This window comes from Equus asinus, chromosome 20 (assembly GCF_041296235.1).
Source record: "Equus asinus isolate D_3611 breed Donkey chromosome 20, EquAss-T2T_v2, whole genome shotgun sequence".
Lineage (NCBI taxonomy): Eukaryota > Metazoa > Chordata > Mammalia > Perissodactyla > Equidae > Equus > Equus asinus.
Genome location: NC_091809.1, coordinates 50,111,413 through 50,255,591, shown reverse-complemented (window position 1 = coordinate 50,255,591; position 144,179 = coordinate 50,111,413). Strand labels below are relative to the sequence as shown.

Below are 144,179 nucleotides of genomic sequence, written 5' to 3'. Positions count from 1 at the left end.
ATGAAAATAATGAAAAGAGCACCCACTCTAGCATCAAACAAACCCGGGTTGGGACGCTGACTTTGTATTGCCCACTGTGTGTCCTTGGGCAAGATGCTTAACCTCTCTGTGCCTTGATTCCTCATCTGTAAAATAGGGACAATACTATCTTCCTCAAAGGAATGTTCTTAGGATTAAACATGAAAACGTAGTCTTTGGGTTATACAGATCCAGATCACACACGGTCCCCTCAGCAACGAGGCAGAGTCACCAATGGAAATTCTGAACCACCTACTAAACACTGATGATAATGAGCACAAGTCACTTTTGTAAAATAACCACTAAGTGCACGTTAGCCTGATATTACGCCCCCTCTACAGGATCCTGGGAACATCATGATGACAGCTTCCTGTCTCAGTCCTTTCTGCCCCATGGAGTTTATCGCAGACTCGCTCTCTGTCTCTCTGACTGCAGACTCCAGCTTTATGCTGGGAAGTCGCTCTCCTTCATTTCTCAGGCCAGACTTGGGCCAGGAGAGGAGAGTGCATTCAGCAGCTCTCAGGGCCTGCCTCTCACCAGCTCCCTCCCATGCTCACTCCTGGAGACAGACATACAGACCAGAGAAAAAACTGCACCTTTTATTTGCCGCTTTTGTTACCTGTTTAAAAAAAAAAAAATGCTTGTTACTTAAACCCTCCCACCTCCACCCAAAAATAATAACCATCATATAAAACCAAATGGAAAACCGCTTCCAGTATCAATAATAATAATAAGCTTATGTAATAAAGGCCTATTTGTCCAGAATTGTTGGGAAGTTGGCTGTTTTGGTTAGCTGCCTGTTCCGTTTAAAAGTTATCCTATCAAAGCTGAAGGTTTTCGAAGAATTAGAATGTAAATCAAGTACGCTCAACTCCAAGTGCACCGGGAGGTCTGAAGCGCACCGTTCAGGAGCCTCGCGGAAGTTGGCAGCATTTCCGGGACACTGTGAGGGGTTCAGTCAGCGCTGAAGAGTCCTCATAACAAGAACTGAAGGTAATTTGTGCCTTTAGGTGGTATAAATCCTACACAAACGGGCTTTTATATATTTACATAAACACAAACATCCACACACAGCCAAGGGAAGAAGCTCTTCTGAGACCCAAAATCGAATCCTTCCCATGTCAGAGGTCTCGTGGGTTACTTACAAGGACATTCGGGCTCACACCACAAAGGTGCCCCCTTTTCTCTTTATTTGAGCTGCGTTGCCACACAGTGCGTGAGGCTGCCCTCAAATCCATCCGTGCGGATTTATTAAGCTTGCTCTGCCCAGCTCCACACCAAGAAAAGCTTCAGACGCCACCCCTGCCCTCCAAGAGTTGCAATTTAGTTGGAGAACTACCGACATAAGGCCACTCTAAACTGTGCGCCTCGAGCCCGGAGTGCTGAGCGCTGGAGTTAACGCGTCCACGACCACCACTCTGTCAGGCCCTGTGCCGTGTGCTTTACGTAGGTGACCTCATTTTATCTTCCCAGCAATTCCGTGAGGTCAGCCATATTATTATCCCCATTTTACAAATGAAGATTCTGAGCCTGACAGAACAAACGACTGGTCTAAGGTCACAGAGTTAAGTACTAAAGTGTGAATCCAGGTCAGTATAACTCCACAGCCAACGCCGGCACTTCACCCCTCCATTTGTCCTTCCTCCACCTCTCCTCTGACCCAGGTCCGGGCAGACCAGCCCGTCATGGCAAGGATCATCCGAAGGATCAGAGCTACATCCCTCCTGCTCCTTCATCGTTTCATCCCCATCTACTCACCCACAGTTCCTAGTAAGGTTTCCCAAGACAAGACAAAACAAAAGAACAGAGAACTGAGGCAATGGGCTTCTCAGGAGCCCCTTTCTTCTATTTGGAAGCAAACTCCAGGGGAAATATACTTCAGTGCCAGTCAAAAAAGGTGTTTACCGTCTTTGCTTCACGGAACAGTAATATTACTTTCTTAATGAGACTGTGACTTTGCCTTTATAAAAAAAAAAAAGAGTTATCATATAGGTCTGCTTCTCCTCTAACTGAATTATTCTTTCCCTCTGACTGCTTTGCTGGCAGAAATTAGTAAAAGACAAACAAAAACCAGTAAGTTAAGATTCTATTGAGTTCTCAGAGACCCCAAGTTAAATTCTCATACGTTGATAAAGTCGACGTTAAACATTCAACCAGGCACTTGGGGTAAAAAGAAACAGAAAAAGAATGAGAAACAATACTGCCACACGCAGGTACCACAGCACCACCCGGCCAGATAGAGGAGGTGGCTGGTATCTTTCTAGACTGAACAGGAAATTGACACAGGCATGTAGGGGATTTCAGCTCGCCATGAGAGGTCCCACTCTGCTAAACACCAGAATGTCCAATGTGCTTTTTAATTGCCTTGCTAATAAGTGCTTTTCAGAAAGCCAAGGAAGAAAAGAGGGGAACTTTTTTTTCAAAACAACAGTTTGAGAACAATTGCAAATTTCACAATAGGCCAGAAAAAAAAAGGTTTGGCCTAGGCACAGGCCTTGGCTTTAGGAAAGCGTATTTTTTAAAGAGTACTGAAAATGTCAGAAATGATCTATGGTCATAGACTGTAAAAGAAAGACATCATCCTATGAATGAAAGTGAGGGGCTGTGTTCAAAACTGAAAATCTGGGGCCAGCCCAGACAGCCTAGTGGTTAAAGTTTGACTCATTCTGCTTTGGCAACCTGGGTTCAGGTCGCTGGCACAGAACCATACCACTCATCTGTTATTGGCCATGCTGTGGCAGCAGCTCACGTTTAAAAAAAAAAAAAAAGAGAAAGATTGGCAACAGATGCTAGCTTAGTACAAATCTTCCTCAGCAAAAAAAAAAAAAAAAAAAAACTGAAAATCTGACCATATAATAAAATGATAATACAGTAAAAAACAAGAGCGTGACTGCAAATGGAAACCAGCAATGAGTTCTACAAAACAACCAAAACAAGAAATAGGTCCTCCATACGCAACACTATAAAAACAGCCTGAACATGGAAAAATAGCGTCAGGAAGATCAGAGCCCAGAATATGCTGAAGTTTATGAAACACACTATTTCAAGGGATTTTGGGGGGGTGGCGGGAGGGGGTATGGTCCCTGAAAGAAAAGGAACAAGAAAGAGTTAGGCTATGCTTGGAGTTGGTGATGGATGTTAAGAAAATGACAGAAAGCTGAACAACTCAAATACCCTTTTGCTTCCATATTCCCTATCAAGGAGACTCCCTCTTCAACCTGGAAAGGATAGAACAAACGTATTTGAGAGGGAAACGAAGCCGAAGATAAGTGAAAAGATAGGAAAAGAAAACCTGGGTTTGAAATGAGTTCACAATTCTAGACTCTAGATATAATTCTAGAATTCCATCCCAAGAGACTTAACAATAAGAGAAACTGCAGATGTAATCACAAAACCGTGTCACATAGTCCTGGAGATGAGTAAGTGTCCCGATTTTCAAAAGGGGCAACAGGTCTACTGTTACTTCAGACCAATGCCATTGAAGTTAATTTTACAAAAGATCCTAGAACAGATTACTACATAGATAGTTGGGGAGCAAGAAGTCCTCATTTTTTAGTTCTAAGTAATAATAATGTAGATAGTGATATGGCAAAGTACTTAAGACTATGCACATAGGAAAAGAGCTCAGTATTGGAATTAAATGAAATTTATAATGAAGTTAATCTGACATATTTAATGTTATACATAATTTTTATCGTACTGCATGGTAATCAGCATAAATGGAGCCCTTCATGCAAATGAAAACAATTATTATTCTTTTAAAGCAGCGATTCTAAAGTCAGAGAACGGGAACGGGAGACAGAAGCCACCAGCGGCTGCTCCACTCCACCCAGACAGACCTCCGGGAAGGGGGTTCCTCTCACTTAAACCAAGCCAGTCCCAGACTCCAACCAACACCGTTCCCAGAATCCAGCAGCTGGAGCTGGGTCACCTCATCTACTGGGATTCTCCATGAAAGGAGCCCAAAAGAATCGAGTCGTAAAGAGGTGGGGTGTATCTTCTGATGAAACAAACAAACAGCGTGTGTTTGCAGGAGCAAGAAGGAGTGGGTAGGGGAGGCGGGGTACAGATGAAACAAGATTGGCTGTATGACCATAATTGTTGAAGAGGAGTGATGCTAGGGGTTCACCATACTATTTTCTCTACTGTTATACGTTTCCTTTTTTTTTGAAGCTACCAAAGGTTTCCCATTTGACTCAGAGTTTAAAACAAACCCCAAATCCTTGTAACGGCCTATACAATCTATCCCCCTCCTCTCCAGTTACTTCTCTAACCCCCTTAGCCCTGCTCTCTCCGTCACTCTCTGCTGTGCCTTGAGTTCACCAGGCACACTCCTCCCACCTCAGGGCTTTGCATGGGCTGGTCTCTCTGCTGAGCTGTCTGCACCCAGATGGCCACGTGGCTCACGCACCTGCTCCAGGAGGTGCGCTCTGACCGCCCTCTTCAGAACGGCAGCTTGCTCCACTTTCCCTTATCCTGGAACTCCAGGGGAGTTCAGTTATCACCCTACATTTATTTTTTCCATAGCACTTCAAGTCTGCAAACATACTAATTTACTTACTTTATGTTTATTATCTGTCTTTGTCATCAGAATTTAAATCTCGAGAAGGACAGGGGACTTTTGTTTTAGGGGAGTTTTTTTCAGCGACTAGAGCAATGCCTGGCACCCTATAAATGTAAGTGGAATGAATGTAGGAAGGTTTCAGAACTACTTTAAAAGGCTGAGACAAGGGAGGGAGTAGGTGTCTCTGGCCTTGGTTCTCGTGTCTTCTTCAATAGCTGGAGCAGTTAAGACCCATCTACTCCCACCCCGCTCTCTTGACTGCACAAGAAATCTGGGGCACCTGACTTCTGAGGAGGAGTGAAGACTTATACATAGCTCATCAGAATTATCGCCCTCCTCCCCGACTCTTAGCAGAGATTTCATAACTTGGGTTTGAGACATCTAAGGCTATCTCCAGTCATGTCATGTGACATCACATAGTTCTTACCCAGACTCCTCATGACAAAGTGAGGAATTTCTGTCTAAACCATACGATAATTGAAAAGCTTCCCAAAATTGGGGCTTTATAACTTTTGGGAAATTTTAGGCTCTAGCGAAATGTGTATTTTTAGGAGGGAGGAAGTTATTATCGTAAAACAAATGTTCAAAGTCAGTTCTATGATTAGGAAGAATGTGGGCATCAAAACCCAATTTAAAAGGACCACTTTGTGCCTAGACTGTGTGAGGCAGCTTCCAATCGCCTCAGCCCTTCCTGCCTTTGCAGTGACCCCGCTCTACTAAGAAGGTCCTCCCGGATACCTTCAGCTGGCCACGGCACAAACCAGCCGTGGGGCTTGGACAAACTACTCCTTTGGGCCAGCTTTCTTATCACAAAAAGACCCTAGGGTGTGCGTGTGCGTGAGTCTGTGTGTGTGTGTGTATCTATGTATACCACTCAGAACTTTCAGAAGATAGACAAAATGTTGGGAAATCAGATAAACAAGAGAATGAAACCCCACAAAAGGCTGGGAATCATTGCCTTAAGTGATAGTATGTACTTGCAAGCATAGGAAGGAAATTTCCCACATCTCCTTTAACAGTGTTATTAATAGAAGGAAATACGGTCTGATCTATCTACAAGTGATAGTTGGGCGACATGTTGCAGCTTATACTATAGATGCTGTTCAGCGTCCGGATAACCTTCCTGGGCTGACAAGGGCCAGAATATAAGCCCAGGGTAAAATGGACAGGCTCCCTGGCTTTCATTTCCACAGACCAGGCCTAGATGCCTTGTGACGCTCCCAGGCCTGAGGAAAGAGTGCCATCTGGAGGATCTCCATTTTAGAGAGAAATCCTCACGCAAAACTGACCATGGAATGTGTCACCACAACGCAGGATCCACACAGTAACAGGAGCCACTATCAAGTCACTCTATGGATTTAAGTTGTTTGAAGTCTTGGCTTTTAACAAAAACTTTCCTTTTTACTAAAATCTTGGGGAACCTTTCTTGAATTTCATTTCTCGAAGTCATTTGTGTAGTTCTGGGTGTTAATTGGGAAGATGTGTCTTCTAGTAGGCGCACGGATCCACTAAATGAGTCAAGCCTCTTAAAGTTCCCTTCCTCCCATAATCTACACACTCTTTCTAAAGGAAACAGGTCCTACTCCCATTCCAACTCAGGTTCCCAATCAAAATAGGTGCCCTCGGGCTGGCCCAGTGGCATAGTGGTTAAGTTCGCACACTCTGCTTCAGCAGCCTAGGCTTTGCAGGTTCACATCCCAGACAGAGACCTACACACCACTCATCAAGTCATGCTGTGGTGCCATCACACATGCAAAATAGAGGTAAACTGGCACAAATGTTAGATCAGGGACAATCTTCCTCAAGCAAATAGAGGAGGACTAGCAACAGATGTTGGCTCAGGACCAATCTTCCTCACCAAAAAAAAAAAAAAAAAGGTACCCTCAAGGTCCCTATAAGAGCTGCCAGACCCAACTCCCACATGCTCAATCAGATGGCTCATCCCTACCAGAGTGAACACCCACTTGATCATTAGCCATCAATTGCCTTGGCTAGGGAAGAGGATGGAGTCTGCCTGCTGTGTGTGCCATGGTATTCAAACTATTCATTAGGGGAAACAGTCCCAAGGAATGGAGTCTACACAGCCTCAGAAAAACTGTACTGCAGTTTTCTGTGCTTCTGAAGGGAGGGAAGAAGTGAGGAGCATGCTTTTCAGTCACAAGAGATCCCACCCCCAAATTGCTGTACCTGTCAAGCAACAGGAATAGCTTCCATGAACAAAAGATCTGATGCTCTGTGTAACACTCCTGTGGTGCCCTTATTTCAGTTCTGTCCTTAGTTCTCCATTCTCTCAACTGCGGAGAAAAGAATGCTACCCGAAATTGTGTGAATTTTCAAAAACAGGTATCTTCTTCACCTGTGAATGCCTCCTTCCTCTTCTCTCAAGAAAGACAGCTCCTTTGTTCCTAAAAAACTAGTTGGTTCAGGCAATTATTTTTTCTGTGAGTTCTCATAGGAAGACATGCTGAGTACAGACAAACAGCTTGTCATGAACCACAGCTGAGCTTTAAAGAAAACCAATCTTCTTCTTTCTTATTTATTCTTCTATGACCCCTAAACAGGTAAAAGAAAAATTAAGCATCTGGATGACGAGGGGCTGAGCCAGAACTAAGAGTGAGGCGGTGAAGGCAGAACACTTGAAGGCAGAAGGAAAAACACTTTGTTCTGTGTGTGCCAGGGATGGAGCGGCCGAGGCCGAAGGAAGCGTGCCCTCTGTCCTGAAAACCGCCCCCAGACAGCACCTGGCTCAAAGCACATGACGAGCACACCCTTTACCCCCTTTTCATAAGAAACCATACGTCAGTATGAAGAAACACAAGCCCGAGTCCTACCGAGGTCCAGGATAACCTTAACATAATATCTACCTCCAGTAGCTGCAAAGAGTTAAAACACAAAAAGTTGAGCTGAAGGATTACCTGTGTCCACCAAATAAAGGATGAGGCTACAGAGCCCACAGTTAGCATCTCATGGCACAACATTCGCCCAAAAAACAGTGGCAATTTAAACCTTTGTTATTTGATAGGCTCAGAAGCAGTGGAGCTTGAGAAGGCAAAAAAAAAAACCTCCGACCAAGAAAACAGAATTTAGTTGAAATGGCAAAAAGCGCTAAAAATTTATACTGAAAGTCCTAGGAATTCTGGGAAATTGTCAGTGTTATGAAGAAAGAAGAGGACAAGTCAGCGAGTCCTCTGTGAGGATCATAAATGTCAATAAAAAGAATGGCACAGAAGGTATGAAAACTTGGTCTCTTTCGTCAAAGTTCCTGTGTTATTAAAGACACTCACCCTTAAACTCTGAAAAGCATTATTTATTGGAAAGAAATATTAAAGGAAGTCTCCTTAATTCCCGGAAAGCTAGATATGATTGCCCTATTTTGGGGAATATATCTCCCATTTGCTCACAAATTCTTCACTGTCTCTTAGAATCTCCTGGATTCCTCGATCCAAGGCTACGGCCTACACTCACAATGAATACAGTTCCCAGAAGGCCCTGGACACAACAGGAAATAACGCTGCCCTATAGTTTCTTATCAAGGGAGAGTGGCTAGAAAGTTAACAAATTGAGGTGCTTCTCTTGACATCTTATCTTATCATCCAGTTCTTCAACAAAGCCTCACATAGGCCAGGAGGGAAGGCATTCTTAGGTGAAATCAAACTTCTGTGATATATTGGTTCATCAAAACCAACTGGTGATTCCAAAGTCTTTAAAGGAGTAATTATGCCAAGAGAGGAATCCACATAGTCAAGACAGCTTTCTTAGGAAGACAGAGCTATTTAATCTTAGCAAGGGCAGCTGCTCTTCTTTCTGTGTTCTGGAACAAGGCACGAATTAAAGCTTTTACTTCACTGGAAGAGAATGCAGCTGCCAAGGGCCCTTTTCCATCTGCCCACCTGCAAAATAAAAGATAAAATTCTATTTCCTATTACATCACTGCAGCATAATCAAGATTTTAAAATTGCTTATTTGATCCCAAATGCTTATTTATGTTAAATGAAAATAAAACAAACGTTGGCATCCTTCCCCTTCTTTACTACCACTCAATCTCTTTGACCTCTTCTGCTCTCTGGCTGCATTTTGGTATTAGTACAGACAGATGAGGAGACCAAGTTAGGAAGATAAGACAGTTCACCATTATGCTATATTCACTAAGCCCTGTTCAAAGTTAACAATTATAACATTCTCATATAGTCATATAGAGCCTTGGGATCTGAAACTACTTTAAAAAGTGAAACACAGGCAACAAATATTAACTGACAAAGAATTGGTATAAAAAATACACAGAGGAGGGGCCAGCCCGGTGGTGCAGTGATTAAGCGTTCAGGTTCCGCTCCAGCGGCCCAGGGTTCACCTATTGGATCTCGCGTGCAGACATGGCACCGCTTGGCACGCCATACTGTGGTAGGTGTCCTACATAGAAAGTAGAGGAAGATGGGCACAGATGTTACCTCAGGGCCAGTCTTCCTCAGAAAAAAGAGGAGGATTGGTAGCAGTTGGCTCAGGGCTAATCTTCCTCAAAAAAAAAAAAAAAATCACAAACATAGAGGAGCCGCCCAGTGGCACAGCGGTTAAGTTCACACACTCCACTTCAGCAGCCCAGGGTTCTTGGGTTCAGATCCCAGGTGCAGACCTATACATCACTCATCAAGCCATGCTGTGGCAGATGTCCCACATACAAAATAGAGGGAGATTTGACACAGATATTAGTTCAGGGACAATCTCCCTCAAGCAAAAAAAGGAAGGCTGGCAACAGATGTTAGCTCAGGGCCAATCTTCCTCGCATACACACAAAAAGTACACAGAGAATTCCCATGAATCAATAATGAAATCATAAATAACAGTAAAATAAAGGGCAAAAAATATGAACAGGCATTTTACAATAAAAGAAAAATGGATGATTAATAAAAAGATGCTCAACATCATTAGAATTTAGGGAAATGCAAATTTCACACCAACTGGGTTATCAAAAATTTTTAAATCTGATAATACAAAATACTGGTAAAAGTGTGAAACAACAAGATAAACTCTAAGTATTTGTATAATGGAATACAGCAGTGAGAATGAACTGCAGAAGCACACACCACCACGAATGAATTTCAAAATCATAATATCGAATAAAAGAAGCAAGCGAGAAGATGCTACCGACAGAAAGTTCAAAAACAGGCAAGTCTAGACTTTACATTGTTTAGGGATATGTGGTAAAACTAAAGAAAGGCAAGGAAGTAAGTAACGCAATATTCAAGATAGCGGTTACCTGTGTGGGGAGCATTTGGAGAGGGTCACACAGGCTTCTTTAAAGGTACTGGTAATATTTTTCTTAAGTTGGGTAATAGGTACAGGAACACTGATTTTATTCTTTTTCTTTAAACTGTGAATAAATGTTATATATACTGTGCTCCTTCATATATATATTTTATAATTTTAAAATGTTTAAACTACACGATTGGAGATAGTTTCCTTTGGTAAAAAAAAATTTTCTCAATTAGTTATTATATTTATTGAAATCTCTGGGGGAAAAAACCTTCCTATGAAGAAAAAGGAAGCAAAGAAATACAAGTATTGTAATTTTTCTCATAATAGAAAATTAATGATCATTCTTAGGCTGCAAGAGGGCCCTTTTAACAGTAGAAAGAAAAATTCTTAGCTGCTGCCCTCTGGAGTCTTACCTAAAGATATCTTATTACTCACTAAGGACTTGTAAATAAATAAATAAATAAAATTTTGCACTAATGTAGTTAGAGGTATTTTGATGTGAATTTTTTTTCAAGTAGACATCGCATTTACATCATTTTAGAATGGACAATATTTGCTGAGAAACTCAGACACATCTAGGATGGCTGGAGATGGACCTTAAGGCCTATTCAGGGAGTTCCCAATGCAAAGTGTGCAAACTTGTTAATCTACCACGACAATAATAAAAGCATCCAGAGATATATAACCAACCCACATCCATTCTGTTTGGGGCAGCATCAATGACCTCTGCACACTCAGTATAATGTGATACAGCATACAATTACTAGGCACAGCAGTGTTAACCGATGGTGCTGAGAGACATCATCATCCACTACACTTAAGAAAAGATGAATCCTTTCTGTGTATATTGTGCTTAATCCCTAAAACTACTGTGCTCCCTGTAGAAAAACTGCTGGTTGATCAAACAATGGTTTGATGCTGAATATTCCATACAGATAAAAGTCACTTCTCTGTTAACATATCAAAACCAATCTTCAAATGCATCCACTGTTGGTTAAAATGAGCAACAATTTCCATCCAGGTGTCACAAGGTTGCAAGATCATTTGTACAGCTTCCCAGAACAATATGTTTAAGACCAAAATAATATGAAACAAGGAAGCTTTATGTTATCAAATATGAGAAAGTGGTAATGAGATCCACACAATGACAGACCACACAAAGGTCCCAACTAGTACTTCTGAATATGAAACTCTCTCCTGAGTCACATTAAGAAACAGAAAAAAGGGGCTGGCCCCGTCACATTAAGAAACAGAAAAAAGGGGCTGGCCCCGTGGCCGAGTGATTAAGTTCACACGCTCCACTTCGGCGGCCAGGTGTTGTCGGTTCAGATCCTGGGCGAAGACATGGCACCACTCATCAGGCAATGCTGAGGTGGCGTCCCACAAGCCATAACTAGAAGGACCCACAACTAAAAAATATACAACTATGTACTGGGGGGATTTGGGGGAGAAAAAGCAGGAAAAAAAAGATTGGCAACAGTTGTTAGCTCAGATGCCACTCTTAAAAAAAAAAAAAGAAAGAAAGAAACAGAAAAAAGCACTGCTATCAATGACACTAATACTCTTTGTAGCTATGGAGAGATATATGCCTCTATAGAAGGTTATACCCACCGATCTCCAATTTCTTGCAGGCTGGCTTGTAACATCATCATCAATTCTTTGAATGACATCCATTTTGGCACATAGACTGGAACCTCTTCTTGATATTTCTTGTTCTTGCTTTCTTCAGATAGAGGTGCAAATACCTGGGGTCCTTCATCCATCACTGTTTTGCATAAGGAATACAATCTATCACCATCTTCAGTAGAGATGTCCTGATTTTGCAAAGGGAACACAACAGAATGGAATTGGGCCAGCTTAGTAGTAAGGAAAGGCAGATCTTTGGTGCATGCTGTCCAGGGGCTCAGCTACAGCAAGATGTTTTCCAACCAATTTAGCATACCTTACTAGACATTAAATTTCATCAGCTCTCTGACAATACCCCTAAAGCTAGGAAGACACAAAATATGTTTCAACAGATTGTCAGTAATTTAGTTTGCCTGCATGAAAGAGCCCATTTCTCCAGTAGAATGTGGCACAGCTTGCTGCAAAGCAGGGGATGTTATTACAAATAAGAGTTCAGCCAATCTATGCTTTAGAGGCATCAGCAGGCAGAGTCTAGGCAACTCTCTTGTAGGATGACACACATAATCCCAACTGCAATAGTGTGTTAGAAAAGTAGTACTTGCACAAGGCTGCATTTCACTTTACTATATTAAATTATTTAGTTCACTTGCAAATTAAATACATATATGACTTCATACTTTATAATACATCTTGGGACTATTCAGTTTACAACCTCCTCAATCATAATTTGTACAGATGCTAGACGGAGAAGCAATATAATCCTACTTTCTTATACAAGTATAAAAGATACAGAGATTAGCAAGTCTCCAGCAAAACATAATTAAGACAAAACTGAATGACAGTATAATGAGTTAGACATAAAACAAGAGCAATTTCTTATACCATCTGTGTTGACTGAAAATGAGACTCCAACATCATTTTCTTAGTAAAGTGAGAATCTGGGACAAGAACTGCACCTCAAGTCTGGTGAGGCACGTAATGGCCCTTACCTCCAGGGCGGTGATTCTGCCAATGATCTCAGAAATTGCAGTACTGAGTAAAGTCCCCATAGCCTTGCAATATATATTCACTGGCAGGACATCCTGCCACACAATTCCAAGTCTCTTTAGTTGGTGCAGTACCTGTCAGGAGAACACAGCTATTTACATGCAAGAGAGATTGTTGCAACTCCTATTTTCCACATTTACATTTATTACTTGTGTGCATATGCAAGAAGAGGCGTTATGTAAAGGTGAGGTGAAGTAATCGAGAGTATGTGCTTCTTGAATATTTAACCTTAGTGCTATCCCTGCTAGATGAAAAGCAGACTTGTCCTGAGGATGGGAAAACTGCTGTAAAAAGATAAAGCACATAGGAGACAGGGGCATTAAGATGAAAGCTACTATTTCCAATTTCCCAAAACCAAGTTCACGGGTCAAATACTTGCTACCACAGACTTATTAGATAACTAATCACACTATGGGGCTGATGGAAAGATAACTTCCTGCTGGCTTGGTGGGGCAGGGGAAGGGAAAGTTCATAAACATGAATGCACAAGGTATCCAGATTTTCCAATGGCGGGGTGGGGAATCAACTGAGCTACCTATTACAGATTCTTCACTGCTTAAAAAACAAGAAGGGAGCCAGCCCTGATGGCCCAGCAGTTAAAGTCTGGCACACTCCACTCTGGCGGCCTGGGTTCAGTTCCCGGGCATGGTCACTTGTCTATCAGTAGCCATGCTGTGGCGGCAGCTCACATAGAAGAACCAGAAGAACTTACAACTATACGCAACTATGTACTGGGGCTTTGGGCGGAGGGAAAGGAGGAAGATTGGCAATAGATGTAGGCTTAGGGCAAATCTTCCCCTATAAAAAATTTTAAAAAGAAGGGGGCATTATGTAAAGATCAAGTACAAATTCCAGAGCTAACAACAGCTTCCCACCTGTCGGATTGCTTTACTTGCTGCAGAATAATGCTCTTCATCATCCATGTTTGAAAAGTTCCTAGCACTTGATAATCGTTCCAGAAGTTCTCCTTTCTGTGCGCGCATTTGGGCCAAAAAGCACTCTGTCCCTATGATGGTAAAATAGAATAAAGAATTCTAAAAGTTGTTCAGTTACATACTGCACAACCAGAGTGAAAGAGGAGAGACAAGCAGGAATGACGGATCTGTCCTGCCTATTTGAAAACAACTGCTTGCTAGATGACGTCATAAAGCTGCGCTAAGCTTACTAGAAACAATCACCTCTAATACATTAGCCAGTCCCTCCAAACCCATCCTCAGGATAAGTCTTTCCCAGTAGTTTGTCCAGAGTCAGATAAGAAAAGCTACTTGTATAGAAGAAACAGCCACTTCTTTTGCTGATATATCTACACCACCTAAGGGAAAAGTTAGGAATTGAAAAGCAGGTGAATCATAAAGATTCTCTGATTTTCTTCGGCTATCATTACAGTAAACATATTGATTTGCCCCACATTTCATTTTTTTTTATTTTAATAATCCCAAATAAAGCTAAAGAAGGGAGAAGATGGGGGAGGTTTTGCAAAAGAACAAGCACTGACATTAGTGAAGTCTTACCAACACTGCTAACAGAATTGTCACAATACAAATCTTATTATGTGTCATTCTACTAACATAACTCTGATTTGGTGAATTCACTGCACACCAGCAATGCAGCTGGGAACTCTTACGTTATCATGAAATCATATCATGAAAAAGTAATGCTTCCACAAAGACTGCATTCACTTTATAAAATTACCTGGATCACTTGCAAATTAAATGCCCTCCCACTTTCCAATATAGCTCAGGACCAACACCTAATTTCTAACTGCCTCATTCATAAATTACAAAGATATAGGCTCAGAAACTGCACAATCAATATGCTTTCCAAAACTGAAGCTATCAGTTACCAAGTCTCCTGAAGCCAGGCACAAGGTCCACAAAAGTAGTAGTGCCATCACAGAGAATGGGGGTGAGACGCAATCCGAACTGGTGCCCGAGGGTCAGCAAGTGGTGAGCAATGTACATACAGTTGTTGTGGTGAATGGCAGCCAACTGGGGCAGTTTTTGAAGGTTCTCCCTAGGCCAGCAGGAGGAGGGGTAGAAAAAGAAATAAATCACCTGTTACTGAAGTCGGGGCTGAGGAAAAGTTACTACTCTTTCAACGTACTTCTAGGCTGTAATCACTGTCTACTGTACAAATGCCATGCATAACAAGATGTGATCTCACCACTCCCACTCCCACTCAATCAGAGGGAGGCTGTTTTGCCTGAAGGTGACCGCATCCTAGAAACGCATCCCAGTGATTAACAAAAAAGAAAGAATAAAGGAATCAAGATATTTACCTGTGTCAGCTCTTTGTACCGGAAACCTAGCATAGCTATACATAATAATGCCCTTGAAATTTAACACTGATAAGTCTGTAGAAATACAGATTTACTTCTCCTTTCTCCAAATTCCTATTTCATTGATATAATGAAGCACTTAACTATTATCTAATTCACAAGTTTCCAAAGGGGGCTACAGATTAGAGTCACTTGGGAAATTTAAAATATATAGACGTTTAGACGTCACCGCAAACAGATTAAATCACAGCCTCTGAGGGAAGCCAGCGCATTTGTTTCAAATCATCCCAGGTGATTTTAATTTTCATACAAGTGCGAAAATCACTGCTCTAATTCTTTCACACACATTAGTCTACCTACCCAGACTGAGAAGAGATCTTGTCTTATACTTCTGCTACATACCCACTAGCAGCCATTCAATTAATACTTCCTAGTTTGCTGATTCAAGGTCAGGCTAGAATATACAAAGTCAGAAACTAAAAATCTAAGACAGCTGTCTTCATTTGGGGCTACACATCAGAATCACTTGTAGGGCTTTGAAAAAACACAGATACATGGGTCTTACATCAGACCTATAAATCAAAATCTCTAGGAGTAAGGCCTAGGTAAATACATACATTCTCTAAGCTCCATAAGAGATTCTAAAATACAGCCAAAGCTGAGAACTCTAACCTAGGACAGTGGATCTCAAAGTGTGGTCCCTGACAAGTAATATCAGCATTACCTGGAAATTTGTTAAAAATCCCAGGTTTTACCCTAGTCCTTCTGAATTAGAAACCTTGGGCACAGGATCCAGAAATCTGCATTTTAACAAGGCTTCCTGGTGATTCTGATATACACTGACTTTGTGTACCCTTGGTCCAGCACAAAGTTCCAAGATCATACAAAGGGGGAAGAGAGGCAAACCTCACTCCACACCAGTGTGAAAATATTTCTCTAAGCACAGAAACTCCTAAGTCAACCGTCCCTGACTCTCCAAGGACATGGCTATTAGCTGACCCAAAGATGCTTTTTCTTTTCCTTTACTTGACTAAGGAGAAAGCAAAACAAAAATTTTAAACCACAGCAAAGAGAACACAAATAAAAATAATAAGGTTCAGAATAAATAAGCTCTCTTGCATAACAAAAACAATAGGTGGACCTACTTAAAAACATCTCAATTGTTCAAAAATCCGAAATAAAAAATGCTACAAATAACAAACTGATTTTTTTCTTTGAAGCCAGAGTTCTTGACTAAGGAAAAGCTTTGTCGATACATTATTTAAAGCATTTATAAAAGTCATCCAAAACACTTAATTTGGATGAGACAGAACTCCTAGAGGCTCAAAGTTATGACTAAATTTTAGATTAATATTACAGGAAACTTTTACAATCCAAGATGTTAGGTAAATAGCTAGGAAGAATGGCTGATCATACTCAACAGTTAAACAGCAATCTTTTGTGCTATTAAGTCCACAAAGCTGTGAATGCCAAGGGAGAATGTGGTATGTTTACTGGACAGCAATTTGGAGTGATGGCCTTTTTGTTTTGTAACCAAGTACAGTGTGGCAGTTCTAAAAATATCTATTATCAAAAACAGGGAAAAGTTCTTGTGAGTGCTTAAATTTGCATCATCCACTATATTGCAAGATTATAGTACCCTTATTAACTTATTAATAAATGACCAATGTCCTTTAAATATGTATTTTAAATGGTTTCCTGCACTTTATTACGAATTTTAGTAACCAAAATATCTTCGGTGGGAATATAAAATTACTGGTTTTAACCTGACATTATAAACATTTTACACATACAAGATTATACAGAAATCAGATACAGTGGCACTTACTTGTGATATGTTGGTACAACATCATGGAACAAATGGAAGATATTCCTCACTGAGTAGAAAAGTTGAACAGCACTAAGAGGAAAACACAGTTTCAACAGAAATGCATAAGGATATATTGGAAATGAGAAAAAAAATTCAAACTAGGTGCACCTTAAGTGAGAATCATCAGCTACAACTACAGTTGGAGAAAATACGTGACTTGGTGACCGCTGGAAACAACGATTAATCCAGATGGACATACATTTTCAACCAGTATTTACTAATTAGACTGCACCTCTAAAAACCTGGACTCATTAATAATTTTAAGAATAGCAGCATTCAATCCAAAGCCTCTTTTCCATTTATCAATTTGTGTTCTGCCAGCACCCAGAGTATCCCTTCTGCAAAAAATGGAGCTAAGCCTCAAGCAAATGTCACCCACTCACTGACGCAGTCTGCAAAGGGCAAGGTATCAATAAAGGCATTCACTTGGTTCTTTAGAATCAGGCTGACTTTCAGCTTTCACCTTTTCTCCTTCTTACCCCAGTGCAAGGAGATGAATCAACATTTCTAGGATAGAATCTAACCTCAAGGTTTTTTGCCCTTTAAATCTGGCCTTAGAACACCTAAAGATTATTATTAAAATGCATTTAGAAAGAGCAAATGTAAGGTTTGTACAGATTACTTCTACATAAGAATATCTTTAAACTATATACCTTGAATAAGTCATAGGAATTCCACAAATATTTAGAAAAATAATTCCTGGTTACTATACCCCAAATACTGTTACTACTTGATTACTATGATACTTGATTAAATAATTTCATTTTATTTTTGTTGCATACATTGCCTTTTGAGGTTTGATAATAGGGAAGTGGGTTATTGTAAAGAGGAGAGCGTTTTTGTTCATCTTGTTAAAAACTATTTCTTTCAGTGGAAGGAATGTCCATAGACATTCAGTATATAAAAATATTATTTGATGCTCTGTGTTCTCAAAAGATTTAGGAACTATTGCCTTGCATTCTTAATTTGTGATCTGGTATATTTCAGGAAAATGCCATATGAAAAAACAGTCACACCTATATTTATTTTGCCAAAGAAGTATATACTCCCTTACATGCATTTTTCTTTCTTCTTCTATTTAAAACTGGGTGGACTTGTGAATATAATGATTCATTAAAGTCAAAGAAGTACCTTGGTAAACATGTTCTTCCTAGAGCAGAATAAAATAAAGGGGTTTGTTTACACATGGAGAAAAAAACTGAAACTCGGGAAGCCCATCTGAAGATGTAATTTGATTAAGGCAAGCTATAACTTAAATTGTTTTCTACTATAAGGACGAGAAGTAAAAAACTGCTACACAGAGATTCAAACTAAAGAGGCTTTTGTAAATCTGTTCTACAATCACTTTGGGCTACAGCCTGCCATTTTCTCCTCAGTTTAGTCTAGGAGTAGGAAAGGAGCTTATTAAAGAAAGAGATTCAGTACAAGATGTGGAATGGAGCTTGAGGTACCCTGAATACAATGTAGATTACAAGAAATCGTCTTGAAAGGGAGAAATCAGATCTTTGGTATATTCCATTCTTTTCCTTCTACCTTTGGCTGCCCAATAAACTATTACTGCTTTAAAAATAAAGATTTAAAATGTAAATTAATTAAAACCTGGATTTCAAAAGGCAAAATGAATGTTAAAGTAAATGGCCAAAGCAGCTGGAGCAGATGGTAAACTATCACTATGACCCCTACCACCAACAACAATAAACATTTGAGTACTAATCTCTTAATCCTTTTCCAGGTAGTATTCTAAGTTCTTTACACATGCTTTCTCATGTAATATGATTCAATTCAAATAAAGAGTAAAGATTAAACAAAAATTAAAGAGGTTTTTCTTAAAAAGTGATTAACAATTTTCAACAGCAAAGAAACCCGTTTGTCCCTCCATACACACGCTTTTATTTCTTATGCTTTGCTGTAAGACGTATATGTTATTGTAAACAAAACTTAATTATCAATGTGTATCTGTGTCCTACGCTGTTTTTCTATGAAAAAAAATTAATGGGATAAGAAAACCCAAAGAATTCTAGCTAATTTTCTCAACAAATGTCCAATTTCGATGTGCATTTAACCACGCTGTTGCCATTTTCAGACGCCTCACAACTCTTACCATTGGTCACTGCTGGTTGTGGCCTCCAGTAAAGTCTGATAGGCAAGTTCCATGAGCTTCTCCACAGACTCACTGATGCGGCATGTGGGCAAAGAAAAGGAATGTTGGTCCAATGTATTTTCAGGCTCTAAATTCACCACTTCGTTGTACTGAGTTGTGGACATTTTCTGTACTTCTAGCTTGTTATCCTCATCAGGACTGGGTAAGTGTGGCACACTTATCTTAGAATCAGGAGTAATCTAAGATTCAAACACAGAAACATAGAAAATGCACTGTCCTCTGAATAATTCAAATGCAAGCATACAGTGAGGAATAAGATACTGGCTGCTTCCTTGATAATAAAGCTGTGGCTCTAGCGAGTAACTAAAAGATTGGAGGAAATATGGCAGTATTTTAATGACTGTTTGATCTTGGGTTGAGAGCGTGTCATAAGAAATAGGCAATCCCCTTTACTGTGCAATTCTTCCAATTCTTCTATGCACTCAATCTTGGTGGAAACAGAAAGCTGTGAAACTGGCCCAGGATTTCAGGTAAACAAAAGGACCTTCAAAAATCATCTGTCTCAGACTAGACTATTAGATTTTTGCAGACCAGTATGATTTTGTGTTCTATTGTCATTAAACAAATTATTTCCCACCTGGAACATGTGTTGGCTTAGCCAAAGAAATAACGCATTCAGGATACCATATCTTCCCCTTAAAAAAAATTCCAAACCAGGGGCTGGCCCCGTGGCCGAGTGGTTAAGTTCGCACGCTCCGCTGCAGGCGGCCCAGTGTTTCGTTGGTTCGTATCCTGGGCGCGGACATGGCACTGCTCGTCAAGCCACGCTGAGGTGGCATCCCACATGCCACAACTAGAAGGACCCACAACGAAGAATATACAACTATGTACTGGGGGGCTTTGGGGAGAAAAAGGAAAAAATAAAATCTTTAAAAAAAAAAAAAATTCCAAACCAAAACCAAAAAAGCCTCCCTAACATTTATACAGAATGAAAATTCCCAGACATGGTCAAGACTAAAGGAAGAACACTAGGCTGCTAGTCTGGAAACGTCAGTGACATTTTTTACCCTAATCTTTAACAAAGTCATTTAGCCTCTCTGGACCTCAATTTTCTCATTGTAAAATGAAGAAACTGTACTACAATAATGATTCTCAAACCCTGCTTCTCAAAGATTCCTGAAAGGCCAAAAAAAAGGGGATTAAGCAGATAAAAGCAGCAGGTTCCACTGCAAGAAGAGCAGCTCTGTTCTGCACACACTGGACCTCGCCAGAAAATTTCTGATAGAGAAAGTTCCAAGTCTAACAAAAAGCTGTCACACTTGCCTTCCTAATCTATAAAATGGTAAAACAATATCTACTTTGTAGGGCTCTTATGAAATTTAAATGAGAATACAAGTGTCAGGGACCTGGCAGTGAAAACTACAGCTACGATTAGAATGCAGAAGGAAAAAATTATAATTACAGAGATGATTAGAAAAATGCTAATGTTTGTCTGAAAAAACAGTGAATCCAGAATACACGACTCAAAAAAGTCACTTCATAAGAACGGTTGAGGGAACCTCAAGATAGAAGAATATAAGATCTAATATGCTATCTGTCAGTTTAAAATGTAAAAACAAAACAACAAAACACAACTTTAGATCTTTCGGGAAAATAGTACACATAGGGAACTGTTTCAGAGAGAATTTAGATGAAGTCCACGAAAGGCAATTAAGTTGAAAACGGTTCTCAGAAAAAGAAAGGGGAGCTTTTCAAAGTTGGGCAGTCTAGAAGATCTAATTCCAGGGCTGAAATGCCAAGAAAAAGAACTAGGTTCGAATTCAGAGGAGTGGTTCTCAACTAGGGACAACTGAGCCTTTCAGGGGACACTTAGCAATGTCTGGAGACATTTTTGGTTGTCACAACTGGGAGAGGTGCTATTGGCATCTAGTAGGTAGAGGTTAGGGATGCTGCCAAATCTCCAGCAGGAGAGCCTCCCACAGCAAAGAATAATCTGACCCCAAATGTCAACAGTGCCTCTGGTGAGAAACCCTGATCTGGAGGAAGCACATTATTAGGATTTGGGTACTTGGGAAAAACGTGGTTTTATAGAATGTCAGAACTAGCTGTGTAGAGTGCTCAGAGACTACCCAGTTCAATTCTGCCACAAGATTTAGCCCAGAGTCACAAAGTAATCCAGTAACAATCCTATTTACATCAAGGAGTTATGACAGAGCTAAGTGATTAAATAATTTACCAAATATTTACTGAGGACTGAGTACATACTGGTATGTATCAGGTATTTTCTTTGTGCTGGCGATACAACAGTAAATAGTAAAAAAAAAAAAAAGAAAAACCCAAACCCTGCCCTTAAGGAGCTTATTTTCTAGAGAGGGAGAAACAATAAATAATTCATACAGAATGTTTGTTGATGTTAAGTGATATGAAGGAAAGAGAAGCAAGGAAAGGGTATATGAAATAGGGGGAGGTCACAGTTTTAAACAGAGTGGTCAGGAAACGGAGAAAGCCATGTAGTATCTGTGGTAAGAATGTTCCCAAAAGTTCTGCCAACAAGTGGGCCTAGCAAATTCAGAGAGTAGCAATGAGTCCAGGTGTCTGGAGCAGAGCACCTAAAGAAGAATGCAAGAGAAAATGGAGTCAGAGAGGAAATGGGGAAACAGAGCATATAAGGCCTTGAAGACCACTGGAAGGCAAGAGACTCTTCTCTAAATGAGAGGGGAAGCCACTGGATTTTGTGTAGAAGAGCGACGTGATCAAGTGGTATTCATGTGAAAACCAAACCACAGCATAGTTCCTAGTACTGAGTGGATTTCCACAACCTTAACAATCCAAAATTACCTCAAAACGTGTTAATATCTGTGCACCTCGAATGGCGAATTAAATATTTGGCTGAAGTGGACACAGTAGCAGGGTACCCCCAAGGGAAATGGAGGATGGCAGAAGAAGGAACAGAGCGAAGAAGAGCCTACTCTCTGCAGCGACAGCAGAAAGATGGCTGACGAATTTTCTGTTAAGGGATTATCTTATTCTATGTGTTACTTCAATCTAAGGAATACCTGTGCTTACCAAATATTATTTTATATATGTAAGATATGGAAAAAAAACAGAAAAGAAAACACACAGAATTATCTAAGGTCAAAGGAGTAAATTACGCCCAATGTAAATTAATTAGTCTACTGTCTTTGCAGATAATTGTTTAAACCCTACATAGATATCTTTTTATTTGTTTTATTATTTTAATTTCAAAACTAGTGACTCAAAACTATTAGCCTAAGAGATGAAGTCAACATTTTCACAATAGGATATAATCTCTAGACATAATAAAGCCCGGTTACACCGGTCACAAAATTGTGTACTATACTAAAAACTCAAGTAACAAAGCTGAAAAAAATCTATAGGTTGATATACTGCCTAATTTCAACAATAGTAATCCCTTATGTTTATGCAGACTTTTCAATTTATACAATGCTTTCACGTGCATTATCTCATCTGGACCTCACAATACTCTAGGAAAGAAGCAGATATTAGGACCACTTTAAAGGCGGGAAAATTGATGTTTAAGAAGCTTAATAACTTGTCTCAGTGAACTGAGTGGTGGTCATGCTCTCTTCCACTCTACCATATTCATCTCAAAAGTCAGCTGCTTCCTAAATATAACTGAACACACTATAACCCCAGTACCTTCACAGTGTTGTGAATTTCAGAGGTCATTAAGTTTCTAGCCGTCACAATCACATCCTGACACTTCTTGTTAGCAAAATGAGAATTGATGTTACGGGCATATTTCAGCAAAGCAGTAGCATCCCCTTTTAAAAACTGCATCTCCTTTAAGGCATTTTCAAATTCTTCAGTAGCCTGTATGATCTGAGGAAGAAAAACAAGAAAGAAAAAAGAGAAGAATTATATACATATATTCCATTTCAATATTAAAATTTCAAATCCAATGTATAGAAAAGAACAAAGACCAGCTAGTTACTTAAGTCTCAGAACAGACCATCAATTACTAGGTATAAAAATATTGTATCTTTTCCCAGCCTTAAATTCATTAGGAAGAGAATTTTCAATAAAAATTTCTGACTCTACTTAGTAAAGGTGCAAAGATCTTTCATTTTCAAGGAAACACACTAAAAAGAAGCAAAAAAAGTAAAGTGTCACATAGTAGCTGCTATAGCTGATACAAGTATAAAAGAATTGTTTTCAAAAGTATCTTACTAAAGAAAACATGCTTAAGAAGAAAACACACAACCCCAAATAAAAGTTAGGAAGCTTGGAGAGAAATGAAGTGATAGGGAATTTGCTTCCACTCCTTATTAATAATTTTCTTCAAGATGTCACTAAAGAACAAAAGACCTTCAAGGATAAACAAAAGACACTGATAGGAACCTAGTCTCCTAAACCCTTCTGTGCTCTCTCTGCTCTTACCTCTTCATACTGCTGTAACTTGCTGCTGTTTGTTGGAATAGAATAAACCAAACAGTTTTTAATGAGGCATTCAGACAAGTCCTCCCAGATCATGTCACCAAGCATCTCAGCCAATACGATCTTAGATGTTTTCTCATTTTCCAGGTCAGTATCAAGAGGCAAATCTGAATTCAAAAGAAAAAGTTTTAAACGAGAAACCATTCACAGTCCAGATATATTCTCAAGTTCCCTTGTTTTCTAGAATTCTTTCACTTTCAGATGATGGGGAAGAAAACAGCACAGGTAACGCTACAGCTATCTCAACAGACTGCGTGGGACAAAGCATGACACACAAGTATTATTTTATTTTCACTGCTCAAATGAATCGTCTGAACTGTATTACTGCCTGTCCTCTATAACAATAAGGTATTACGCCATCTACATTGTAATCATCTACTGCTAAACAACTGATCTGATTATATGACAAGCACTCAAAAGTTCTGCATACCAAGTTGAAACTAGTTTAGGATAAAACCCCAGTTCTTTAATAATGAATAAACATACTTTTTTCATCTCTGCATAGGATCTGAGTGTTAGGATCTGATCCTAAGTAAAAGATCAATAAACACCTTACATTATAGCATAATATCTAGTTTGCCAAACAGAATACTTCAGTACCTCTTCCATAGTATATCTTATGGTGGGTTTTTTCCAATACATTTTGAGGGACCTATATTTAGAATATAATATTAATTAAAAAATAGTTAAGAATTAGTGACCAATGTAGAGGGAAGAAGAACATAAAAGGGACCACCTATTCTGAAACTAGTTCTGATTCACCAAGGAAGACTTTAGGGGATAAGAATCTTAAAAGAAAGTGACCCTATTATCTCAGATCCTTGAGATAGCTGACAATGTTGAAAGTCGAGGCTTGCACTATCCAACATGATAGCCGCCAGCCACATTTTGCTACTTGAAGTATGGCCAGTGTGACTGAAGAACTAATTTCTTTTCTTAAGGTATGCTTCTTCTTGGTGAGGAAGATTGGTCCTGAGCTAACATCTGTTGGAAATCTTCCTCTTTTTTCTCTCCAAAGCCCCAGTACATAGTTGTATAACCTAGTTGTAGGTCATTCTAGTTCTTCTATGTGGGACGCTGCCACAGCATGGCTTGAGCAGTGTGTAGGTCTGCACCCAGAATCCAAACCAGCGAACCCCGGGCTGCCAAAGAAGAGCACACAAACTTAACCACTCGGCCACGGGGACAGCCCTAATTTTTCTTTTAATTAATTTCAACTAAGTTTAAAAATGAAAGCAAGGATGAGTGGTTATAAAGGGGTAGCACAAAGGACCTTTGTGGCAATTGAACAGTTCTGTATCTTGACTGTGTTCATGGTTACATGAAGCTACACGTCATAAAATTGCAGAAAACTAAATACACACAGACAAATGAATGCAGGCAAAACTGGAGAAATTTGAATAAGCTCTGTGAATTGTACTAAAGTCAACTGCCTTGTTTTGCTATTTTACTATACTTACACAAGATGTTAACATTGGGGAAAACTGAGTGAAGGGTACATGAGACCTCTGTACATTTCTTGAATAAAAACTTTAACTAAAAAAAAAAGGAAGTAGTGTAAAATACGTTGTGGTTAAACAGGACTTTGTTGTTTTGATAAGACTACATTTCACTTTAGCCACAGCACCACGTAAGCTATTATGCTGTACTGTAGTGCTCATGTCACGCACGCACATCATTTCTAGTATTTCATATTTCACGTACACACATCTCCAATCTAGTCAGCCCAAATGTTGATTCCATTTGAATATTTTTTCTATGCACCAATGTAACACTGTAATGTGTTTACTTGAATGTTTTATGCATAGAGTACTAGTTACAGTGATACCTAGATAAATTGTAGAAGGTAGCTAAATTGAAATACTTATTTTAATTATGATACAATTATCTTTCTAGTTTAAAAAAATAACTAGGGACAGACCTTTAAATTTAACATCATGATATACTATTGATGCAGAATGAAGTGAAGATGTAGAAGCTGGCAGAACTGTGGAACAGTAAAGGAAAAAAAAGAGACTGGAAGAAAATATGTCACAAATTTCACAATGAATGGCAGCTGCAATTTGCTAAAACAGAGCAAAACAAAAAGCCTGCTTTCTTGCTGTGCAAAATTTTATTAAAGACAACAAAGTAGACAATATTAAAAGACATTTTCAGCAAATATATTGGCAATTTAAGTTTCTTCTCAAAAAAGAAACAACAAAATTAGTCACCTGAAATCACAATTAAATATCCAATCAAAAAAGTGATTTTGGAGGGACCGGCCCAGTGGCGCAGAGGTTAAGTTCACACGTTCCCCTTTGGTGGCCCAGGGTTCACTGGTTCGGATCCCAGGTGCAGACCTACGCACCATTTGTCACACCATGCTGTGGCAGGCATCCCACATATAAAATAGAGGAAGATGGGCATGGATGTTAGCTCAGGGCCAGTCTTCCTCAGCAAAAAGAGGAGGATTGGCGACAGATGTTAGCTCAGGGCTAATCTTCCTCAAAAAAAAAAGAAGAAGAAAAAAAATGATTTTAGGGCTGGCCCTGTGACCAAGTGGTTAAGTTCACGCACTCCACTTCAGTGGCCAGGCTTTTGTCGGTTTGGATCCTGGGCGTAGACATGGCACTGCTCATCAGGCCATGCTGAAGTGGCACCCTGCACAGCACAACCAGAAGGACCCACAACTGGAGTATACGGCTGTGTACTGGGGGGCCTTGGGGAGAAGAAAAAGAAAAAAAGAGAGAGAAAGAAGACTGGCAACAGATTGGGACTCAGGTGCCAAAAAAAATTTTAAAAAGTGATTTTAATAGGATCTGAGCTTGTAACTTTGACCAACTATAAAATGACTTGGATTCTTACCTACACACTCAAAACATTTTTAAATAGAGAGATGGTAAAAGAAATTATTTCACTTATGGAAACTGCTGAAAAATTATGAGAAAAAAACCTTTTTTAAAATGTGAAAGATCTTCAGTTAAGCCACTAATCTACAATATATGGCTCATATTATCCACAGAATATTAGATCTTTCTAACAATATCAAAGATCAATTGATTTAACTTCTGAAAAATTGCGAACACTTTTCTTTAGCTTTAGATGACACTTTGGGTACACTATGTCTTAAAGGACTTCCAAATTTACAAAGAAATATTCTCAATTCGGTCTAAACATCAAACTTGCAGCGTAATATTTTTTCATCTTTTAAAAGTTATATGATTATATGACAGAGATGAATTTCAGCTGGGTAAAGAAAATCCATTTCTATCACAACAGACAATGTTCCAATGTTATGTTAGGTAAAAAACATGCAGACTTATTGGAATTTTAAAACAAGAGACTGATGATTCCCTATTGATTCACTCCACTTCATGATATATATATATGTTTAGTTTTTTCCTGAAGTAGACTCTAGGAAAAGTGTCACGAATACAGTTGTTAAAATCATTCATATACATGCAAAGTAGTTTTTTTGCCAATATGCTCATTAGTTGAGTCTGGAAGAGCTTTACAAAGATTTACTAAACTGTTATCTTCAAATCAAGGCTTTCTTGAAACAATAGTAATGCTTACCAAATAGTCAATAATCAGAGATAAAAAATGGCAATGTACTTTGTTTTCTTACTGACGTCACACTGCATATGAACAAGCTAACTGTGAAGCTCCAAGGAAAGGAAAAGCTTATTTGTGACCTAGCTAGACAGATGCAAGAATTTATATTGAAATTAGACCTCCTCATAATACAAATTACTAACTTCACCATTTTTCTAATAAAACTCAGTTTGAAGATTTCAAATGTAATCAGCAATGTAAACTGGCTGCCAAAAATACCAAAAGAATCTGAAGAATGCTGTGTTGATTCAAGAGTTTTTTTTAATTCATGCAATACCACTTCGAATTCCATGTTAATAACATTAAGTTGATACATGAGTTAATGAATTTACTTAAACTTAGTCATAGTTTTGAAACTGATATGCTTTTCTTTCAAAGTCAAATTAATTCTTTTAAAAGGGATGAACCACATTTGTTGATGCAGATGAGACTATTAAAGGGAAATGATTTCTTGGTACTCAATACAGTTACTGGAAAACTTTTCAGTATGTTTGGAACAACTTGGGTCTGGAGCCTACTTTTTCAGCTGTAAATTTTGACATCTAAATACAGATCAAGCATTTCTAGGAAAAATTTGCATCCAAACTGAGATGTGCTATAAGTGTAAAATACCAAATTGAAAGAGTTTGTATGAAAAAAGAATGTAAAATATCTCATTAATAATTTTTATACTGATTATATATTGAAATAATATTTTGAATATATTGGGTTAAATAAAATATGTTATTAAATATACGTTCACATTTCATTTGACTTTTATTGTAGCTACAAAACCTTAAATTACACTATGTGACTCAAATTTTATTTCTATTAGACAGCGCTGATCTAGACCATAGCATCTAATTACAGGTACCATCTTAGTCAAGTGGTATAAGCATCTGGTACGGTGCTTTGCTCTATAAGATTTATTGAAAAGATATATGCATACATCCCAAAAAAGGAAAAGTCAGGTGTGATACATAGGTGTGACCACATTGTATAAACTATTTTGTACCCTTTTTTTCACTTAAAATCCCATCATCAACATTTCACTATACTATTAAAAATTACTCTATTCCTATTTTACCTAATCTTTTATTAGGAAAGGGTACTGAATTTTGTCACAATATTTTCCATACCTAATGATATAACTCCTTTTAGTATGCTGACATCATAAACTGGTTGACAGCTTCCTTATGTTGAACCATCTTTACAGTCCCAGAATAAACCCTTGGTCACAATGTGATCTTTATAAAGGTACTATTAGATTTAGTTTACTTCTTTTTTTGTTTGCAATTACAAGCCAAAGGTAAAACCATTCTATGTGTTTCTCTGTGTGTATGCCATCACTATTACGTTCGGTATTAAGTTTACTCTAGTTTTTAAACAATTAATTGGGGCACTTTTCACCTTTCCCATTGACCAAAAGAGCTTTATTAACAAAGGGACTATCTGCAATTTGAAGAATTCATAGCCATAAACCTTCTGTGCCTGATGGTGGCTTTTTTTGTGGCAAGTCCTTAACAACCTTTCAAATTTCAAATTTCTACAGTTATCTGTATGTTCAGAGTTTCTGCTTTTTGGTAAATTTTGGTAATTAATACTTTCCAGAAAACCATTCATGGCAAAAGCAAAATGTGCCTGTTGTGACAAGCCCAACAACACTAAAGTTTATAAAGAAAAAGCCAAATTTTCCCTCTCCCCATCCACAAGCTTCTCTCCCTCTCCTTGCCCAAGTGACCAATGTTAAGAGTTTGGCTTATATTTTTCCTCCCTTATACTCATTCAAAAAATATATATGCATTTTCCAAACACACACACACACTTGATATGGACTGAATGGTATCCCTCCACTAATTCACATGTTGAAGCCCTAATGTGACTGCATTTAGAGCCAGAGCCTGGCCTTGAAAGACGTAATTAAGGTTAAATGAGATTATAAGGGTGGGGCCCTAATCCAATATGACTAGTGTCCTTCTAAGAGGAAGAGACAACAGGGATGTGCATGCAGAAAGCAAAGGCCATGTGAGGACACAGTGAGAAGGCTGTCTGCAAGGCAGGAGAAACCAAAGCTGCCAACACCTTGGTCTTAGACTTCCAGCCTCCAGAACTGCGAGACAATAAATTTCCGCTGTTTAAGCCACCCAGCTTGTGGTATTTGTTATGGCAGCCCTAGTAAACTAATATGATACTCATATAAGGGGCTGCTTTCTTTTTTATAAAAATGGCTTCATAACACAGGATTTACACTTAACCTTTTTATCATTTAAAAATAGATCATGGCCCTCTTCTAGGTCAACATATCTAGCTCTACTTCATTTCTTTCTTAATAGCTACATAATATCCCATAGTATGGCTCAACCATAAGTTATACAAGCATTTCTCAAATGATGTACATTTGGGTGTGCAAGTATATACTCACACATACAAACATATATAGTGTTGATATCACTTCTATAAGGAATTAAAAAGTGGGATACCTGGGTCAAAGGGGTGTATATTTTAGATTTTACTATATAGCTTTAGATTACTTTCTAAAAAGCATTCACAAAAAGCAATGAAAGAGACTACCTTTCCATTTCCTTACCAGAAGTGTCTTACACAGATCTTTTTTTTTGTTTTTTGAGGAAGATTAGCCCTGAGCTAATATCCACTGCCAATCCTCTTTTGCTGAGGAAGACTGGCCCTGAGCTAACATCTGTGCCCATCTCCTCTATTTCATAGGTGGGCACCAGCCACAGCATGGCTTGATTAAGTGGTGCATTGGTCCGCACCTGGGATCTGAACTGGCGAACTCCAGGCCACCAAAGCAGAGCGTACAAACTTAATCCCTAGGCCGCCAAGCCAGCCCCTACATAGATCTTTTAATTTTGTCAACCTTAAGCATGGAAAGTGCTACCTTGATGGTGTGACTTCCATTCTCCAACTATGGAGGTTAAGCAACACATCTTTTTACGTTTATTAACAAATTACAACTTTTCTTCCATAAATTGTCTACTCATATTTTTTGCCCATTTTTCAATTATTGTTGTCTTTTTCTTTGAAAAAAATCCTTATGTTAACTCCTTGTCTGCCAAATGCATTGCGAATATTGTCTCCCAGTACAACTATTATCTTTGGACTTTATGGTATCGTTTACCACACAGAATTTACCATTAACACATAGTCAAATTTGTCAATCCTTTCCTTTATGTCTTCTGAGCTTCCTGAGACTATTCAAGTCTTCTCCTAAATTTTCTTCTGGCATTTTTATTGTTTTAGTTTTTGCATAAAGGGCTTTAATTCATCTGAAATTCATTTCTGTATGAAGTATGAAGCAAGAATCTAATTTTGTTTTTTTCCATATATATAGTCTATTTTGGAAGCACCATTATTAAGTAAACTATCTATCGCACTAAATGAAATGTGACTTTCATCAAACAGTAAGTTCTTGTTTATTGTTTGCTCTACTTCTAGACTCTTTTTCATTCCACAGATCTTCTTGTACCAAGAACATAGCTGTAATTATAAAATTCTTCCACTAGTGTGTTTCAAATCTTTATTAGCAATTCTCAAAAAAATATATATATATTTTTTTTGAGGGGGAGATTAGCCCTGAGCTAACATCTACCACCAATCCTCCACTTTTTGCAGAGGAAGATTGGCCCTGAGCTAACATCTGTGCCCATCTTCCTCTATTTTATATGTAGGACGCCTGCCACAGTGTGGCTTGATAAGTCGCGCATAGGTCCACACCTGGGATCTGAAAAGGCAAACCCCAGGCCACCCAAGCTGAGCACCTGAATTTAACGACTGTGCCACCAGGCTGGCCCTAACAAATATATTTTTGATGTAAGCTTTAGAGTAAGTTGTACAGTTTGAAAAATATATAATGGGAATCTGATTGGAAATGTATTAAATTTATACAGTGTTTTGGAATAAACTGACAATTTTATGAGATTGTCCTCTAATCCAAGATAGCCTCCCTTTTATTCAGGTCTTACTTTATGTCCTCAATAAATTTTATGGTTTTCTTCACATATGTCCTCTCTTTTCTTATTAAATTCATCTTTAAGAATTTTATAGATTTTATTGCCATTATAAATAAAATATCTTGGGCTGGCCCCATGGTCGAGTGGTTAAAGTTCTGCACACTCTGCTTCAGCGGCCCAGGTTCATGGCTTTGGATCCCAGGCACAGACCTACTCCACTGCATGCTGTGGAGGCGTCTCAAGTACAAAGTGGAGGAGGATCAGCACAGGTGTCAGCTCAGGGCTAATCTTCCTCAAGCCCAGAAAAAAAAAAGAGGAAGACTGGCACCAGATGTTAGCTCAGGGTCAATCTTCCTCACCAAAAAATAAATAAATATCTTTATATTTTAATTTATAACTGATTACTACTAGCTTAGAGAGAAGTTATCAATTTTCATATATTTATATTGTATCTAGACATTAAATATGTATTATTATTAATTTTAAGAGTTTTAGTAGAGTCTTGGTTTTCTAGGTTCACAATCATATCATTTACAAGTAAAGATAATTTCTTCTCTTTAATATTCATACTTATTTTCTCTTCTTTGCATCAGCCATAAGTCCTAAAATAACGTCAAGGTTATTAACGACATTGTGCATTCCTGACTTACAACTGCTTTTAATGGAAATAAAGTTTTTAATCCTTTAATATAATGCCTTTTGCTGGCTTTTTAGAAGCATTTAGTTTTAAAATCCTTAAAAAATTCAATAAAGTATAACATAATTATGCAAAGTAGTTCATTACACAGCTACATAACTTCATCGTTTCCCTATTGTTCAAGATTTCATTTCTTTCCAGTATTTCAGTATTATAAGTAACATAATGAACATCTGAATACATAAATGGTTTTATAGATTTAAGATTATTTCTTTACCGCAGACTCCTAGAAGTTGAAATCCTGGTTTAAAGGATATAAACATTTTAAGGCTTTCTATACATTTTGCCAAATTCTTTCCAAAAGGTTTTTTTTCTCCTCTTTTAAAAGTTCCTTTGTTGGTGGTATAATGATGCTTAATAATAAAGAAAACTTGGGAGCAAAAAATACATATTTAAAAGGTGAAAAGAACATATAACCAAAGATAAACCTAAGAGGAAGAAGGGCAAAAGCCTTTATGAAGTTTCAGAATAATTAAAATCCAAAGAAAGTAGAGGATTCTGAAAAGAACTAAGGACTCAAAATATGATTTTCAGGTTATATTCACACCAAGATGATGAAGGCGGCAATGTTGACTGATGAATATCAAAGAGAACGCAGAATTCCTGAAGTCCTGTTTTGTCATCCTCTTCTTGGCCAAAGACAGATCTTTGAACCAAAAGGGGAAAAATAAATGGTAAAAGAGAAACTGAAACCTAAAATGCATAAAGAGATTGGAAGAGCACGTAACAACATCAAATGAGTTGTCTTCTGCTCTGAATATCCTAGGTACGAGAAAACTTACAAATAAAACAACAGGTTTTGTGCTGATTAATTTAACGAACTAACGTAAAATTGGAAAGAGGTTTCTACTGGAATTCCCAGAGCACTCTCTGACGCTGGCCCTATCCCAGGCAACAGCATCATCACTGACTTAAACTATGAGAAAACATGGTTATCAATTATGCAAGTGACATGAAGTAGAAAGGATTGTAAACACACTGCAAAACTTTATCAAGTAATGTTTAACAAAGACTAATGTTAATTCCAAAAAATCAAGTACAAATACAAAATGGGAGAGCAGCAATTTGCACTGAGTATGACATAGGATTTTCATCTACAGTAAGCTCAATGAGATATCTGTGTAATAAAAGCCTTTGGCTATACTAACAGAAGCATGGAACTGAGAATGAGGACATACATGTTCCCATATTATTCTAAATTGGTTCAGACTATACCTAGAATACTTTATTCTGTTTTGAACACCATACTTTAATAAGAGGACTACAGAAGAAATGAAACACACAGTCATGTGTCACTAAATGTTCTGAGAAACGTGTTGTTTGCTATTCTGTCCTTGTGTGAACATCACAGAGTATACCTACACAAACCTAGATGGTATAGTCTACTGTACACTTAGGCTATATGGTATCAATCTTATGGGACCACCATGATATACAGGGTCCGTTGTGACCAAAACATCATTATGCAGCACATAGCTGTATTCACAGAACAGCAATGAAGATAAGGAGAACCTAAAACTATGTCATTCAAAAAAACCTACGGATGTTTATATTGGTGATTAAGTTGTAGGGGAAATAATAACAGCTACTGTAAAGAATCTGAAATTCCACCATATGTAATAGTAATTAGACTTGTTCTATACCACTCCACACAGCAGAAATAGCATCAATAAAATAAACATTACAGGGCAAGATATTTTGAACAAAATTTTTAAACAACTACCCTAAAGATTTAATTTGCAAAATGGGCAACCGGTAATAGTATTTAATATAGTTAGGAGATATGATTTCTAAAAAACAAACAAACAAACAAATCTTCATAGTACTCAGAGTGGCCCAGAGGTAGAACGGAATGCCTCAAGAGGAAGTGAGTTCCTCTCACAAAAGGTGCTCAGGTTGGCTATGTAACGATTGATGGGAAAGTTATAGAGGAAATTCCAGCATCAGAGATATTTAGATTGAATCACCTCTCTCGTTCCTTCCAATCTTTGGATACTTTGATTATATCTAACAAAAATAAAAGTGTATTATTTCTCTAAGTGAAGGAACAAGAAAACTACCTTGGATTTCTGCAGTTTATGCAAGTCTTGAGATTTTCTCTTCTCTGCTACTGTCAAAACTAGAAAGAACTCCTTAGTTCACATCTAAATTATTTTACATAACTAAACTATACGACTGCCAGGAAGGCATATAAACAAGAACAGCATTTCTGTTTTATTTTCTCCACTTAAGAATGCTTGATTTGACTATTCAATAAGGTGACTGGGAAAAGCAAAAAGAAGGTTAAGTCAAATAAACTAACAAACAATAGTATTAAAATAAAATACCAGAAGAAACTTATTTTTAATAGTATGACAACCAAAACAAAATGATTCAAGTAATATAGAAACTAGCTATTTCAATTGTTAAACCTAGTTTGTTTACATCAAGTAGTGGGGATTTCCCACTGAAAAAATGTAAAATAGCACTTGGTTCATTTCTGCTTCTCCTATAATTAAAGCCTGAGTCCCAAAATGGGATTGTTACCGAAACGAGGGGGAGGGGCTACTTGCTTTAATTAGTATCAGTTCGTTGTCTGTCGGTAAAAGCAATTAGATAATCCATTACTAAAGCCCGCCCTACATGGGGCCGGCCTGGTGGTGAAGTGGTTAAGTTAGCACTCTGCTTCAGTGGCCTGGGGTTCGCCAGTTCAGATCCCAGGCAAGGACCTACACACCACTTATCAAGCCACACTGTGGTAGGCGTCCCACATATAAAATAGAGGAAGATGGGCATGGATGTTAGCTCAGCAACAACCTTCCTCAGCAAAAAGAGGAGGATTGGCAGCAGATGTTAACTCAGGGCTAATCTTCCTCAAAAAAAAAAAAGCCTGCCCTATAGTCTATAGATAATGTCTCTGACGCTTGGGTCACCATAGTAATGGGAGCTTAAGTTTTTCAGGAACTGAAAGTCAACTCCTTGTCCAGTTCAGGCTGGTTAAGACCATCGACTCACTAACTGGGCCTGTGCAGACCAAGGATAGGTGACTCCTTGACGTCAGGGGGCCAAAAACTCCACCCTCAGATCATTTTAATGACACCATTTTGTGACCATGTGTCCTATGAAGAGCTATGAAGCTTGACTATGCATGCACAGATCATCACTTACCTCACCCCTCCTTAGCTCCAATCATCTTTTCCCACATTTCAGACCACTCTGTCCCTTTATCCCGTAAATATCCCTAATCCCCATTTTAGGGGAGGCAGATTTAGGATTTGTTCTCCTGTCTCTTTGCTTGGCTGCCTTGTGAATAAAAGCCGTTTTCTGCTGCAGACTCATCATCTCAGTGATTGGCATTTCACGCAACAGACAAAACAAACTTGGTTCAGTAACATTACCAGAAGTCTAGTGAGAGAAATGCGTTCTAGAATTCAACTAAATGTTACAAATACAGAATCTGGGGCAGCACTGATGACCCTACCTGTCAAAACAGAGCAGAGAAGGCATGTAAAATAGAGCAACAAATAAGAAGGTAATGACTATGCTCCTATGGCATAATTTACTCACCTCTGATCCTCCATTCATTCATACTGTCGGTATTTTTATCTACTTTAAAATAATATTTACTTTTAAAAACAATATTGACTTTGCCAAAATACAAAAGCACTACCTTGGGGATACATTCCTAGAAGTTGTTTCTGGAGCACTTCCAGTACCAGTCTGATCTTTACAAAAACTTCAGATGGTGAGGGATGTTCCAAGTCAGTCATCACAGATTCAAAACGAATGATAATGATGTTAGGCTGGCTTTCTATCACAGCATGAAGGGATGGGCAAGATGCCAGAGGCCTAAGGATGTACTTTAGCAGCATCTGACCTGAAAAATTATGTGAACACTCAACAGAAATCACTAGAAGAAACTTTTAAAAAGTGAGCATGTCAAAAAAAAATAAAGATCTTTGAACCTAACAACAAAAATACATTTACCATGACATTACACACCACTCATTATGCACTGCAGGTTTTCCCACTGAAGTTTCCCAAACTGTCTACAGATTTTTATTTAAATTATTCAAAAAAATCAAGTAAAATAAATAGTAGCTAGTTTAAAAAGGGAAAAAAGAAAGAGGTCAGCAACATGGCAGAGTGAGCAGTTTTCTTTGACTCTCCATCTTCGAACTACAACTAATTGGACATTCATTGGTCAACAAAGGATATCCACACAGCACCTCAGGATGCCTGAGAGACCCATGCTGCTATACATCGGGAGGTGGACAGCCATCTCCCCTGGAGGAGATGGAGATAGGTGAAAACTCTCCAACCCCGAGACAGCCTAGTACCTGCAAGCAACTTTCTACCGGCTGACATGCTCATAGCATCGCCACGGCACCAAGGGCGGGCATGCACATGCATCAGCAGCACAACTGTGGAAACAGGTGACTACAGCCCTAAATCCCCCGTGATTGCTCCTTAGCCCAGTGGGAAAATCCAGAGTCCCACAGCAGCCACAGGGAAAGCCTCTACTCGGCCTTAGCAGAGAGGCCCCGCCCAGCAATCAGACCACTGGGAGGCCCTGGGGCAAAAGGGGTTCCGCCAGCTAAGCAACCCACCCAGCCGCACTTAACACACAAAGCCCTGCTGCGGCCCCAAGGGGGCAAGGGAGACCCAGTGGGATGGCGCAAGTGGGCAGTGACAAGTTGGAGCCCCAGTGAGACTTCTCCTCGGTCCAGCGGCAAAATCCACAGTCCCACAGCAGCTGCAAGGAAAGCCTCTACTTGCCTTGGTGGAGAGGCCCTGCCCAGCAACCAGAAGGCTGGGAGACCCTGGGGCAAAAGGGGCTTGGCTGGTTGAGCAACCCGGCCAGCCCCATCTAACACACAAAGCCCTGTTGCAGCTGCAAGGAGGCAAGGGAGACCCAGTGGAACTGTGTGAGGGAGCAGTGACAATTTGGAGCCCCAACGTGACAGCTCCCTGGTCCAGGGGGAAATCCACAGGCCCACAGCAGCCACAGGGAAAGCTTCTGCTCAGTATTAGTGAAGAGCTCCTGCCTGGCACTCACAAGGCTGGAAGGCCCTGGGGCAGAAGTGGCACAGCTGGGTAAGCTAACCACAGACTGCAGTAGATACCCATAGCTCTGCTGCAGCCCATAGTGGACAAGTGAGATCTTGTGGGACCTGATGGTGGCAGAGCTGCAAGTCTAGGTGAATCTGCTCCCTGGACCTGTGAAAGCCCATAACACCACTACAGACCCTAAGGAGGGAGTGTGTCTAGGTGGTCTGTGAGAGCAGACACCAGCAACTTGAGGCCCCCTTGCAATTGTCCCCACAGCTGACGAGAGACCCCACAGGGCCACTGCGATCACGAGGAGGGGTCCAGGCTCAGTCAGGAACAGCTGACAGGGATCCTGGTCAGTGCAGATTACACAGCTACTGCCCCCGCCACCAGCAGAAGCAAGTGGAAGCAGTAACGAAACTCTACCTCTATGTGGAGGCACAAATCCACGCCACCAAGCAGTATGAAAAAATATATTAAATCTCCAGAACAGAAGGAAAATGACAAGTACCCAGAAAACAATCCCAAAGACACTGAAATCTATAACCTAAATGACAATGAATTCAAAATTGCCATCATTAAAAAATTTAATGAGTTAAAAGAGAATACAGACAGACAACTCAATGAATTCAGGAGCTACGTCACAAAAGAGCTTGATACTATAAAGAAGAACCAATCAGAAATGTTGGAGATGAAGAACACAATGGAGGAGATTAAGAAAACTCTGGACTCTCTGAAAAGTGGGGTCAATAATATAGAAGACAGAATTAGAAATTTGGAGGATAGGAATATAGAAATGCTGCAGATAGAGGAAGAGAGAGAACTAAGACTAAAAAGAAATAAAGAAACTCTCCGAGAATATCCGACTCAATTAGGAAATGCAACATAAGGATTATAGGTATCCCAGAGGGAGATGGGGAGAAGGAGGCAGAGAGAAGGGGGCAGAAAGCTTGTTCAAAGAAATAATGGCTGAGAACTTCCCAAATCTGGGGAGAGAGATGGAAATCCATGTGACAGAAGCTAATAGATCTCCAAAATTTATCAATGTAAAAAGACCAACCCCAAGGCATATAGTAGTGAAGCCTGCAAAAGTCAACAACAAAGAGAAGATACTAGGGGCAGCAAGGCAGAAGAAAATAACCTATAAAGGAACCCCCATAAGGCTGTCAGCAGATTTCTCAGCAGATACCTTACAGGCTAGAAGAGAGTGGAATGGCATATTCAAAACTCTGAAGGACAAAAACTTACAGCCAAGAATACTCTATCCAGCAAAAATATCCTTCAAATATGATGGAGAAATAGAAACTTTCCCAGATAAACAAAAGTTAAGGGAGTTCATCGCCACAAGACCCCCCCCGCCAAGAAATGTTCAGGAAGACCCTCATACTAGAAAAAACAAAAAAAGGAAAGGGGTTACAAAACCCAGAGCAAAGGAGATAAGTAGAAAGACAAAATTAGAAAGGTGCAGCTCTCCATCAGAACAGATTAGCAAAGGATAAGTATAACATTAACGATAAAAGGAAGGGAAACACCGAGAATAAATATAATCTTGTCATTTTAACCACAAACTCACAACACAAGAAGGAAGAAAAAAAACATCTAACAATAACAACCTAGAAGGAGAAGAGGTAAGGGATGGAATGGCTTAATCTAAGGAAATAAGAGGCTATCAGAAAATGGACTATCTCATCTATGAGATGTTTTATACAAACCACATGGTAACCACTAAACAAGTAACGAGAATAAAGACACAAATTACAAATAAGAAGAAAGCCGTACAGAAAACTATCTACCTGAATTGGTAGTCCAAAAATCACAGGACGAGAAACAAAGGAAATGCAAGAGAACTGGAAAACAAGCGATAAAATGGCAGCATTAGGCCCCCACATTTCAATAATCACTCTAAACGTAAATGGATTGAACTCTCCAATCAAAAGACACAGAGTGGTAGGATGGATTAAAGAACAAGACCCAACAATATGCTGACTCCAGGAAACACACCTCAGCCCCAAAGACAAACACAGACTCAGAGTGAAGTGATGGAAGATGATACTCCATGCTAATAATGAACATAAGAAACCAGGTGTTGACATACTTATATCAAAGTAGACTTCAAAGCAAAACAGATAAAGAGAGACAAAGAGGGCAGTTTATAATGATAAAAGGGACACTCCACCAAGAAGACATAACACTTATAAATATATATGCACCCAACACAGGAGCATCAAAGTATCTAAAGCAACTATTAACAAAACTAAAAGGAGACATCAACAACAATACAATAATAGTAGGGGACCTCAACACCCCACTAACACCAATGGATAAATCATCCAGACAGAAAGTCAACAAGGAAACTGTAGAATTAAACTAGACCAGATGGACTAAATAGACATATATATATAGAATACTTCATCCAAAAACAGCAGGTTACACATTCTTCTCAAGTGTGCATGGAACATTCTGAAGGACAGAACATATCTTGGGGAACAAAGCAAGCCTCAACAAATTCAAGAGGGTTGAAATAATATCAAGCATCTTTTCCAACCAGAATGCTATGAAACTAGAAATCAACTACAAGAATAAAGCTGGGAAAGGGGCAAAAATGTGGAGATTAAACAACAGCTACTGAAAAACCAATGGATCATTGAAGAAATTAAAGAAGAAATCAAATATTATCTGGAGACAAATGAAAATGAAAACACGCCATGCCAATTCATTTGGGATGCAGCAAAAGCGGTCCTAAGAGGGAAATTCATTGCAATACAGGCTCACCTCAATAAACAAGAAAAATCTCAGATAAGCAATCTCAAACCACACCTAACAAATTAGAAAAAGAACAAGAAACAAAGCACAAAGTCAGTAAAAGGAGGGAAATAATAAAAATTAGAGCAGAAATAAATGAAGTTGAAACAAGAAAGACAGTAGAAAGGATCAATGAAACAAAGACTTGATTCTTTGAGAAAATAAACAAAATTGACAAACCCTTAGCCAGGCTCACTAAGAAAAAAAGAGAGAAGACTCAAATGAAAAAAATTAGAAATGAAAGAAGAGAAATCACAATGGATACCACAGAAATACAAAAGATTATAAGAGAATACTATGAAAAACTATATGCCAACAAATTGGACAACTTAGAAGAAATGGATAAATTCTTAGACTCTTACAATCTCCCAAAACTGAAGCGGGAAGAAATAGAGAATCTGAATAGACCAATCACAAGTAAAGAAATTGAAACAGTAATCAAAAACCTCCCACAAAATAAAAGTCCAGGACCAGACTCCCTCTATGAAGAATTCTATCAAACATTCAAAGAAGATTTAATACCTATCCTTCTCAAACTATTCCAGAAAATTGAGGAAGATGGAGCACTTCCTAACACATTCTATGAAGCCAACATCACCTTGATCCCAAAACCAGGCAAGGACAACACAAAGAAGGAAAACCACAGGGCAATATCACTGATGAACATAGATGCAAAAATCCTCAATAAAATTCTGGCAAACTGAATATAGTAATACATTAAAAAGATCATACACCATGATCAAGTGGGATTTATACTAGGGTCACAGGGATGGTTCAACATCCGCAAGTCAATCAGCATGACACACTACATTAACAAAATGAGAAACAAAAACCACATGATCATCCCAATAGATGCAGAGAAAGCTTTTGACAAGATCCAACATCCATTTATGATAAAAAACTCTCAATAAAATGGGTACAGAAGGAAAGTACCTCAACTATATATGACCAACCCACAGCCAACATCATACTCAATGGGCAAAAACTGAAAGCCATCCCTCTGAGAACAGGAACAAGACAAGGGTGTCTACTCTCACCACTCTTATTCAACATAGTACTGGAGGTTTTGGACAGAGCAGTTAGGCAGGAAAAAGAAATAAAATGAACCCAAATAGGCAATGAAGTGAAACTCTTGCTGTTTGCAGACGACGTGATCTTATATAGAGAAAACTCCAAAGAATCCATTGGAAAACTATTAGAAATAATCAACAGCTACAGCAAAGTTGAGGGTATAAAATCAACATAATTAGTAGCATTTCTATACTCTAACAACAAACTAACAGAAAAAGAACATAATCCGATTCACAATCGCAACAAAAAGAATAAAATACCTTGGGGTAAATTTAACCAAGGAAGTGAAAGACCTATACAACGAAAACTGCAAGACTTTCCTGAAAGAAATTGATGACGAGATAAAGAGATGGAAAGACATTCCATGCACATGGATTGGAAAAATAAACATAGTTAAAATGTCCAGACTACCTAAAGCAATCTACACATTCAACGCTATCCCAATCAGAATCCCAATAACATTATTTACAGAAATAGAACAAAGAATCCTAAAACTCATATGGGGCAACAAAAGACCCCAAATTGCTAAAGCAATCCCGAGAAAAAAGAACAAAGCTGGAGGCATCACAATCCCTGACTTCAAAACATACTACAAAGCTATAGTAATCAAAACAGCATGGTACTGGTACAAAAACAGCTGCACAGATCAATGGAACAGAATTGAAAGCCCAGAAATAAAACCACACATCTATGGACAGTTAATCTTCGACAAAGGAGCTGAGGGCATACAATGGAGAAAAGAAAGTCTTTTCAACAAATGGTTCTGGGAAAACTGGAAAGCCACTTGTAAAAGAATGAAAATTGACCATTCTTTTTCACCACTCACAAAAATAAACTCAAAATGGATCAAAGACCTAAAGATAAGACCTGAAACCGTAAGGTTTCTAGAAGAAAATATAGGCAGTACACTCTTTGACATCAGTCTTAAAAAGATCTTTTCAGATATCAGGTCGTCTCAGACAAGGGAAACAATAGAAAGAATAAACAAATGGGACTTCATCAGACTAAAGAGCGTCTTCAAGGCAAGGGAAAACAGGATTGAAACAAAAAAACAACCCACCAATTGGGAAAACATATTTGCAAGTCATATATCCAACACACGGTTAATTTCTATACTATATAAAGAACTCACACAACTCAACAACAACAAATCAAACAACCCAATCAAAAAATCAGCAGGGGACATGAACAGACATTTCTCCAAAGAAGATATACGGATGGCCAATAGACACATGAAAAGATGTTCATCATCACTGATCATCAGGGAAATGCAAATCAAAACTACACTAAGATATCACCTTACCCCTGCTAGAATGGCAAAAATAACCAAAACAAAAAGTCACAAATGTTGGAGAGGTTGTGGAGAAAAAGGAACCCTCATACACTGCTGGTGGGAATGCAAACTGGTGCAGCCACTATGGAAAACATAGCCACCATGGAAAACCGTATGGAGATTTATCAAAAAATTAAAAATAGAAATACCATATGACCCAGCCACCCCACTACTGGGTATCTACCCAAAGGACTTGAAATCAGCAATTCCAAAAGTCCCATGCAGCCCTATGTTCATTGCAGCATTATTTACAATAGCCAAGACATGGAAGCAACCTACGTGCCCATCAACAGATGACTGGATAAAGAAGATATGGTATATATATACAATGGAATACTACTCAGTCATAAAAAAGGATAAAATCATCCCATTCACAACAACATGGATGGACCTTGAGGGTATTACATTAAGTGAAATAAGCCAGATAGAGAAAGACAATCTCTATATGATTCTACTCATATGTGGAAGTTAGACATGTAGACAAAGAGAACAGATTAGTGGTCACCAGGGGAAATGGAGGGGTGGGGGATGGGCACAAAAGGTGAAGGGGTGCACCTACAACATGATTGACAAACAATAATGTACAACTGAAATTTCACAAGGTTGTAAACTATCATATCTTAATAAAAAGTAAAAAAAGGAAAGAAAGGATCCAAGACCTTAATAAAAACAGTAATACTTATGACAATTCCATTTGACGAATCATGAGGCCAAACCCTATGATCCAACATCAATATTATCCATAGAATAGTTTTATAATCTTTTCTATCACTCCTTTAACACTGGACCTTCTAAGACTTCATGTAAAGGAAACACAGTAGCATGCCTTACCAAATGATTTAAGCTTGGTATGCAGCTCCCCAAGAATAGAAAATGCCAAGAGGACAGAACTGATTGGTGGCACAGGGGTCTTCTCTTCTTTCTGAGATTGTTCAGTGCATAAATGAAGTTCTGTTTGTAGGTAAGATTCCAAGTTGCTGGTATCTAAGAAAAAGGGAAAAAATATCAGCTGTCTCAGCAATACAAGATGTTTGCAATGCTATTCCTCAGAGCCCATTCTCTACTGAGATTCCTAAATATGTGGTTTTACTATAATACACTTCTAATGCAACCAAATATTACTTATGACATACATGTCCTTGGCATCACTTTAAAATAGGAAATGACTTTTTTTGATATGTTTAAAGAATCAACTAAGTGCAAAAGCAAGGTGATGTGTCTAAAATAAATGCTTATTAAATATGTATTGAATGAATGCAAGAAATGAAAAGCGAGGTTCTAATTTCACTTGAGACCTCCTCTTCTATGTTCTTTCTTATCAAGTAAAGAGGATAGCCTGCCAAATACGTTTAACAGGAAGGGTGTGTTATAACAAATAATTAGAAAACCTATCTTTTCTTAATTTTATAGTCTGCTTAGAAATAGAACCTAAAATTTCTCGATTACTTTCTTCAAAATACCTGAAATACATACACGTGTGTGTGTATCTCTATGTACACACATACATATATAATGTATCTGGAGGCCAAAGTGGATACAGGAAAGGGGGTGGAGGGAGACTGTGAGGTTTCCCCTGAAATAAACTAAATTTCAAGTTTCAATATTAGAAAATACACCAGGTGTAATGGCATGTCCTTTACCTATTCCCTTAGAGGTTTTACTTTGTATTAACAAGATACCAGAGAGGGCTCACACCCAGAGATGGGCAGAGGAGCTGAGAGCCAAGTAGCATAAATCAAAGCCAGGGCCAGAGTTATTCTACTTCTTCATCTTGCTAAGCACCCCCTATCTCATGATTCTGTCACCATTTTTTCCCCAAGGACTGAGAATATTTGAGCCAAACTCTTGTCCCATTGACTTCCTGTCTTCTTTCCTCAGCAAGATAGAGAATGGTTGAACAGCTTCTTTTCAGATTTCTAGCCAAGATAAATTGTTGGGATTCCAGCTGTCCAGAATGGCTACATCCTACAATGTCGTGGGAACTTTGTATGGTCTTAAATTACTACCACCTCCTCGACTACACCCTCATCATGTGGATCCCAGCCACTCAACCATCTTCCCTCTTCTCTGCTCCTTCCTAGTGAAGGCACAGAAAGAGAGGTAAGAGAAGTAAAGTGAGAACACTTTAGGGACCCAAAGGAGTTGATCCTAACAAGCATTTTGCTTAATATGAAAATTCAATGTACACTTGGGAGATTAATAAATGAAACCTTCTCATCTACCAATATAAAATATTTAGAATATATTCAGAGGTCAAACTGGTTCAGGCAGATTAAGCAAAGCAGTCCACCTGAGGTCAGCAGCACCTTTTGATGGTGAGAACTTCCATACAATCAGCTTCTGCCACTCTTCTCCAAGGTGATAAAGTATGTTCTGTTTCTGTATTGTGAACTCCATGCTGAGAGATTTTAACATTTTTAAATCAAAGCATTTTCTGGATTTTAATAATTTCAAGCATTTCTCTGCCTGGTAGTGAAACAGAATCATTGTTAAACATTCCATCTGGATTCAGGGCAAACAGAATATATCTGTATAACGATAAGGAATACATGGAACACAACATTTACTAAAAACAAAAATAGTACTAATTGCTCAGGCTTTGGAGAAAGCGTTTAATACCTCTTCCAGACGCTGAGCAGCAACGACATACTTCTTCTCTGTTAATGCACAATGATATTCTTCAATAGCAGTAGAAAACTAAAAAGATAAGATAGTTATTAGTCATTTTACTTTATATATCTTATTATTTCAAGTCTGTCAGCTTATTCTTTTTTAAAATATGAAAAAATACCATACAGCCCAATACTCAGTTAATAATGAGACCAAGTGAAAAAAAAATAACTTTCTTACCACCAAAACACTGAAGTTTGAGCTGAGTTTACTGACCTCATGCAGCTGTTTAAGCAAACTTAGGACTACTGAATCTCTTTCCAACTGTTGCTTCAAGTCTGTAAATTCAGCAGTTGATACATGAAGATCTCGGCGGACCTAATGCACACATCAAAAACAAGTACTTTCAAGCTACTCTGTACCTAAGAAATAAAACATTTATAGCTAATCATTAAGCTTTATTAGGTGAATATAATTCATGTTGAAATTTAAGTGCTGGTTAAGACTGGAACAAAAATCACAGAATAGCAGGAAGAGATCTTAGGCGGTCCTCTCAGTCCAAACCATGACCCTATGCAGGAATACCCATTCCCATCAACCAAGAATCCTCGCGTCACCACCTATTCTTAGCTTAAGCAGTTGCTATCTTTCATCAGAGAGCTCATCCACCTGGATTACTAGAAGGGTATCCCAACTGCCAAGTGATAACTCACTCTCCATTGCATAGGTCTAACTATTAGAAAGATTTTACATTGAATCAGAACCCGAACTCTCATTCTGCCCCCCCTTTTCAGGGACGTTGCACTATCAATTATTTCTTCTCTTTCTATATCTTTTACCTCTCCCTAATTCATTCATCATTCATGAAATATATATTGATTGAAGACCTACTACAGCATGGCTCTTCTCATCAGATTTAAATATGCTAAAATGTCTCCCAACTTTGAGAAAAAATTTCCTCCTCCTCAGCAACGACCTCATTCTCTACTCATTTTCCTGCTAGTTCTCTGGCCATTCCTTTCATTTTTGGGGGGAAGCTTCATTTTGCCTCTGATCACTTCAAACATATTGATATTCCTTTCTCTCTGGCCCTCTTCTTACTCTGAACTGCTGGTTCTCAAAAAATAAACTTCTTTTTGCCCCATTCCCATGCAGGGACATTTGGCAATGTCTGGAGACATTTGGGGTTGTCACAACTGAAGGAGTTCTACTGGCATCTAGTGAGAAGCTAGGGACACTGCTAAACATCCTACAATGTACAGAACAGTCTCCCACAATAAAGAATTATCCAGCCCCAAATATCAGTGCCGAGGTTGAGAAACCTTGCTCTATACACTCTTTCTGGACAATCTCATCCATTCCCATGTCTTCAATTTCCAAGTGCTGCTATCCGAAGTCCACATCATTTTCCTAACCTCCAAACATGTATATGGATGGGTGATGTGCAAAATGCTCACTAAAATCCATACTTCCATTCTCCCACAGTAACAATAACACATGGCTACTCAACTAGTCTATTATGTTTTAGCCCCTTTCACAGTTGGGGTGACCATGTATCTCAGTCTCACCAATGGAATATAAGCAGAAGTGATGTGCACAATTTCCAGGTCTGAGTCTTAAGAAAATAGATGTGCCTCCCCCATGCCCTTAACCTCCAGCTACAACTTGGACATGGGGAGAGACCAACTTCAACCACTCAACAACAAAATCCTAGAGCAGTGCTTCTCAAACTGTAATATACATACACATTACTTAGTGAATCTCATTAAAGTGCAGATCCTGATTCAATAGGTCTGCAATGGGGCCTGAGAGCCTCTAGGTCTAACAAGCCACCAGGTGTTGCCAATTCTGCTGCTCTACAGACTGTTGAAACATAATTTTTTAGGGGTCTCTTACATTTCTGCACTGTTTTGCGAGTGAAGTAATGACCATCTTTTGTTCTGGACTATCTTTTCAAGGAAGTCTGTGTAGTAAACAGCTTGGAAAACAGAGATGGTGTTTTCCTCCAAAGCAAAAAGCAAGCATGCTTACTCCCCATTATAAGAGATTCACATTCCCTGAGCTCAGTTCTCTTCTATAATCCACTGCACATTGCCCTGTAGAAACTGGGGCTCAGGGCCCTGTGCAAAAATGCTCAGGCTGGCTACTGCTGTGAGTAATAAACTATCTTTCATCTCTCATCCAAGGAGTCTCATGTCTTCTACCAGCATCCATGAAACTGTGGCAGGCTAACTTGCAAGCAGGTTAAAATCTCAGACCCCCTTCACAGTGCTTGGTAGAGACTATACTAGAGCAGGTAGGCCGTAGAATCAGCATGCTAGCCTGGACTACTACAGTTAAAAAATATGTATCTGGGGCTGGCTCTGTGGCCGAGTGGTTAAGTTCACGCGCTCCGCCGCGGCAGCCCAGGGTTCAGATCCTGGGCGCGGACAAGGCACTGCTCCTCAGGCCACGCTGAGGCGGCATCCCACATCCCACAACTAGAAGGACATGCAACTAAGATATACAACTGTGTACAGGGGGGGTTTGGGGAGATAAAGCAGAAAAAAAACAGATTGGCATCAGTTGTTAGCCCAGGTGCCAATCCTTAAAAAAAAAAAAAATTGGCAACAGTTGTTAGCCCAGGTGCCAATCTTTAAAAAAAAAATACATATCTTGTTTGAGCCAGTGGATTTCAATGTCTGTCTCTGTCTCCCTTTCTTCCTTTCTTTTGAACATCTAGCCTTCATCTTAATACACTCCAACTATACAACTCTATTTGGATATCACATAGGCACTCCATATTTAAACTAATTTCTCCCACAAAAACCTACCCCTTCTCTAGATTCTCTGTTTCAATGAATGGCACATCAATGACCTGGTTCCCTACTTATCGTTGACTTCTCCGTCTTTTACTACCCACATCAACAAGTCCCAAAGATCTTATCCCTTAAACGTCACTAGGATTCATCCGCTTTTCTCCATCCTCATTGCCACTGACTTTAGAGCAAGTCGCCACCCTGTCTTGCCTGATTACTTTAACTGCCTCCTAATGCTTTAACTGCCTTCTCATTTCCCAGTCTCTTTTTCCCTCAAGTCCTTTCTTGAAACTTCAACCAGATGGGATTCCTAAAATTCAATTCTGATGTCACTCCCCTGCTTAAAATCCTCCATGGCTTCCACAGTGCCATCAAGATAATGTCCATACTACTTAACCTGATATACAAGGTCCTTGCTTACCTTTCTGATCTCATCTCATATCCTTTCCCACCACACTCGCTAAACATGAGTCATACGGAACACTTGCAGCTCTCCAAAAGTGACATCTCTCCATTACATCCTTGCTTCTGCAATGCTGTCCCCTACGTCTACCTAAAACACTCTTCCTTCCTCTCTGCCTAATTACCTGTCACTTCAGGCTTTGGTTTGGACACTATTTCCTGCCGGAAGCCATCCTTAACTACACCTCTTCTAACTGGATTACTCCTATTTGGTGTGTACCACACTATTTTACTCATCTATATCAGGCATGAGAGTCACATTTTGAAATTAAAAACTGTCTTATTCAGCAACTACCACCGTATCAGGCACTTTGTAGATGCTCAATGAGTATATCAAATGACTGAATAAATTTCTTTATAACATCCACCTATCGATCTAATTCCCCTTCTTTGGCTATAAATTTGAATCTTGGTATGATAGGGCTTAAACCTTTTTTTTTTTTTGCCCCCCAGTACATAGTTGTATATTTTCAGTTGTGGGTCCTTCTAGTTGTGGCATGTGGGATGCTGCCTCAGCATGGCTTGACGAGAACAGTGCTCTGTCCGCACCCAGGACTCGAACCAGCGAAATCCTGGGCCGCCGAACCCGAGCGCACGAACCCGAGCGCACGAACCCAACCACTTGGCCACAGGGCCAGCCCCTAGGGCTTCAAATCTTGAAAGTGTTTCTTACTAAAACTAAACACCCTCAGTTTCTTTCATTGTTCTTCAGATGGTTCAGTATTCAGCCCTGGACCCTCTCATTTAGACCAGCCATTTTTCAAAAGACAACAACCAGAATTGAATAAATTTCACCAGCCATAATCTGACCAGCAAAAGGCACAGAGAACTCATCACTCTCTTGTTCCAGATACTTCATGTCATTTCAATAGTACAGACTAAGATAGCACTATTGACTCATTGATCAAACAATCAACTAACGACAAATACACTTCCAAAATATTACTTGAGCTGTGCTAGAGTTGTAAGTAACGGATTTATTTTTATTAAAACCTCTAATAAGAATGATTGGCGAACTGACTGTTAAATAAATTTTCTAGCTAACTAGTGGTTTCCCTATTTGTCATTCAAATTTTATAGAAAACTTTTGAAAAACACATCTGTTCACTTTCCTTCTTTAGAAACTATCACGTAGAGAAGAGACTTGGTGTCTTTCCTTCAGGACCTTGAGAATACCTCAACATCTTGATTTTTGGATATCAACGAGCCCTGAGCAAAAATTTAGAAATAGATGTTGAAGACACCTAAGATTAGAGTTTGTTTAAATCTCCAGTATCAGCTTGCTTTCTTTCAATTGCCTATTTTTCCTAAAAGGAAACTGTAGGGGAAAAATCCCGGTGAGATAATACATGTGGAAAATGTCTTTAAAATTATAAAGCTGATATTTTTGTTTCCAGACTGTTTACTTCTTTTTGTGATGAAAGCACTCCAGAAAACACGATAAACATTCTTAAAACCCACCAGACTTTCCACACAAGTACAGAAAGCACTAGCCCCACAAACTGACACAGGACAAGATGGGCAAGGACTCTCTGGATGTCCAGAGGAAGTGGCTTGATGACAAGAAGTAGAGTGGTCATGATTGGCACACCAAGCCAATTTTCCAGAAGAAAATTGTCAAAAGACAAAACCTTGTGCTGAAGCTTGAATGTGTTGAGGCCAGCTATAGACCTGTAAGACAATGCTGGCCATTAATAGATGCAAGTATTTTAACTAGGAAGAGACAAGAGAAGAGGCCAAATGATCCAGTTCTAAGCTTTACCTGTTTTTATTATGAAGACAATAAAATCCTCAGATTTTGTTGTTCTTGTTGTTGAGGAAGATTGGCCCTGAGCTACCATCTGTTGCCAATCTTCCTCTTTGCTTGAGGAAGATTCTCACTGAGCTAACATCTGTGCCAATCTTCCTCTATTCTGTATATGGGATGCTGCCACAGCATGGCTTGATGGGCAGTGTGTAGGTCCATGCCTGGGATCCAAACCCACAAACCCCAGGCCACTGAAGCAGAGCACGTGAACTTAACCACTACGCCACCAGGCCAGCTCTCCTCAGATTATTTTTTAAAAATTTATAAAGGGCTATTCAAATGCAAGACATTATTATTATAGCTAAAAAAAAAAGTTACTATAAAAAAGAAATCATTTAAATTATAATTTTGGAAAATATTTCTATTTTTAAGCTGGAAATTACCCTAAAATCATCTAATTCGACTTTCATTTACCAATAAGGATAGTGAAGTCTTGAAAAGTTGTACATAACTGAATTGTCTTAGGAATCAGGAAGCTGAACTACCTCCCTGCAAACGTACCCAATACAACAACCTCTTCTTACCTCACTCTCTATCCTGGACTTCAGCAGGTCAATGTCATCAGATAGCTTATCCACTTGGGAAACCAGGTCCTGTGCACTTTGCATGCTGGGCAGGAATTCACTGTACTTCTTGCTGATCATACTGCATACCTCACCCTATAATATAAGACAGAAGAATTACACTGAGATGAGTAGGTGACTCTGTTAAAAATATATGCTTGTCTTCCATAAGGAATCCTCCATGTTGGAGCCTTCCACACCCATTCACTTTCCCTCCAAGCCAACAGGTTTCTTTGAAAAACATATTTCTCCCACCCTTAATGGTCCTATGACATTATTAGAGTGAAAGAAGACAATGATCACCAAATCCCACTAGTGCCCAAGAGTTGTACAAACACTGGAAAAGAGAAGGTGGAGCCAGAAGTTCTCATATTGAACTGCATCAGCTCAGACTACAGCCAATTTTAATTATACATATATCTAATAAAAAAGAAAGCAAATGGATAAGTTAAATCCATAATCTGTATATTTCAATCAATTTACAAATTTCTATCTTCTGGCTTATAAAATTTTAAGGTCTAATCTTAAAACTGTAAATTGATTTACATTTTATTAATAAACAAATTACTGAAGACTTTGCACTGAATTATTCAATGCTTTGGAAGCTACAGGTATAAATTACACCTGCCCACAAATAAATTCCTTTTAGGCAGGAAAACACTACATACACTTGAGTAGCAAGAATGCCGAACACAGAAATGTAACACAACAACAGAGTTAATGTTCTCCAGGAGCACAAAAGAGAAAGAGAACACCTCTGCCTGAGGGAAAATGGGGATATTTTTCATGCAGGAAACTACATTTGAGATGAAACCTGGAAAATGGGTAGAAAGACTACAGGTAAAGATGGAGAAACGGCAACATAAGCAAAATCTGGGAACTAGAAACGATACTGGGCCTTCTTGGAGCATAGGAAGTAATTCTCAATTGGCTGAAGATTCAAGTTGGTAAAGGAAACTAGTGAAAGGAAAGGTAAGTTAGGTTCAGAACACACAGGAACCCCAAGTGCCATGCTAAGGTAGCTTAATAGTCTGTGTATCATATAAAACGTGGTTTAAAACCCAAAAGCCATGTTAAAGAGATGTCAGTATCGTGAAATATTTACAAACTAGGAAACCATTTTTGTAAAATCAAGAATTGTTAGGAAGAGCTACTTCTTGTGCCTTTATGGTAGGTGCCAAACTCGCTCCCTTAAATCCAGACTTAAGCAGGTGCACATAATTTTAAGTGAACGCAGCAAAGATGCGGGCAAATATTGGCAAGGTGAGGACAGCAGTACACAGGGAACCTGTGTACGGCTCTGTGCTTTTTGGTTCTCTATCAGTCTCAAGACAGCAGGGTCCAGAGAAGTGCCATTCACGTGTTTTACAACACTCAGCACGGCCTCCAGGGCTTAGGGATGGAGAAGAGAGCAAATAAACACACTGCTAGGTTTCAATAACAAAAACTTCAGAGAGGAGGATGGTACAATCTTCCCAAAGCTATCATGTGCATCAACAAATCGGACAAAAAGGAGTGGGTGCAGGAGACAAACACGTCCTGTCCTCATATCCATCCCTCTCCTGTGCTCCCTCTCTGGACACGTGGAGGCTTTCAGTCCCACTCCCCTGCCCTGCTGGTCCCCTCAGTCTCCCTCCGCGTCCCCTGCCCCCGGCCTCCCCAACCTAACCCCACTCCCCAACATTCCCCCAGCCACCGCCTCCTCCTCCGCACAGTCCCAGGCCTCCTCGCCTCCTCCGTCCCCAACTCGGCCGCGCTCCAAGCTTCCTCCTCAATCCACATACTTCCCAGCCCTGCCACTCCTCATTCTTCCCACTCAGGCCCCACACCTGACTCTGCTCCTACCCACTGTGTCCGCCCTCAGCCACTGCTCATCTCTCCTCGAACACCACCCGGCGTCGCTCTCTAATCCGCCGACTGCTGCCGCGCCCTCACCTTGGTCTCCTCCACCCTGCGGGTCAGGCGGCTGATCCTGGTGCCCAGATCCTCCTTCTCCAGCCTTCCCGAGTGTGCCAGAACTTCCGTCACGAACGAGGCCATGGCCACGACAGGAACCAACGCTGACAGAGCCACTCTCGTAGTCAGCGCGGCAGCTCCAGTCCCGCCGGCGGCCTTGGCGCGCGGCCTGCTGGGAAACGGAGTCTTGCGGGGCCCAGGCCGCTGCACGGAAGGCGAGGGCCACACTACAACTCCCAGTAGGCATCGCGACTATCCTAGCGTGGAATTTCCACGGTGTCCCGTAGTTGGCAAACTGTGCGGAGAAGCGTTTTCTTCCTAGCTGTTTTCGAATAGCTTGTCTCTTCCCGCCCGTTTTTAAGTAGAAGAAATGAAATGTTTTTATTTAATAATCAGTCCTAACTGAACCCTTCTCAACTTCAGACTTCTTAGCTGTGAAGTTTATCTAGCTGGAAGACCCGACGAACCCATCTTGATTTTTTTTTCGTTAAATATTCGCTCCCATGGGCCGCAGTGGCCATCGGAGCCCATCTGAATGGTGCCCTCTGGAGTTGTGGAACGAAGTGGCATCACCTCAGTATAAATAGAAGTCTGCCTATAATTGCACTCCTTTTGTATTGCATAGTTTACGTTACATCTACGTACATATATTACATATATAAATACTGCATCTATGTACATATAAATATACATATATTACATCTACGTAATACATGACATGTTTACATTATTTATATTACCTAGTCATAAACAACATTAGTACTGTGTGGACTAGAACAAGATACTTAGCACTTTCAGAGATTACAAATCAATTTTATCAAAAGCTTTTAAAAATTGTTTCATTATTTAAATGTTACGTACTAAAAGATGTTCACAATATACTATGCACGGTATAATTTCTTTGTTAAAAATATGGAGAGAGAGGTAAAAGATATATACCAAATTATCTCTCTGAGTTGTGGACTTATGGTGTTTATTCCCTTTCCCTATCTATTGTTTTTTCCTGCAATAAACATGTACTGCTTTAATTAAAATATCTTTAATTTTTTGAAAAGATATCTTGTGAGGGTTGACCCCAAGTAGATGCTGACCCTAAGGTCCTTGTCAATTTTAAGTGGCTGTGGGACAATCTGCTTATCCTAGTGAGGCAAGGGCAGCTTCCTGTGACATGAGCAAAGGAAATGAAATTGGGGTTAAGACAGGAAGCACAAAGGACAGCCATAGCATCCTGGGAAGCACCTCTCCCTAGAAAACCAAATCAGTTTCTGTTTAGTAGACCTGTCAGCCTCACTTTGAATTCTAAATGCTACTAATAATAAATGCCCAGTGAGAAAGAAGGACTTGCAGATGAAATTCCTGAAAACTTGTATTACCTATTTATTAACTACTACATGAGAGACAGGATGCCAGGTCTCAGAAGCCAAAATGTGTGAATAAATAATCACAGGAGGATATGATAATTATTTTGGAGGTAGATGAGGGAGCAATCCAGATTTTTGTGGTGCCTAATCTTATACAGTTGTGGGGAAGGAGAGGACTCTTTAAGGAAAAGAATATAAAATACAAAATCAGGTGCAGGCCTGGGAAGGGGCCTGTGCAAGTAACAGGCGTGAAACTTCATCCACCTCTGAGGAAGGTACAAAGAGCAGAGGAAATACTGGAGGAGGAGCACCCAGTCTCTGAGTGAATCAGGGAGGTTTCACAGCAGGGAGGCATCTGGACTGACAATCGAAAGTGGTGCCACTTTGAGGCTGAGGTTCTGGGATCTTCCTCCAGGAAACCAATTCATGCATGCCCATAAACACACCTGCAGAAGCTCCACCTCTCCCTGGGCACAGAAGCCACTGGATAAGCTGAAGATTGTTCCTCAGGGTTCCAGGAAAAGATGGAAGAGCCAGGGTAAGACTGAGGAAGGAGAAGGAAGAGCATAGGGGATGGAGTGCCATTGCTACGCATAGACAGTCAATGCATGCAGGAATTGATGAATACTTGAATTAATAAAAAGAAATTAATAAACAAATGGGTTCCGTTTTCTCTTACTAATATGACTTCCTTCATAATTCTTACTTATGATGGTTTGTATGTCTCCCAATTCACAGATTTTCACGAATCATCAAGAAAGGCCCTGAAGAAAATGCAAGGATAAAGGAGCAACGTCTGAAAGGATTCCTCCTGACTTATCATAGCTCACGGGCATGTGGCATACCTGTGTCCAGGAAGCAGAGTATCAAACACAAATCTGGATGGATATAGTGCAAGCAGACAGTGTTTCCAGGGAGACAAAATATTTTGCCATCGTGTTGATTAGAACATGTGGCTGTTAAAAACGCAGCAGAAAGAGCCTACAATTTGAAACGCATATGAAGGGAGAGATGTGGAGTGGTGGATGCGGGTATGGATGAAACGAGATGGGTAGAAGTGGATAATTTTTGAAACTGGGTGGTGGGACATGAGATTTCTGTATACCATTTGCTCTACTTTTGTGTAAGTTTGAATTCCTATAATAAAACATAAAAGAAAAAAGAGCATTCCAGATGATTCTGATTGCCTCCTTCCACCCCTAGACCATTGATAATTTAATTAGGTTGCTTAGGTGTTGAAACGTCATTCAGATAAAGTCAAGATGCTTTCTCGGATGTTTCCTCCTTGCTGACTGTCCTACACCTCTGCTTTCACTGCCTGGTGTACCACAGGGTATGCACTTGCTTAAAATATGAATAGGGGAATACACTGGTCAAAAATTTATGTCTTCAATATAATAAATCCCCATTTTCTTCTGTGTTTTGTCATAAAGATTAATCCTCCCCACATGCTGGAGCAGTGCAGGGGGAATCACTGTCACAATCTGGGGAGAAGAACGGGAAATGTCACAGTCTGAGCCTCCTAGCTCAGGAGTTGGATCTGTTGCTTACCAGCCAGGGTATGTTGGCAAGTTACCTAATGTGTATCTCCACAGTGGTAGCGTGAAAATTAACTAAGGATAAGGTATCTAGCCAAAAGTCTGGCGTTCAGCCGCACTCAGTAGGTGAAAATTATTTCCTTTCCAGTCAGAACCTGCTTCTTGGCAGCAGCAATAAATACCTAGGAATGGAAGCTGGTATGACTAGCATCTATTTATAACGGCTGTCCTAGCAGCAGCAGGAGACTGGGGAGGGAGTGCTCCCCTCCTGGTATATTCTGGGTCTCGATAGGTTCTTTGGGTTGGGAAATTTTCTAATTTTTTCTGCTTACAAAAATACTAAATAATAAATTCATAAAATTTACAAAAACATAGATAAGCACAAAATAAGGAAATAAAAACTACCCATAGTCCTACCACTAAAATAACCATGGTCAACATTTTGTGGTATATGATATGCATATATATATGGATATAGATGTCAACATAGATATATGCACTTTTTTATGAAAGTGAAATTGTATTCTATATACTCTATATACTATTTAGTCACCTGCTTTTCTCACTTAACAACATAACAAAAACATTTTTCACGGGCCAGCCCCAGTGGTCTAGTGGTTAAGTTTGGCACACTCTGCTTCAGTGGCCCAGCTTCACTTCCCAGGCACAGACCTACACTACTCATCTGTCAGTGGCCATGCTGTGGCAGCAGCTCACATACAAAAAGAGAAAGATTGGCAGCAAATGTTAGCTCAGGGAAAATCTTCCTCAGGAAAAAAAACAAAAACATTTTTCATGTTATTAAAATGTCTTCTATATCACTTTAAAATGGCTGCCTAGTATTAACCAAAATGTACAATTATTAACAATATTTCAAGAACATTTTCATAAATCTTTGTATATCTTCACAATAGGCTAAGGTAAGTTCCTGGAGGCAGGGCGCTAGGTCAAAATACACATATATTTAAAAGTATGAACCATGAAGTCATGATGCTCTCCAGAAAGATTATATCAATGAATATTCCCAGAACATCATTCTTGTCATCTCAGAACTGGGGAGTGATTTTAACTTTAAGTTTGTGAGTTTACTCACCAAATATGTATTGATAGCTTACTGTCTGGCTTTCTTACCTTTCACGGGACCCTCTCCCAAAATCCACACCCACATCCGATCTTGGGCACACGCCCTAAACCCAAACATTGCCAACTTCCTGGCACCTGCCTCAGCTGCCGCCTAGAAAACTGAAACAGGAACCCTCTCCAAATATGAAAAATCTTCCGCCCAATCTTCCCAAAAGGTCTCCCCACTAACCAGTCTCCAAGCCTCCTTTTAACTTTCTGCCTCTGTGGTGGGAGCAGCCATGGCCTGGAGTTTCCGTGGAAAAGTCCAGCTGGCGGGACTGCTCCTCTCTCTCCTTGGCTGGGTCTGCTCATGTGTGACCACTGCCCTGCCCCAATGGAAGACTCTCAATTTGGAACTGAACGAAATGGAGACCTGGATCATGGGGCTTTGGGAAGTCTGCATGAATCAGGAGGAAGTTGCCACTGTGTGCAAGGCCTTTGAGTCCTTCTTGTCCCTGCCCCAGGAGCTCCAGGTATCCCGTGTCCTCATGGTAGCCTCCCATGGGCTGGGACTATTGGGGCTTCTGCTTTCTGTCTTTGGGTCTGAATGCTTCCAGTTTCACAGGATCAGCCACATATTTAAGAGGAGGCTTTGCCTTCTGGGAGGGACTTTGGAGGCATCAGCTTCAGCCACTACCCTCTTTCCAGTCTCCTGGGTGGCCTATGCCACAATCCAAGACTTCTGGGATGACAGCGTCCCTGAGATTGTGCCTCGGTGGGAGTTTGGAGATGCCCTCTTCCTGGGCTGGGCTGCTGGTATTTTCCTGGCCCTTGGTGGGTTACTGCTCATCTTCTCATCTTGCCTGGGAAAAGAAGATGTGCCCTCTCCCCGGATGACTGGTCCTACAGCCCCACCATCCTATGCTCCAGCAGAGGAGTTCGATGGCTCCTTCTATCTAACACCAAGACCTAAGAACCTGTTCATCTAGGACTAGCTTCTGCCTAGGAATCTCTGGAATAAAGGAATGTCAGTAGAATCCTTTCTCTTCCTTACCCTTCATCACTCTGTATTTGTTTGCCTCATTTGGGGGGTGGTGGTCACAGTTCCATTTGTTAAGGATTGACTATCTTGGTGATATGGTGATTCTAATTTCAGAATGAAAAATCAAAGCATAGTTTCTAACAAACATGTTTTTCTGATTTGAGATTTTATTTATATAAACTATTTTAAAACTTGTAATATTAATTATAAACTTCATGTTATTTATTACTAAGGAAAGTATATTACAAAATTGTATCCATCATAGAAAATCTAGTGCGAATAGTCACCAGATGGATGGATGGATAGATAGATTAGATAGATAGATAGATAGATAGATAGATAGATAGGTAGGTAGGTAGGTAGACAGACAGACAAAGCTGAAGATGACTTGGCAAATGAAAATGAATTATTGGCCCAGAATAGCCCCTTAGGATAGGAACCCTCCTTGCATCCATTTTTAGCCTCAGTTGCACAATTTGAAAGAGTTTCACAATATATCTTGGCTGTTCGTAGATCCTTAATATCCCAAAGGGAAGACATACTCTGGTTTCCGCTATGTTGAGTCTATGAGTGGTCTGCCCTGTTCCCAGCATGAAGGTAAGAAATAGTCACTGTGAGTGAGTGGTAGGGTGACCAACAATCCTGGTTTGTCCGGAACTGGGTACTTTCAGTGCTAAAACTAGGAAAGTCCTGGTCAAACAGGGACAAATTGGTTAGCCCAGAGTAGCTGTGCCCAAGAACTTCCCAATGTGGGCACATATGTGGAGAGAAGTACCAGCTCCTCAGAAATATCTTTTACTATAGGCAAAATCACATTATAAATCCCTTAAACTTTAACCCAAATGTCAGCAGACCTACCCAGGCTGTGAGTACAAATAAAGTCCCTTTCATAGCAATGATCCAAGTTCCTTCGCTTGTCCTACCTGCACAGGCAGACCTTCTGCCAGAGGACCCCACCCCAGGTCTTCCTCAGGCATTTCTGCAAGTCCTCAAGGAGGGGCCTCATGCTTAAGCTGCCTGGCAGCTGCAATCACTGCAGCATCCACGCTGCTCCTTCACTCCCACCTGTCCCCCTCCCTTAATCAGTTGAAAAAGAGTCACCATTAACCCTGCCAACAATTCCCACAGGAGAACAGCTAAGGGGGATGGCTCCCAATGTCCCCTAAATAGGCTCTCCGGCTCAGAGGCTTGTGCTCAGAGCCCCATGACACCTCTCACTTCTTGATAAAATAGCCCTGCCATCTTGAGATAGCCGCTGCTCAAGCAGGAATACGCACACACCAATGCGAGAACAAACAACTTTGCAAGCATAGCCCAAGCCAATTCCCTCCTCAGAAAAATTACATTTTTTTTTTGGAGGAAACAAATCTGCCCAGGTGCAACTTCATCTTCAGCAACTTTTACCTCCTCATCCAGAGGAGGGCTCTCTAGAAGTCACAGTTTTTCCAGAAAGCTCCATCTCCTTTTATGCATGTCCTTTTGTGTATGGTTACTTGACATACACAAATCCAATGACTCGTTATGTAAATTTCTAAGTATAAAAGGGTAGTTCGCATAAAAGTTGTATTCTGGCCCTCTCTGGTTCCAATGCTCATCTTTTCAACCACCCCTTCTCAAAGTTTCAAAACTCTTTGGGCCAAGTGTCAACCACGGGTGAGGCTCAAATATGCAAGAGTTACCCTTGGGTCCCACAGGATCTACAAGAAGGACTCAGGTCATCATTCATGCATCTGATCATTTATTCACTCATTTAACCAATATTTATTGAGCATCTACCATATATGCCAGGCATTGTGCTAGGAGCCAGGAACAAAATGGTAAGACAGAATTTATCCCTGCCCCTTGTACAGGCAAACAGGGGAGACAAATATTAATGTAAAATTGCTCAAATAAGTGTAAATTGTAACCATGACAAACTTTACAAATTTGGAAAAATATATGCTTCTATAAGATCATGCAATAGAGGAATTTAACCTAGTCAGGGAGCCATGGATGGGTACCCTATGGGAGCGGTAACTGGTTAAAAGCTAAAGGATGGATAGTGGTTCTAGATGGAGCGAGGAAAATGTACAAGGTGAGGCTGGTGAAGTAGGAAGGAGCCAGATCCTGCAGGGCACGTAGGTCAGGTTGAGGAATGTTGTCTCTATTCTCAGGAAGCCAAGCGTGCGGCCAGGAATAGGAGCTCAGCCCCAGGTGACTGTGGCAGTAGTCTGCTCCTTTTCTCCCTTTTCTAATACTGTGTCCCTGTGCAGTTTCCCTATCACATAGTTGTACAGGGTTTAAGAGTTTACAAAGTACTTCCACATTTCTTGGTAGTTTTATTTGACGTATCTTGAGTTTTTTTGAGATCGGGAGAACAGATATTATTTGTTTTGCTAATGAGAAAACTGAGATCAGAGGATTTAGGCAACATGCCCAAGGTGAGCAACCAGCTGCTCTGGACTTGAATCCAGGTTTTGATGCCATGGTGGTCTTTTGTCATGCCATCCTGTTGCTTCACGGAGACGGGCTGCCGAGACAACCCACCAGACCAAAGGAAGAGCTAAGCACCAAAGCAGAAGGAAAAACCAAAGACCTACAAAGAAAAATCTTATCCTTTGTGCTTTTGTTGAGGTCTGAACAGAGTCTTTGTTGCCAGGTGGCTCACCTGCTCCTGCTGGTGACTCGCAGCCCTCACCCTAATCTCATGTTTGCAGGTGTTGATATTTTTCATCAGCATGTGATGATGGCTTCCTCTGCAAATAAACAGACACAAACTAAAGATTTGTTAAGAAAATAGTCTGTCTTCCTAACTCTCCTCACAGGGAACACAAAGGCATTTTTTTAAAATGGGGGTGGGGCAGGGACAGTTGACTGGTTCTCAAGCAGCCAACAGCATGTCCTCCCCAGAAGGGAATGTGATCTGCATTCTGGCCAGAATCCGCTTGTGGAGAATGAGTCCGAGGGTGAAGATGCTTTTCATCTAAAACTGCCCATGTTTCTATCTACCTGTTTTGTAGGGAGAATAATGAGAAATAAAAATAGAACTAATTATATCTTGGCTTCAACTCGGCCTTTTCTCATATATTTGTGGCAAATTATTCTCACATTAAAAACATTTCTTTATTGTGGTTACACATGGAAAGATGTGTTGTCATGCGTATTAGAAACAGTATTTCAAGTCAAAAGCTTTTATTATGTGCAAAGCATTGTAAGAAAATAACTCACGGACTCACCAAATTTGATGCATTTAGAATTTGATGTGTTCAGTGCTATCTTCTCCACCAGCCTGCCTTTGGGTCTGAAAATTTCACCATTAGCAGATAAGGCATTCCAGAAAGTCCCTATTAAAATACTCATCTGTTACTCTTATGAGCCTCTGAGATCAGCTCTAGGGAAAAAGTCCTAAGGGATTCCAACGTGGGTTAGCAGCATTTGGGGATGGGAGGGAAGTCAGAAACAGTTTCATGGGCTTCTGGATAGGAGATGTGTCTTAGCAGCAGTGTTAGGACAATAAAAAAGTCAGAGTTGGGAAAATGTTTGCAGTCACTGGCCTCTAACATGGAACCGAAAGAAGTTGAGTTCACTTTCCACTCTACTAAGTGATGGATTTTTTTTTTTAAGCCTGTCACTTGTCTTACTACCTCTCCACATTTACAGGATGTGGCATGGACTATCCTGTTGCCCAGAATTTTGAATAGAGCCTCAAAGCCAAGTCCCATGGGTGATGTATGCCCCATAAAGAGAAGCGCTCAACATACTGCTGCTGAGAAGTGGCCAAACTGGTTGGCCTTTACACCCAATAGCCTACATAGAGAAGCACACAGATTCATTAGGGAAGGTTCCTGGAAGGGAATTCATAACAGTTGAGAGTATTGTGATGTTCTCTACCCCTCCCTGTGAGGAATGGGGTGGAGATGGACCTAACAGAACCACTCATAGACAGGAGCTTCTCCCAGAAGGTAAGACCAGTGTCTGAAACAGACCAATCCCACCCCTGCTGAGCTCATCCATTCCTACTCCACCAGGATGGCACCCAAGAAAGTTCTTGAGAAAGACCTGGATTTTTTTGCCATAACAAAGGACATTTGAGAACCAAGAGAGTATTACAAACAAGACTAGCAGCCTCTTAAAAAACTAAACAATGTCCTCTGCCTTCTCATATAAACTCTCCTCCCCCAGGCTCTAGGGTGGCCACCTGGCCAAAGTTGGGGGTGTGGGGGGAATGGAGCAGGGAGAGTGAAAGAACATTCTACAGCTCCTTCCTTACTGCTAGTCCCTGAATTTCAGGCTGAGGCCTGAACTAAGGTGAGGGGAGAAGCACTGAAGCAAATGAATGAGAGTGAACTCCTGATCTAGACTGGCTTGGACTCTATAAAACATGAAGATTATTCTCATGTATTGTCAAGTTTGAGATAAACTTGACAAAGTTATGCGATCTTCCTGAGATGCTGTCAAGGAGCAGGGAAAGGAGATCCAAAACATCATATTGGAAGGTAGCAGTGGAAACAAAAAGAAAGCTATTGACTCACTGTACCTTATCAAGTTCAGGCCATTCAATAAAATGATTAAAGAAAAAAATATATCTAAAACAGGAAAAGAATCAGATAGGGGATAATGTTATTTTTCTATCTAGCATAAGCCCTGATCCCCCTTTTTTCCGCTAAGGAAGATTAGCCCTAAGCTAACATCTCTGCCCACCTTTCTCTATTTCGTATGTGGGTTGCTGCCCCAGCACGGCTGCTGACAAGCGGTGTAGGGCCGCTCCTGGGAACTGAACCCAGGCTGCCATAGTGCAGTGTGCCAAACTTAACTACTAGGCCACAGGGCCATCTCCAAGCTCTGATCCCTTTAACATCTCTCTCTTCTAATCAGATTGGCTAATATGAACACATCCACTTGCCAGAAGCCCATAACACACTGGATATCTACATTATGCCCCAATTATTTGGCCCCTACACAGGTCAGAAGGAGCCTTAAAATTCTTGCCCCATGACACATTTCCCCATGAAAACCACATCTGGAGCTCAACTTTACAGAGAGTCACTGCTGCATCTACTGTCTCCTTTAGCCCTTAAAACATAACTGCAAAGTTGTGTTTTCCTGTTTTATAGATCAGGAAAACAGGTTCAGCTGGGATTTGAGCTCAGATGTGTCAGATTCCGATGTCAATATTCTTTCCATGAACCACATCTTCATAAGAGACATACTGATTCATCAGTGATTTACAAATCAGGAAAGCTGTAGAACTGTTTAACTCATGAATGAGATCTGGCTATTCCTTAAGTAGGGACAGTCAAGATGACTTAGAGAATGACCATGCTACTTTCATGACATCACTGGGGATTCTGTCCTTACTCTTAAAATCCAAATGCTAATTTGGGAAGACCTTCTTTGGCAGGCAGTGATACCTCTAACCCATCATCAGGACTCTAGATAGAAAAGTGGCCATCCCTCTATGAATATGATTAACACCAGGACTAGCACACATTTAATTTTCAAAGCTCACTACTGGTGGTTCCTGGGTATCACTTTTGTGCCAGCTTATCAATTCCAAGTCACCTAAATAATTTAGAAGGTTTCTATCCCCTACTTCTACTCAAAGTCAATATTCCTGTTCATTGCTTATCATCACAATTTCTTCTCTTCCTGGTGTAGCAGGGACAATCCAGGCTTATCTTATTTTGAGAAGGGAAAAGACAAGGTCTCTGCTCTGTAGGACCCATTCACCTGTCTATAAATGGTCAATCAACTACTCAACAATGAGGTTGAGGATTCATCCTAACTAGCCAACAACTTAATGGATGACCAGGAGCAATCAAGAGTGCTGAAAGAAGAATGGAAATGCCCTTAAAATCTCTCTTAAACTAGCCCCACTTTGACTTCTAATGGAGTAATATGTCAGTTTATTGTTCAATAACTTAAAAGAATGTGGAGAATTTTTTTAAAGGCTCAGGGAAAAGTAATGTAATGACTAAACAGCTGGGAAGTTAAGCCTGTGAGTAAACTTTAAGGAACTGACGTGTTTATGGAAATTAAAGGAAAGGTTAATTATGTAGAAAAAAATATTTCTCTATATCTCCATCAAAGTTCAGGTTAGCCTGAGGAATGTGCCAAGATAAAATATATTAACTCAGAAACCATGAAAACCTGTAAACTATCATTGAAGGAGGTTCTACAGACTTTTTATGGAAGCACAGAATTCAGTGTGTTGATCACAACGTTTAAGAGCCACTTTCTTAGTAGGCATAGCAGTTCTACAAAGGAGTAGTTCTCAGCTGTCACTGTGTTATCAGAATTATCTGTGATGATTTCTAAGCATAAAGGCATCAGGGGCCCAGCCCAAATCTAACAAGCGAGTGTCTGTACCGTTAAGGCCTTAGCAGGCCTTTTTAAAGTGACACAGCTGATTCTGGATTGGTGGCCAGGATTAAGGATCACTGCTGAAGAGCTCTGAATTAAAAAAGGCAGGGAAAAAAAATTTACAAAAGAGGAAAATAAGCAACACCAAAATACAGTTCTTTGAATGGACCAATAAACACCTGGAAATACTAACCAAAAAGAAAAGAGGAGAAACATCACCCAGGATCAGTAAGGAAAAGGGGGCATCACTAAGATCCCAGAGTCATTAAAACAAAAACACACACGAGGTATTAATATGAGCTTTCAGACACTAAATTTTAAATTTTAATGAAATGAACAAACTTCTAATCATTTTCCAAAACTAACACAAGAGGAAGTAACCCCCCAAAATCTCAAAACTCTACATGTGTGGAAAGAAACTCAATGCATAAGTAAAAGCATTCCTAAAAAACACACACAAACAACAATTCTAGGTTCAGATGGCTTCAATAATGAAGTCTTCCAGGCTTTAAGGAAGAAATAATCCTATCTTATCCAAATTTTTCCAAAGCATAGAAAATGAGAGAACATTTCCCAACTCATTCAGTAAGGCCAGAATAATCTTGATTCCAAAACCTTGACAAGGACACTATAAGAAAAGAAAATTAAAGGCCAATGTCTCTCATGAACATACATGCAAAAATCCTAAACAAAATATAAAAAAGAAATTTCATATATATATAAAAATTGTATCATAATCTTCAGTTTACTCCGGCAACATATGGTTGGCTTAATATTTAAAATCAATAAATGTAATTCACATGTGAACAGAATAAAATATCCACGTAATCATTTCAACAGACACAGAAAAAGCATTTGACAAATTTCAACATCCATTTGTAAGTTTTATAAAACTGTTTGCAAACTAAGAATACAAGGAATCTTTCTTTACCTAATAAATAGAATTTACAAAAAGCCTACAGCATATTTAGTGGTGAAATATTGAAAACCTCTTCCCCTGATATTAGAGGACAAGGATGCCCACTATCACCACTTCTATTCAGCATTGTACCAGAGGTCCTAGTAAGTGTGACAAGAAAATAAATGTCGTAGAGACTTGAAATAAAGAATTAAAAGTCATTATTCACAGATAACATCGTGTATTTTAAAAATCTAAAAAAACTAGTGATAAACTATTAGAATTAATAAATGAATTTAGCAATGTTGTCGAATACAAAGTTGATATGAAAACATCAATTTGTTTCTAGATACCAGCAACAATTAACAATGGAATTTTTAAAATGACAACATTTCCAGTAGTTTGCAAACCCTCAAAGATCTAGGAGTAAATCTTATGGAAGATTAAAGAAAACCTAAATAGATGTAGTATACCATGTTCACGGATTAGATGTCAATTCTCTCCAAATTCTCTCTAGTCACTGTAAACCTAATGAAAATCCCTGGAGATGTGTGTGCATGTGTGAAATTGACAAACTGATTCTAAAACTTTTATGGAAATATAAATGATCAAGGATAGCCAGGATGATCTTGAAGACATTCAAAACTGGACAACTTATTTTACTGGAAATCAAGACTTATAAGCTACACTAATTAAGACAGTGTGATAGTGGTACAAGTAGACAAGTAGGCCAGTGGAACAGACAAAAGAGCCCAGAAACAGACCCCCATTTAGACACTTGATTTATGACAAAGGCATAGCACTGGGAAACTGACAATGTTTTCAATAAATGATGCGGGCCTATCAGCTAAATGTGAAAGGTAAAACAGCAAAACTGCTGAGAGATAACACAGACTATCTTGATGACCTTGGGTAATAATTTCCTCAACAGGGTCTCATAAGCACTAACCATGAAGGAAAAGACTGATAAAATTGGAGTATATTAATATCAAACATTTGTTTTCATCAAAAGATAAAAGAGTGAAAAGTCAGAGTGGGAGAAGATACATGAAATGTACATAATCAAAAAAGTTTCCATAACTGGAATATTTTTAAACACTCCTATAAATCAATAAGTGAAAGACAAGAAATCCAACAAAAAAGTGGGCATGACTTAAACAGGTATTTCACAGAAGAGAATAACCAAAGGCCAGTAAGCATATAAAGAAATGCTCAACATCATTGTTATGCAGGTAAGTGCAAATTAAAATGATATCATCACACATCTGCCAGCATGGCCATAATTAAAAATACTAACAAAACCAAATCTTGACAAGAATATAGGGCAATTGGAACTCTTATAAAACTGCTGGTGGGAGGTTAAATTGGCATAACCGCTTTGGTAAACTGTTTGGCAGAATCTAATAAAGATATTTATCTATTCCTATGACCCAAATATCCCATGACCCAGTAATTCCACTCATGGTTACATAACAACAGAAATGCATCTGCACGCGCATCAAAAGGCACGTACATAAATGTTCCTGGCAGCATTATGTGTAGCAGGCAAAAACTGGAAACAACTTAAACAACAATTAGCAGAATAAATTTTAAGATATACTCATACAATGAAATACAATAAACTGAGCAATAAAAATGAATAGATCACAGCTACAATTAATTCCCCCTTCTATCCTACCCTTGATATATCCCAGCCCTTCATTCAATCCTCGCCTCTAGTTCTTTAAATTGTTCTGTTGTATGTATCCACTTCACACCTCTTTCTTCAAGTGGGTAGGGTAAAAATGAGTTTATATGCCTCATAGGTCTTAAAAGAGCTAACAAATACAAACAGAAAAGGATTGCAATTTCAGGTAACCATGGAAAGGCTAACCCCAGTCTCAACGGAATTTATGCTGATGTCAAGTACCCTGCCCAAATTCTTGAATCATTTTAGGTAAAGGTCATATAGGTTTCTTCTTCCTTCTCCCCACCTCCCTACTCCTCATCCTTTTTTCACACCCTTTAAATATGTAAAAACCATTCCTGGTCTCAGGCAGTTTGTGGACCCTGTAAGAAACCAAGCTGTACCTACAGTGAAGAAAAAGAAACGACTTTTCAGGACTCCCCCTGGTGGTTTGAGTGCATCCAAATGATACAAACTTTTCAACACCACACACTATACACTACAGATGTCCATCTGCTCCTTTCGTGGCCAACTGTAAATCCCAATAGCTCATTAGAAAATAACTAATTTGGAAAGATACAAAGCAAAAGATTTTACAAGATTACCAAGGACAGTTGAGCAGTCGTTAAAAGCAAAGGCCATGAAGTGAGACCACCTGGCTGCACTACTTTCTTCTCTGACTTAGGACAAACCATAGTCCCCATCATCATCGCAAGGTTGTTATATTAAGTGAAATAATATAACTGTGCATAGTACTCAATAATGACAGGGATTTAAAAGTGAAAGGTAAATGGTGGTACTTAGAATTTTAAATAGTAAAATGTAATCAATGGCAGGGGGCACAGTGGTTAAGTTTCTGCACTCCACGTCAGTGGCCTGGGGTTCACGGGTTCGGATCCAAGGTGCGGACTTACACACCGCTCATCAAGCCATGCTGTGGTGGCATCCCACATACAAAATAGAGGAAGATTGGCACAGATGTTAGCTCAGGGCCAATCTTCCTCACCAAAAAGAAAAGGTAACCAACGGGTAAGAAAACTGATCAATTCCCATGAAACAAATGTTTGCAATTAGCTTTAAAACACAAAAGCACCTCTGAGTATCTGTAAAAGATGGCCTAAACATTAATTTAATCACAATATAAGAAATTCAGCTTTAAGAAAATAATTTTTTTTGCTTTCTAAATTTGACAAATTACAAAGTGGATACCCGTACATGCAATACGACTGGCGCATGAGACGAAAAGGTATCAGTCACCACTAGGTGCTGCTCAAGAACTGTTGCCTGCTCTCATTTCATCCCATTAAGTTTCTCAACCCTTTAATCTGCTTTTTTCTTTTAAAGAAGAAAAACCAAAACATGACAAATGCTTACTGAGTTCATCCATTTCCAAAGTATAAAATTAATATTTAAATAAAGGCCATACTGCACACCAGAGGTAAAACAAATACTTTTATTGCACATTTATAAAATCTGCATAGTTGTATTAAGTGTTCTTCCCTCCCATGATTCCCTCATTAATCTTAAAATTTGCTTAAACCCAGTATCCAATCTGGAGCCTTTTAAAAATGGTCAACAGGGGATAGTTCTCTCTCTACATATACATATATATAAGTTTTGTTTTCTTTTTACAAACCCACATCCTTTACTTTTCCAAAGCAAAAAAGGGTAAGGGCATCAAAATGTTCTTTTGGGCCAGAAGCAGCCTTAGACATCTGTTTTTGACAATTTTCAGATGCTAGAAAATTTTACCTAAATGGTTAACAACTATCAAAATGCTATCTCTAGTCAAGTTTCACAATTCTATTCCACCTAAAGTCCCTAATGCCTTCCTTTCTTTCACTCAGGACTGAGTATGAGGTTTTCTGGTTTAATTAAAAATATAAAATAAAAGAGACAGAAGAAAGGAGAGGCAGCTTTGACTTTTCAGCATCTTACTGCCACATGACCTTATATTCAACCCACATGTAAAAGGGCAGTGGTTCATCACTAATCCATTTTGTCATCTCTTGTCAAAACCCAGGAAAGGTCTGTATTTCTCAACCCTTACAGTGAAGAATTCTTAAATGTCATCCATATTTGATAAAATAACCAGTAGCTTTTCTTCTGGTTCAGGTTCTGATGAATCACCCTTCTATTCTGCTGTCAAAAATATGTAAGCCTGAAAGATAATTTAAAAATTGGCAAGAGGCTTAGAAAAGCCCAAGCACTCTCGTAGGTACCAGAGGCATTTCAGGTCTTCTGGCATAATTCAATACTTTAATACACTGGTGCCTGCCTTTTTAAGTGAAATTGCTTTTATGATTCTGTACCTAAAAAGTGCAATTTTATTTTCAATCCTTCTTTACACACACAGCACGGTTGGGGTCTGGATCTGAATCTGACTTTCCCACCCAGTCCTTTTCCCAAGGTAAGCACTGTGATGACAGACTTTTGGACAACAGGCAAGCAACCAAAGACCAGGATAGGCCTTGAGTATGTGGGGGCTTAGTTCACTGTCACAGCTGAAACCCCTTGAATTGACTCCATGACCGCTGCAAATCGGCTACAAAGGTCATAGGGAGAATTAGGTCGAATAGTCGGAGGCTCCTTCAAGACAATGATTTCTGTAGAAGGATCTAGAAGCCTGGGTAGAAACTCCCCTAAGCACAGCTGCAGATTCTCTGTGGAGGGAAAACGGACAGTTACATACACAGCTAAACAGAACTCTAAATAAAAACTACTAAGTCTGCAACTATACGAGAAGGTCAGTACCCAACCTCACAGGTCAAAGCATTATGCCGGCCAGCTAACAACAAATGAGGATTCTTTCAGGCCAAACCAGGAACAAAGACCTACTTGCCAAATATACCAAAGCTTTAAGTCACAGCTTTAAGCCATTTGACATTTGGCAAAATAACACTGTATATTCACTTCATTATGGACCGATCTTCTAAACAATCATCCTCTAAAAATTTGAGAGAGTGGGTGGATATAATACTCTGTACCATAAATATAATGATGCTGTCTTCTTTCAAATGATTAAAATATACAAGCATGTATACATGGCATAAAGTAAAGCTATGTATCTACCACACATGGTCCAAACAAAAATTGAAGACACTGAAAGGAAATTCACAGCTACTAATTATTATAGAATTTTTCAATAAATATTATAAACAAACACTTTAACAAGCCAAGAGAATATCTTTACATCAGTGAAAAACTAACAAAGAGAATTCATTCTAGAATATACACCATCTTTCTAAGTCTACCAAACTCACCTAAAAATAACTAGTTTTAGGCTCCCTCTCGAAAATGCTTTGGACAAGCAAGGATATTCCATTCACTAATTTATTAATGTTGAAGGCATTATTATTAATAACATGTTTATGTCTTGCAACTTCAAGTCACAGGGAAATTTAGTTATGGTACCCCTCAGGTAATCAAGTTGTACATATAGATTTTGATTTTTAAACTATAAAATTAGAATTCAGATTTTGGCAGATGAAAAAGTAATAGAAGTCTGATATTCCTGGAGAGCAGTGATTTTTGCAAACAGAGCTTGCTGGCTGTCTGTGGAACTGCTTCAGTAGCCAGAGGAGGTAATAACAGAGGCTAAAAGGGGCAGAGGCCCAGGCTCCCATTGCTCGTTTTGATAGCACAGAACGCTTTTAACTCACTTATATGCTAGGGGGTTCCAATAACCTCTTAATAAGGTCTGTCAACCACTGCTATACAGTGAGACCAGCGTAATTTCTAGAATTCTCAAGAGCCTTAGAAATTATTGGAAGTGCTAACAACATACCTGCAATATCTTGCCCAAGGTAAGAGCACCAATGGTTTCTCATGATCTCAATGGCATCTAGGTCATCCTTGGAGATATCATTATTAATGATAAGGTGAATGCAGGGAATGATCAACTCATTCATCACATTAATGCCCTCTGTTACCGAGTTGTCATCATTTGTTTCAAAGAGAGAAGCTGCTTTGGCATTCAGCTCCTAAAGATAAAAGGCAGAGCGAAAAAAGTCTGAAAAAGATAACTATCTATTTTAGAAGAACCTAAATAAGTGGTTCCCAAACTTTACTGCACATTAAAATTGCCTGGGAATCTTTAAAAACTACTGATGCCCCACCTCAGACATGCTAATTTAATTGGTATGCTGGTGACCTGGGCACTGGCATTTTCCAAAAGCTCCCTAGGTGCTTCTAATGCAGCAAAGTCTCTGACCCACCAGCCTATGCTTCCAAGTCAAGGTCATGCTTAACCCCTGCTTCTACCAAAAGGCCTATTCAACGCTTCTCAACCTCCAGGGAGCATCAGAATCACCTGCAGAGGACATGCTGATGCTCAGGCCCCTCCCCAGAGAGCCTGGTTTAAGTGTCTGGGGAGGAGCCTGAGCGTCACCACTGTGTGAAAGCTCCCTAGGTGACTCTGAGGCACACTGAGGGTTGAGAGCCAGTGACGGAAAGAACCTGAATCACTGTTGCCATCTACGAGTGGAAGCTGAGCAAGATATTCAAAATGTAACCTGTATTTGGGGATTTACAAAATAGAAGCATGGCTCTAGGGGGCCGGCCCTGTGGCCGAGTGTTTAAAGTTCCGCATGCTCCACTTCAGTGGCCCAGGTTCGCAGGTTCGGATCCCAGGTGTGGACCGACTCCACTCATCAGCCATGCTGTGGAGGTGTCCCACATATAAAGTAGAGGAAGATTGGCACAGATATTAGCTCAAGGCTAATGTTCCTCAAGAAAGAAACAAAAAAGAGAAGGACTGGCAACGGATGTTAGCTCAGGGTGAATCTTCCTCACAAAATAAATAAATAATGGCTCTAAAAAAATTCAGATGCATCAAATCTACAAGGCCCCTTTTTCAGCTTCAAAATGTCCTGCCATACTTATAACTGATACAGAAATCAAAGTATAAATCAGAAAATGAACCTCTTGAGGTGAACATATGTCATGACTTAATCCCCTCCATTTGGTGTTAACAAGGCAGTGGTAGAAACGCTGGCCTGACTCTTCTCATGAAGGGCAATTCCGCTGGGTGTCAGGGAAGACAAACACAAACACACAATCTGAGGGCAAGCCACCTCTTTGTAGTTCTCTGAAGGACAAGCACCTGTATAAAACCCTGGGCAGGCAGAGGCCATACGGGTCTGCCTTTCCAGGTGGCTGCCAAATGCAAAGTAGGGCAGGAGGGATCTTCAGTGGTGCATGCCAATGAAGTTAACAGAACAGCAGAACCAATGCTTATGGTTCATACTTTTTTTTAAAAACTGGAGTCTCTTTAGAAGTCATGAAAACTCTTACCTACCAGCTTAGCATGGAACACAGAAAAACACTGAATGCCTTCAACACACATTTATTAGATGCCTCCTATGTGCCAGGCACAGAGGAAACAGCTGAATAAGAAAAGGATCTGTGCTCAAGGAACTCACAATCTAGTAGGAAAGCAATGACATAAAAGCTATAATGCAGGAACACATCAAGGGCCCAGAAAAAGGGACAATTGATTCTCACCCTAACTTCTATCAGGGGTTGAAGAAGAATGATACTTAAGTAACTTAAAATAATCTATTTCAACGTAAAACTATTCTTGAGAGTTTGGAAAAGTCTAAAACCTACTAGAGATTATTTGTTTTTGAAGTTATATTTCTTCATGGCTTCAAGGAGCAGAGGTTACAATACGATAAAATAAAAACTGTAAGGCTTTACAAACAGTACACACCAGAAGGCATTTTCTCCGGTACAAAGCGATCACGGACTCCTTCACCCCGCGGCGAGGCCCCTTCATCAGCAGCGTGGCATTGCTCTGATATGCATACACTAGGTAGGAAAGCGCCTCTTGGTACCTTAGAAAACGGCAGATAAACAACGGCTCAGTGCTCCTTCTCCAAAATCCAGGCCTTAGACCTCACTGTTCTCTAATACAAAAATTTACTGGGGTGCAATTACAGAAAAGTCTTAAAGATAGACAAGCCTGAGGGCCAAAGACTGCAGCCAGTTTCAGCTCTTCTACAAACCGGCCAAGAAACCCAAGGCAAATCAAGAAACTTCCCTAGGCTCCAGTTTTTCCCAACTCTAAAACAAAGAGTGGACTTGATGCTCACTAAGGCCCATGCCAACTCTAAAATTCATTCTCTGAGTTCATTTGTCACAAAGCAAGTGTAGCTGTTATATCTCTTTACTAATAAACCTATTATTACAGGAAGGATGAAAAACAATGTATGATGTTCAGTGCAAAACTGAAGTGAAACACTGGAACAAATAGAGGCACACGGGTGCAGGTGACAAGGGGGGTGATGCGGGCTGTGACTCTCTGTATTCCTCGGTGGGCATAAATAAATAACAGCGTCCTGACCAATAATCTGAGTGACAAAAAAAACCAACATACTTTCCTTTTTGATACAGTTCCAGGCCTGTTAGGAGATACACAGACACCTTTCGAAACAAACTATAATCTTCATGCCACTTCTGAAAAGGAATGACTGCCATTAACAATTATGACCAAAACAAACGATTTCTATGCTCTCTACCACAGTAAGTTTTAAACTCAATACAAATATTTATTGAGCACATGTGACCAAGCACAAAAACAACAAACACAAAAGCTTTCAGAGAACAACATATTCAACATTTAGAATAAAAATCTACCGCAGACCTTAATTTTCAATGTTCTGTTCCTTCCACTGAGGAACAGAAATATTTATTTCATATGAGCTTTAGAATTTATCTTACTGCCCAACACCCATGTCAAAGTCATTCAGCTCTGGTTTAAATGAGTGAGCTCTCAAGTTCTGATGACACCTCAAGAGGTAGGGAAGATGGAAGGACAAGACCACTCCAGTCAAAAGAGCAACACGCAAGCTCAGTAGGGTGTGGGGGACATACCTTCGGTGGTACATAACATTGTTTTATGTAGAACCCAATGCTTGCTTAAAAAATTGTAATTATATATGCATTTTAATGCAAGAAATTGAATTTCTAATATAGAAACATTAGAAAACTATATTATTTAAAACCAAAACCATGAATTCAAAAATTTTATTGCCTAGGACAAGCCTAAAGTACTTATTTAAGGAAAATGAAGTGTTGATTCATTCTAACAGAAGAATGGAACAAAGAAATCCGCTATTCTGAAGCAAGAAAAGATCACTTATCCATTCTTAGCCAGTTTTTTGGGGGCCAGGGGGGACAAGTCAGTCTGTGACAACCTAAAATTGTTAGTTTTGCCTCAGGAAATAATGTTTTTTGTCTTGTAGATTTATAGGAAAGACTTCACCTTGTACTCTTCCATATTCATGTCATCTGGACCAATCTCCTTCAGTTTAGCTTGAGCCACTTTCATAATACTGATTGACCTGTGTGGGACAAAGTTCAGAGAGCAATCACAGGGTCGGTGCACAGCTCCCGCCTCGGAGGAGTTAGTCAAGCCGGCAGCAGAAGGAGGGTGATTCACCTGCATGTTCCCTTCTTACCTTTCATCATAGCTGAGATTTTTATCCGCAAACTGTTCCAAAAGGGTCCGTTCTACCACCCTCTTGGGTGCTTCATTTTGGAAAAAGTAGATAAGCACATGCTGAAGTCGAGGATCACTGTGGGAGGTGGGGGTCTCCTTGGCAAGCTGATAGAGTCTGGAATATTCTTCATGGAATGCCTATTAACGACAGAACCGAGAGTTAGAAAAGGGGGCACTGCGGGCTTTTGCACACAGAAACTGAGGGCTATGGAGGCTTATCTAACTCTAACAAGACTTGTAAGAAATTCTTATTGAGGAATGACAGAGGCAACCAGGAATTCTCTAAGTTGTTTGCATTTCCCAAGGGATGAAACTCCTCTGGCATTCTGGGACCAAAGACAGACTGTACTCATAAGAAACTCATTTTTCTCATGAAGTTCTCAGAAAAACAAATATTTAGCTTTACTTCTTTCAGGCATAACCTTGAGTACCAAGGACCTCAATTTTAAAAATCCACATAAATGCAATTTATTCAAGTACCTTAAATTTTATTCAAGTACTTTAAAAAGCATGGCCCACTTTCTTATATTAATGCCCCCAAATTACAAAGGCAATGTCTCACTCACAGCTTTATTAATAGACATTTCCTAAGAACAACACGCCCTCAGGCCAGGTGTGACACGGAACGGCAGGGCCCCCCCAAGGCTGCCAGAGCACCAAGAGCAGAGGAGAGCCCCGCGTCGTGGGGCACCTTGTTCATCAGTGAGACAGGACAGGGAGTTTTACGTCTTACTTCAATGAAAGACACTTTTAATCTCATTTTTACCATAATAGCATTACTGCCCATTATTATGATACCTATGGTACAAGGATTAGAATTGAAAAAACAGAGATACCTTAATAAGCCCTGCTTCAGACCCATCTCGGTCAAAGGTCTGACGGGCTTTAGCTATGGCCAGGATGACCCCTTGCATGGCAGGGCTCAGCATCACCTACCACAAGAGGGCACAAACACAGAGAGAAAAAGGAGAGAAGAAAGGTTCAAAAGAAGACTGCACGAGAGAAAGGCGCACAGGCTGCTGAAGGGCAGCGGGGCAGCGTGCTCCTGGGCAGCCTCTACTGCAAGTCAGGGCGCACGCACCTATTCACGCTCTCACAGCCCGCCCCGCCACACAGTGTCAAGACCTAGCCCAAGACAAGTGACGCCTATCTATCCTCTCTAATTGAGCAGATGAATAAAGACCTATGTCTAAAAATACCTACAAAATGGCGCTGCTGAAAAACCAAGTCAAATTATAGCTCTCAGAAGGGAAGTGTCTGAATGAGAATTCCAATTTAGTTCTGTAGTTTGAACATACATCCTAAATACACAAACATTTTAGAGTTTTACTAGAAAGAACAGTACATTTAAAACAGTCTGGAAATAGGGAATACACAAATATAACTATAAAATGAAAACCTTTCCATGATTTAAAAAGAACATCCCACAAGAAACACTAGAAATCTGAGGGACAGGATTCATGATTATTTATGCGCAGTGACAAGTGAAAAGGAGACAGACAGTGAATAACTTGGGATTCTCCAGCTTCTTTCTCAAGCTTTACAATTAAAAACAACTCCAGGGGCTGGAGCGGTGGTGTAGCGGTTAAGTTCGCATGCTCCACTTTGATGGCCCAGTGTTCGCCGGTTCAGATCCCGGGCATGGACGCACACATCACTTATCAAGCCGTGCTGTGGCAGGCATCCCACATATAAAGTAGAGGAAGATGGGCATGGACGTTAGCTCAGGGCCAGTCTTCCTCAGCAAAAAGAGGACTTGCGGTGGATGTTAGCGCAGGGCTAATCTTCCTCAAAAAAAAAAAAAGCTTCAATTCATATGGGTTCTGCTTGCTAGATTAACTAAAAATTTCATATTTAGAGGGAAAACAGTGGACTAATATTAACAAAGATTCCTAACTTAAAATTAAAAGGCAATTTTTTTGTTCATTACCAAAAAAGGAACTAATTTCTACCTTTCTGAGTGATCCAGACTCTGCGGCGACCCCCATAAGTGTATGCCTGGGTAGCCTATACTGGGAACAAGTTATCTTTTTAAAAATGGTAACTAGGGTCAAAACCAGATAGGCCTTCTTATTTATTATTTGTTTCAAAGAGAAAATATTTACTATTTATATTTAATATATAAATATTTATATTTACTAAAATATAACTATTGTCAAACACCTTTAAAAAGCATATTCAGGGGCCAGCCCAGTGGCATAGTGGTTAAGTACGTGCACTCTGCTTCAGCGGCCCAGGGTTTGCAGGTTTGGATCCTGGGTGAGGACTTATACACTACTCATCAAGCCATGCTGTGGTGGTGTCCCACATACAAAATAGAGGAAGACTGGCACAGATGTTAGCTCAGGGCCAATCTTCCTCATCAAAAAAAAAAAAAAAAAAAAAAAAAAATATATATATATATATATATATATATACAGTCACATGAGAAGGGAATGTAAGACTGACAACAAGCAGCTAAATCCTGCACTCATCTTTGTACCTCCTCATCATATCCATCTGCATCAGATCTAACCAGAATCCTTCCCACACTGGGAATCTCGACTTCAGAGACCTCAGAATTAGGCTGGGCAGCAGATTCTGCATCATTAGTCTTTTGGGGCTGTTCTGACTGCTCTGCAAGGTTTGTTTCCGGGGGCATGGGCTTCTTGGGTTCAGTTTCCTTAAGCCGTGGCAGAAGAATGAAGAGAAAGAGGAGGAAAAAACAGGAGAAATAAAGAGGGATTGGTTAAACGCAGCAGAAACACAGAAAAACAGAAATGTGAGAAAACTGCAGCAATTATCGCTGAAAGCCTGCCCCTTTGAAGGGGAATTTGGGCTTCTGAGTCACGCTCACCTCACTCAGGGCTGCTTCTACACCACTCTTCTCATAGGCACGTGCGGTGTTTGCAATAGCCTGGGCAGTCTGCTCCTTTACAATCACAGCGTGCTCAGACGACAGGCAGCGAGCCCCATGAGAAGAGGCTACTGGAGGCTCTGATAAACAATTACACAGAAGAATTAGCACGTGATGGGAAGTAACGTCTAGAACACTCTGTAAAAGGTAAGCAGGATGGATACAAAGTTTAACATACAACCCTTCTAACAAACCTTGTAAAAGAAAAATCTACACAAATCTTCCCTAGAAACCAGTGACTAGAAGAAATGGCTTCTTCAGCACAAACCCACTGATGATTCTGTAAAATGTAATGTGCTCCCAACTTTGTCATATTTCTTTATGCCAAGAAGCTTTCCTACAACCAACCGTCTGTTAGGAAGATTATCTTTGGAGAACAGTTTTCATAAAGTCTACCTAGTATTCTATCACAGTTTCACCTATAACCTGGGAAATAGGCCAAAACTAAACAGTGTGAAAGTACAGGTGGCTAGGCTTTCTGACATTACTTCTGCTCACGAGAAACCACATTCTAAAGCCACAAGTTATTCCAGCAGGTTGTGCAATGCCACCTAGATCAGAACGACACCGTGCGGACTGTGCATCACTCCAGCAGCTGAGGCGCACGGGCTGCCTGAGGGGGCGCGGCACGAGCGCCGCTAGCTCACTGGTGTGAGCGGTCTTCTTGGCTACCTTGTGACGTGGAGAAGTCCTGTGATGCGGAGCTGGTGGAGGACTCCATCTGAGGGATTTTGCAAGACTGCTCTTCTTCCCACTCCTCCACCTCCTGCTCGAACCTCCAGTTGTCTTCCTGAATGTAATGCTTCAGTTCAACAGACAGGGCTTCCACTTCTCCTAACATCTGATCGGATTCATCAGGGGCTGCCTCTGAGGAAGAACACAGACAGTGACAATGGAGTACCATTCAGTGACAGGTCATGAGGAATCAAAAGGTTCTTTCTGGAAAGAAAAAGAATATGACAGTTTGTCCCTTTTTTCCTAATAAAAAATACATACAAAACCCATTAGTAGTACTGACAGTACAAGGCCAACAGTCACAGCACAGCAATAGCAGTGCCTGGCATAGTAGTAGGCGGACATGCATTGAATATCTATTGAATGACTGACTGACTGACAATGAACGAATGAATGATAGAGAGTAAGGATTTGGAATAGAGGTCAGTCACTGCCAAAGCAGCAAGAACGGACCAAATATTTCTTGGAAATTCAGAAAATCATTAGATCCAATGGAAATTTCAAGCTAAATGGTTTTATCAATGTAACCATTGCACCTATTTTTTTTTTTAATAGATTGGCCCTGAGCTAACATCTGGTGTCAATCATTTTTTTTCTTCTTCTCTCCAAAGGCCCCCAGTACATAACTGTATATTTTAGTTATAGGTCCTTCTATTTGTGCTATATGGGATGCCACCTCAACACAGCCTGACAAGTGGGGCCACGTCTGTGCCCAGGATCCAAACTGGTAAAACCCCGGGCCACTGAACTGGAGCGTGTGAACTTAACCACTCTGCCACGGGGCCGGCCCCAGCACCTATTATTGATTGTAGATAACTTATGGCTACAGTAGGTACTGATATTGATGGTTATAGATAGTATATAGTAGATGTCGATGGTTAGAGATGAATTCCAAGACATTTATACTGCCTCAAGTTTCACACAATTAAGTGCTATCAGAAAGCAGTATGATACAATGGTTAGACGGTCAATAACAGATGGTCATTAAAAGTTATGATGAAAAATGGCAAGAACATATTAAATTTCACTTCTAACCCTGTGACCAAAACAAAACAAAAAAACCTACAGTAGAATGTTATCTACTTACTGGTTGCCACTAACTAGTCTTTTCACTAAGCAAATGACAGTTTCCACTTGCTTAGCTCCATAATACAAAAATGAGCCACACATGTGATAACAAGGCTCCCACATACCACCAATAGCCAGAACAGTCATTTGTACAGTAACTCCCACAAACAGCTGTTCTTGCTTTCACACTGCAAATATGCAATCACGAAGATCAGTTCCTGCTCAGTGATTGTTCTCCCATCCCCATCCCCCAAACACACTAGCAAATCAGACAACGTGCTGCCTGGACAAAACGCCTCACATGTTTTCTTACTTACACAAAAAGTTTGAATACTAAAAGAAAAAGCTTTCTATGATCTTTGATATGAAACGCTGGTCATAGAACCTCTCACGGAAGATGTGAAAGGGATAAGGAGAAAATAATGCAAATGGAAAACAGCACAGAATTTGAAGTCAGAACTAGATCTGAATCTTGGGTCCACCATTTATTTATTGCCTGTATGACTGGACAACTGGAGCAGCTCAGCTGGAAAATGGGGATAATAAGAATTCCTACCCTGCCTATCTTCCTTTTACAGTTATAAGTTATTAGAGAGAGAAAGTTTGAAAGCAGGCAGTAAGTACCAATATAAATGATAATTACGATTGTTCTTAGCACCAGTGATAGTATTACGAGAAGTATGACACTGTTCAGGCAACTCCACTCGTAAACTTTAGCTCTCCTCCAGAGGGTGCAAAAATATGTGCAGGATAAGGATGTCACTAAAAAAGAAAAAACTAGAGACAACTTAAAAGTCTCTTAATGGGAGGCTGGTTTAATAAATTACATACATATTCCATGCAATGGAATTATTATGCACTTGTTAAAAAGAATGAGTTGGTTCTATTCATGAAAATATACAGATTTGCTGAGATACATTAATTAATACAAAAGATGCAGAATAGAATGGGAAAATATCCCATTTGGGGAAAAAAATGAGGTGAGGGAGACATATCGATAAACAAAATCCAGCATCTGCAGGGAACATTTCTTGAAGACTACGTAAGAAAGTCTGCAATGGATACTCGGTGGCGGGACCAGGGCTCAAGGATGGAGTAGGAAAGCAAACTTCTTTTGTGCTGTTTGTATTTTTTAAATGCATTATTACTTTACAATAAATTCTAGTTTAAATTTTCTTAAGCAACTGTTAGACTGTTTCCTTCCCTGAGCAGCACAGCTGTTCCCCATCTCTGGCTTCGGCTAAGATATTTTTACCTGCACTGAAGTGGGGTAGCTTGTCGTTAATGTACATCAGACAGTACGCACTAACATTTCTCAGGCCCCCATAGGAATCTCTTTCAAGTTCTTCCCAGGAAGATTCGGTAACAGAGATGTCATTGTACTTGAGCCAGACTTGTCGGGGTTGATTGTAGATATAGGCCCAGTAGTGTCCGGCATTTGCTTGTCCTTCATGAACAAGAACCGCATGCAAGCGATAAGGCACCTGCAAATCAGAAGGCACGTTCCTGAGTGAGATTAAGCAAAGTATTCTGACAAAGTTTAGGTTATTAAAATTCAAAATTACTCCCAACTCTCAGACAGGAAAACTACTTATATATACACGTTTGATACGGGGTTCCCAGCATAACGTCTTGTTGATTCAAGATGAACCAACAAAACCACAGCCTTGGAATCTACCATGTACGTCTCAGTTCCCGGATCTTTACAAGCAGACTGTTACCTTGATGACCACTCTGCGGACTCCTTCAACTCTAAACTCCTACGATTATAGTTCTGAAACCAAAGATAACCTAGACCTGTTTATCCCCCTAAGTCCAAACTCAGTTTATCTTCAAATAGAACCACCTTGACTACTCATGTAAAGAAAATGTTTACCATATTTGGGACCTACAAGTTTAACAGCTATCTTCTTCCATTTTTACTTTACTTAGTACCAAAATTTAAGTTAGCATATTTCATTATGAATCAGTCACATGTTCCCTATGTTTCTTCTTTTTCTTTTTCTGCTTCTTTCCCCCAAATCCCCCCAGTACATAGTCTTACATTTCAGTTGTGGGTCCTTCTAGTTGTGGCACGTGGGATGCCGCCTCAGCGTGGCCTGACGAGCGGTGCCATGTCCGCGTTCAGGATCTGAACTGGCAAAACCCTGGGCCGCCGAAGCGGAGCGCACGAACTTAACCACTTGGCCATGGGGCTGGCCCCCTATGTTTCTTCTTGAGAGTGATCATCTACCTATCTGGAGTGAAGACCCTTTTAACCACATACTTGCGTGTTTCAACATTTGAAAAGCATATATTTTTTTCAATATGGAGAAAATACAGCAATGCTTAAGTGTCAAGTAAGTAGTGAAGAAGGAAAGGAAAGTCAGCCACAGAGTCAAATTAAACTTACATTTAGTCAACACCTTGACATGTTTTTACTAGTGGTGAAATTTCTGAAATAACACTAAAGACAAAATGGGGAAAATCCAAGATTGACAGGTCGCATTCCTTCTACTCGTGGAGAACTGTGCCTCCATGCAACCCTGGAAAGAGAGCTCTCCTCCTGCAGCTGTTCACACAGAACACCCAGAGAAGTCACACCCCTGCCCAGAGCCTCATTTTCCCTCCATGCCCAGAATGTTATTCTAAACAAAAATTTATGTGGATAATAAGAATTTCTGCCCATTTCCCTTTTGGGGTTGGAGAAAGTTTGAAAGTGCTGCTAAAGGAAGAATCACAAAGGATCGTGGAACTCTGGAAAGAATGGGTTACTAGTCTCTATGCACGCTACTTAATTACCATTGCACTACTTAACTTACCATTTTATGAGAAATTTTTCTTACTAGTCGACAGCAAACCTTTTTATTGTGTGAAAAAATACCATGTGGCAGAATCAAAACAAAAGTTTTAGGTTCTATTGTTAATAAAACATATATTGCCTTTTTTACCCTAAAATAAAGAAACAGAACAATATCTGCTTCTTTCCTAAGTTTATTCTTATATCTCAGGGAGATTCCCACTTGGTTTCAAAGTAAACCATCAAATTTTGTTTTTATATCTACCATTGGCACCACTAGAACATGCGTTGACCACTTTCCCATCCATTTTCATCCTACCTGACGAAGGAGAGGATCACAGTACATCTGCTCAATAGTCTGGGTAGTGCTTGCAATGCAATTCTTTAAATCTGTTAAGAAAGAATATTTAGTTAAGACGATTTCATTCCACATCACACAGGCTGCTTCAACTAAGCAAAGACCCCTGCTTATCTGCACCTGGGACTCTATTTCAGCTTCACTCTATGAACCACAAAGCAGTACACGGTTTTCAAGCACCTGGTGCTTTATTTTATGAAAGCTTTTGGTTCAATATAATAAACTTATATAATCACACAACATATATAACATATGTGATTACACGACATAATATAACTTATTACATTACATAATATAATTACATTAAGGTTTTACAAAATTATCTCTTATAATTAGAACCAAAATTTCTTAAAGAGGAAACAATCTCTATCTAGAAAAAGACCTTAATGAGTCACTTGGGTGTAAAATATATGTTCCAGAGACAGGACTGGAAAGGAGAAGGCAGAGCAAAAGGTAGGGCTAAATTTCTGTGCATAAGAACTTGGGAGGAATCCGGACTTTTATTTTTATTTTCTTGCTCTCCAGATAAAAGGAGAAAGGAAGGGGAGGGGGGAAAGTCTGAGCAACATGACAAAGAAGCCAAAGGACTTTTAAGATCAAAATGCTGAATAATTCGATTTTAGTTTGTGTGGATTGCTCAAATATTCTCTACCTGACTAACCTTCAGTAAAGAATGCTTCACATAGAAAAGGCTTCTAAAGGCAGGAATCCAGGAAAGCTAAATTCTAAGTCTGGGTCAAGTGAAGCCAGAGTTCAGACAACTGCAGCAAGAGGAATCAGCAGATGCAGACAAATTCCAGCCAAAGGTGATCATCATTGTGTAAGCTACTCAGGAATTACCGGAAATTGTCAAGAGGGATCTTTCCAGTTGTATATGGGAGTGTGAACCTACCTTATGGGGAACTAAAAGCACAAAAGATGTCACCGCCACCATGCCGAAATTCAACAGCATATATGGTAACTGCAGGGAGTGTACCCAAGGCGCCTCACTTCCAAACAGTCAAGACACAGAAAAGGCACAGAGTAACTGTTCGACAGGTTTTAAAAGAGCCAACCTTGTATATCCTGCTCGATCTCACTCCTCCACCTCTGAAGACAGGTCTTAACAAAGTTTATCTCCTCATCTGTGACCGTTCGAGGAGCTGGCCGTGCGGGCATTTCCATGGAAGACCGGGAAGCCCTCAGCGGATTATTCACTGTCTCAGACTTGTGTAGACAATCTTCACAAGAAGAGAAGGAACTTTCAACATCCTGAGAAGAGCTTTCTTTACTTGTACTGAAAGGAGACAAAAATGATGTTCATGCAATAATTTCCAAAATATGCCTCTGCCTAAATTAATGTCCTTTGTAAAGGAAAGCTGCTATATGGAAAAGGACGACTATAATTTAGTGAGCATTTGTTCTGCGAAGGTACTGAGCCAAACCTTTTCTTTCTGAGCACCATCTCATTTAACACAACTGCTTATGAGGCAGATACTATTACCATCCCTATTTTACCAGTTACAAACCTAAGGTTCAGAGAAATTAAGCAACCTACCCAAGTTCACCCAGCTGGTACATGATGGAGAGGGCTTTAAACCCAGATCTGCCTGAGTCTACAGCTCACACTCTCTAACCACTCATCAGAATGCCTTCTCATAAGAAGGGACAAGAAGGAAGATGGAGAAGAGAAGACTGGGACTGGAAGAATCAAGACATCAACTACAGAGTTTCCAAGATGCAACCAACTAAAGTGACACTACCCATCCAGGAATAAAATATGCAGAATCAAGAAAAATGAAGCACCAGCTGAACATCCTGTGTTCTCACTGGAATACAACCAGGTGGCCCCTGGGAGAGCACATGGGGCAGGACTTAAAGGCATTCAATCTCAGCTGCCACCACTCCTTGGCTAAACGCCCAAGGAAAAGTTAGTAATCTAACACCTCAGGTAAGGAATCTAACACCTCGGCTACAAAATGTAAACGTTAACTTCTTTACATCATTGCAGGAAACTAACTGAGAATACAGCATGTAAAGTAAACGTTAATTCATCTACTAATGAACTACTGTCAAACAAACTGCACACAGACAAAGCAGCGGGAATAGAAACTAAGCTTCTAATTGTACTCAGGTTTCTGTTTCACACCAAAGCTGAAGAGCACAAACTTCCCTTAGCTCTGACTTAAAAGAAACGCTCAACTCCTTACTCCTCCCACCCCCGTCTCGCATGCAGAAAATACTACAGGAAACCTCTTTTCCCTAACCCACACATATCAAAGAATAAGCCCAACACAAGCAAAAGAGCAGATATCCCAAGCTCAGAAGAGAGCTCTGTCTCTCTCTCACACACATGCATACTGTAATTTTAAAATTCTAATAATATCAGGCAGTATTATTTTATGTGATTAAACAGCCTGCCCGACCACTTTTAAAAATTAAAGGCATTTATATTTCATAAAGAATATGAAAACATTCTATTAAAAAAATCCAAACACAAAGGGAGAACGTAAAAAGTAAAAGAACCCCCATCTCTAGCCTCATGTCACCCCTTAGAGATAATTATTCTTAACATTTGGAATGGTCTATCCAGATATGCATTTCCACGCATACGTGGATGAATAAATATTAATATGGGAGGAGAGTTGGGAGAATGGTTGGGTTTTTTTTACCATAAAAGTCTAACTTTTTTTTTTATGGGTTCTAGTGTTTTTATTAGCCAGGACACACACATCAAATTTGATCCGTGCTGACCCTACGATCAAATTTGGCTCCTCTAGGCCACAAAGCTTGTTGAGCTGGAATACATTCAGAGAGCTCATGTGACTGGTCTTGTTTCTTCACTAGATGTGCCCCTCTGGGCTGTCCTCCTCAATTTCTAGCCAGTTCTTTTTCATGTCTTAATTTTCTATTTACAAATTAGTCTCTCTTTCTTTGATGTTTACTTAGTCATGCATACTTCTCAGCACATGGGAGATGAGATGTTCTGGAAGATCAGGGCTGGAGGATCCCTCTGAGAAAGGCCTTTAGTGGCAGCTAGCTAATAGTCAGCTCAAAATCAAGCAGCCCTGGTGGAGCGTGAACACCATTCCCAACAGTTCAGGAGCCTCTGAAATAATGCCCCCATCCCATGGGCAAGACGATTGCGCTGGGGGGGATTATGAACACTCCCACCCAAGTGACAGTTGGCAAAATCCCACCCTTTAAGACAAAGAGCTCACAGCCCTTGAGCTCTTACGGGGTGAATGGTGGAAAGATGGTGCTTAGTTGAAATTAAACCAAAAAGACAACATAGACTATCTTTAAAATTTGTTTTTATTACCTTTCCTCGGATGTCAGGTCAGAACCCGGAGAGTGCACTGAAGAAACTGGTAACGTCACACGGGCATCACTCTGAGACGAAGAGCTTTCTGAGGCAGGTTTTGTACTAGCAAATTCAATAACGTACTTCAGCATGTCTGGGAGCGGGAACCGAGCCGGGCCCGAGCCGTACTTCACATACCTGAGAGGCAAAGACAATGGTGCTCTACTGGCCAGGTCTGTCTTGTATTTTGAGACTTGCTGACAAAAGATCTGCTGTTGTGTGGAAAGTCAACTGACAGGCTAATTCCTAAAGGCTACACAATATTTAATATGTTACTCAATCTAACACGTAAAAATTCTCTAACTACCAAAGTAAAACTTGATGACAATCTACATTTTTATACCTGGCAGAAAACATTTCAAATGGGCTTCTAATCAAAGTCAGGCAAGTCAGACCTTCTCTTGATATTATATCACATTTAGGCTTTGGTCATAAAAGTAAATTCTGTTTCTTAAAGGAAAACAGATATATTACCAGTACTCAAATCTGAAAATAATGCTGGTGAGCTAGTACCCAAGGGTTTTTTCTTGGCTGCCCTTTAGAGCAACTATTTTACAATTTAAGAGAAAGCTGGAAATGGGAAGTAGGTGTTGCTAATGGTGAGAGTTTAAGAAAACTGACAAATCTTTCCTCTGCAGAGTCCTAAGTACCCTATTATTCATACACTCGTTCAATAGCATAGGCCTACTACTGAATAGCATAAACTACTGAAGATTTCTTTGGGATCAGTAAATAATAAATATTTACAATATGTAATCAAAATAATTAAAAAATTACTTTAATAATATCCAATATTCTGCCATTACTAGTATAGGTCAGACTCAGTAAAGAGATTTATTTTAATGAATTCTATAGCCCACTATAGTAAACAGAGTTTTTAAATGGTACAATTATTAAGTTGAATGGTTGGTACAGGTAAACCCTATAATTCTGGGATTCCCCTTACAAGGGATGAGTCACTTCACATTTTTCTTCTCTGAACAAAGTAGAAGAAAAAAGAGGTACAGAACTAAGAAGAAGGAGAATTGTCTGTTTCTATATTAAAAAGGACACTATGAAATGAAAATGCTAGTGGAAATAAAGTACAATGCAACTCCACATATTGGTGGTAGAGGGTATGTAGCAAAGACACTTCATCTTCACTAATTTAAAGGAGAAGCAGAATTAGGAGCTGCCTGCCACCGAGAGCTGCAGCTTTCACTGGAACGGACGTCAAACGTGTAAAAGTCGAGGAACCTTGGAGAACTGTTCTATTCCTTAGACGTATTTTCTCCCCTTAATTTCGGCTGCTTTCAGCTTACCTAAACTCCACTTACCTTTCAAGATCTACTTTCTCCATGGCATCACCCTCATTATTCCACCCTCCCAACACTGGAAAGAACACGTCCCCTCTCTGAACTCCTACAGTACATGAACTAAGCCTTGTGTCCATCCCATAGACATTGCTAACATGACATGTCTTCTTAAGCACTTAGTGTTTATGAAAAGAATTAACTAATATATGACTGGCCTGGACCAAAGGAAACATTTTCTTACTAGCAATGCAGCACTGAACTATGTCAAAGGGTTTTAAGTCATCACTTTACATCTGTAACTCTTCCCAGGGTTGCTGTATGCATTTTAATATGATACTTATACAAAATTTCAGGAAAAATTTTTCTCTAAGAAACCTATCTTCAGTTGTGTGACATAATCATTTTCCTTTTCTTCTACTGAATTCCTTTAGACAACTTTTAGGCCCAACTACTTCATACAATGCAGCATCTGTATTAATTTAGTAGGATCAGAGCAAACGTAGTTTCAAAAAAGATGTCTATGCTGTATACAAGAAATCTTATTTTTAATATTACATCAAGGTATCTCAGAGAAGAAATGGTGAACATTTTCTTTCTTTCTTTCTTTTTTATTTCTGCTGAGGATGATTGGCCCTTAACTAACATCTGTGCCAGTCCTCTTCTATTTTGTATATGGGTCATTGCCACATCATGGCTGCCAGCAAGTGGTGTGGGTTCATGCCCAGGAACCAAACCCAGGCGGCTAAAGCAGAACACACTGAACTTAACCACTAGGCCACAGGGCCGGCCCCCTACTTTCGATTTTTTTAACAATAAAAGTAATGCAGGTACCTGATAAGCAAATTCAAATACAAAAAAGTGTAAAACAAACCACAAAAGTCATCTACCCCACCTCAGTTCTACTACCTAATGGTATCCTTTAACAGTTTCTTGTATATTTCCCCAGGAATATGTCACATATAGACAGGCGATTTAAAAAAAAAATTGTCCAAGTAAAATTCTCTGAAACTTTAAAAGGCATTTTATTTTAAAAAGAAAGTGCTAGAGAAAATGCTCCTATACTCTATCTTAGAATTTAAATAAGCCAGAATGCCTTGTTGGTTACTGGTAAATTGAGTATTTGTGAGCTATAATACATTAGGTATGTTTGGTTCTATGAAAACAATTAAAATTTTCCAATCTTACAAAGTATCACTAAAACGTTAAAAGTAAACTATTGCTGCATGTAGAGAGCTCTGTAAATCACTTCCAGGACCGTATCTGAGGAATCAATCCTCAGCTTAAGTCTATATTAAGACAAACAGATGACTGATCACAGTACATCTTGGACAAGCTCTTCCGAAGTGAGAGAGGAAGCTGGGGGAGGGGGAAGGGTCTATCCTGGGCTGGTATGGAAAAGTGCAGCCTCTCAGGGAAATTAATGACCTAGCAAAGGAGTGGGTGGAGATAGGGTGGTGGCAGCAGCAAAATTAAGTAGATGAGTGGGAAAAAGCCATTGACATTGAATGGGATTTCCTTCTTAAATTCTAAATCAATGAGATCTATCTTGACTAGAAAGAAATTACTCGACTCCTCTTTAGGAAGTCATAGAGTGATTCCACAGAAATAGTGCAAAACAAACAAACAAAAAGGGAAAGATTCTCCGTAAGAGAAAGGACTTTGTGTCAGACATATCAGCCCTTTTAATCAGTCAGCTCTGCTCTAGGTAGAACAGTGTTTTTTTTAATCTTTCCCAGACACTTTCAAATTACTCCCAGACACGTGGGAAACTGCTTTCCCACGACAAAGAGATTGGAGTATTTTGACAGTTACCTCTCTCATATTTATGAAAAAGATACCAAGGAGAGTAGAAAAAGTGAAGGGCTAGGAAATCTGGACTTGAGTCTTCTTGAGGTCACTGCCAGTAACTAACTGTGCCACTGTGGGTCACTTAGGTCCCCTGGGACTCATGGATACTATTAGTTCATTTTAAAGACTGCTTCACACTTAGAAAAAAAATTTTCTTAGCTATTTTATAAAATATACTAACAAATACTTAATTTTTAAATAGGAGCAAATTATGATTTTAATGTTCTCCTCTTGCACGTTTCTAAGCACAAAGCTGTCCGCAACTCACCTTTCCAGTTTTTGCTGCAGAACTTTTACTTCCTCCTTCAGCTTTCGAACGCACTCTCTCTTACTTCGAATGAGCTCTTTACTCCTGTACATGTACCTAAGCAAATGATAATCCCACAAACACAATTGATATTTAAAAACATTAATGACACAAAGTCTCAGCAAACTAAGGATACACGGAAATATCCTCAATCAGACAAACAGCATCTACGAAAACACAAAGCAAACATCATACTTAACGGTGAAAGACAGAAAGCTTTCCCCTAAGATCAGGAACAACTCAAGGATGCCTACTCTCGCTTCTTCTATTCAATGTTTTATTGGAGACGTAGTCAGTGCAATAAGGTTAAAAAAAAAAAGAAAGAAATAAAAGGTATACAGATAGTAAAGGAAGAAGTAAAACTGCCCTTACTTGCAGATGACATGATCATCTACATAGAAAAATCTCAAGGAATCTACAAAAATGCACCAGAACTAGTAAGTGAGTTTAGTAAGGTCAAAAGATAAAGTCAATTAAAAAAGAGAGGGAAAAAATCTACTGCATTTCTGTATACTTGTAAAGAACAAATGGAAAGTACAATTTTTAAAAAACCATATAATGACATCAAAAGCATGCATTAGTTAGGGATAAACTTAATAAGATATGTGCAAGACCTATACACTAAAAATCATAAAACACTGTTGAGAGAAATTAAGTCTTAAACAAATAGAGCTATACCATGTTCATGGACTGAAGGAATGAAAACTGTTAAGATGTCAATTTCCTCAAATTGATCTACAGGTTCAACACAATCCCAATCAAAATCTCAATAGCTATTAGGTAGAAAATGACAAGCTGATTCTAATATTTATATAGACAGGCAAAGGCCCAAAACAATTTTGAAAAAAGAAAAACAAAGTTGGAAGATCTACACTACCTGATGTCAAGATTTACAATAAAGCGACAGTAATCAAGACAATATGGCACTGGCCTAAGATTAGACAACAGACAGAATACAGACTCCAGAAACAGATCCACAAATAGATGTCCAATTAATTTTTGACAAAAGTATCAAGGTAATTCAATAGAGGAAAGGAGAGTCTTTTCAACAAATGGTACTGGAATAACTGGACATCCACATGCCTCCATTCCTCCTCCTGCAAAAAAAACCCCTCACCTCATACTATATATAAAAATAAACTCTAAATGGGTCATAGACATGAAGATAAAGTTAAAATTACAAAATTTCTAGGCAAAAATAGAACAAAATTTTTGTGACCTTGGGTTGAGAAAGATTTCTTAATTAGGACACAAAAAGCACAAACTATAAAAGAGAAACTGATACATTAGACTTCATTAAAACTAAAAATTCCTAGTCTTCTAAAGACACTAGTACAAAAATGGAACAGACAAGCAAGACAACAAATATTTGGATTTCTATCTAAAATATATAAAGAATTCTTACAACTCAGTATGAACACAACCAACCCAATTAAAGCAGACAGAAGATCTGGACAGATACTTCACCAAAGAAAATACACAAATGACCATTAATCAAGCACATGAAAAGATGCTCAACATCGTTAGTTATCAGGGAAATATAAATCAAAAGAAATTAAGATATTCCTACAAACCCACTAGAATGGCTAAAATTAAAAAGACTGATAATCGCAAGTATTGGTGAGGATTTGGAGCAACTGGAGTTCTCTGTTGGTAGGAATGAAAAATTATTCAGTCACTTTTGAAAATACTTTGGAAATTTTTTATAAAGTTAAACATACACTTTTCATACAACTCAGCAATCTCACTCCTAGTTATTTTACCCAGAAGCATAAAAACCACATTAACACATCTGTGAGTGTTCACAGCAGCTTTATTCATAGTAGCCTAAAACTGGATACATATGAAATGTCCATCAATTGGTGAGTGGAAAAAATATCGCGGTACATCCATACAATGGAATACTACTCAATAATATCAAAGAACAAACCACTGATACATGCAACAACATGGATGAATCCCAAAAACATTATCCTAAATGAAAGAAAATGGTCACAACAGGGTACATACTGAATATAAATGTCACTGATATGACATTGTAGAAATGGCAAAACTATAGGGCCAGAAAACAACAAAGTGGTTACCAGGGCCTGGAGGTAGGGGAAGGGACTGGCTGCAAAGGGGAGGAGGGAGCCTTCTGGGTGGTGGAAACGTTCTATATCTTGACTGTGATGGTGGTTACCTGGCTGCACACATTTGTCAAAGCTCACTGGCTACACACCTAAGAATGGTAACTTTTTTGTGTGTAAACTATACATCAGTAAACCAGACTTTAAAAAGATTAAAATTCTATAATATAAGTCTCTCTAGAAGTTCTTTCCCCAGAAATACAAATAGTATTCAGACTAGAAAGAAATACACTGGGGTTACTCCAGATACTGTTCTTCACCCCCAAATTAGCAGGGCTTTCACCTAAAGCTACCCACTCAAATTGCGGTCCAGAGACCAGAAGCATCATTAGCATCACCCTGAGAGCTTCTTAGAAATGCAAACTCTTGGCCCCAACTTAGATCCACTGAATCCAAATCTGCATGTTATCAAGACCTCCAGGTGATTCCTATGCACGATACACTTAGTACATGCTCACTTCTGCTGCAATACATCGAGACGACAATTTCCCACAGAACTCACCTGTCCATATAAATGATCTGAGGAAACTCCAGCTTATTGTGAATTTTCTCTGGCTGACCAAGGGACTGATTGAACTCAAATCTTGAGAGTTCAAAGGTCAACACCGGAGGTAGCTTTGTAAACCAACGCTGCGTCAAGAGTAGAAATGTTGGAGAAAGAAGTTAATTTTAGGAACCAGCAGCAGCCAGATTTAAAACAACCCTCATCAAAGTTTCTTCTTTTCGTATAGAATTTATATTCAAACCAAACTCATACTAGAACTTTGTTTAGTCCCAAATACTAAAGGAAATGACCACTTAGAATTATGCCCTCTTAGAGAATATGATTGAAGAGCCCTCAAGACTCCAAATTTAGGAGCCAGTCAACAGCATTTTACTCAAATATCATCCTCAGAAACAATCACCCTTAAATATGTGAACTGCACCAAGCTTCTACACAACTCATTCCTTACGTCATCAGTATTCAAAAGAGGCTCAAACTTGAAGAAAATGGCCAGCCAACCAAAGAATTAGAAATTATGATCTAAACAGCATATAACATAAGAGACAACGATCTCTATGAATCAGCTCAAAAGACTAATAGGTGTACATACATTATATACTATTATCTACAGTCTTTACTATTTATTTACACAATTTGAATCCCCTTTATGTCTAAAAAGCCTCACGATTATGAGTTCTCAACTTTCTGAGAAAATCTCTCAATTCCAAGAATTTACATGTCTCCTGAGAGACCCAATCAAACCAACCTACAACGTTTCAAGAAAAGAAAGCGCTGACTTATAAAAAAGATCTCACTGTCACTGATCCTGGATGAGGAAAAGCTAAACCAGGAAGGGCATTTCTCTTCAATTCACCTGTATGCCAGAGGTCTGTATGAATCGCTTTAACCCTTTACCAAAGGTGCAAACAGCCACGCTCTCTTCTCACACCCTGTTGGCATGAGGTGAATCCAGATAGTCTGTGTGATGGTACCCAGGGCTAAATCTAAACAAGAATAATGATTTTCATTTTTTTATAGAGTTCCTAGCCTTGAATAAAGGTCTCCAGAGGTCTAGCAGCTAATGAACACTCCTTCTCTTCTGTAAGAGCCTGCATCAGCTCTGCACAGAGGGCACAGATGTTATGCCTCTCAATGTGGAATCAGTACTTCCTCTGAAAACTAAGGAGGCGGTAGCTCTCTCCAGTTGCCACTGCTCTACAGCTAATATACTTTGACAAGGCTCATCTTAGGCTTCCTATTTTAATTCAAGAAAGCTTTTCTTTCTCCTACAGTAATTACCAAGTTGGACTCATATAAGTCACAATTTTGTTTCAAAATGTATACAAAAGGAGAATAATCCAAGCTGTGTGGTGTTGACAATTAAGCTACAAATGCAACTCACAAATTCTTAACCCAACTAGAATTTTGAGATATTAATTACCCTTGCTCTCTAACTTCCCACTTTCTTTCCAACCCACAAAAATAAATAAATGAATATTAAATTTAAAAGCAAAGGCAGAATTTACAACCGAGAACAATAAATACTATAATAGGGAAAATATTCTAAATGGCATACCATAGGAGTTAATCACTGTACTTTTACCCTCCGAAAATATGGAGGCAGTGGGTTCTCCCTACTCAGGTACAGGTAGGCTTCAACAGAAAGAGAGAAACTTGATCATACTTAAAACATCAGAAGCAGCACACAACCTTTATATGATTAACTCAAATTCACACTTTTAGTAAAGAATTCATTTATCAAACACTAAGACTCACTAGTTCATATCAACTCATGAGAGACTTCGGACTAGTTCAAGTTCTGTTAAGTGTAAAGTTATTTAGCATGTGATGGGAAAATAGTTTGCCAAAAAGCACAGTCCTACTTAACTGGTTTTGCCATTGGCACAGCAAATAAAAAAATATCCAACTCACCTCTTGTCCATACTTCACTGAATGATCGGAAGGAAGCAGCTCAATGTCACCCTCCACCATGGCCCCTTCCAAACATTCGTCTAAGTTGCGATAACCATTTACCTGAAGGGGATACTGGCCGAAGGTCTCATTGTTACAAAAGTGCTTTCCTAGGCAAAGAAACAGATTGCTTTTTTAAAGACATCACTACTGCTATCTAAAGCTTTTTTTCTGGCACCACAGACACAATATCTTCTTAATTCAGCAACTTCCTGAGAACTGGTTAGAAGTAGACGTCAGCCTGCGTGGCAGCCTCTACTGAGCCAGTGGATGCGGGCACTGATCACTACAACTGCTCACATCGCAAAAAGAAAGACAACCAGACACTATGTGCCACCTGATCAAAGACAATCCACCACCTGTGAATTAGTCTTGCCAAAAAAAGCCTTACCTGAATCTGGCCAAACTCTAACTACCAATTTACAAAAATAGGAGGAGGTAGAAAGGAACATGTAAAACTATGTCATAGATATGCGAGTAGCACAACTTCAGACTGTAGGGAACGCTGGAGAACAAATAACCCAGGTTCTTAAAAAAAAATACGTTTCAAGGAGAAACGAATGGAGAGGGAGAGTCTACAGATTTTGAAAAGAGACTTGAAAGACATGTCCACCAATCATACATGAATCACATTTGGGTCCTGATTAAAGCAAACTGTAAAAATAAACACACTCCCCACCCCCTTCTCTCTCCCTCTCTCTCTGTATATGTAATTATAAAACAAATTGGAAATTTGAACACTGACTAGGTATTTGATATGAAGAAATGAGATTTTTTGGAGTGACAGTGGTAATGGGTTGTTCTAAAAAGACTGTTGGAGGGGTAAGAGCAGACAGGGGTCAGATGGGAAAAGACCAGCCATGGCTAATGGTTGCTGAGTTCATGGGGGTTTTTATCTTGCTCTATTTGTATGTGCTCAAAATTCTCCATAGTTAAAAACAAAACAAAACAGCATTATGTGTCCAACATGCGGCTTAGAGAAACCTCTTTTGTAGACAAACATTTTTGGCAGTCTCACTCAATAAAACCTTTTCAGATTAAATATTATATTAGAAAAAACAACACTAAGTAACATCATTGTGTGTCTGACATTAATACTAGATTTGGGGAGTACTAATGTTATACAATTTAATAGAACAACTCTGAGATAAACATTGTGCCCATTTTACAAATGAAGAGACTGAGGATCCAGGAACTCACATAGTTTGTCCACGATCACACAGATAGTAAGAGGCAGAACCAACATTTAAACCTGGATTTGTCTGACTTTCAAGCCTTTTCATTATGCTGCCTCCCAAAGGGACACAGTCATATACAGACATGGTCACAGGTCTAGACTCAACACTTAGAGCAGACAATTTACCTTCACGAACCCCTTCAGTGAGGAAAGTACCGTAGAAGAGCTGCACCATTGGATTTTCAGATTTGTTCCTGGGATCGCTGCTTTTAAAAAAAGGAGACAACTGTTCCATTTGGATCAAATAAACACTGCACTAACCCCAACCATCAATCATTCAAAAGCAAAAATAATACATTTTCATCAACCCCTGAAGAGCCAGGTATGGTCAAAAATCAGTCATGAATTAGTTCAGTTCAAGCATTCATTAACAAGTATCTGCCCAGCATTGTGCCAAATTCTGAAGGCACAAAGACAGGAAGACATGATCCCTGGCCTTGCAGAGCTGAAAGTCTAAAATCAGAGTCACAGATGCAGACAAATACATATATTTGTATACATTCGATCTATGCATCTATATCCAATCATAGAGGTGTACAAGGTACAGAAGTAGTATAGAGGTAAGAATGAACCCTCATGCAGTTTGCATATACAAAACTGTTCCCAGTGGCATAATAGTAATGCAATGAAAAGAATTCATTTCTACAAGCCCATCTTAAATTGTTATTAACTGTATAAGTTGCTATCTGCAAAGCTGTTTTATGATATACATTTCTTCTATCTAGAGTTAACACAGTCTAGAAAACAAATTTCTCCAGATTTGTATTAAGCAAGGGATACTTGTATTCTCTGCCCTGAATTTCACTTCTGTCAGGGACTGAAACGACCAAAAGCTAGCCTCTAACATTCTACATAGACTTCACAAGTCATCTCAGATTAAATTTAATATATCCATACTATACCACTATATTCACACCTAAGATTTATTTAACCTTTTAATACATTTTACAGCACAGGCTATGACTTTATCAAAGTTAACAGTCTTGGGCCTTTTAGTAAAAAAGTTGCAGGTTAAGATGATTATCTATATCCTCAGAGAGGAAAACCAAAGGCAATGGGGATACACAACAGCGAATACCTAAGTGGTCATCCCATGAGGTTTGCTAAAAACCAGCAATTTCTACTTGAGAAGAGTACTTTTCCCCCATATCGTAATTCTCACTGGACCACCGTGAAGAGGAAGGATGTACAAACAAATCCTCAACACTCACTTAACATTAACAGCTAGCTGGAATGCGTCCTCTAGCCAATCCAGGAGCTTGTGTGTGAATTCACTCACATCTTGCTATAAGAGAGGCACAAATTGCATAAGAGTTAGACCCAACACTATACTTCAGGAAATGAACATTTGCTCTCATCTCACCAATGACTAAGACTCTACTGCAACGAAAGGATTTATTTTTCAGGGTCAAATATCATGAAGATACAAGGAACACGGGAACCTAGCTACTATGGATAAACAGAAGGCGCGCGGGGCAACCTCTGACTAGGCCGTGGCTGGGAGGAAAGTGGAACTCTACCACCTCCGGCCACAGCTTTCCGTAACTAACTAACGAAATTCCAATTAGGCCTTAAAAAAAATCCAAAGAACAGACTGTGGTCCTCTAGAACAATATAAGATCTGAACGGAGATAGGAAACTTTTATGAAATGCTTTGAGAATTTTACAGAACTGCAGGACCTTTACATAAATAGAAAAATTATATTATGAAGAAGCAGCTGCTGTAATAGCGACAGCTTTGTTTTTTGACAGGAGGCAGAGAAAGGAGAGTGCTAATGTCTAGGAAAGAAAGATTGCTCAGAAAAGCCACTGAACTCAGGTTTAGATAGTCTTAAAAATAGGCTTTCTATCTGGGCCATCCCAAGACAAAGGCACAGACAAAGGACTTTACTTTTCTCTGTGACCCTTTGCTATGATTCACTGAGGTTATTTTCCAATCTCCTCCTTTCTACTTGAACAGCCCGTCTATTCTATTTCTTCCTCTCTTTAGAACTGCCAGCCTCCCCGACACAGCGTGCACACACACGAACGAACACACACACACACACACACACACACACACTCTTTTTACCACCTGTTCCTTAGGCATTATAAGGGACAAAAACAGGCACCCGTAGTCCTGTTCAGTCATGTTCAAAACTTACTACACAGTTGAAATAAAGCAACATCACAGTAATATTAACAAGGTATGATTGCAAACTCCATGGAGTTTGAGGAAAACAAAAGAAGAACAGGCTTCTTTGTACCTGCTGTTCCTCAGGTGATCGGAACGCTCCCTTCAAGAGATCTAGGGCTGCGGAAGGGTCTACAAATTTGCGATTTGATCCCATCATCAGAGCAAACAAATACTGAAGCTCTTGCATAAACACGATGTTTCTCTTTTCCTGTAGAAAGGACAGCAATGTATTTGGAGAATTAGAACTTATAAAGGAAAAGTTATCACTGCCTAATTGATATTTCCCTAGATCTAGGTCAGAGTCAGGTCTCAAACTATGTTATAGGTACTCTCATAAGGTCTCTGTTGGGGATTGCCCTAACCTGAGGAATATCTATGTAAAAGCCAGAGAGAGAATATTCTCAGAAAAGCAAAAATGCTTATTTTCTGAAGCTGCTGCCCTCTCTCATGTTAGGAGAATGTATCACCCAGGTGAAATCCTGGGAAGCGTTAGATCGAGGGCAGGAGGTTTGTCCTTTGGCAAAAACAGATTGAAGGCTCTTCAGAAGAGGGTGGGGGCCTCAGGCATCAGGCCATCTGTCCAGCATCGCCCGGCCTGAGGGGCTGATAAGCAGTGTAGGAGCTCACTATTTCTGAATCTCCCCCTGGGGCACAGAAGCTGAGGCCGTCAGGGTGACTTGCCAATTTCTTCGAACTGCTTTTCTAATTTTATTCCTATGTAACTTTACATTTTGGTAAACCCTTATTTCTTTTTTTTTTTTTTTAAGATTTTTTTTCCTTCTTCTCCCCAAAGCCCCCCCCGGTACATAGTTGCATATTCTTCGTTGTGGGTCCTTCTAGTTGTGGCATGTGGGATGCTGCCTCAGCGTGGTTTGATGAGCAGTGCCATGTCCATGCCCAGGATTCGAACCAATGAAACACTGGGCCACCTGCAGCCAAGCGCGCAAACTTAACCACTCGGCCAAGGGGCCAGCCCCCGGTAAACCCTTATTTCTTGTCACAAAGAAGGCAGAAGAGCCATTTGGAAATGAAAACATGTATTAGCACAAGCAAAGAGCATCAGTTATCAGCTTTAGCCAAAAATGTAAAAGCCTTTGGGATGAAAGGAACTAAACAGTGAAGATTCCTCAGCACCAACTTACCGTGTGACTTGGACAATTTTCAAGCACATTCTGTGGCAGACTATAGCTGAGCACAAGTCTTCGAAATTCAGGCAACTGAAAGAGAGACTGAAATAAAGAAAGAAATGGACTCATAGCCTTTTTTTTCAAAATAATTGCAGCAAAAAAATATTTCTTTTACCTTCCAAGTGCATATAATGTCAACCTAGTAATTCCACTTTGCTACATAAAGGGAAATAATAATAGCCATGCATAAAAATTCAGCCGAAAGAATGTTAATCCTTTTAGGAAAAAACAACCTACTGGCTAACAATAGGAATAGATTAAATAAATTATAGTACATTTACACAACAGACTATTATGTAATCATTAAAATAATATTATAGAAAAATGTTTTCATAAAATGGACTACTACGTAGCAGTGAAAATGAATCAAGAGCTACATGTATCAACATGGATAAATCTCAGAAATATATTTTGTGTGAAAAAAATAGACTATTACACTGTTTATATTAAGTTTACTTATACATAAAACGACACGATTATATTGCTCAGGGATCCATACACGTGTGGTTATACCTGTGGGGAGCGAGGATGTAACTGGGGATGGTACAACAGGGACTCAGAATGCAGGGATTTGTAACATTTACTTCTAAAGCTGGGTGGTAGGTATGGCAGTGTTTACTATTCTCCATTCTTTGTCCTAAGTATTGTATTTCAAAAAATTTTAACAGCAGATATCTCTAGCTGGCAGAATCAGAAACAGGGATTCTTTTTATTATTTGTAAATCATACATTTTTCTACTATGAACACCTTTTGCAAGTTAACGCTTTTTAAAATCCCTTGTTTGAATATAACTCCTCATCCAACATACGCCTCAAATGAAAAACCCCTCAAGCCTGAATACTGGACCAGGCAAAACACTTTGCAATCAGAACTAAATAAAATACTTGAATTGTATTGAAAAAAAAAAACCCAGGAGTGAGGCCAGCCTGGTGGCACAGTGGTTAAGTTCACGCGCTCTGCTTTGGCAGCCTGGGGTTCCCCGGTTCGGATCCCGGGTGCCAAACTACGCACCACTTATCAAGCCATGCTGTGACAGGCAACCTACATATAAAATAGAGGAAGATGGGCACAAATGTTAGCTCAGGGTCAATCTTCCTCAGCAAAAAGAGGAGGATTGGTGGTGGATCTTAGCTCAGGGCTAATCTTCCTCAAAAAAACCCAAAAAACACCCCAGATATACCTTCTAATATCAAACACAAACTCACAGCAATGGTATCTGACCGAGCTGCGTGCCACCTCTCCAACTTCCCTCACTCTCTCACAAGCTCTACTGGGATTTAATCAGTAGGGTGGGGGTACAACTGGGCTGGGAATTTAAAGTTACGTCCCGTTGCTTTACCACAGTTTTGTCTGGAGCCAGGACTGGATTGCTTAGCTCCCTGCTGGGCCCACTGTCTTCTCTTTCACCTCATCTGTCCACCCAGCACTTCTCCATTCCTCCCAGTTTCATTCCTACTCTACCCCAGATTTTCCAGAACCTCTGTTCTACCATGAGAAAAATGGCTTTACCTTCTCAGTCCTACTTCACTCTACCTCCTCACCTCTACCGAAATCTGGCTTTCCCCAAAGATGCCATTTTTCTTAAAAACTACAAAAGCGTGAGCTAATAGTACTCAGAATTCCCAATCCAGTACTGATATGATCCTCTGCCACCTGCTGCCTCTCCTGTATTCTCGGTGTCACTTAATTACATCCTCCTCTTCCTCCAGCCATCAAAGTTTAGAACCTCAGAATAATCTTCACATCCTCTCCCTTTCTTAACTACCCACAGCCAATAAGTAAGAAGACCCTGGACTCTGCCTTTGGAGTGCTGTTTACACCCACCTCCTCCCTATCAGTCCCCATCAACCGCTCCAGTCAAACTCCCATCACTGCTCCCATGGATCACTGCCATGGTCTCTCTGCCTCCAGAACTTACCCTCCACCAATCCACTTGCCACACAGGATCTTCCAACCTGTATGTTTCTAATATAACCAAAAAAAGCTCCTGATTCACTGAAGACTATCATCTGATAATAACTCTTCTTACTATCCCAAGTCCTGTCACCTTACTAGGTGACTTCAGTCAACATCCAATCCATAGGACATCCTATCAGCTTCACCTTCAGAATAAATCAAGAATCCAACCTCTTTTCTATTTCCATGGCTCCCCGCCTGGTCCAGGCCACCATCACTTCTCACATGACGACTGCAACAGCCTCCTTCAGAGCTCCTTCCACGTGAAACCTTGCCCCTCCATCCTGCTCTCCTCCTAGCAGCCAGAGGGAGGCTTTTAAACCCCGGGCCAGAGTTCACCACTCCTTTGCTCAGAACCCTCTGTGACTCTCCATCTCACTCAGAATAAAAGACAAGCTCTCTCTCCAACCTCAACTCCAGTGACTCTTCTCTCTGCCCCTAGCCTTCCAGCCACCTGGTACTCCTTGATGGCCCATGAACACACCAAGCCTACCCCCACCTTAGGGCCGTTGCTCTATGGTTTCCCCCACCTGGAATGTTCTTCCCACATAGCTGCCCAGCTCACTCCCTCGCCTCTTGTGTATCTGGCATCTGCTCCAATCTCATCCCCTCAGTGAGGCCTAACTTAACATCATAGCTAATATGGCAGCCTGCTCCTGTCTCTCCTGCAGCAATTCCAAACTTCCTGACCCTGCTATTTTTTCTATCACTCTAATCACAGTCTAACATATTACATCAATTTATTTAGTTAACTAGCTAGTTTTTCAGTTTATTGTTCCTTATCTGTCTTGCCTCAAGAGAATTTAAATTCCATAAGGCAAGGCTCCATCTTGCTTTGGTTCACTCCTACATCTCAAGGGCCTAGAAGAGTGCTAAATATACAAGAGGTGTTCAACCAGTATCTATTGAGGGAACACAGAGGTGCATCCATTCAGCCCAGGGACCCCTTGGCTTCCTGAGCACCTTATCTCTAGTGACATATTCATCCACCTCTATACCCACATCCAAGGCCAAACCCAGGATATGTTAATACCTGAAAAGCTGCCAATTCTCAGATCCAAAATTCAGAAAGTCCCACTCTTGAACCATAACTTGTCTTCTGGTTTATTTGTTCAATAACCCATAGGACATGTGATCTATGACTTCATCACGAGTCCAAGCAAACTGACCTCTTTCAGTTCTTCCTAACCATTAGTTCCTTCCTGTCTTCATTTTTCCCTCTATCTAACTTTCATTTCATGGTCTTTAACCACCTTCCTTTAATTCTCAAACTGTCCTTTTGTCCTTTCATCATACCCAGCAAATCCTCTGACTTAAATGAATTTAATTTTCCACTTAAGAGTCTCAGAGTGCTAAGAGAAAGTCCTGATAAAACCAGGACATTGATATCACTACACATTTAAGGTCAAAAACCTCAAGTAGATCTCCAAGTTTTTAGAAATGCTACTAGTGTATTCTGGTGCCAACTGGTTTTCCAACTGTCTACAACAACTATTTTAAACTTTCACTCCCTTTAAAATCTGACTCTGTCACTTCTCCACTCTGTCTCAGAAAATGGCTGCCTATTTCACAGATGAAAAAATGACTTTTAGAAATGATTACAACTTTAATTTGCAGTCATCATTTCTTCCTTCTCCCTTCCCCTAGCACTCTCTTGCCCTTTTCCTCTTTAGGACCAATCCCTTCCTACTCGCTCTATCTGTCCTCTCACGCGTTCTCAGAAACCTTACCCAGTTATCCCCTCTATCTGCTAGCCCTTTTCAAGATCTCTCATAGGAGTGAAGGCTGAGGGGGAAGTGAATCCAGGGAAGGATGGCAACCTGTCTTCCTCTCGATAGGAAAGAACTGACTCATGTCCCTAATTCCACATTACCTTCTACTTTCTATTCTCAACACAGATGCCAGTGGTCCTCTTGAAACAGAAGTAGGATCATATCACTTCTCTGCTCCAAGCTTCCAATAGCTTCCCATCTCATATACAATTCCTAAATCCTCATCATAACTGCAAACTCCCCCACCCCACCTCCACTACCTTTCTGACCACCCCCATCACTCAGTCCCAGGCTTCTTACTACTTCTCAACATATTAAACAAGCTCCTGAATCTGGATCTTTTCACACTTGCTGTCTCCTGTCTGTAGTGTTCTTTATGTAATTATACAAAATGTTCTTTATGTAATTATATGGCTCATTCCTTCATCCTCTTCAGGCCTCTGTTGAAATGCCCACCTTATTAAAAAGGCCCACCTAACCAACCTGTATAAATAACACCCCTCCCCTCTCTAGCTGAACCCTCTCTAGCCCCACTACCCTCGTTCATTTGTCTTTGGGGCACTTATCACCACCTCATACATAGATTGTTTACAATCTATTCCACTCTTCTCAGAGCAAACTCCATGAAAGTAAGGGCTTTGTTTCACTCACTCCTGTTTCCCCAGTGCTAAAACAGTGCAAGCACATGGTAAGAGGAATAAATTCAAGGATCATACGTATGGAAAGTGAGGATTTCATTTTTGGCTGAGTTGCTGGGGAGATGCCAAGTACTGATGAAGAAGATTGCTGCGGTGGGAGCAAGTGTTGCATTGTGCCCATGCTGACTTTAAGGTGCCTGGGAGATACTTCTGGAGAAGCAACACTTGCTCTAGGGGAATCCATCCACTCCCTTGGCTTTATCATCATCTATAGGCTACTGATTCCCAGAACTGTATCTGCAGCCCAGATCTTTTTACTGAATTACAGATTCATATAGTTAACTGCCCACATAGTATCTCCATGTGACACGTCAAACTCAGCATGTATAAAACTGAACTGAAATCCCACTCTTAACACACACGTGTATTATTCCTCCTCCAGCATCAAATGGCACCATCAGGCACGTGGTTACTCAAGCAAGAAACCGAAGATTCTTTCTTAACTCTTTCCTGAACATATCCTATATTCAGTCGCTCACCAAATCCTGCAGATTTGATCTCCTAAATGATCTCTAAAATGCTTTCATTCTCTCTTTTCATGGTTTATGCCACTTCTTTATTCCAGGCCCCATCATTTCCTGCCTGGATATTTACAATTGCCTCCCAACAGCTGATTCCTCTTTATTAACTCTTGCTTTGCTGTAATACAGTATTTACTAAATGCTAATCCAAAACACCTATTCAACATATTTACAACCACAGCAGATTTGTTTTTAGTACTGCCCAATATAGACACCAGAACATCTAAATCTAAAACACAAGAAAGCAACCAAAGCATAATAACGCCATGGGGGAAACTCCCCAGGTTTATGTATCTGGTTCCATTTTTCTAAAGCTATGTTTCTCACATTTCAGTTTAATAAATTACAAAATTGCTTCCAGAAGACACAGTTGTCTCTTAAAAATATCATACCTGAATAACAGCACTAAACCAACATGTATTGCCAACATTTTTCAGCCCAACTGGCCAACCATCAACTCGCCTCCAGTCATTGGGATTGGGATTTTCTCCCCAGACTTCACAGCGTTTTCTTTTTGAGCGTTTAGTTTCTGCAGAGGTTGCCTCATGCATCCTATATTGTGCCAATATAGCACACATCAAAAAAGAAAAAAGTTAAAGGACAATATACTATATGGAAGATGCTGGTAACCTTTCATAGATAATTCAAAATGCCAGATAAACTATTTACCGAGTAATCACTGGCTATATAGTAACTTCAAGATTACAACTTAAGTGAAAAGTAAGGCTTAAATATAGAGATATTAATCCTTCCATAACAGAGATTACTACTAATAAGGTCCACGATGGAACTGAGTTGAGACTCGAGACTATTTATGGCTACCACACTGAAAGTTTTAGATTTTAACAACAGCGCCCCATCTCAGACTTCGCCATTGAAAGAGGCAAGAGAGACACTCTGCTAAAGATAAGAGCCTCCAAATTGCTTAGCACACAAATCATGTCCCGTGTTTCCCTGAAAGAAACAACTCAGCAGTGACAGGGAAGACACATGTCTGGAAACTGAGAGGCCACCACTGGAAGTGGATATCTGTGAACACCACCAGACAATCACCAAATCAGTACCAATTAAAAAAATATATCCTCTGGTCATGTCTGAGACAGGGCAGTTGAGTGGTAACTTCCATTTTTCAAAAAGCCAACAAAATAATCCTCCAATTTTACAAAGACTCAAAGCTTATAAAAGGAATACACATTTATCAGATACTTGCAATGGGATGGGGCTTTTCCCCCTAGCAATTGTGAACTAAAACCTTGTAGGCTTCTACTCAAAGACTACAGTATGTACTATGACCCTTATCATATTTGGCTTCTTCAAAAGTGAAACAAAGAGTAAGTAAGCCAACGTGAATTTAAATGTTCTCCTAAAAGAAATTTCACTTGGGTGCAATTTAAAGGAGCTTGGCAGAATTGTTCCTCAGTGGCATTCACAGAGCTATTGCCTTTGACCTATAGACTAATCTGGGGAGCAAAGACTATAAATTAAATCAATAACCTGTTAAGATCTCTTCCATCAGCTTGAATTTTGGGGGACTCCAGTAGACTCAAAGCAATGGCAGCCTGAAGATCATCTTTGTTATCATGAGTAAGGTCTATTACTTCTGGAAGATAAATAGAAACCTAATTAGTTTACATGCACGAAACACTGCCCCTCTGCCTATATTGTAGGAGAAAAGGTAAAAGCATTCACAAAACTAGATATACTCCCTAGCTCTCAATACAATGGTTCATCATGTAACAATTTATTACTCTATGCCAGAGTCAAATGAATAACTTACAGCTACACTGTAACCTTAAAACTAGCCAAGAGTATAGTAATAACAAGCTGCTAAAATGCAATGTATCAAATACCCCCTTCTGCAGTTTTATTCCACAAAGTCAAAAACATATCCCATACCCGTAGGTTAAATAGTCTCTTTACTTAACATCAAAGAACATCAGCTAAATATCAAACATTCATTGAACAGAAATTTTCAACCTCAACAAATTATTCTAGAGAATAGAAGACATACGCCTCAAGTCATTTTATGAGGTCAGCATAACACCTCGGTATATCTCAAGCCAGTCAAGAATAGTAAGAGAAAGGAAAAATGACAAACTCACACATGATCACAGATGTAAAAGACCCAAACAAAACATTAGCTAACAGAATCCAACAATGTACAAAAAAAGATTATATATTAAGGTCAAGTTGAGTTCATTGCAGGAATGAAAAATTGAGTTAACATTAGAAAACAGACCAATAAAATTCACTATCTTAACAGCTAAAGGTAAAAAGGATCATCTCAATAGATACAGAAAAAGTATTTGATAACACTCAAACTCTATTCAGGAATAAAAACTCCAAGCCAATTAGGAACCTCAGGCTGAGAAAGAATATCCATGAAAAGCCCACAGTAAACTTCACACTTAATTGTGAAATGTTAAACACATTTCCTTTAAAACCAAGATGAAGACAAAGATGTCCACTATCAGAGCTTTTCCTCACCATGCTTCTGAAAGTTCTGGCAAGTTCAGCAAGAAAATTTTAAAAATTAAAAAATATAAAGATTGGGAAAAAAGAAACAAAGCTGTCATAATTCACAGATAATGATCAACTATGAGGGAAACCCAAAATAATCTATAGAAAATAATTATGATTAACAACAAGTGGTTAGATAAAAGATCAATGTACAAAAGTGAAGTGAATTTCTACACAAGAGCAGTAAAGAACATTTAATTTAAAAAGAAAAAACACAAAAGAACACAAAGCTGCAGTCATCAAGACTGTGTGCTACTGGCATAAGGGCAGACATACAGAGCCATGGGACAGAACTGAGAGTCCAGAAATAAACCCTTACATTTACACTCAATTGATTTTCAACACAGGTACCAAGACAATTCAATAGGGAAAGAACATCTTTTGAACAAATGGTGCTGGGACAACTGGATACCCACATGCAAACAAATGACTTTTACCTACTAACCTACACCATTTAGAAAAACGAACTCAAAATGGAGCAAGCCCTCAAGATAAGAGAGCTACACAACCCTTAGAAGAAAACACAGGTACATATTTTCATGACCTTAGATTAGGCAACGGCATCTTAGAGAAGACACCCAAAGCATAAGCAACCCAAGAAAAAATAGATAAATTTGACATCATCAAAATAAAAAACCTTTGGGCTTCAAAGGACACCATCAAGAAAGTAAAATGACAAAAATGGGAGAAAATTTTTGCAAATCATGTATTTAATAAGGGACCTATACACAGAATATATAAAAAAACTCCTGCAACTGAATAATAAAAAGACAAATAGTTCAATTTTTAAAATGGGCAAAGAATCTGAATAGACATTTCTCCAAAGAAGATATACAAATGGCCAATAAGCAGATGAAAAGATGCTCAACACGATTAGCCATTAAGGAAATGCAAGGAGTTTGGCAGTTCTTCAAAAAGTTAAAGAGAAAGCTTCATGATATTGGACTTGATAATGATTTCTTGGATATGACACCAAAAGCATAGGCAACAAAAACAAAACACGACAATTAGGACTAAATCAAACTTAAAATTTTCTGTGCATGAAAGGATACAATCAAGAGTGAAAAGGCAGCAAACAGAATGGGAGAAAATATTTGCCAATCATATATCTGATAAACGGTTAATATGCAAAATATATAAAGAACTCTTACAATTCAACAACAACAAACAAATGAAATAACCCAATCAAAAAATGGGTAAAGGACTTGAATAGACCTTTCTCTAAAGATGACACACAAAAGGCCAACAAGCATATGAAAAGATGTTCAACATCACTAATCATCATAGAAAATGGAAACCAAAATGACAATGAGCTATCACTTCACACCCATTAGGACGGCTATTAAAAAAAACCCAGAAAATAACAAGGGTTTGTGAGAATATGGACACATTGGAACCCTTGTGTACCATTAGTGGGATGTAAAATGGTGCAACTGCTATGGAAAACAGTATGGAGTATCAAAACATTAAAAATAGAACTACCACATGATACAGCAATCTCACTTCCGGGGATATATTCGAAAGAATTGAAAGAAGAATCTCGAAGAGATGTTTACACACCCACGTTCACAGCAGCACTATTCATAATAGCCAAGGGGTGGAAGTAACCCGAATATCCACTGATGGATAAAGGGATAAACAAAATGTGGTGCATATATACAATGGAGTATTATTCAGCCTTAAATAGAAAAGAAATTCCGACACAAGCTACAATATGATGAACTTTGAAGACATTATGATAAGTAAAACAACCCAGTCACAAAAGGACAAAGACCGCCTGATTCTACTTTTATATGAAGTGCTTAGAGTAATTAAACTTATAGAGACAGGAAGCAGCACGGTGGTTGTTAGGAGCTGAGGGGAGGAGGGAATGGGGAGTTATTACGGAATGGGGACAGAGTCATAGTTTTGCAAGATGGAAAAGTTGTGGAGATCTGTTTCACAACAACGTGAATATACTTAACACTACTGAACTGTATATGTAGAAATGGTTAAGATGGTAAATTTTGTTACGTGTTTATTATGACAATTTAAAAAAAAAAATCCAACTAATAAATTATGAAGTAATGATAGACAGAATATTACCATTTTGAAATCTCCAGTAAAATACAGAATCTCAGCAACAATCACTACTGGCTGCTTAAAACACTAGGTGGGGAATTTCATAATAAATTCATCAAGCTGACAATATCTGAACACACTAACAATTTTAACAACACAAAAAGAGGGCGACCAGACGTTATTTAATTCTTGACATGACAAAATAGAAGATATACACACACACAACTATGACTCAGTCATGCCAGTTAAGCATCTAAGTTTACAGGAAAGACAGGAGACAGAAAAATCCACTAAAGGATATCATAAGAATGAAATCAGCAAATTCCAGAGCATGATGAAATGTGACAGGACAAGGGATGTGATTTCTTCAGGCGTTAAATTGCAAGAAAAAAAGCGAAAATTTATAAAGACGGTCTCAAAAGACATTTCAAACATGTTTAATGTTTTACTGTTATTTGGATCATTATTCTCACAAACCAACTGCAAATATAATGTCAATCAGACAAGCAGGGTAATTTCTACACCAGTATTTGATGAAATTAAGGAATTATTAATTTTTAAAGTGTGATAATGTTGCAGTTATGAAAAGAGTTCTCTTTTAGAAATATTAAAACCAAGAAGTTAAATATAGAATTGTTATATGACCCAGCAATTCCACTCCTAGGTATAAATCCCAAAGAATTAAAAACAGATACTCAATGAAACAGAATGGAAAACATGAAAATGTGATGCAACACAGAGCTGACACTGCAGATCAGTGGGAAAGGAGAGCCTTTTCAATGAAACGTAGTAGGACAACTGAGTATGGGGGGGAATCTAACTGGATCCCTACCTTTTGCCTCACCAAAAAAAAAAATCCATTTCAGATGAATTAAAGATTTAAATGTGAAATGTAAAACATTACAATTACAGAAGAAAATATAAGAGAATATTCTATGACTTCAGGGTATAGAAAGAGTTCTTAAACAAAAAGCACAAACCATAAAAAAAGATGATAAATGCAACTACAGTAAAATGCAGGTATTTCAGTTCATCACCATAGTGTAAAAACACAAGGTACCAACAGGGAGAAGGTTTCTGAAACATACAAATCCAGAAAAATGGGTTAATATTAAAAATATATAAGTTCAATATCAATAAGATATATATCATGAATAAGGTTATTATCCATAAGATAATATCAAGAAAGAATAAGAAAGAAGCTAACAAATAGAAAAAAAGCAGAAGACAGAGAAATTTCACATGAGAGGAAACATGAATGGTCAAAATGGAAGATGCTCAATCTCATTACTAACTTTAAAAATTCTCATTAAAAACAAGATATTATTTCATATTAAAAATATTTGCAACAATTTTATAATCTAACAAGTTTGAGAGCAATAGTTATCCGCAAATCCTGTTAGAGGGAGTTTACAAAATAGGTAACAAATCATTTTGGAAAATACTGTCATTACCTATAAAGATGAAGATGAGCCAGCCAATGATACCCACCAATTACAGTGCCAGGTATATACACTAAACAAACTCTTGCATACATGCACAAGAAACGTGAATCAAAACTGCTCAGAGCAGCCTTGCTTATAACAGCAAAAGAATTCAAACCACCCCAAAGTCAATAAACAAATACAGAAATTGTGGTATATTTAGACAAGGAAATACTACATACCAGCGAAAATAAGTGAACCACACTTACAACCTTCAACATGGAGGAGTCTCAAAAAAGAAAAATGACTGAAAAAAGTCAGTATGTGCACCAAAAGTCCTATACAAGACTATTTAACCAGCATTATTCAGAATAGCTCAAAACTGCGAACAGCCCAAATATCCATTAGCACCATGTGACCCAGCTGATGGTTCCCTCCTCCCGGAAGCCTCCTTGGTTTCCAGAGTACCACTCTCCCGGTCTTCTGCCAACCTCCCTGGATACTCTTCACCTCCCCAGACCTCTCAACACTGGAACCATGTACTGCTTAGTCATTGAACCCTTTCTCTTTTCTACACTCACTTCCTTAGAGAGCTCATCCAGTCTCATAACTTTACATACCATTACAGGTTTATGATCCTAAGTTTTATCTATCTCCAGCCCAGATCTCTCCCCTGAACTGCACACTTGGATCTCCACTGGCTCTTTGACATTCCACCTGGATGTCTAACAAGCTCAAACCTAATACTGCAAAAACTGATCTCTACATCTTCCCCTCCAAATCTGCTCCATCTGCAGTTACTCCCATGTCAGTTAAGTGCAACTCCATCCTTTCAGCTGCTTACAGAAAAAAACCCTGGAGCCACCTTTAACTCCTCTCTTTCACAACCCTTATCTCCCCTGTAAGCAAACCCTGTATGGCAAGCACTTCTCCCCACCCACCAATACATCCTGACCCAGCCCACCATCATCCGCAATAGTCTCCTGACTGGTCCTGGACTCCCTGCTCTGACCCATGCTCACTAGCCCCTCCCCGACATTCTGTTCTCAACACAGCAGTCAGAATGATCTTTGGAAAATGGAAATCAGCTTACGATTCCTCTGCTCCAAACTCTCCAATGGCTAGCCATCTAACTCAGAGTAACAGCCAAGCACTTAGGAAGGCACTGCATGCTCTGCCTCCTGTTCCCTCTATGGCCTCATCTCTTACTGCCCTCCTCACTCACTAAACCTCAGCCCTGGCCTCCTCCTCCTCCTTAAGCAAGCCAAGCTATATTCCCATCCTAAGGCTTCCCATGACTTACCCCCTCATCTCCCTTGCACCTTCTCAAAATGTCCATCCTGTTTAAAATGCAGTCCCCAGCACTCCCTTCTTCATTTCTTTCATTCTATCCTTTACTTTTCTCCATGGTACTTATCATGTTCTAATATGCTACATAATTTACTTATTTACCTGTTGATCTCCCCCCCACGAAAAAATAAGCTACAAGAAGGCAAGGATTCTTGTTTCTTTTCTTCATCTCCAGTGCCTAAGAGTGCTTGGCACAGGTAGGTGCTCAGTGAATAAGTGCTGAATGAATGAATGAACCCATTTAAAGTGCTTAGAATTGTGATTGCCACATAGTGATGGCTCAATAATTAGCTATTATTACCATCATTTCCAAAGGGTTGATGTGATTGATAAGAAATTCACATAAACTCATCTCTTATTTTCCGTCAGTTCAGAGGAGGACCAAGACAGGATATACCTACTTGCTAATACTTCTTTGTTGGCAGCACTCCCCTCTACTTCAGATGGTTCTGTAGCAACAGAGTCTTGACTGGGCTCCTTAACTCTTTCATCAGTAAGCAAGCTGACTGCCTGGGTGATGTCACCATTACTGGCCTAAGGGGAGGAAAAGAATAGAAATTTCAAAAGTAAAACATCACAGTATATAAAATAAGTAGCGAGTTAATTTTTTTATTATAACTGCTTACTACCCTGGTGACGTACTGAGTAAGTCTAGGCTTAATTTTAGGGTAGAAAGTAGAAAAAAAGAGCATGGTGGAGGACAGTTAGTCTAATATGCTTCAAGTTTACACCAAACTCCTAGCAACAGGAAGGGGCTTGCCATGCTCTGACTTCCTGCCACATGCAAACAAGAATGAAATCTTGCTGGAGACTTGTTCTCACTGCTTTGGGTGCCTGATCTCACAGAATAGCTAAGCCGCATTGAATCAAAAAGTGGGTTGGCAATTAACACAGAGATTCTAAATGAAGTCCACCTCTACAACAAAAGTGCCAAGCAGTCACCATATTCTGTAGTGGTGACCACACTTCCATTTGTTTTTAACTTTTTATTAGGGAAAATCTCTAACATGCACAACAGGAGAGGGCACGTATAATTGAACCCCATGGACCCATCACTCAGCTTCAACAATTATCAAGTCACTGTCAACCTTGGTTTATCTATTCTTCCTACCCTCTCCCAGATATTTTGAAGCAAATCATAAATATCTTATCAGCTCATCAGTCAACATTTCAGAATGTATCTTTTTTTTTTAATATAACCCTCAATGCTATTATTACGCCTTAGGAGAAATAAGCTTTTTAATATCAAATAACCAGTTGAAATTTCCCTGACTCGAATGTTCATTTGAATCAAGACCCATATAAGGTCTATTTCACCCTGCAGGGTCCCCCTCACTGCCAGTCTCCCCCATCCCCAACTTCTTCCCCCTAATCACTGACATGTTGAAGACGGCAGGTCATTTGACCTGTAGAGCTTCTGTCTGAACATGCGCTTTCATTCTGGCATAAAAATAGCTTGAACTGACAGAACTATGATATGGACAACTGTTTTAAAGCCTGTTGACTAACAGAAGCCTTGAAACTAACCTTGAGAGCTTCATGAAGAAAGGAAGGATCTTGGATGCCTGTGATTTCTCTCAGTTGATTTAACAGCATTTGGCAGCTCTGTATTTGAGAAACAAAAAACCACAGGCATACATCAGTCAAAAAGCAAACCTGGATACATTTAAAGAATAAGTACAAGCATCTCAGATAAACAAGCTTGAGACTTGTTTACCTTAAAGAACCGACTAGCTCCAAGCAACAAGGTACCGACTATCAGACACATTCTGAAATGCCAATCAATTGCTCTTTTAAAAGCTTAATCATGGGAAATGCTTTTGGCACTTGTGGAAGAAATATGAGTAAACAGTAAAACTACAAATATATAAAACATTTAGAGGTAACATTCTGGCCTTAATGGACGCTGAAAGTGCCTCAGGTTTTCCTTTCTGTGAGCCTAAGTAGGTCATATCAGGAGTCCAGGGAATTTGCATGGATGTGAAGATGTGCTATTTTTAAGCTTCACGGCACATGCCATTTGTGTGTGTCATTTGTCACTGGCAATAAGTTTCCAATCATGTAATTAACAAATGACACCACCAACGTCATATTTAAAACTTTAGGTCTGACTGCTTAAAAAGAAGTAGAGACAAAGTTAGAATTTTCTGAATTATAAATACAATTCCAGAGGGAATAAACTATGGAATGTTTTCATTATTAAGAATCAAGGAAAAACCTATCTTGTTAACTTCCAGCTATCACAAGATCAGGATATAACCCCTTTTCAGCCTTAAATCTTCACTGGAACATTTTATCCTATTTTGAACAAAGAGAAAAGTTAACATAAAACACGTATTTACAAGTAAGCTCAATTTAAACAACTGGTTGGCCCAACTGAAGATCATTCTCTCTCAGATGAATACTGAAAATGAAATAATTCAAATCTAATTCAGTGAGAAGTCTGATTTATACCATTCCTAAGGTTATCTTAGAATTAGGCCCGGATTCAACACTTGATGCTTCACCATTAACTATCTTTCAGTTAGGAGAGGCCGTCTACCCCACTGTCAGCTGTGACAGAAACAGTATCCTATGTTCTTCAACAGCTGAGGGCCCAATGTCACACTTAAGTATCACACAACTAGAAATAACTAACTGAAACACCCCTGGATAGCCCTCGGAAAGCATCAACAGTCCTTCTGTTCTAGTCACAGCCCATAGTCATATTCTAGAAATGGAACCCCACCCTGCTGAGACCAGCAGTCTTTGAGGCTGTGAGCCTTGTCAAAGGCAGTCACAGCCTGTGCACTGGAAGAGGGACTGTCAGACAAAGGTGTCCAGATTTAGCCTTGGGGAATGCCGAAAACACAAGCATGTGATTTTAGAAAAATAAAGTATTAAAAAGTTTTTTCCCAAACTAATTCTAATTCCATTTGATTTTCTTGTATAAAAGTATAACTCTATATATTTCAATCATACACAATTTTCTAAAAAATGAAAATCAATATACCAAAAAACGGTGGAATAAGAATTGGGAGGAGGAAATGAGCAGCATATTAACCCTAAACCAGAACCAAGAAGGTAACAATGGGATAGATAATCACATCTTCACCTCAAATTACTCTGTATACCAAGTGACACCTAGGATTCACAGAAAATAATCCCAGTAAAAAATAACAGCTAATACATACTGCTTACTGTTAGCCCAGCGCTGTTCTAAACACTTCATATGTATTAACTCATTTAACCCTCATAACAAACCTGTGAGACAGATATTATGCCCATTTGACAGGACACCAAGGCAGAGAGAGGTTGGGAAACTTACACAAGGTTCTTGCTAGTAAAGGGTGTAGCTGGGATTTGACCCCAGGTTGCCTGACCTCAGAATCTGCCCTCTAACTCTATGCCATGCTATATCTGAGAAGACAAAGAAAACAAGCAAGAATATCTTTTTAATGCAAAACAATGCAAATATTTTATTCTTGTATTTTGACCTTGATCTTTGCATCTTAAGTTCCCTATTTTGATTTGCCTGCCATTATCTAATCACAATTTTGATCACCTAGTAGTACAATCAGTTCCAAACGAGCTACCATCAGGAAGTCCAGAGGTGAATACTGTGTTTGATGGAATGCAAGATGCCGTTGGTTATAAAAAGCACCATTATTTTATGTACCACTAAGGAGAAAAACTGCTGCCACTTAAACTATGACACAATGCCTTCAGGACAGGCCTAGGAGACATATGAATTGGTCACACTAGCTTCTTGTAGCTCTAAAATTTCTCATTTATGTTGAGAAATACAGCAATTTACCCTGCTTTGAGATGTAGTGCCTGGCATGTGATGGGCAATTCTTTTGCATATTCCTCAGTGACAAAACTTCATACAGCTTAAAACACCTATGGTATCTTCCTTCATAGGTCCCATAACGCACTTGATTGCAGCTTTGCAAGAAAATTTGAAACTGCGATCATTCCTCCAGTGATGAATATTTTGCTTCACGTAAAATCAAACTTGAACCCTGTTATTCTGTTTCTATGCCTTTCTCCATACACAGTTTTTTTCATCTCAATCTTGAATCACAGTGTGATCTTTTAAAGACATTTTAAATGGCAAGTAAACTAACCGTGTGGTACCAACAGTGCATATAACTCAAGTGTCACGACAACAGGAACAGTTATGACCAAGCCCATACCTGTGCAGACCATGATAACTACATTACACCTGCTACTTGGATGACAGTCAATGTAAGGAGCATCTTGACTTCAGAGAGCTCAGAAGGCCAAATAAATGAATCAACAAAATATGGTATTCACACATTAAAAAATTTAGTAATCACTACATTTGACCATGGATTAAAGTCCCACTCCTTTGTCCATTCTGTAATAGGTAGTGATGGACATTAACACATCTAGAATAAGACAGTCAAAAAAGGAAAATAAACTCTTAGTTTCCGTTTTTTAAAAGCTATTGGGCAGAAATGGCAACTATGTAGAATCTTTTGTTCAGCTCCTAGAACAATCTTCTACATGTTAATTCAAATCCACATTCCTCATCTTTCTATTTAAAGACCATTACCTGATTCTACCCTTTACCTGCTCAACCTTTTCTCCTACTCAGTTCCTTACCTCACAAACTCATCCTCTCATGCCTTGGAGTATTACTTATATTATCTCTAAAAAATACCTACATTTATTTAACCATGGAATGCCAACCTACAGTCAATGGTTATATTTACCCAACCTCCTCCATAAAGTCATTCCCAAGGACTCTGGTCCACACTGTTCTCCCCTTTCTAACCTCCCATGAGGAGGGAACAAATGAGTCCATGAATAAATGGGACTTACTGTCTTTACCGAGTATTTCTCATCATGTGGTTCTTGTAAAGGCAAGAATTATACAATATATTACATAATTTGAATTATCTATAGGACACCACCAGTACCAATTTTAACTAACATTTATTGAACACCTCCTTTGTGCCAGGAACCTTAGCTGCCCCACATACATGTAATCCTTATAATAACCCAAAAAGTGAAGAATCGTTATCTTCACTGTGCAAATTAGGAAACTAAAGTTTACAAAACCTATTTTATCATCAAATATCTTGGATTAACAGATAAATCAAAGATAACTATTAAGAGTTTAACAAATTTCACAAGGATTAAGCTATGCTATTGACACACATAAACAACTGCTACGACACAACTCAGTCTTATAAATATTTAGCTAAACCTAAGTTCTCAATAGTACCCACAACCCGAATCCTAATAAGTATTATATTAAATGTTCATTTTACAGTAACAGATAAATTAAGCTCATTAGGGTCCTTCTGTATTACTAACTCACGGTTTCTCCTGGAACTTCACAGGAAGCTGACTGAAATATTAACTTCACCCTAACTACGATGCTATAAACAGTCATGCACCGCGTAATGACGTTTTGCTCCAACAACAAACCATATATACAACAGTGGTCCCATTAAGATTAGTGCCACGTAGCCTCGCTGTGTAGTAGGCTATTCCATCTAGGTTTGTGTAAGTACAGTCTGATGTTTGCATAATGACGAAATGGCCTAAACATGCATTTCTCAAAACGCATCCCTGTCGTTAAGCACCTCCTGACTGTATAAAGGACGCACCCAACAGGAGACAAGACAAGGCCTGTGCCCCAGTCATAACGGAGTCAAATAACTGACAAGAGCCAACAGGTCTGCATTTCCTTAGCTAAATTCTCATTGTTTTCATAAAACAAAAAGTACTCTCTTTTCTTGCCCAGAGGCAGCGAAGAAAGACAGGCACACACAAATCTAGGAACTCAGCTTCCTGACCTCAGCTACTCGGTAGTTTTGGTGCAATTCAGTCCACTTCTCAGGACTGAGGTTTTCTTAAAGACAATAACTCATCTCATAATAAGCAATAAACGGGATTATTCAGACAATAAAAACATTAAGCTATCAAGTTTTCATAGTAAACAATAACTGGCCTAATCCTACTGTAACTAAATTAAAACTCTCTTTGATCAGATGAGGCAAATTTGTGAGATTACTAATTAAAAGTTTTATCTTCATAACACCCAGGTCAGCACTGTGATAAGGAGCTTTCTAGATTTTTCAATTCCTTCAAATAGGGATGCTGTTTTAATCATTCTGATGTGCACATTTCCTGATCTCAATCATCTATTCTTATAGACATTTCTAAGTTTAAAACTAATAGATAAACGTCCCTTTACTCCAAAGAGCTACCAAGGTATGCCTAATAAAATTCCCTCCAAAGTTAAAGATCTGGTTTTTCAATTTTAAAATAAAACTTAAGTACCCAAGGAAAGCAAAAGAATAACTTTAGGAGTCAAAGAAAATGTACAGCGGCAACTCCAGAAATCCAGTCTGGACAACAGGGTCCCAATGACGCACCCTGAGACTGCCGCCAACCTTTCCACTTGCACAAAACGAGGAACAGCCCACAGAAGCCCTGGCATTTTTTCAGTTTTTCTTCCAGCAACAACTCCATGTTGGTCCAACTTACTCATAAAGCAGAAATCTAAAGTGCCATAAGAATACGACTCCCTTAAAATGACAAATAGCAGCTTTTTTGGATACAATTAAATCTCCTGAAACAGGCTACTTGCTAACTTATTTTAATGATGCAAAAAGTAGGCACATGATGAAAATGACTGTTCTGATTCATCAATTGGCTTAAAGTTTTTAAAAAGCTTTAAAAACTTTTAAAATTTAGCTACTCTTATATGGTGAAAAGAGGTTTAAACAGGAATTAATAGCAATAAAAAAGGAACTAACTATTATTTACTTTCAAACTTTTTCATCTTTTTTTCAGATTCACTAAGTAAGAAATTCCAACAGTATAAAGGATACAAAACGAAAAGGAAATTTCCCTCTTCCTCCCATCCCAGTCTCATTTCCCAGGAGTACCCACTATTAACAATTTCTGATATATCTTTCTAGAAGTGATCTCTGCATCTGAATATATTTTTTCATACTATAAATTATGTCCTGCACTTTGTTTCTTTCTTACTTTAGGATACATTAAAAAAATATTTTCTTATTTCTTTGAATACATGCCCCAACTAAATACAAGAAATGAGAATGGGAAGCTGTTACAATAAAGTCATATGGAATGCATCTTCAAAAGTTTTTAAAAATGCCATTTTTAGCAATATATTGTGAAGGTTAACTGAGAAACTAGGAAAATATGGGAAAGATATAAGAAATCAAGTTTACATGCTTATGGTTTCAGAAATCTAACAACAGTAAAATTTTAAGTTATTATTAGGTGGGCCTTAGTATGTAGTTTCTATTTTTGATAAATAACAGGGACCAGAGAGCTGATGCAGATTGGATTATGAAGTGTTCTAAATGTCAGGATAAGTTTAGACTTGATCTGATGAACAATGGAAAATCATTACAGACTCCTCAGCAAGGAAGAAAGATGAAGAGGGAGAAAAGGTACTTTAAGGTGATTAATCTAGCACATATGAACAACTAGTTCAAAGTAGGATGAGTAGGGAAAGACAGCTTAACTATGAGTTAGAGGGCTACTGAATAAACCAGGTGTAACGAGAGGGGAATGCTGTAGGAGAAATGGAAAGGGAGGATAAACTCTGAACAGCTCAAAGAATGTCAAATATTTGAAGACGGAAGCCTGACAGAATGCTATTGCCAATGACATAATAGGAAACCAGTAAGAACACCAACCAATGTAATAAACACACTAATAGAATGAAGGGGGGAAAACACAGGACCATCATCAATGCAGAAACAGCATTTAAGACAATCTAACACCCTCTCACAATAAAAACTGTCAGAAAACTAAAAATAAAAGGAAATTTCCTCAACATGAGAAAAGCCCTTTATTTAAAAACTCACAGCTTATATCATACTCAATGGTAAAATATCGAAACCTTTCCCCCTAAAATCAGGAACAAGATAAGGACGCCCACTTTCCACAGTGCTATTCAACATTGTACTGAAGTTTTAGCCTGAGCAATCAGGCAAGAAAAATAAATAAAAGGCATTCAAATTGGAAAGGAAAAAGTAAAACTATCTCTATTCACAGATGACATGATTATATATATAAAGTTCCAAAGAATCCACAAAAACATTACTAGAGCTAATTAACAAATAGAGCAAAGTTGCACGGTAGAAAATCAACATGCAAAAATCAGTTGTGCTTCTACACAGCAGCAAAGAACAATGTGAAAAGGAAATTAAGAAAACAATTCCATTTACAATAGTATTCAAAAGAATAAAATATCTAGGAATAAATTTAACCAAAGAAGGTGAAAGACTTGTACCCAGAAAACTGTAAAACACTGCAAAAGAAGTTAAAGGAAATCTAAATAAATGGGAAGACATTCAGGTTCATGGATTCAAAGACTGTATTGGTCAAGGTTCTCCAGAGAAACAGAACATAGGGTATACGTGCGTGTGTGTGTGTGTGTGTGTGTGTAAAGGAACCTTGTATTTCTAGTTTCCTGTGTGCGTGTTGGTAAAGTAATTTATTACAGTCATGTGTCACTTAACACTTAACCTGAGAAGTGCATCATTAGACAATTTCAACACTGTGTGAACAGAAGAGTGTACTTACACAAACCTAGATGGTATGGCCTACTACACACATAAACTATATGGTACTAATCTTATGCGTCCACCACTGCATATACAGTCCTTCAATCAAAACATTGTTATCGGGCACATGAGTGTGTAAGGTATTGGCTCTTGTGATTACGGAGGCTGAGAAGTCCCAAGATCTGCAGCTGGCAAGCTGGAGACCCAGGAGAGTCGGTGGTGTAGTTCCAGTCTGAGTTGGTAAGCCTGAGAATCAGAAGAGCTGATGGTTTAAGTTCCAGTCGGAGGACCGAAGACAGATGTCCCAAGCCAGCAGTCAGGTAGGTGAAGTTTCCTCTTACTCAGCCTTTTTGTTCTAGTCAGGTCTTCAGTTGACTGAACGAGGCCCATAGACATTAAGGAGGCAATCTGCTTTATTCAGTTTATCAATTCAAATGTCAATCTCATCCAGAAGCACCCTCACAAACATACCCAGAATAATATCTGACCAAATGTCTGGGCACTTCACGGCCCAACCAAGTTGACACATTAAATTACAAAGACTTACACTGCTAAAATGGCAAGACTACCCAAAGTGATCTACAAATTCAATGCAATCCCTATCAAAATTCCAATGGCCTTTTTTTCAGAAATGGGAAAGCTGATACTCAAATTTATACGGGATTTCAGTGGACTCTGAATAACCAAAACAATACTGAAAAAGAACAAACTTGGAGGACTCACACTTCTTAATTTCAAACCTACAAAGCTACAGTAATCATGCCGTGTAGTACTAGCATAAAGACAGACATATAGACAAATGAGTCAGAACTGTGAGTTCAGAAAAAACCATACATCTATGGTCAACTGATTGTCAACAAGAGTGCCAAGACCATTTGATGGGGAAAAAAATAGTCTCTTCAAAAAATGGTACTGGGAAAACAAGATACCCACATGTAAAAGAACAAAGTTGGATCCCTACCACACACAATATACAAAACCTAATTCAAAATGGATCAATAACCTAAATATAAGAGCTAAAACTATAAAACTCTTGGAAGAAAACATAGAGAAAAATCTTCATGATCTTGGATTTGGCAATGGATGCTTAGATATGATACCAAAAGCAGAAACAGAAGAAAAAAATAGGTAACTGGGACTTCCTCAAAATTAAAAACTGTTGTGCATGAAAGGACATTATCAAGAAAGTGAAATGACAACCTACAGGATGGGAGAAAGTATTTTCAAACCATAAATCTGATAAGAGTCTAGTATCCAGATTATATTAAACTCTTACAATTCAAACAACCAAAGACAAACCCAACTCAAAAATGAGCAAAGGACTTGAATAGACATTCCTCCAAAGAAGTATACAAATGGCCAATAAACACATGAAAAGATGCTTAACAACATCAGCCATTAGGAAAATGCCAATCAAAACTACAATGAGATTCCACTTCACACACATGGGGATGGCCATTATAGAACAAAACAAAACAAAAATGGAAAATAACAAGTGTTTGGTAAGGATGAGGAGAAACTGGAACTCCTGTGCATTGCTAGTGGGAATGTAAAATGGCGCAGCTGCTGTGGACAACAGTTTGGTGGTTCCCCAAGAAGTTAAAAATAGAATTACCACATGACCCAGCAATTCCATTTCTAACCCAAAAGAAATGGAAACAGGTACTCAAAAACTTGTACACAAATGTTCACAGCAGCACTCTTCACAATAGTCAAAAGGTGGAAACAACTCAAATGTCCACCAATGGAAAAACGGATAAAATGTAGTAAGAGTAGAATATTAGTCATTAAAAGGAATGAAATACGATAGATGCTACAACTTGACTGAACCTTGAAAACATTACAGTAGGTGAAAGAAGCCAGACATAAAAGGTCAGATACTGTATAGTTCCATTTATATGAAATATGCAAAATAGGCAAATGCAGAGACAGAAAGCAGACCGGTCTTGCCAGGGGCTGGGAGAAGGAAGAAATAGGGAGTGACAGCTTAGTGGATACAGCTTTTCTTTTGGGATGATGAAAATGTCTTGGAACTACATACAGGTGGTGGTTGCACAATACTGTGCATATCTTAAGTGTCAGTGAATTGTACACTTTAAAAGTTAATTTTCTATTATACGAATTTCAATTCAATTGAATAAAAATCAAGAAATATTTGCACCTGCACACATACACATAAACACCCACACACCAAAAAAGAAAAAGGACACAAGGTAAAAACTAACTTGGGCAGGAAGAATGGAAAAAGGAAAGCTTTGTTTAAGACATCTTGAGTTGAAACTGACTACCAACCACCAGGAAGCATGCTGCTAACACCAACTCACGCAGATCTCTAATTTGGCTTTGTATGTCCGGAATTTTGACCTCCCTTTTTACGTAGAAAGCCTAGATAGCAGAAATATGCAGCCCAGACTCCACGACATGTCAGCCTCTGGGCAAATCTCAACTTTCCTGATCACTGATTTCCATATCTGGAAAATAAAGTATACCACAGGCTTTGACAGGACTGGTGTGAATATCAAATGAAGTACTGCATATAGGAATTGTTAGTAATATGAAAAAATGTATAAACGTAAAACTCTGTGACCTGGCTGTCAACCAAAACTCTAGAGGTTGCAATGAGGATACCGATATCCTAGGAGAAAACTACCTGTGCTATGGTTTTGGTTTTATCACTTACGAGCTCTGTCACTTTGCAAATTCTACTTCCTAGTCACACTACATTTTATGGCGTAGGACTGCTATATGGGTTCAACGAGATTATGTGCTAAAGTGCTTCATAAACTGTCAAGTGGTGGTCAAAAAGTTTGGTTTTAGAAAGGCATGTATTGCAGCGGGACAAATTCAGAATGGCCTGAAGTGTCAGTTCTGCTACTTAGAATTTAATTACCAGTAAGCCACATTTCTCATCTATAATACGGAAGCAAACAGACTTAAGAGCTCATATTAGGCCCTTATAAGCTATATTACTATCTGAGTCTCAGTTTCTTCATCAGTAATAAGATATAATAATTCATCCCTTGCAGAGTTTTTGTAAATACTAAAAATGTGCAGAAAAGTGCTTAGGGCAGTAACTGGAATATGACAGATGCTATTATTACAAGTACATTCCCCTGCCTGGTATAATACCCGTGGGAATAGTAGCTACACAGCAAATGTACATAGCCAAGGAGGTTGACATTCAAGTAGAACTGTTTAACAACCATTTGGAAATAGAGGGGGAGAAGGCATTTGCAACTCGGGATTACAAATGCAGATTTGGACGCAGTTAATAAAAGGACAGTAACAGGCAAGAAAGCAAACGGGTTAGCCCCTAGAAGAGAAGAAAGGTAGAAGAACCAGAATAATAGAGGGCCCAAAGGTCCAAAGGAGGAGGGCTCAGGAAGTAAGGGAGCTGTAGCACTGAGGGCACTAACACGGGACTGAAGCCCGAGGCCAGAGTTCGGCCTTAGACTGCGGGAGCCAGAGTAAATGAACTCCCTAAACCCCTTACGGCCTTTGCAAGATGAAGGCTGTATTAGATAAAGTCAAACATCTCTTCCAGAGCTAATTTTCATAAGAAAGTTGTAAAATGATGCAGTCGATTCCGAAGTGAGGGCCTACTACTTCTGTCTGTAATGAGACTATGGCAAATGATTAAAAAATATATGCTGGAAATTTCTAGAAAAAAGCAGAACAGTTGATAACAAGTAGCAATAAAATCAAATGCCAAAATAACAACAAAGTGGCAATGAGGAACCATCAAAAATAAAAGTATGAGACTGGAACTTGAGTGGGTACTTGAACAAGGAAGGGAAAATGGCAAAAAGAATTACTACTTAAAGGCCACTGATTCGACCAAGTGGTCATTGGTCACTTCCGAGAGATTTGTTTCATTCACTAGTAACAATATTAGAAGCCTACTATTGGCAAGGCTCTCAGTGGGAAGCCGGGAGATGCTGATCACATGAAACCACTCATTGCCCTACAATCTAACCTTCTCTTGCCTGGTTAGCCTCTCTCCAGGCCTCTGGGCAATCAGCCCTCTTCTTGCTGGAGCCTAGACTGCTCCCCACAGCCATCTCCCAACTGGGCTTTTGCAGAGCTGTTGCTGCCACCTCAAGTTCTATGCTGGAATCTGGGAACTAACTTGGCTCAGCATGGCGGCTGTGCCTCCTATCAGCCAAGAGTTAATCTTGCCTGGGTCTGTATTTTCTAAGTTTTCTACATTGAGTTAGAATCACACCGTAATTGGAAAAACACTTTAGAAAAGAAACAGGTGGATTTAGAAACTTTGTTCAAAAAGTAAACAAAATAAAAGGAAGGTGGTGGACAAGGCAACAGCTGGACAGGGCAGAAGAGGATTTCGTTATTATTCTTTTGTTTGAGGACTGGAGAAATGTGTGCATAGCTGAAGGGAAAACAGGAATTCTGTGGAGTAGGACAGAGCTTCTCAAAGTTTATCACCCAGGGATCTTGTCAAAAGGCAGATTTGATTCAATCGGTCTAGGGTGGAGGCCCAAACAGTGGTGTGTAGATCTGCACAGCTTGCTTATTTCCTTGGTACTATAAATACTTGACCGTGGCAATTTCAAGCCACCAACATGTCGTCACTAAATACAGAGTTGGGAAGAGATGAACACAATCGACAAGCTGGCTCCAGCACACCCAAATGTCTACATTTCCAAAAAACTCCCAGCTGATGCTGCTGGTCCACAGACCATATTTTGAGTCACAAGGGAGTAGAAGACAGTGAAGGTGTCTGGGTGTTAGCCTAGGATAAAGGAGATGTGAGATAACTTAGAATGAGGAGAGACATCACCTAAATCAGGGTTTCTCAAGTTCAGCATTACTGACATTTTGGGCCAGACGACTCTTTGCTTTGTGGGGCTATCCTGGACATTGTAGGATGTTTAGCAGCATTCCTGGCTTTCACCCACTAGATGCCAGTAGCATCCTCCCCCATAAGTCACAATCAAAAAGGTCTCCAGACACCACTGATCTAGATTCATCTCTAAGAAATGAAGGGAGAAGGGAAGGGTACCTCTTCCACTGAGAGAAGTGATGCCAAAGGGGTAAAAAAAAAAAAAAAAAAAAAGAGACAGCTCCCTTTAGATATCAGCAATATCGGTCAAGTAGAATAGAAGCTTATGTATTTAGAAAGAGTGGAGAGAGGACTGAAAGTTGAAAACATCAGGAGAGTTCTAAAAATTAATAGAAAGGTTCTGACCCAAGACAATGGGTCCACCGACTAATAAGCAGGATCAGGGATATCTTGGGTTCTTGGAGTCAGAAATGCCTGGATTCACTCCTGGCTGTACTATTTACTAGCTGGGTGACCACGGGCAAATTATTTAACAGGTATAAGCCTTCCCATAAGAAAACTTCATGGAGTTGTCATAAGTACTGAGATGATAAAGTTCTGAGCACATGGTCTGGCACACAGCACACGCTCAATGAATGTCAGCTCCTACTGCTATCTGCATCATTATTTTCCTTGCAAAATATGTGCTTCACTTGGCTATTGCTTTAAACTCCTTTGATGAAACAAAACACATGGAAAGATCTTGCCTGGTGAGGCGTTGTCAATGTGTTTTATAAACACTGTACTCATTGTGCGAGCAGAAACTTTGTAACTGAGGAGGCATGCGAGTTGTGGAAGCCAACCAAGCACTGACTTACTGATGTTCCAAAAACGAATGAGACCAGGTAAAAGGGAAGGAAAAGCCAATAAATCAAGAGCAAGCAAAAGGGACATTAACTTTTCACTGAAACTGGCAGGTTTTCATAAGGCTTCATTTAGCACAAAGAATGTGTGATGAACCCTAGAACAGCTGCCAAGAATGACAGCTTATAAGAACCAACCTGACTTCAAGTTGTTTATCTCACAATAACACGTAAACACTGCTGCTGATTTTTATGAGTCAAGAATTGATTAAAATACAGGAAGCTGTCTGGAAGTAATCTCTTTAGATATCTGCGTCTGCAGTCTGGGGGACACAGGAATATCACAAAGTGTCCTCTTTTAGGTTCGAGTACTGAGAACATATTTCAAGAGTACTACATTTTTCTCTCACTAAAATTCTTGGGAAGCCAAAAAAGGTTCTGTCTGTCCCATGCACAACCGACCAATAAGGGAAGGGAAGCATTCTAGGTTTTAAATAGCTTCTGAGTGTCAGGGGAGGAAAGCTCTTCTCAACTAGAACAATGAATGATCCTTTAAGGGTAATGTAGAATGCTTCAGAGAATTCCAAATAGAGTCCATTCTAACAGGAAACTTATCAAGATGAGGAAGACATTATTAAAATCTTTCCTCTGAGTTGCGAAAGCTACTTTTCCCATTTAAGATTCCTTCAACCTAGCTTGCTAACTTTAAGCATTTTACATTAGCAGAAACAAAAAGGGCAAACATTATCAAGCATTCCAAGCTTATCATCTGTCTGGATGGGGCGAATCACTGGGAAGAACAGTAAATGTCATCACTCCGCAGGTTGCCAGGAATGAGGGTACTCCAGCCAGCCACAGCCACCAGAGATCCAAGCTGTCCAAAAATAGCTATGACTTATATAAAGTGTTCCTCAAACACCTCACATACAAACTCTCAAATAGAGAGTGCTAAGACAGTGGTCACCACTCAAACTGCGGCAGAAGTAAATGATGCTCCTGATTAACAGGCACATGGTCTCAACTGACAGAGCTCCGACAAATTTAAATATGACTTGCTCTCCCTTAAAATAGTCCCTTCTCTAAATCAACATGACTGTCTCAAAACTAAGATTTTCCCACCTGTTTTTAAGTCACTGTCCTAAAAACAAATGGAACTGATCTCTGAAACCAGAGAAAATCCTGACTCAGATTCCAAGAGGCATTTGTAAACAATATTTCCATTAGAAATCAGCACACGAAATGCCATCCACATACTTCAATTTTGGAGCCCAGGACCTGGAAGTTATCTTTTACTACAGGAGTATTCAAAGGAAATGCGTTCACCTTATACACTATTGGTCTCCTGAGTGCATGAAAACAATAAAAACACTTAAAAGAGTTCTCATGTGGAGGTATCTGACAGCTTTATATTGTAAATATTTTATGAAATTCCTCATTCCCAAACTCGTATTTAAGTATCTGGCACAAGTTTCCCATTCTGTCTTGAAAAAGCGCAGGACTTGAGGGGTGAGGGGGTAGTGTTAAGTTCTAACATTCCAAAGAAACATTAGAAGACATTCTCAAATTGCCCACTTGCCAAGTTTCTTCACACAGACATTAGCCTTTTGATTTTCTCCCAAACCAGTGTTTTCACTCTCACCATCTTAGCCCAGAAATCCTTGTATTGATTTCAATTCCTTAGAGAATAGGAATAGGAAAGTATTAACAGCATACCTTCTATTCATCGCGCTATTCCTCCCCCTCGTTAAAATCTAGAGGGATGAATGCAGTAATCGGGGAGGCTACTCCGCTTAAAAAAAAAAAAAAGGGGGGGGGTGTGGGGTAGGGGAAGCTCGGAAGTGGTAACTGGGACCTGTTCTTTCACAAGGTGTTGATAAATCCTAGCTTTAAGTTAGACAACTTCGGTCTGCTTTAGACACTTTAAAACAACACTGCCGTAAAACCGATTTAAAAATACAAACAAAAAACAAAAGCCATCAAAGCTGCCGCTTTCGGAAGTTTCTCACCCCTGATCCGGGCCCAGGAGCGCTCTCCTGAGAGATCTCTGATGCAGACAGCCCTACGTCCGGCCCTTTATACTATGTGGTTTTCCAAAACACCAAATCTCCCCCCCACCCCTCGAACTTCAGCTCGCCCACGGACCCGAAGATGGTCCTCAATCTCGGGGACCTGAGCCTTGCAAAGACTTCAGCCTCCTCCCCGAGGGTCCGTCCTCACCCGCCCGGCGCCCTCCACCCCGGCCCCAGCCCGCCCCGCGCCCGCAGCCCCGCAGCCCCGCAGGCCCGCCCGCGACACGCGCGGCTCCCGCCCGGGCCCCGCGCCCTCTCCTCTCTCGGGACCCAGAGCCCGACCCCCGGCTCCCGCTAGCAGCCCCGGGGCCCACCGAGCCTTGGCGGTCGGCCGCTCCGGCCGCGTCGTCCTGTTGCAGCTCCGCAGTCATGGCCGAGGCACCCCTCCGCGGATCACACGCCTCCCACCGCCGCCGCAGCCGCCAGCCCAGCCTCGCAGGAGGAGGTCCAGCCCCCGCCCGCCACCCCACTCCGGCCCCGCCTCCGCTCCAGCGCGCGCCGGAGGCTCAGCCCACACGCCCCGCCCCCGGCCTGCGCGCGCACGCAAGGCGCGCGGCCGAGGCCCGAGCCGCAGTGCGTGCTCCCGCGCACGCCGGGCTGTGCCCCGGCGCCGGCCACGTGACCCCGACCCCGCCCCTGGCTAACGGTCAGCGCTGGCACTCGGGGCGGTAGTGTTCCGTTCCGGGAGGTTGGCCCTTGGAAAAGGGTTTGGAGCATGGCGGCGTTTGCGTTCCCGAGGCTCGTTCTCCGCCCTCTGTTTTCAAAACCTACTCGTTTATAGGACCGGCTCCTGCCTCGCCTCAGAGTTAAAGCTGCTCCCCACTTTGGGAACCGGTCTAGGGAGCGCGTAATAGACATTTTCCCCCTGGCCATGGCGCCATTTCGAAGTCTGGTCCATGAAAAATTTTCAGCATCTTTAAGAAAAGGAGAGGAGGAGGCCGAATGGAGGGGTCTGTCTAAAGCCAAGCAAACGGACCAGAACCTCTCTTCGCTGATGCCCAGCGTGCTGCCTGACGCTGACCTGGGCGTGGGAAGCGAGAATTGCCAAGTTATCCCATTGTAGCTTTCTGGAGTTCAAACTAAAATTTTGTAGTATTTTGTTAAGTTTGAGCCAGATGCTTATGATGGCACATTAAGAACTAAGGTGCCGGTAACTCAATTGTATTTTCAACCATTTGGCGGAAATTGTAACTACTAACCATGTTTCTCATTTATTCACATTATCACGGCAACAATCCACATGGCACACTTTTGGCTGTTTCAAATCTGGGTGGAGGCCGGTTGTGGAAGGGCGTCTTTTAGGGGCACTGCTTATACCATCTCCCTGGTCTGGCCCTCAGGCAGCACCTTACGTGTGAATTTTGTATGGATGGTGGCCTCTCCTGTGCTCCTGGCATTGTTGTCCACGTGACTGTGATGTTTCACCTGCAAGCCTTTGTAGCCTGCATGTGGGTACAGCTTGTAGCATCAGGAAACAGGTACAGATCAGGTGCAGCTCCCGTGGATAACCTACCTGGTTACTCTCAGGAGCCCGGACTGCAACTGCTGCTACTTCCATCATCTGGAGATACAAGGGACCCCTTTCCCTGGCAGGCAAGTTGGCAGAGTGCTCAGAATCTTCCACATGCGGCAGACTGTCTGTGTTTATGTCTGATGGTTGTAGGGCTTTTGTGGCTTTGCCTTTTTTTTTCCTGTAAGTAACTGAAACCTGTGTTCATGGCCTCAACCTGGGGGTCATTGCAAAACAAGTTGATTTCTCATCCTAGTTTATTTGCAGCATTGCATACGTCCACGTTGCTAAAAAGCTCTATATCTGTGTGTCTTCACCATGTCTCTGGAGCAACTCTTGTTTGTCTTTGCACATTCATTTTAGGAAATTGTTTGTTTAATGTGTGTAAGTGGGGTGGAAACCTATAACTCTTATTCATGAAAATTTCCTTAAGAGATCACCAGAGACCTCCTATACACATATCTCGATAGAGGTATGTACAGGCAATTTGGTAAACAGAGGCTCCTGAGTTTTGATTAAATATCTTTCTGCTCTATGGTTCTAAACAGGGGTCTAAATCTAATAAATTCAGTCTAATCAATTTGCAGGCTCCAGATCTGATAAATCCTCTTGGCCCCCTTGGGTTTAACCACCAGCTGGTGCTGGCCATGTGATCAGCTAAAGACACCCTGTCCAACCAGAGTATTTAATGAACACTCGACGTCAGTGCTTGGCCATTGGTTGACAAGCTTCATGGTGATCAAATATCAAAAATGGGTATCAGGGAACATGAACTGTCACCACAGAAAATCCTTTCTCATTCCTCCTCAAAACCTATACATGAAGGCTCTAGAATAATTACGCTGTTAATTGATAATAGTTTCAAGAGTATTCAGGGAAAAAAATAATATTAATAAGGAGCAATAGCAAACAGTTGACGAGCTTAAAAAGGGAATAATTTCCAGATTATCTTCTCAAGGAAGAAGTGGAAATTTTTTCCTTTCCTGGAAAACTTTTTGTCCCAATGCAGTTATGTTCTGAGTCAGTGAATTTATATTTCTGCTTCTGATTTACCTCAAACCCAAAATATAGTTTGTATTATAATAAAATGATCCCATTTCAATGTTATAGAATAGTTGTGTGGAGCTTGTGTGGGATAAGTGAGAAGGAAGGGAAAGTGTTAGGAAAAGAAAAGAGAAAAGAGGAAAGAAAGAAATGTATACTTACACTTCCTCTGGGCTTCACTCCGTAAATAGTTTTTCCACTGGCTTTGGAGCAACTGGATTTGAAAGCTGACAGCTGAGGCTGATTGACAGGTGTGACTGTTCTTTGAGTTATAGATTCCTTTCCAGGAATGATCTAGTCATAAATGCCCATAAGGGCTACCTTTTCAGCAGTTGGGAAATTGGCCTTTCTTACTATGGCGGAAAGAATATGGATATTTCTGTTATAACCTCTCAATTAAAGAATTAGATGATATATAAGTTTAGATTATAGATGCTAAGAAAATGTTCCAGAAAAGCCTTTTTTCCTAGTTGAAAAATAAATAGGTTTCCACCCTTCCTGAAATGTGTACTGTAGGCAAATGTAGTTTGTGGAGAAGTGAAACAACTTTCAGTAAAATTAATGAGTTCATTTTCACTTTAGAAGTATTTGGTCTTGTTGGTATTAAAAATAACAATCTCATGTCCCCTTCTTTTTGTTTCTCTACGAAATATAGAGAAACACCAAAAAAAAAGTTCTTGAAATCTGTTTTCATGAATTCTTCAGAATTCTTAAACTCTTGGGATCCAATTTTCCTTGTATAAGAAGGTGAAGATAACTTTAGCCTCCACATAAAAAGGTGGTAATAAATTAGAGAACTAGAAAGAAGCCCATACCTGAAAACTTGATATTCGACAGACCAGCATTGTGGACCAGTAGGGGTAGAATGGACTTTTAATAAATGGCGCTCAGACAGTTCGTTAACCATATAAAAATTAGTTTTGGACTCTAAATTTACATCATAAACAGATATCAATTTTAGGTGGATTAGAGGCTTAAATGTAGAAAAGCAAAATTAAAAATTCTTAAAATGCTTTATTGGAGAATCTCTATGCTTAGAAGATAGGGAACTTTCTTAAATCAGACACAAAAAGCACAATCCATAAAAGAAAAGATTGATAACTTCAATTATGTTAAAATTAAGAATTTCTCCTCATCAAAAGGTACCATGAGAAAAATGAAACTATCCACAAACTGGGAGAAAATATTTACGACCTGTATAACTGGTAACATATGAGTATCTAGAACAAAGTTTCTCAACCTTGGCACTATTAACATATTGGGCCAAATAATTCTTTGTTGGGGAAGCTATCCTGTGCGTTATAGCGTGTTTTAGCATCATTCCTGGCCTCTGCCTACTAGATGCCAGTAGCTGTCCCCTACCCAGTTGTAACCATCAAAAATGTCTCCAGACATTGCCAAATGTTTCCTCAGGGGCAAATTCCCCTCCAGTTGAGAACTGCTGATCTAAACTAGGTGAAAAACTCTTACAAATTAAAAGAAAAATGCAATGCAATGGACAAAAGGACCAAAGGCTTAAGCAGACACTTCACAAAAAGGAAACACAAGCCTATGAAAAGATGCTAAACTCACTGATAATCAGGAACACATGAATTAAAACCATAAAGATACCATTTCTTGCATGCAATTGGCAAAAATTAAAAGATACCACAATAACAAGTGTTGGTGAAAATGTGGAGCAAGGGGAGAACAGTTATACAGTCATGTGCCGCTTAACAATAGGGCTATGTTCTGAGAAATGCATCGTTAGCTGATTTTGTCATTGTGCAAACATCACGGAGTGTACTTACACAAAGCTAGATGGTAGCCTACTACACACCAAGGCTACATGGTATATAGCCTATTGCTCCTAGGCTACAAACGTATACAGCATGTTACTGTACTGAATACTGTAGGTAATTGTAACACAATGGTAAGTATATATCTAAACACACCTAAACATAGAAAAGGTGCCGTAAAAGTACACGTGTATAGGGCACTTACCATGAAAGGAGCTTGCAGGAATGGAAGTTGCTCTGGGTGAGGCAGTTGAGTGGGTTGTGAGTGAATGTGAAGGCCTAGGACGTTATTGTGCATTACTGTGGACTTTACAAACACTGCACACTTGGGCTACACTAAATTTATAAAAAAAAATATTTTTCTTCAGTAAAAATTAATTTTAGCTTACTGTAACTTTTATACTTTATAAACTTTTTAATTTTTTTAACTTTTTGACTCTTTTGTAATAATACTTAGCTTAAAACACAAATACATTGCACAGTTGTACAAAAATATTTTCTTTATATCCTTATTCTATACGATTTCTCCATTTTTTAATTTTTTATTATTTTTTTGCTTAAAAATTTTTTTGTTAAAAACGAAGACCCAAACACATACATTAGCCTAGACACACACAGGGTCAGGACCATCAATATCACTGTCTTCCACCTCCACATCTTGTCCCACTGGAAGGTCTTCAGGGGCAATAACACATATGTTGCTGTCATCTCCTATGATAATGATGCCTTCTGGAATACCTCTGGAAGGACTTACCTGAGACCCTTCTTGAGGAAGTGTCACTTTTTTCAGAAATATGTCCATGTTATTTGCTTGGTTTGTTTCTTTTTTCATCATAGATTTGCTTGTAAGCAGATAATGCACCATGAAAACTCCTCTCTATTAATGAAAACCTTTTGGTGTTGGGTCCATGTTTTCAAACTTTTTGAGGAGCTTGTTGAGGTCTGAAAATGCTTTTGCTAAACACTGTGAGTTTTCTTGGGTGTTCTTTTTCTTTTCCTGCAGTTTCCTTTTCTCTTGCCTATTGTTCAGCTATGTGTTCTTGTTCCAGTTCCAAGAACTCCTCATTAATCAATTCCTCAGGAACCACCTCTAGGAGCTCCTCAGTGTCAACCTCATCCACACCCAGGTTAAGTTGTTTGCCATCTCAACCACAGCCTTGTTGACTTTTGCAACCTCCTCATCCCTGGAAAATCCTCTGAAGCCATGGATGAATCTCTTGAATGTTTTCTTCCAGATGCCATTCATATATTCCTTGGTGACATCATCCCAAGCCCAGACAAAGTTCTTGATGCAGTCCTAGAAGTTGTGATCCTTCCAGAATTTCATCAGTATCTTCCTCAATTGTAGCAATAGTCCTCCTCAGGTAGTAGGTCTTAAAAGCTGCTACAATGCCTTGATCCATTGGTTGGATCAAAGACGTGGTGTTTGGAGGGAGAAACACTGCTTTGATATTGGGATGATGATCACCAATAAAAGGAGGATGTAGGGAGCATTCTCAACAATAAGCAAAATCTTGAAAGGTATGTTTTTCTCCAAACAGTACTCCATTTCACTGGCGTAGCAATACAGGACAGCATCTTGGAAAAGGAGCTGGGTCATCCATGACTTCATACTGCTCCTGTAGTACACTGGTAATGTGTGCTTATTGATATGTTTGAAGGTCCTGGGGTTCTCACTGTGCCAGGTCACAAAGGGTTTCAATTTGTAGCCTGCAATATTGCCCCCAAGCAAGACTGTTTTTCTGTCCTTAAAAGCCTTGAAACCTGACATTGACTTGGCCTCCTTATGGATGGAAGTCTTTTCAGGCATCTGTTTCCAGAATAGGGAGATTTCATCCATGTTGAATATTTGCTCTGGCAAGTACTTTTCCTCCACAGTCAACTTATCAAGAGATACCAAAAATTTTTCTGCTGCCTTCACATCAGCACTCGCAGATGCACCACTCATTTTCACGTTATGTAATGAATAACAATTTTAGAATCTCTTAAACCACCCAGAGCTAGCAGTAAAGTCAACATTGTAGTTGGGTCCAGCCTTTTCTTTCAACACTGCAGACAAACTTTTTGCTTTGGCTGTGATTGTCATGGTGCTGAGAGGGAGATGTTTCTGTGTCTGGTCTTCAACTCAGGCCTTTAGAAATTTCCCCATGTCTGATATAGGCCCTTCTCAAATTTTTGTCAGTCTCATTGCCTTCAATGAAGCAGATCCTTTAACAGCTTCTGTCACTTTGTTCTTGTTATTCAAGTACATAGCTATGGTGGAATGGGACATGCCTGAATGGTGAGCAATAAACATCACTGATTTTCCACCTTCATAGTCCTTAATAACTTTTCATTTCACTTCTAGGTCAATCACTCAATGTAGCTTCTTACTGGTAACGTTAGCAGTGGGTTTTGCACACTTAGGGGCCATGATGAAGAAAACAACACAAGATTAAATCAAGCACAAGAGAAAATGATGAAATCAAGAGACACAGTAAACGTGAGATGTATGAGGCTGCTGCCAGCGTAACACAGCCTAATGCTTTACAGTAAAATTTTTTTACATAAGTAGAAAGAGTACACTCTAAAATAATGATTAAAAGTACAGTATAGTAAATACATAAACCAATAACATCGTCGTTTATTATCATTATGAAATATTATGCACTGTACATAATTGTATGTGCTATACTTTTTTATGACTGACAGCACAGTAAGTTTGTTCACATAAGCATCACCACAAACACATGAATAATGCATTGCTCTGTGATGTTATGACAACTACAATGTCATTAGGCAATAGGAATTTTTTGGCTCCATTATAATCTTATGGGACCATAATGGTACATGGGGAACATCATTGACTGAAACATAGTTATGCAGCACATGACTGTACACTGATAGTATAAATTAGGGCAACCACTTTGGAAAACAATTTGAGTCAGCCACTAAAATTTGCCTAATGGTCAACAATTCCTTTCCTAAGTAAGTATCCTAGAAAAATTCTTGAACATTTTTACCAGGATATACATACAAAAGTTTCACACTACTTTTAAAAGCAGACAAAAGAGGAAGAAACATAAATTTATCAACAGTAAAATTGATCAATCTTTGTATAGTCATTCAATGGAACATTATACAGCAGTGAAAATGAATGAATGACAGCTTTGTAATATTGTATATGAATCTCAGGAACATAGTGTTGTGGGGTGAAAAGCAAATCACAGAACGTGATATACAGTGTTACTCCATTTATACAAATTACAGAAACAACATTAAACAGTATATTGTCTAGAGAGATAAACATATGGTTAAAATACAAATAAAAGCTAGAACATTATAAACACAAAATTCAGAATAGAAGCTCTGAGAAAAGGGAAGGTATGTGATGGGTAAGTGGCATATAGTGGACTTCACAGATATTGGCAATGTTCTATTTTTATGAATCAGGTGGTAGATACATGAGCGTTCATTATATCATTTTACAACTAATAAAAACAAAAGAACAGTATTCTAAAATAAAGATCAAAAGCATACCATCTTCATTCTCTAATTACATTTCTGTGCCCTCAAAAAACACTGAGAAACAAAAGTCTCTTCAGTTTACAGAAGATAACTCTTATGCATGAGGCACAGATTTATTTATTTTTTGGGGGGGCGGGGGGTGAGGAAGACTGGCCCTTAGCTAACATCTGTTGCCAATCTTCCTCTTTTTGGTAAAGGAAGATTGTTGCTGGGTTAACGTCTGTGCCAATCTTCCTCTACTTTGTATGTGGGATGCTGCCTCAGCATGTCTTGATGAGGGTGTGCAGGTCCATGCCCAGGATCCAAACCCATGAACCCTGGGCTGCCAAAGCAGAACACACAAACCTAATCACTACACCACTGTGCCAGCCCCATGAGGCAGAGATTTAACATCTTCTCCTAATGTAACCACAGGCCCTCTAGGACCAGTTCAAACTGACCCTATCTTATCAACAGAGTAATTAAAAGTGGTTTTTCAGGAACTGAGAAATGAGCTCTTGTCCAGTTCAGGCTCGTTGAGACCACCAACCCATCAACTGGGCCTGCACAAATGCCTGAAAAGTGGCCCTTTTGTGATTAAGGGGCTGAAAACTCCACCCTCTGATCATACTAATACCACCATTTTGTGAGCATGCATCCTATGAAGAGTCATGAAACTTGACTACGCTTGCACAGATTGTCAATTATCACACTTCTCCTTACCTCCAATCATCTATCTCCACACGTCAGACTGCCCTGCCTTTCGTCCCATAAGTGTTGCCCCAAGCCCTGGATCTGGGAGACAGATATGAAACTGTTGACTCCTGTCTCCTTGCAGGTTGACCTTGCAATACAGCTTTTTTCTTCTCTCAAAAGCTGATGCTGTAATAATCGGCTTTTTATGCACATTGGGCAAGAGAACTCCAATTTGTGTGGTAACAATTTTGATGACCACAAAGGGACTAGGTCCTGTGACCACCTGCCTGAGGCTCTGGAACCCCCAGCAGGGTGTGGGGCAGCCTAGACAGTTTTGTCTGGAGGCTTGGCTGATCAGATTCCTGTTTCCCACTGCAGTGCTCCAGGTCCCAAGATTTTTTTTTTTCTTTTGAGAGAAGAAACAGCTCCTGGATCAGAGTCTTTGGGGTGAGAGATCTCCGTAAAACATGTCTGTGCCTAAATAGTCTAATAATCTCATCAGAATTGTGGGTAGAATACCTATAAAGGAGATTTTGCCAGGTTAAAGTCCCAAGGATAAAACTGTGGGTTCAAGTCCCACTCCAAGGGAAACTATATAAAGGGGTTACAGCCACTGGGGCACTCAATGGATGAGGTTAGAGTCCTGAACTCTGGGTTAGAGTCCCAGGGTATTGGATTTCTGTGTCTGTTCATGTTTGTCTATGTCTGACTGTTTCATTTGTTAAAATTGGCCATTTGGGGATTGAGTTTCTCAGTAACCATAACAAACTCTCTTTAGAAATTAAACTTATGAGGGTTATACACTACTAGACCTTAAATATTATCCTCTAGAAAGATCTTATTTGTTGTGGCCACCTTGAAAAAGTTCCCTAAAATAGAAATAACTGTAAATGGCTGGCAAGATAACCCAGGATAATTTAAAATTACAGTGACCATTTTGAGTTCTTTTTGAGCTTTCAAACCAAGAAACAAAGAGATCTTCAATCTTTAGAGTCAGGCGCACCACCTTCTGGAACTATTGCTCAAAACCTAAAGGTTCCAGAAGCTGTAACTATTTACAAAGAACTACAAAATCTTACTAAGCTTGTTTCGTGTCCTAAGGGCTTGACTTGGTAATTGTCAATGTCCCAAAATATGATTGGATGAAAGCATAGTTGATCCCATTTTGCCATCAGAGATGGTCAGACAGAAATGTGGGTTGCACTCCATTTGTGGCTAAAGGTCCTATCTAACTGCTATCAGCCTCAAGGGAATTATATTGGTCATTAGAAGGGATGCTCCAATTAGATAAGATCATTTAAGAAGTACACGTAAAAGCAAAACCTTCAAATTTCCTAAATAACCTTACTAAAAGTTTTGTTGCAAAAAGTTAATCGAAAATTAAGTTATAAAAGATACCTGAAAGAAAAACCTAGTTGGTCATGGCTTTACAGACACCCTGTAATCAACTTTTGGAGGAAGGTCTAATATGAGCCCCTCCTCCCAGAGTTAACGAGACTTTGAGAGATTTTCTGGGAAACTGCTATGTTAAGAATTAATGGAGTTGTTCAATACTGCCAGGTATAGTTAATGTTCATCCCAGCTGAGACCTGACAAGATATTTGAAAGGATTTAGCAATTTACAATCTGAAATTCAGCCAAACTGGAAGCTGATATTCAGAGCCTGATAGGATTTTTTTAAGGCTACCTTCCCTAAGTTAAAATAAAACTAAGCACTCAGAAGGAAAGAAACAAATTAAGGATGATGTAGTTAGACAGGTAGATCAGCCTATAGTGTCATTTATTACAATCTAATTTCTCAGGAATTAGGAGCAACTGCCCTAAAAAAAAAATCCTTGCAAAACTGGAAATGCAGCTCTAGAGGTGTTCAGATTCCACCCATTTCCTTTATCTCAAAAAGCTTGTAAGCTCTCCAGGAACTGTTATCTAGCCCATCACCAGTTCCTAAGACTGAAGGAAAAAAAGGAAAAAGGAAAGAAAAACTGCCTGTGGGGTGCTGTTTCCCAAAACATAGCAGCTTGATTGTCTTGTCCACAAATATTAGTAGAAAAAGCTTAAAATTTGGATTCCTAACTAGTGAACTTCGTCTTACCATACCTGATTCATGGCAGTATTTTTAAAATGATAGCTCTGGAGTCTCTGTGTATGTGTGCCTATATATATGTTATATATATGTGTGATTTTTTTTTTACCTCCAAATGGTATAATTTCTAAAAGGAATTCTATTTAATCGACTTAAAGTACATGGTGATATAAATGTAATAAAAACTAACCCAAATGTCTTTCAAGGTAATGTGATATAAAATGATTTTTGGTAAATGAAAGCTTATTTGAAATTGTTGGTTTTATTGAAATAGGAATGTGAGTTATCAACACTCGATATGATGCAGACATGCAGCCTTTATTCTAACCTGGGTTTATTTACCAAATAAGCTCATGTTCTCTCTGTTACAAAGTTTTTTAGCAAAAATAATAACTTAGAATAATAGCTAATTTTGCCTAAATGTCTCATGAAGTCATGTAAGCAATCTAAATAACTATTGGGAAGAAGTAAACTAAATATATGTGAAAAAGATAAGTTCTTTGTGAGAACTTTGTGAGAATAATAATTATGTGTTATGGTGTATGTACTTAACGTCAAAACCTTTTGGTAACTTGAAACCTTAGAGTTCTGCTAAAGTAAGTTAAATGATAAGATTTATTGAGTATCTAATCACTTCCACATAAGAAATAATATTTAATATTAATTACTAAACATAGATTTGTAAACCTTTGGCTTCTTATTACAGAGAAACTGAAAAATATCTGAGATTACTGATAAACATGTTTTGTGCCGCACTGAGAAATTTTCTATGAGAAAGCACATGTTTCTAGACAGTGTCTGTGGATCTGCCAGGCAACAGGATGCCAATACATAAAAAATAAGGAAAGCAAGATGTATGTTTTCAGTAAAGAATATTTTAACTGATGGAGATATTTTTGTTTGTTTTGTTAAGAAAGATAAATTTGTCCTAAAGTACTGGGAGGGAAGAAGGAAGGCATGGGACAAATTCTGAATGTAAAAAGAAAGTTATAGAAGGTTTATGCAAGAGGAACTCTGAGGAAAGAGTTTCATGCAGTCAAGTTGGCTAAGATTAAAACGAATTTAATTAAGTGAATAAGTTTTACTATCAAACATAAGCTGGTACAAAAATTAAAATTTGATTTTCTGTCTCTTAAAAAGATAATTTTCCTGAGCTTTTAGTCTGCTCTTGATAAAGATATTATAAAAGGTTTTTCTTTATTTTTTAATAAGTCTACCTAAAAGATAGAATATCTATGTTTGGTCCAAATAATTTCCTATGTTCTAAAACAATGGAATCTCACTATTAAGAGAACAAAGTGTTTTGTTGTTAACTGTTTAACTCTGTATGTTTGCCTTTTATACATTCTGTTGTCACTTTGGTTAATTGGATAACTAAGCATTGTTTCACAGTGAGCTATGATCCTATTTGACCAATGTTTTAAAACTTTTTGATATTTTTGACAAAATTCCCCAAAAATTCATATCCTAAATAAAGTCATTCTTTTGACTTGAAAGTAACCTTGAGAATTTCCAATGCGTCCCTGAGATGTCTCAAAGAATTTGTTCTCTCTGTAAAGAGGCATATATTAAACCAGCTAGGCTTATTTCATATGTTAAATAACATGGGAGGCATTCTCAAATAAATGATGATAAACCTTCTCAGGTTATATTGCATGAGTGAATGTTGTTAACATAGTGTTTTAAAAATTATATAGCATTCCTAAAATTCTGATCTGTCCTAGTTATCAGTCATAATTCCAGTTATTTTAAATTTTCATGCATCACAAAAATAACCAAATTTCTTTTCAATTGCCATTTTTTAGTATTTTGTCATTTGCAGACAGTTGTTTTACTCTGATGTTTTTGCAAACATGTTTCATCTTCAGAGAGGTTCATGGAAAGGACTCTTACACTTACTCTAAAATACAAGTTTCTGATGCTTTCGGATTGCAAAACTGAACTGAGGAAGAAATTAGAGAACTCTAATGGAAAAACTGATGGCTTCATAAAACTGCTAACAGAAGATCAAAATCAAGAATTGATTACATGTGACTGAATGAACTGATGAGGATGATTACAATTTTTATGACTTTTTTGTTTGAAATAGTATTGTTTTTTTTAGTGTTTTGTTTTTCAGATTTAAGGAAACATTTTTCTCTTTTCTCTTAGGTTAATTATGACTTATAGCAGTTTGGTATATTATACCTTTGTAAGCAGAATTGAAACATCTTTTTCTCTCTGCCTTATCCCTCCAAAATTTGGGAACAGTTCATGAGTGAGTATTCTTATTTTCACGGCAATATAGTTATTTGCATAAGTTCAAAAGAATCTCTTCTCCTTATAACAGGACAGAATTGCAAACATTGGTTATATTACCAAGGCTTTGACTAGAATGTCATATTTGAGAGGAACACACATAGACTCAGATATGACCAAACAGCTTTATTCCTTTCTTTTGCCTAATTGCTCTAGCCAAAACTTCCAGTACTATGTTGAATAAGAGTGGTGATAGTGGGCATCCTTGTCTTGTTCCTGTTCTCAAGAGGATGGCACTCAGTTTTTGCCCATTGAGTATGATGTTGGCTGTGGGTTTGTCATATATGGCCTTTATTATGTTGAGGTAATTACCTTCTATCCCCATTTTGTTAAGAGGTTTTATCATAAATGGCTGTTGGATCTTGCCAGATGCTTTCTCTGCATCTATCAAGATGATCATGTGGATTTTATTCCTCAATTTGTTGATGTGGTGTATCACATTGATTGATTTGCAGATGTTGAACTATCCCTGTGTCCCTGGTATGAATCCCACGTGATCAAGATGTGTAATCCTTTTGATGTATTGCTGAATTCAGGTTGCCAAAATTTTGTTGAGGATTTTTGCATCTATGTTCATCAGTGATATTGGCCTATAGTTTTCCTTTTTTGTGCTGTCCTTGTCAGGCTTTGGTATCAGAGTGATGTTGGCCTCATAAAATGTGTTAGGAAGTCTTCTCTATTCCCTAATTTTTTGGAATAGCTTGAGAAGGATAGGTATTAAATCCTCTCTGAAAGTTGGGTAAATTCCCCAGGAAAGCCATCTGATCCTGGGGTTTTGTTCTTTGGGAAGCTTTTGATTACTGTTTCAATCTCTTTCCTTGTGATTGTTCTATTCCAATTGTCTGTTTCTTCTCAACTCAGCTTTGGGAGGTTGTAAGAGTCTAAGAATTTATTCATTTCCTCTAGGTTATCCATTTTGTTGGCATATAGTTTTTCGTAGTATTCTCTTATAATCCATTGTATTTCTGTGGCGTTTGTTGTTATTTCTCCTCTTTCACTTCTGATTTTAATTATCTGAGCTTTCTCTCTTTTTTTCTTTGTAAGTCTGGCTAGGGGTTTGTCAATTTTATTTATCTTCTCAAAGCACCAGCTCTTTGTCTCATTGATCCTTTCTACTGCCTTTTTTTGTTTCAATAGCATTTATTTCTGCTCTGATTTTTATTATTTCTCTCCTTCTTCTGACTTTGGGCTTTGTTTGTTCTTCTTTTTCTGATTCAGTTATGTGTAACTTGAGATTCCTTATTTGGGATTTTTCTTGTTTGTTAAGGTGTGCCTATATTGCAATGAATTTCCCTCTTAATATGGCTTTTGCTGCATCTGATATGAATTGGTATGGTATGCTATCATTTTCATTTGTCTCCAGATATTTTTTGATTTCTTCCTTAATTTCTTCAGTGATCCATTGCTTGTTCAATAGCGTGTTGTTTAGTCTCCACATCTTTGTCCCTTTCTCAGCTTTTTTCTTGTAATTAATTTCTAGCTTTATAGCATTATGATGAGAGAAGATGCTTGTTATTATTTCAATTTTTAAAAATTTATAGAGTCTTGCCTTGTTTCCCAACATGTGTAGTCTATCCTCGAGAATGTTCTGTGCGCACCTGAGAAGAATGTGTATTCTGCTGTTTTTGGGTGGAGTGTTCTACATATGTCTATTAAGTCCAACTGTTTTAGCTTTTCATTTAATTCCACTCTTTCTCTGTTGATTTTCTGTCTCAATGATCTATCCATTTATGTGAGTGGGGTGTTGAGGTCCCCTACTATTATTGTGTTATTTTTAAAATATTCCTTTATGTTTGTTAATAGTTGCTTTATGAACTTTGGTGCTCCTGTGTTGAGAGCGTAGATATTTACAAGCATTATTTCTTCTTGATGGAGTGTCACTTTGATCATTATGTACTGCCCCCTTTGTCTCTCTTTACCTGTCTTATCTTGAAGTCTACTTTGTCTGATAGAAGTATTGTGACACCAGCTTTCTTTTGTTTGCCATTAGCTTGGAGTATCGTCTTCCACCCATTCACTCTGAGCCTGTGTTTGCCATTGGAGCTAAGATGTGTTTCCTGGAGGCAGTAAATTTTTGGGTCTTGTTCTTTAATCTATCTTGCCACTCTGTGTCTTTTTATTGCAGAATTCAATCATTTACATTTAGCTTGATTATTGATGTATGAGGGCTTAATGCTGTTACTCATTTTTTGGTTTTCCTGCACTTACTTTGTTTCTTGTCCTGTGTGTTTTGGTCTACCTATTGAAGTATGTAGGTTTTTATGATGTGTTTCTTTGTTTGTTCCTTATTTATTTTTTGTGTTTCTGTTCTGATTTTTTGTTTAGTGGTTACCCTGAAGTTTGTATTCAGAATCTCATGTATAAGATAGGCCCCAAAGAGCTTTAAAGAACAAAGGTTGAATTTATGAAACTAATAAAGCCACTTGGAAATATTCGCCTGGTTCTTTGCTTACAGGATTCACAGCAACCTTACCAAATGAGTAAAGAAGGTCACTTCCCTGAAAGGTGCAAGAACTTCAGGATATTTGGGGGAATGTCAAGAAGAGACGAATCCACCCAAATCTATAGATTTTGTAGGCAAAATCTGATGACAAGTCCTTAGGTTGGTTTTCCTGGTCTCAAGAGTTCTTTAAAGTTGAATCTGAGATTCTCTTTTTTTTTCTTTTTTTTTTTTGGTGAGAAACATTGGCCCTGAGCTAACATCTGTTTCCAATCTTCCTCCACTAAAACCCCTTTCTTTCTCCTCCATTAAAACCCCAGTACCTAGTTGTATATCCTAGCTATAAGTCCTTCTAGTTCTTCTTTGTGAGATGCCACCATGGCATGACTTGATGAGTGGTGTTTAGGTCCATGCCCACGATCTGAACAGGAGAACCCTGGACCACCAAATCAGAACACATGAACTTAACCACCATGCCACTGGGCCAGCCCCTGAATCTGAGATTCTTTATGAAAAGTTCCTGCAAAGCAGATTTTTTAAACCCTATATGATCAGTTGTTATTCTTGTGGTACTTAATGTAAATAGTTGGCCAAGTTTATTGAAACTAGACATTTTACAAACCAGTGAGTCTTAATTTGGTTGCCTTTGGCAAAAATGAGGGTTATTTTAGAGAAAAACCTTATGTTTCAGTAGAAACTATAATACACATTTGTGGATATTAGATTCTAGTTCTGTTAATTGTCTTTGAAGTTTTTGTTTTCTATCTCTAAACTGGACTAGATCCTGAATTCTCCTAGCCTCCTCAAATATCTGGCTACAAATTTCCAAACTAATGTTTTCAATTTTTTTCTATCATTTTAATTTGGAATCATTGAGAACTGAAACCACATTTTTTCCCAAAGCCCTGCAAACTGAAGCTGGACAACTTGATATGCACTTAAGAGAGATTTATATCTGTTGCTGTGTAAGCCATTCAGAAAGATATCTGAACACTTGATGACATCATCAGAGATATTTCAAACTGCAAAAGATGCTTCAACCCTGACACCTATAAATCTTCTTGACTGGCTGCCCCTGGGCTCAGAAACTGGCTTATAATTTGCTCTAACCATTAACCTTGTTTTTCTTTTTGTTTCTCCAGAAATTCTTCTTATTAAATACCTGCTTACTTGTTTATACAATATAGGCCTAACTGTGGTAGCCCATCTGCATTGCAAACTTACTAAGAGACTGGTTCAATGAGATGGAAAAACCTACACCCCTTATCTGGAAGAAGCCAGAGCAGTCAGTTGTTGCCTTATATCCCTAAAGATTGAGGAATGAACAACAAAAAGGGGGGATTTGTAATGATGGACCCTCTATGACCAGTTCAAACTGATCCTATCTTACCAATGGAGTAATTAAGAGTAGTTTTTTGGGAACCAAGATACAACCCCTTGTTCAGTTAAGGTCAGTTGAGACCACCAACCCATCAACTGGGCCTGTGCAATGTCCAATAAGTGACCCTTTTGATGTGAAGGGGCTGAAAACTCCACCTTCACATCATACTAACACCATCATTTTGTTAACATATGTCCTATGAAGAGTAGTGAAGCTTGACCACATTTGAGCAGATCATCAATGACCTCACTTCTCCTTACCTCCAGTCATCTATCTCCATACTTCAGTCTGCCGTGTCCATCATAAATTTTGCCCCAAGCTCTGGATCAGGGAGACAGATTTGAGAGCATTGCCCCCTTGCAGATTGATCTCGCAATAAAGCTTTTCTCTTTACTCAAAAACTTATGCCATAATAACTGGCTTTTTATTCACTTCAGGTAAGAGAACCCCAATTTTATGCAGCAACACTAGTAAGTAGAAATTATCATTTGACTATCCTCAAGATAAAACAAATGAAAGATATTACCATTCCATTTTATGCAGAGTATGCCAAAAATCCAGATTTTACATGATGTATAAGGAGTTAGCCAGCCTATTTTATAAAATAATTTTCCTTTTATCTCCCAGCCTTGGGAAAGAGTCTGTGTAAAGTTGGGGCTTCCCTACCAAAAACATGACTTAGGATAAAAACTGGAAAGCCACCTAGGAAAAGAAAATAAAAATTTGTATAATGCAGAAAGTACCGTGACTTAAATTAGGACTCTAGGTGACTTAATTTATTCACCCAGGACACCACTGAAGGGAAAAATCTTTCTCAAAATATCAGAATTTGAAAGAATAGATGAGGCAAGAAGAGTAACTAAAACAAATTTGCCTTTAGAAATCCAAATGTTTTTACTGATCTGATACTTGACTCTGGAAGAAAAAAATAACATTTTTAGAGGAAGTAATATCTAACTTTACTCAGCACTTATAGGCTAGGTAGTGGTCTGAGTGCTTTGCATGTATGAACTCATTTTATCCTCACAGCACCCTATGAAATAAGTATTATTATTTTAATACCTGCTTTACCAATGTGGAAACTTCCACAGGAAGGTTAATATTCCCAAAGTCTTTCTACTAATAAAGGTAGAGCCAGGATTCTCAGCTAAGCAGTGTAACTCTCTCTTTCTATAGCCTGAGGCAAAAGACAAGAAGATTCTGATTTAGATAAATCCTAGCTGAGAAAGATGAATAGTTAGAGAAGCAGCCTCTAAACATTTCTCTGAGGAGGTGAAAATTGAGCTCAGCTGAGAAAGACAGGGAAAGCTGAGAGAAAGACAATGGCAGTCTTGACCTTTAGTCAGAAGACTAGTTATAGTTGGGGTAAGCACAAGTCCCAGTTTGCCTGGGGGAATTCTGGTTTACCCCTATTTTCCCAGCCTGATTATTAGTAGCTCCTCCTTTCTCAGACCTCCAGGTTTGTATGATAAATTAAATGGTCACCCTACTTATGGCACAGTTTATCTTGAATTTAAGAAATGGTCCTAGAAAATCTTACCATAGTATTTCCCAGAGTCTTTCAGATATAGGTAAAATGCAAATCCCCAGCCAATTCTGGTACGCATGAGTCATTAACAAGAAGTGGTTAATCTGTTTCTAAAGAACAAAGCCAGAGGGAATAGAGGGCACCCCACTGAAAGTAGGTGATGTCACTGCCTTGAGTCTCATGCCCTTAAGAGACTGCAGCTTTTTCTCTTTTG

The 144,179-nt window shown here is 39.3% G+C and overlaps 3 protein-coding genes across 11 annotated transcripts; 1 reads left to right on the top strand and 2 right to left on the bottom strand.

Moving 5' to 3' along the window:
- Window positions 1–7,874: 7,874 nt before the first annotated feature.
- ZW10 (zw10 kinetochore protein) lies at window positions 7,875–52,086 on the bottom strand. Of its 2 annotated transcripts, XM_044752483.2 has the most exons (16): window positions 51,890–52,086; window positions 49,916–50,050; window positions 44,601–44,702; window positions 44,334–44,411; window positions 44,021–44,180; window positions 42,546–42,698; window positions 35,127–35,333; window positions 23,177–23,340; window positions 22,436–22,618; window positions 18,755–18,993; window positions 16,612–16,683; window positions 14,349–14,518; window positions 13,381–13,511; window positions 12,448–12,579; window positions 11,444–11,646; window positions 7,875–8,472 (listed from the first exon to the last, which is right to left on the bottom strand). In XM_044752483.2, the coding sequence occupies exons 1-16, from the start codon at window positions 51,992–51,994 to the stop codon at window positions 8,352–8,354; spliced, it is 2,355 nt and encodes a 784-aa protein (XP_044608418.2). In that variant the 5' UTR covers window positions 51,995–52,086; the 3' UTR covers window positions 7,875–8,351. The 2 variants fall into 2 exon arrangements, with proteins under 2 accessions (XP_044608418.2, XP_044608419.2); XM_044752484.2 differs by lacking the exon at window positions 35,127–35,333.
- Window positions 52,087–56,170: 4,084 nt separating this feature from the next.
- CLDN25 (claudin 25) lies at window positions 56,171–56,860 on the top strand. The gene has a single exon (XM_014855715.2). It carries the CDS (start codon window positions 56,171–56,173, stop codon window positions 56,858–56,860), a length of 690 nt encoding a protein of 229 aa, XP_014711201.2.
- Window positions 56,861–67,258: 10,398 nt separating this feature from the next.
- Window positions 67,259–126,234, bottom strand: USP28 (ubiquitin specific peptidase 28). Of its 8 annotated transcripts, none has more exons than XM_044752214.2 (26): window positions 126,036–126,205; window positions 110,967–111,044; window positions 109,841–109,973; window positions 103,579–103,684; window positions 102,477–102,636; window positions 97,092–97,178; window positions 96,020–96,157; window positions 94,985–95,058; window positions 93,900–93,976; window positions 92,498–92,646; window positions 90,584–90,711; window positions 87,914–88,009; window positions 84,461–84,640; window positions 82,215–82,435; window positions 81,121–81,191; window positions 79,278–79,506; window positions 76,892–77,086; window positions 76,160–76,299; window positions 75,806–75,985; window positions 74,160–74,255; window positions 73,283–73,461; window positions 73,087–73,165; window positions 72,199–72,278; window positions 71,533–71,656; window positions 69,607–69,802; window positions 67,259–68,482 (listed from the first exon to the last, which is right to left on the bottom strand). In XM_044752214.2, exons 1-26 carry the CDS (start codon window positions 126,090–126,092, stop codon window positions 68,307–68,309), a joined length of 3,429 nt encoding a protein of 1,142 aa, XP_044608149.1. In that variant the 5' UTR covers window positions 126,093–126,205; the 3' UTR covers window positions 67,259–68,306. The 8 variants fall into 8 exon arrangements, with proteins under 8 accessions (XP_044608149.1, XP_070346363.1, XP_044608148.1 ...); XM_070490262.1 differs by having other exon boundaries at window positions 75,878–75,985; XM_044752213.2 differs by having other exon boundaries at window positions 93,900–93,979; window positions 126,036–126,195.
- Between the last annotated feature and the right edge of the window lie 17,945 nt (window positions 126,235–144,179).

Coding starts and splice junctions, on each gene's coding strand:
- ZW10 (XM_044752483.2), bottom strand. CDS start 51,994: ATGGCCTCGTTCGTGACGGAAGTTCTGGCACACTCGGGAAGGCTGGAG. Junction 35,334..42,545: donor TACCAAGCTTAAATCATTTG/GTAAGGCATGCT, acceptor ATAATTTTTCAG/GTCAGATGCTGCTAAAGTAC. Junction 22,619..23,176: donor AGTTACAGCAGTATGAAGAG/GTAAGAGCAGAG, acceptor TTTCTTCCTCAG/ATCATACAGGCTACTGAAGA.
- CLDN25 (XM_014855715.2), top strand. CDS start 56,171: ATGGCCTGGAGTTTCCGTGGAAAAGTCCAGCTGGCGGGACTGCTCCTC.
- USP28 (XM_044752213.2), bottom strand. CDS start 126,092: ATGACTGCGGAGCTGCAACAGGACGACGCGGCCGGAGCGGCCGACCGC. Junction 102,637..103,578: donor GATGGAAGAGATCTTAACAG/GTTATTGATTTA, acceptor GGCACAATATAG/GATGCATGAGGCAACCTCTG. Junction 96,158..97,091: donor AAAATTGTCCAAGTCACACG/GTAAGTTGGTGC, acceptor TCCTTTCTACAG/GAAAAGAGAAACATCGTGTT.